We start from the raw sequence: 144,179 nt of genomic DNA, 5'->3' as shown, positions 1-144,179 counted from the left end.
CTTCATTTTCTCCCCACTCACACTCTTTCCCTGAGGCCTCCACCCACCTTTAACTTAAAAACTTAGACTTATGCATCTGCCAAAGTAAACAGAGATGCCTTTTTTTTTTTAAAGCAGAGGAAAAAGAGAGAATGAAGAAAATAAATCCCCTCAGGACATCTTGCACTTTGGGATCCACCCAGCAAAACTATCTGAACGCCAACCTGACTCCTGTAGCTTTTCAAAGCACACAACAACCGGGTCACCCAGCTTAAGTGGCATAAAAAGCAGACCCACCAACTGATTGCAGTCATGGTGTGTGGTCCAGAAAATCAATCCACCTGGAGGACAAAGCCCACACCTCTTCTTTGCAAGTTCATTCGGTTTCCTCACTTATTGTTTTCTCCAGGTAATGCCTGCAACCTAAGTAGGATCAGTAAAGTAAGTAGCTCTTGATAAAGCACAGGAAACAGAGGTGGGAGGGAGAGCACGGAGGGAGGTGCGAGGCGAAGTCAGAGAGACTCCGTATCCTGGGACCCAAGGAAAAGTCCGATCAGAGCCTGCAGATGCTCGAGTGAACTCTTAAGGTATGGATAGGGCGTATAGAGCTAAATGTTACTTTTTACTTCTACGTTAATATAAAGCTCAATCACAGAGGATTCAGCATTTTCCTAATTTTTGAAAACCACTCTGAGAGAAACAGTCCTAATTTGGCATGGAAATGGGGTAAGTGCCCCCCCCCCCCCACACACACACACACACACACACACCCCGCGGGCTTTTCTGCAATCTCAAATCTCTCTTAAGAGACCAGTCAAGGGTTTCATCTTGCCACCTATGGTCACACAGTTTATGGGTGGCTTTTAAAAGTAAATTCTGAACAAATTGTGTACTGTGTAAGTTTATCCTTAGTTCCGTTTTGAGTCTTAAATCAATCTCATTGTTTTAAACAAACAAAACATTTTTTAATTGAGCCAAAAAAAAAAATGTTACCTATATATTCCTTTTAGGAATGTATATGTGTGTGTGTGTGTGTGTGTGCTCGCATGCGTGTGCATGCGTTGTGGATCAAATCTATCTCCTTCAGAAGATTTCCTCTGTCAATAGTTCCTAAAGCAGGAACATGCAGAGCACCTCAAGGGTGATGTTCTCATTTTCATGTTGTCCCCTTGTTTCCACAAGACATAAGCCAGCCTCCTACACTGCCCAACTGCAGGGAGCACCATATTCTTGCAAACCGGAGTAAGAAGGGCACAGGATGGAACAACGGTTTCCAATGTATACCAAGGTCAGGGGTTGCAGAATAGTGTAGAACGTTCGCCAGATGTACACCAACTTCTACATGCACACAGTGTTTTTCCCAACCGCTCTCCACAGTGAGTCTTCTCTTGGTCACCCTGTCCCGAGTGGTGGAGGTGGTGGTGGAGGCCTCGGGGAAGTAGGGCCAACTGAGAGGCGGGTTGGCTGAAACACCTTCCTCTATCCTCTGAACCAGGATGGCCCTGGAGCCTAAAATCCATTCCCCTTTTATGTTTTCCTTTTATCTTATTAAAATGAAGTGTGTCCACCGAGTGCCATTGCAGCCACCCTCCCTGTGACCAGTACACAAAACCCACTCCGTGCTCAGAGCCTAACAACAGCCCTTTTCCCAGCTGAGACCTCCTGCGTCTCGCATCCCTCGGTGTCCTATTTCCCCCGAAGCTTTTGCTCTTCAAAGAGGGACATCTCTGGGCAGCAGCGCAAGTTTTACTGATAAAGTTAAACCGACCCCGTTGACACAGGGCAATCTGAAGGAACAGAGAATTCAGAATTCAAACGTGGCAGGATAAGGAGAGGCGCTGAGGTCTAATGGCCTGGCTTTGAGTGCTCGGTTCCCAGGCTGTGCCCCAGGGAGGATCAGGCTTCCCGGACACTCAATATGCTGGGAGGGTACCCGCCTCAGCCCCGGGCTGCGGCCTAGAGGAACCAGAGAAAAACAATTTTCTCCGGAAGCGCTGGGGAATGCAAAGATACATTTAATAATAATATTTGATGGGGGTGGAGAAAGAGGTTTTTTGTGTGTGCGCGCGTGTGTGTTTTTCAAGGAGAACTTTCTCTGGCACCACAAAATTAAAGGAATTTCTAACCCCGGTCTTCTTTTCGTCTTTCCCAGAGGAGGAAATTGTAAAGGCCGGCCCTTGAAAAATAATATAGTAAAATCTAACTTTATTCCCCTAATCTCTTAATAATGCTGCAGCTGGCCATGATCTATTTAGCATAACACAAAAATAATGTATTTGTACCAAGCAGATTTGAAATGCTTTAAAATAGGGAAAGCTATTTACTTGATTGATTAAGTTAAAGTGTTTACATAAAAGTGTCGTATTTTGACATCAGTCATACAACACCACATATGGTACTTTTAATTAAATTGTGTGAAAAAGGCTACATCTTATATTCAGTCACAACAATATGGCTAACGGGAAGCACAAACGTATTCGTCATGCCAGAACCTGGGAGCCGCGGTCATGGCATGTGGCTGCTAAAATCCCCAGATTCGGATTTTTAAAGCTTTCATAGCCTCCAACACATGTTTTGCCTGAACAAAGACGAAGCAACTGGGCCCCACTTCTGTGAGTCAATGGTTCTTATTTTTCCCATTTTGATTTAAACCTCTCCAAGCGCCATCAGTGAAGTAAAATATACTGAGAATTAGAAGCAAGTTATCCTAAGGAATTGGTGCTCAGAGCCCAGGTAAGGCGCTTTGTTTTGTTAAGCTTTATTCCTGGAGATTAGGAAATAAACCCAAGAAACTTTCCCGGAGAAACAGGGGAGGGAGACCCTATTATTCTATCCGAGTGAGAGCTCATTTGTATCTTTGAAGTGTGGGACTCATACATCCCTTGAAAAGGGCCTGCTCCTTCCTTCTCCAAACACTTGATTTAAACCACTGCCCCCCCCCTTTTTTTTCTCCCAAAATTAAGATGAAATATTTTAAATATAACAAAGGACAAAATGGCTTGACTTGTAAAGGCATGCTGACTTCACTTTTAATATAGACAAATAATACTTCAAAGTCCTCTTTGTGTGTGTGTGTGTTTTAAGCTAACTTATGTCCACCCCATGTGCAAATTCAATTGACTGACTAAGTCCACAACCGAAGTGAGCCTCCCTGGGAACCATCCATTTGCTACGAAGGTAGAGGAGACACTGCTGTATTTTCTTAAAGAGATTCCTGGCATTTTTCTCCTCCTTCATTTCGCCTTAAAGACTACCTTGAGAAATGTTGCCCAGCAGTAAAAGGAAAATGAGTCCAAGCTTCAAAATCAGGAAATTTGGGTAGTAAAAATGTAAGTTATAAAGCCAATGTTGATCGGAAAATAAATTGAGCTCTTTTAAATGGTGGGGTAAGTGTCAGCCCTGAGAAGTAAAGACCATCCAACTTCCTATAGAACTTATTGGTCCTTCCTCAGGCAAACGCTGCCTCCAAAAGGCTCCTAAGCTGCAAAAGGGCATGCTGGCCCAAGTGGTGAAGCATTTGAGCACACATATGGGGCATGCACTTATTTACCATGTACCATGTTCAACCTAAAGAAAACAAAGCGGGAGGCGGGAACCATGAACAACGAGAGGGCACGGTTTTCCATAATTGCAAGGAGGTTTAGGTAACGCTCTGCGCGGTGTTTGATTTAAAATGTTAAAATATTAACAAAAGTTTTCTATAGCAGAGTGTTCCTATCACAGTGAAATGACTCATAAGAATGCTAAATTCAAACCAGATGGGCACAAACATTAACTGGGGGAGAAAAAAAAATCAGATTTTTAGGGGTCAGCATGGGTCTTCACAAAAATGAAGACCTTGTCTGAGTTTGTGAAAAATGAACTTTCTGTGATAAAAACTAAAACAAGAGAAAATATTAGTGACTTTATTTTAATTATACAAGCCACCGTCAATTAGAAGAACTAACATTTACAAAACTTTGCATTGCCATTTTAATTTGAAAAAGATGACTAGGGTAATCTTGAGACACACAGGGACTTCAGTGTGTCCTGTGCACCCCGAGTGAGGGACACACGGGTTCAGCTGGGTGCCACGCTCTTCTACAACAATCTCTTTGCTTCCCACCGAGAAGTTCTTCTCATTGAAGATTTGTGTGGTATAGAAACCTCCAACCATTGGTCCCCGGCATTAGGCCAGCCTCTGCTCCTCTTTCAACAGACCACAGAGGAAAATTCTCACCGCTGGGGCAGACACCTAACCAAATCTGCTCTGCTCTCTTGTTAAAAATATGTTCCCTCGCATTTCTCCCTTTTTGGTTTTTTTCCTCCAGAGCTTTTTACCATTTACAGATTGTCTGCAACATGTGCTGTGTATAAATGTGTACATACCCTACAAGAAGAAAAATATGTGGGCTCAGAATTAATATTGTTTTTGACTTATAGGGAAATTCCAGGTCTGTTTAACTTGGACTGTGGGATCCAGGACCATTACAGAGAGGAGAAACGAATGTGTTTTGAGAAAAAAAAAGAAGAAGAAAGTGTACGGGGAGCTCCCTACTGTTTTGTTGCTGGAATCTTGGGCAACATGGGGAAAAGTGACAAGCACATAATTTAGTCTGGCAGCCGTACACTCTGTGCTGTGCGCCTGTCGGTTCGTACCAGCTAAGCAAGGACTGGCCTGCTTTGGTGTGAGGATGAGAGACCTCCCAGGAACAAGTAGGTACTTCAGGAAATGGTGTTTCTCATTCAGTAGGTGGCCTCTCCTCTCCCGTCCGTGTGTGAATCGATGCCCTGCGTGGTGTTGGGGGCACTGTGCTGCACTAAGCTGTTTACCTTTTGGATGAAACCTAAAACCACAGCCCTAACCATTTGTGGTCACCAGAGATCTGATGGCAGGCTTTCTAAGAGCAGTTGTGTTAACTCAGGAATCCTGGCCCAAGTCCAACTAAAGTAATTACATTCTGCCTTCCTAAAATTCCCCCTGCAGTTTCAATTGAATACGATAGTCTCAACCCTCCATCTCACAGCGTCGCTAGGCATGGTGGTTAGCATTCCTTGGAGGCGCAGCCCGCCACTCCATGCTGGAAGAAGTGATTCCCTATTCCTCAGCAAGGTGTGGCGAGGCTTAATTTATGCATATTCATACAAGCATGTGGAGAGCCTCAGTTTAGAGTAGGAAGAGTGGCAGGAATGTACACATGTTCAGTTGTCCATAAGAGCCAGCGGCCAATGCACTAGGTGACTGCTCTAATAGAAGCATAAATTCAGGACAAGAGAGGGAGAATTAGAGTCCTACTGCCCTCTGACCTGGAAATATAACATTTGGGCTAGTGTGTTCAATTCTGAGGATGCTTTTAAATGAGGCCTCATCTAAGTACAGCGTATCTTCAGAGGCCACCAGAATGATGAGAGCATCTAGAAATGATGAAATGCTGAAGCATGACAGACACACTTCAAGGAACTGAGGATGTTTAGCCAAAAACAAAGGGAAGGAAGAAAGCAAAGAAGGAAACTGAAATTTGAAGGGCAAATGTACTTTGTAACCTAACAGAACCAGTGGTTGGAAGTTACAAAGAGAGAAAGCCCTTCTTCCCATCCCTTGCCTAGAGTCTTTTCCCACCACCTCTGGGCATCAACTCTTACCCATTCACTAAGACTAAATTACATTCTATCATCAGATGAAATTCCTTCCACCAAGAACTCATCTTATGCCACCTCACTCAGCACATACTGTCTGAAGCACTAATTTGGCCCTATCACAGGCTCTCAATGGTTAGCTCATTAATTCTGAATTTCTTTTCTCATGACTATGTCTCTAAGAGTTATCAGAGGAAGAATCATACATTACACATCATATATGTAACAGTAGTAAGCAAAATTTAACTCAGTTTTTCACAATAGCTATTTATTAAGAAACTACGACTTGTGTCCTGGGTATACAAAGATGAATATGGCAAACCTACCCCGAGGGTTGACCTCCCTCTGTATGGCATAAATTATTTTAAAAATAAATAAATAATAGACGGGGGAAAACATCAAATTGGAAGATTCAGGAAAGGTTTTCATGGAAAAGTGATATTTGAGGTCCACCCTTGAAGGAAGCATGTCTTTTTAATAGGCTAGTGTCAGGGAAACATTTTACATGGAAGGAACCTTAAAAGCAAAGGCCTGGCAGTGGGAAAACATGGAGTAATTTCTTGGAACAATGTAAAGATGTTTCTTGAAATAGAAACTATAAGTTAGGGGAGGGGCAAGAAATAAGGAAAAACTAATTGGAAATATATATTTGGAGGACTCTAATACTTAATAAATACCAGCTTGTTAATGAAAATTATATTTTTGTTTCAATGGGGAATATTAAGAAGAGAGTTATGCTTTAGGATGCTGATATGATAGGGATGTGTTAGGTGAGTTAGAGGGATGAAGGCTGGAGTCTAGGTCAAGGCAATTGTAGATCCAACCAAGTAGTAAGCTGTGGTGCTAAAGACATGGGGAAGGGGGAGAATTGAAGGAGAGAGAGATTGATTTTACAGAACTTCAACAAGTTTGCCACAGGGATGTAGAATATTATCTCTAAGTTGGAATCTATATTTTAAAAAATAAAGAAATAAGGAAAGTAGCTGGTTTCCCAGGAAAATAATTAACTTGGTTTTTCACATGTTAAGTTTAGAAACTTGTGCTGAATCCAGGTGAAGATTCCTAATATGCAGCTGTAAATGCAATATTAATCTTCGGGGTAAAGGACATAGTGATATACCTACTGCCTCTATTGACATGGGGGAGGGGCCAAGGGACAGAGCACATAGAAAAGAAGAATTCTCCCAAACGGGGAAGCAGTCTGTCGGGCCCTCTGCTGTACAGAATTCAGACATGACAAGGTGGCATATGACTTGATGATTAGAAGGTCACAGGTTACCTTCAAGAGTAGACTTCCATAGAAAATTGAAGGTGCAACATCACAGAGGAAAGTAGAAATGAGAGCAAATATAAATATTTAGATACTAGTAGGTTTAGAAAAACTATCATAAAGTATATGATAAAAACAGAATAAATAAACAAGAGATGGATTTTAAAATGTTGAGCAATAGTGAATAACTATGGGAAATTTTTAGGATATTGTAAGCACCAAAACAAATAAAACCACAAACAATAAACACTGTCTTCTTGCTTTTCTCAGTAGTATACCACTTCCTGGGAGTGCACCAACTAGACAGAAAGTAAGGGTTGGTCTGGGTGGGGATTTGATTATTAGGGAACCGGGCAGTAGATTCTGATAGCAGGGCAACATGCAATTGACTCCCTAGGATGGAATCTGATGAGGCTTGAGGTGAACCTGGCCACATGATCAGGTTAAAGTTGAGATAAGAAAGCAGGAGTGGTAGACACATTCTTTGATACCTGCCCAGGTGCTACGGGTGTGGAGATGGAGATGCATGTATCTCTGAGGGAGTGTTCAAAGAGGACAAGTGGGAAATATTTGCATTGATGATGATGTACAGGTATGATGATCAAATCCAGCCTCCACCACTACCTAGCTATTTTATCCTAAGCTAGTACTTAATCTTTAAGCCTGTTTCCTATTCTGTAAAACTGGGGTGGCAATCTTCCTCACAGAGATGTTATGAGAATTAAATAAAATAACCCATGCACTTGGCTCAAAGTAAGCACCTAAAGAATTTCCCCAAGGTCACCATGTGCTCTTCAACCTACTCCAATCTGCAGCCTTTTCGTCTAGCCCTTTCCCCCTCATGCTAGGTCACCATTCTGACCTTCTGTAAGTGGCTTGCCCTGACTACTGTCCTGCAACACTCTCCTCTACTCCCCAACATGTCCCTGCCACACATACACCAATGAAAGACTAACTGTGTGGTACACTCAGAGGTCTAGGTTAAGGGTTCTGAGCTAAGCCCTACTAAGTCTTAATGAATTTCCCAGCCCTTTCTCTCTCTGTCCCCAGGAAGAAGTTCAGATTCATAGCTGAGGGACTGTACCCTAATAGGAATTGGGTGTGCACTGACTAGAGGAAGTCGGTTCTCTCTTTAATTGCTAGGCCTGACTCCAAGATTTCTCTTTCCTCAGTGGAACAACTTAGCTATGAGTCATTCTGCGGGAACACGTCCTCAGGGAATTTGATGAGGAAGGAACTTGAGTAGCAAGCCCCTTGGAGACAGCTACAGTACAGCAGCTATAGCGTAAGAACAGAGAAGGAGGAAGGCAGTACATGGTGGGGGTCCCAGCCCCTCCACTCTGTGCTTCTCTTGGGCCCAGAGCTTTTCCTTTGTGAACAGTGCTGTCTATACCTTGGGTGGGTAAAAACTTAGCTCTTTACTGCATTTTGAGGAGACCGTAGTGCATTTTACCTTAAAAATAAGGCCCAACATTCTACTAGTCTTACAGTCTTTACATTTCCCTTCTAATACCAAGGTTAAAAAAAATGAATAAAATATTGTCTGTTTGTTTTTCAGAGAGGAAGCAGGAGAGAGAGAGAGAGAGAGAGAGAGAGAGAGAGAGAGAGAGAGAGAGAGAGAGATCTTTATATACAAAAGCCTAATATGCAAAGTGTCCCCTCAGGAGTTGGATCACTCACTATGATGTGCACTGACCACCAGGGAGTGGCGAGGAATGAAGGAAGGCCCCGGCCGGCAGTGGGGAAGGGAGGCTCCAGCTGGCAGTTGGCAGCCGGCAGCCACTAGGGACCCTACCTGTGCACAAATTTTGTGCACTGGGCCTCTAGCCAATAATGAGAATAATTGATTGGCTGCCTCCTGCATGCCCCCTACTGGGGATTGAGTCTGCAAATTGGACATGTACCCTGACCAGGTATTGAACTGGGGACCTCTTGGTGCATGGGTCGATGCTCAACCACTGAGCCACACCAGCAAAGCAGGTAGCCATTACTTTTCATTTTTCTCATCTCTTCCCATCTTGGTACCAGTCAAACATTCCTTAAACAAAGCAAGCCACAAACCAACCCAGGGATGAAGGCAAGGTGGACAAAGCGGGATCCACTCAATACAACCTCCCCTCCTAGATCAAGGCTCTTCCTTCACTTAGCCACACCAAAGATAACTGTCCTTCTCGAATATGAAGGTGCAACATTTCATTAATAAAACAGCTAGTGCATCTTCTAATATGCTTGAAAAAGAAGTCCAACCCACCCCACCCCCAAATTCTATATGTTTTACTGCTCTTGATCATGGGCAGGGGGACTGTCTTTCTTTTTAATTGCGAACCCAAAGGCAATGACAAGGAATATTTTCTGAGAGGTGGTACAAATTGTTTTTAATGAAAAGATACATTGCAATGCACTCTGTAATACCACATCCATTCATTCTTTTAACAAATACTTCTGAATACTGATTATGACTTAGGCACTATCAAACTGCATAATTGCAATCTGAAATAAACAAAGGTGTAGGAATCCTAACTAGAACTATGATCCTAGCATTAAGGTATGTGTATGTTTTCATCTAGTAATGCAAATTGTTAGTTAGCCTTTTCATAAAAAAGAAAGAAAGAAACACTTTTTATTATGGAAGCGATGTGTTAATACTAGTTGCAAGAAAGAATAACACAAAACTTCTGAACTTGGTAATATTACTCCAAGCGTCCCTTGCTTCCCACACAAATATATATCTTGCCACAGATATAAACACGATCCTCTGTAGTCCTGGCATTGCAGTCAGAAGGAGGCATGGAAAAAGTAGTTCTTACCTTGTGGCCTCTTTGTTTCCCAGCTATCTTGGAACCAAAGTTTACCAGGGATGGGGCCTAAACCAGCAGTTGGACATCCCCCAAGGGGTCCCAGATTGGAGAGGGTGCAGAGTGGGCTGAAGGACACCTTCTCCCCCCCCCCCCCCCCAGTTCATGAATTTCATGCACCGGGCCTCTAGTATAATTATAAACATCTTTCCATATTTTTAGAAAGACAGCCTAATGATCTGGTTGAGTGATTGCATAATATTCCATTAAGCAAATCTCTTATGGTTCCCTTAACCATTCTGCTATTGTGAGAAATGTAGGTGGCTTCCAAATATTTACTAGTATACAATCCACTGCAATAAATATCTGTGTGTGTAGCTGTTTCTGAAAGAATTGCTTCCTTAGGTTACATATTCTAGAGTAAAATTACTGGAAGAAAAAGTTAAAGTACACAATGAGGTTAAAAACATGGGATTTGAAATCACATACTCTGGAGTTTAAATCACAGCTCTGTCACTTAGTATGTGACCCGAGACATGAGCTTCTTTTCCAAACCTTTCTGAATTTCTGTTCCCTATCTGTAAAATGGGGATGAAGATATCTATCATTAGGGTTGTTGAGAGGATCATATTGAATAATTCACATAATTAGCACAGTGACTCTCAGTAAACACTTCCAAAATTATAGTTAATATTGGGATTTTCATCCTATAATTTTTAGTAAGATAGTGTCATATTGTTTCCTAAACATTGTTACTAATCTACACAGAAATCTACCCAGTTTTATTACATTGGTAAAACATTTGCAAATTTTACACTTTACCAATTTAGAATGGTACTACAAGGCTATTTTAATTGGAAGTTTTCTGATCACTTAAATAAATGAAACTTTCTCCAGGTGTTTTAAGACCAAGTTGTTCTGAACGCAAAGGACACCATCCTCTCAAACCTCAGTAAGTGAATAGCTTGCAAGTAGTAGTTGTCAAAAGTTTTCTAACCTAAAATACGAGAGATGCAGTGTACCTCATTGACAACAGTGGCATTTTATGGCAGAGTTTTTCTACCTGGGGATCATGTCCCTTGGAAGTTATTCTAGAACTAGAGGCCCAATGCACAAAATTCATGCTAGAGTAGGCCTTCCTTCCCCCAGGCTGCTGGCACTGGCTGCCCTCTGGCACCCGGGACCCAGGCTTCCCTCGCAGCCCCGGCTTCATCCGGAAGGTCATCCGGAAGGACATCTGGTCTAATTAGCATATTATGCTTTTGTTATTATAGACTAGAAAAGAAACGGGTTGAATAAGTCTCTTGAGTGATTTACCTCATTCAATTAAAAAATTAGCAATGTAAATAAATATACATATTTAATTGTATTGAAGGTTTAAAATATCAATACTCACATCTTTCATCAGCCTTGTTTTCCTACCTATGAATGTCAGGTTACAAAGTCTATAAAATTGGAAGATGGAGAAACAGGCTCTATAGATGGATATTGAGGAGTAGATCCCACTCAAATGAGACCTCAACAACATACTTGCTCTATTGGTTATCATCAATATTGAGGTTTAATGTTACTCCCTACTGCATAACTGCTATGAAAGCTGGCAAATAATTAGGTACCAGAGTGATGAAGAGGATGGTGATGTGCAGTGAAAAACAAAAGGTCTATTAACATTTGGTGACAGAATGATTGATATCCCCAGCCCTTCCCTAACCCAGTGATAGAAATGGGCTACAGCCATCCAGGACCATGATGGCCCCAACTCCAAAGGGCCTCTCTTCACACAAAGTCAGTGTTGGGGGCTCAGATAAGACATAAAGGATTCAGTAAACAAAAACCCTAGTGGAATGAGCAAGAAACGGGAGAAGAGAAGCCCTTGGAAGAGGAAGACTGGGGACTTCTAAACAGAATATAACAATATAAATTATTAAAGAAAAATGCACAACTTAGTATCTTCTTTGCTGATCACCATCCTAGAATGAGAAATCAATATTGAGTTTCTAAGTTAATCAGTTGTACGTATAATATTGACTCCCCAACACTCCTACCAGCAGTCCTCATGCAGGATGGAGAATAGGTTGTAGTTTCTAGAGATAGTGCTCACTGAAGATTAAACAGGGTAGCCCTTGAGGTGAAGATGATGGAGTTGAGCTCTTAGGGGATTTGGAGTTTCCCTGAGACTTGGGAATAGATGGAGGACAAAGTGGCTAAGGTAGCATCCCCTTACACAGGAGGGCGGCTATGAGATGCTGAGTCTGTGAGCAAGGCAGGATGACTGGAGAAGCACCTCGAAGTCAGGCAAGAGCATCATGCTGAAGAGACAGATGTCAGAGACTAGTAAAGACAACTGGGCAACAAAAGGAGTGACAGTAAGGGTGACGTGCTCCCAGATTGCTGCCTGTGCCCACGTTTTGTCACTACTTAAAACCAAAGTTCCTGTCTGATAACATAGCATGAAAGAAGAAGCATCCTAAGTGACTCCAGACAAATTCATGGCCAAACATGTTATGGGTTGAAGCAGAATGAACTTCATCTATAAAAGGAAAGTCAGTTTCTGGTTAAGGATGGCAATAGCCTCTGCTCTCTCCAAAAACCTAACTGACACAACAATAAAGAAAAAAATTAAAGCTTATACCCACAAATACAAAGAGAATGAGAGAGAAAACAACATTTTGGAAGCTAGAATGATGATGGACAAATGGAAATACATTTAGTAGACTTAAGAGTTAAAGTTTAAGCTAACAACTAAGAATGGTGACAAGCAACCTGAATTACACTGGGGACCCCAAAAAAGCTTCAAATATTAGTGGTATAACATGTATGGTAGTAGGGATGAGGATGGAGTTAAAAACAGAAGTCTCTGATGGAAGTCTGCTTCAGAACAGACGTAACGCCTCACCAGATCTCTCTATCCCACTCCCTGTAGTTGGCCAACTGCCCTCCTTCCCCCAGCAGAAGACAGGAGACTCTATTTCTATAGAGTATGATGGAGGGTCTAGACTGGAGGCAAAGGTATCATGTTGAAAACATCATGATTAAGTGAGAAGTGACATTCTTTATGTTGAGACACTCAGCCTTCTTCTGTTGAGCTTTCAGGACGCTGACATCCAGGCAGGAGATTGAAAGCATCTTCTCTAAATCATGTGATTATCCCAACATGAAAATCTTCAACTAAATGGTCCAGCCAGCTAACACTCCACACACACCAAGCCCCTCCCGCATGTACAAAGTTCAAATCAGCTTTTCAAAGTTCAAATATTAAATATGAGCAGACAATAAGGATCACCAGAAGAAATCCTCTGACAAACAAACAAACAAAAAACAATGTAGAGGAAATGACTTATGTCAAAAATTGTCATTGATAGCCTAAGAACGATAAAGCATTTTTGACACATGAGTAGAAATCTACTTTTCAAATCAAAATAATGTTCAGAGGACAAAAAATGATATTGTATATTCATATATAAGCAGAAATAAAAACTGAATTGAAAGAATTACATTACATTTGAAATTTTTTCAATATTATTAAGATCATATTTATATTGGCCATGTCTATTAGGATATGGAATAATTTGAAAATGTTAATTACATGATTAGTCGTTGTCATTTTGAGATACTTGTTTGCAAATAATGGATGTGGAAAAGCTCTAAATGTCCAATTATCTTCAGTATGTAGGGCTTTCAAAGAACTTATAGGAACAAGTTTATTGAATTTCAAATTTATTGAAAACATGGGTTTACATCATCAAATCTGTACCAAATACTTGCTAATTTGTAATCACCATTACCTCATAGCAACTGACAGTTAAGTGGAACACCCACTTATGGCAGATTATTTTACAGATTCTCTCCCCACCCTGGTAGGTTTGCTTTTGTCAGTGGAATGTGGGCTGAAGTGACAGGGCATCAGTTCCTAACCTAGGCCTTCAAAGTCATCACTTGTATCGACTCTCCCCTCTGGGAGCTTCTGGCTTCTACCATGGAAAGAATATGCCCAGGACACTGCTGTTTCTCCAGTCTGGTGCCCACAATAAGAGGATGAGCAGACCTGAACTCCACCTGCACCCCAGGCAACACACAGACCCATGCAAGAGTTACATGCTTATCATGGTAAGCCACCGATGCATTGTGGTTAGTTACTATGTGTTTTTTTAAAGGGTGCTTCCAAATTCTGTTTGAAAAAAGGTCTCTAAAATTCCACCCCATTGAGGAGCTGGAAGGAGAAGAATCAGGCTCCACACTACTCATGCAGCCATACTCATGTAAATAGTTTTCATTTTACAGACAGCATTTTCTGAATTGAGCACATATTCATACCCATTTTCAGAGTCCTATTATTTACAAACCAGAGCATTAGCAATCCTCCAAACATGGTAGAACTAAGTCATTTAGACCAATCTTTCCATGAAAGAGAACTAAGGAGCAGAAGTAAAACAGTTCTTCACAAAATAGTGAAAAATTCCTGGGCCAAAATCCAGGTGAAGACCCCAGAGAAGTACACAGTGCTCAAAGTTGCTCTACCCTGAGGGCATTTGCTGATGAATAAGAAATAGTTTTTAAACAAAGCTGGGCTTTGATTGGACTTCAAAGGATCCAGAGTATTAAAATAAAAGTTACAGGCCTGCCAAAAACAAAGATTCTGACAGTCTCTCTTACTTAACATCAGCGTAAGGATTCCTGGAAGTAGCCCAGTCTTCACAGGGATTTATAGCTAACATCTATCTGGGTTGTTCGGGAAACTTTCAGCCTTCAAAACAGATTATGATGTCTCTAGATTCGGAATGTTCCCAGCCTCCTGGTTGAAGCACAATTGTATGCTCTACAGGAAAATAAATGTTTAGGCCTCCAAGCAGTCCTAAATGTGGTGTCTAGCACACACACAAAAATAATTAGGCACACAGAAAACAAGAGCTTCAGTTGACAACTGGGAGGAATAACAGCTAACAGACCCATAAACATTTGAGATACTGAAATTATCAGATGAATACTATTAAAAAAAATATGCTTATATTTTACAAAGACATAACAGCTAAGCCTGAAACTTTTATTGAGGAACAGGAAACTATAAAAAGTGACAGAGAAGCCCTAGCTGGTTTGGCTCAGTTGATAGAGTGTTGGCCCATGGACTTAAGGGTCCTGGGTTCGATTCTGATCAAGGGTACGTACCTTGGTTGCAGGCTGGAATCCAGACCCTAGTCGGGGTGCATGCAGGAGGCAACTAGTCGATGTGTCTCTCTCAAATCCATGTTTCTCTCTCTCTCTGTCTCTCCCTCTCCCTTCCACTCTCTCTAAAAATCAATGGATAATGTATTTGGGTGAGGATTAACAACAACAAAAAAGGTGACAGAAGATTTGAAAACTAATCAAATAGAAATTCTACAAATTCATGATACCAACAGTAAAAATATACAAAATCAAGATTTTAGACAAACATAAGGAACTATCTGTATCAGATGCAGAACAGACTGGCACTGGCTTCCTCTAAGTTAACAAATTTCTGAAGTAATAATGCTTGCAGCCAAGATAATTTATTTAATTCTTCTAGGTATTACTGGTAGTGCACAGCCTGGGCCACATGGCAGAGATGTGCTGTATTGAGTAGTGGCACTTTACTTTAGCTTGGATTCCCACCTCCTACCCCCACTGAATTATTTCTGTTGATAAGAGTAGAAAGCCAAGTCCAGATCATTGATCTATTCGGTAAGTAGAACCTCCAAATACACAGTCATTTTAAGGAGCAGTTCCATTATTGGACGTTGAGCCAAAATCCCCACTAACTACATTTGTCTATATGACATCGAATTTCAGAATATAGCAGAAGTGGGTCCAGAAGAGAATTAAAAAAGAATAACAATAAAACACACAAGGGAAATCCAACAATATATCTCTTCCTTTTTTCTCTTTAAAATAATAATAATCCTTTCCTTTCCCATATTTTTTTATGAGGAAAGAATAAACTCTGTCTTCAGAAGAGCTTGCAAATTAGCTCTTGCACCTTGGCTTTCTCCATTTTGGGGAAAAATAACTTCTCCTCCATGTCACAAAGTCCTGAAGCAGCATCTAAAGCATAAATAATAATAATAAATTTTTTGCCCTGGCCAGGTGGCTCCGTTGATTGGAGTGTCATCCCATACACTGAAAGGTGGGTTCAATTCCTGGTCAGAGCACATACCCCGGTTTCAGGTTCCATCCCCATTTGGGGCACATATAAGAGGCAACCAATTGATGTTTCTCACATTGATGCTTCTCTCTCTCCCTCTCCCCCCCACCGCTGCCCCCCCCCCTGCTGCCCCCTTACTCTCTATAAAAAAATCAATTAAAAAATAATGGAAAATATTTTAATTACAAAAAGATTTTAATTGATGAACTGTGTTTAGAAGATAGTAGGCATTCAATAGATATTTATTTATGAGTGCCAATATTTCTACATTCATTGCTAACACGCTTACATTTAATCTTTGAGGTAGATATGATTGTCAAACAAAGGCTCAGAGAAGTTAAGCCACTTGCTGAAAACCACACAGTTAGTCTGTGTTGGAGCATCAACTCAAAGCCAGATCTGACACCAAAGCTAGAACCACACAATAATACTTCTTTGTGGGATTAACTTAATAAACTCCCAGATGTCCAAACATCCCTAGTTCCCCTGTGAAATGGAAAGAAGCAGACTTACCTCGTTTTTTGCCATTTAGAAGCAATTAGGTGCATTTTCTTCCTGTGCTTCCGCCCCACCCCCAACCCCCACGCCCGAAAGTCTTAAACATTCCTGTGGACAGTAAAGCAATATTGCTCTCCTGATTAACTGTTTGCTGGAACAATGGTCTGGTCTCTTTTCATGTGTTTCAGGCAGTTCAACGGTCTTCATATTACTTTTTATGGTTTGCCATTTGAAATATCTACTTGGAAGACAGAATAAAACTGCCTTTTCCACAGACTAGTTTCTGTTTCCATTTGGTAGGCTCTAATATTTCCTTCTTCTCGTATTTCGAATTCAAGTGAAGTCAAGATGGCTCCACTCTTGGCCCTTTCACTATTTTCATCTCTGTGCACCAAGGCCTTTGAGCTCATGAGAACATGCCTGCCTCAGGGAAGGTTGATACAAGGACTCCTGAAGCCAACTACCTTTGAGTCTGCTTCCAAATTCCAGATGCAAAAGCATCCCCGCCCCCCCCCCCCACCACCACCACCATAGATCAGTGCTCCTGGGGACACTAGAGACCCCCATCACTGCTAATATCAGGCCTTGGGCACGGTGCCTTTGAATAGGGTTTCTCTCCTGCAGTTCCTTCCTGTCCTTCCCTACCTCACAACTTCCTGAAGGATTTCCCCAACTTTCAACCCAAGTGATTGAAATTCCCACAGAAACAACACCAGCTCACCCTCACTGGAGGTCCCCAAGGCTTCTCCTCCCCTTCAATACCAAGTTGCCTCAAAGAATGATGATTTTATTTTTTGTAAGATATAACTCTGTGTCAAAGCTAGAAGTTAAATAAACTCTGAATTAATCAATGTTTGTGATTAACAAGAGATAAGTCTGCCAGATACTTCATACAAAAAAAAAAAGAAGAAGAAGAAGAAGAGGAAGTGCTGTTAAGAAAGGCAAAGAGGCATCCTTGGAGGCAGATCTTGCAACTTCAAATGGAATAAAATGACCAGCAATGTTCATACCAGGAAGCTAATCTCATATCCCTGCTCACAAGCTCCAGTACCATGTGTGTGCACCGTTGTCTTCACTCCCGAATGTTACCATGGTTTCTCCTCTTTCGGGTGCCTCTAGAACAGTGGTTCTCAACCTGTGGGTCACGACCCCTTTGGGGCTCGAATGACCCTTTCACAGGGTTGCCTAAGACCATCGGAAAACACATATGTAATTACATATTGTTTTTGTGATTAATCACTATGCTTTAATTATGTTCAATTTGTAACGATGAAATTGGGGGTCACCACAACATGAGGAACTGTATTAAAGGGTCGTGGCATTAGGAAGGTTGAGAACCACTGCTCTAGAACTTTGGTGACTCTCTCTAATACCCTTCTAATAATTGAACCCCGGCTTTGCTTCTGTTCCAAATACAGTTCTGGTGTTTGGCTTCAGTCTTTGGCCCTCCAAACGGCCCTGCAGTTTTTGTTTGTCCTCCACCACGCCTTGTCTGACTGTCTACCCAGCAAGGAGCACACCAGCAAAGAGATAGTTGATTTTGTTCAGACTTCCACCCACAGTAACGGCTTGTTTAGTTAAGGAATAGCTTCCTTTCTGAATGCTATATCTACAATCGAATTCTAAGAGTCATTTCCTATTCTAAAGCCTTCAGGTTTGGGGGTGGAGTGGAGTCTGAGATGGGGGTGGCATTCTTATACTAAAACCATATCTGTATATTTGTTCATCTTGATCAAGAGCTGTATGTACTTGTGTGCATATCGCCATACAGAAGTATTCATTAGAACAGAGACATTTATTTACATTGTTCTTTTAAAAACACACACACGCAATGTGCTGCACTCCATTTCTGCTTCCTGTATGAGTGAGTTTCCTTTCCAGGAATAGTTAGATCATGAAAAACGTTCTCCTGAGTTTTACTGAGCAATAATATGACACATAACCACGAAACCTCATATTAAGAAAAAAATTAGTTTAAATAAGAAATTGAAAATTTTGCCCACAAATAATACTGTAAAAGTTTACAGTCCATCCTATCGAGGATACTTTCCATAACTTTAGGGTTTGGTAGTAAAATATATACACACACATATGCATGTTTCTAATAACAAAGCACCAAAGTAAAATAAACCTGCTTGTCCAAATACGGTTGCGTTTCAGTCAAAGTTTTGCTTAATATTTTGAGAAGAGCTTTGAGAAGATAAATATTCTCAGCCTGGGATCTGACATCAGATGCGCATGGTGCCATCTACTGGCCATTGCTATGTGAGTCTTGATTGAGAGACCTGGATTTGGAAAGTTGTTTTCCGTACAAAGCGAACTCCCGGTTACCATATATCCACAGCTCTGATGGTGACTTGATTTTAAAACATCAGCTGTGCTGATGGGACATCCAAATTCTTGTTTCACTCAAATTATATGACATCTCATGTTTGAACAGCGATGCTTATAATTATATAAAGCCTGAGCTACATTCTGCACCAGGAGCCATAGATTGCCATCAAATTCTAGTGAGACGCCTTGCTCTGTCAGAGCATCAGAATGAGAAGGGGAAGCTCAGTGGTTGACCATTGACCTATGAACCAGGAGGCCATGGTTTGATTCCAGGTCAGGGCACACGCCCAGGTTGCAGGTTCGATCCCTATTATGAGGTGTGAAGGAGGCAGCCTATCAATGATTCCCTCTCATCATTGATGTTTCTGTCTCTCTCTCCCTCTCCTTTCTCTCTGAAATCAATAAAAATATATATGTTTTTAAAAAGAATGAGAAGGGGAAACAGACCTGGCCAACTGTGTCTTCAAGGAAACACCATCTCAAGAGCATAGGATGTTCCCAGTAGCATGAAGCTGACAAGACGGAAGGGAAGCGTTGCCACTAAAATGACTGTCTCTGTAAAGACAGCAGTTGGCAGGATCTGTCCCACCTCTGCAGAAGTCTCGAGGTTACTGAGGCTGCAGCTGATGGCTCGCCTTCCCCAGTGACTTTCTGAGCCAGTTTTCTCTGGTGGCCCAGTGCTGGAGAGCAGGTCCAATGTCTTCTTCCTTGTTCATCTCCCCACTGAGTGCATGCTCTTTGCAGGGCATGTCCTACTTTCATTTGTCTTTCAGAAGCTAAGTTTGTTCTCGCCTCTAACGCTCTCTGTCTCCGGTGCAAGAGACCTCTGTGGGTATCCCATACATCACTAATGAGTCCATGGATCGTCCTGCCTGGCCCCTGTGGAGCTATGCTGAATTTGGAGCTCCCAAGGGCCTGGGCGATTTCAGACATCAGCCCAGCTCAGCCGCAGCAGGAGGGCTTCAGAGCCACCCCGCCGCTGGTCAGGCCAGCACTGAGCAGCCATGGTCCTTTCACACAGGGGTTGTGCACAAACCAGAAAGTGTTCTGTGGGTCTCTGTGCGGAGACCACCTGGTCAGATCAGACTTCTGAAATCTCTTTTTTATTTAAAACTCTATTATGAAATTATTTTTCAAAAATTAAATTCCAAACCTGATGTATATTTTGAGGCTGGACCCCAAGCTTCTGAGCGAGGGTAGGGGCCCTGTTGACCCCAATATTAACTAAACCCCTTTAAAACGCTATGGCTATCTGAGGTCTCTAACAAAGACTCTGTGAAAAATTTGGTAGAAATTAGGAATCAAAGTCAATTCTTTCTCCCCTACACACCAAACACGGGTCTATTTGCATGTCCTTGAAAATAGCAGTATGACTCATGCAACAGTGTCAGATGCATATTGATGACTTGAGCAACCAGTCTTTCCTTCTGCGAAACAATAAATGGGAACTTTGAAAGGGCCTAGAAGTTTATAAGAGCACACAATACAAAGTCCAAGACCACAACAATAATTTTAAACAGCAAGTTCTGTAAGCAGGAGCGATACTTAAAATAAAGGTTGTACCCAAATATTGTTTGACTTTTAAAAGGCTAGTCACACTTCAGTTAGCACAGAAAAGGGGCCTAGAAAAAAAAAAAGGTTGTTTCCTGAATGGCACAACCCTAACATCGCTTTGCTAGGATCCAACTGATGCCCATGTATCAGTGGTAAAGGGTTCATTACCCAAAACAAAACAGTTTTTCTACCTAGTACATCTGAGCTATAAGAAAAGCCTTTTAAAGTAGAACAAGCCTGCAGTAATTTAACTGAAGATGAAGAGACACAAAATAGACTTGCACAGTACAAAGACATAATGTAAGTTAAAGTACTGACATCATCAACTGTGCCCATTCAGAGCCCAAATCTAGTTGATAGACTTTGTGAATTTTCAACTTGATATATTAACAGAGGTTTAGGTTTTGGTCTGGGCCTTCTGAGGACTATTTCCTTGTTTCAAGTTTTTTAAGTAAAACTACCAATTGGTAAGTGCTACTTTTACTATAGGGAGGAACTCGGGTTATTCGAGAAGAGTGCCCAAAATGTGGCACACCCAAGAAACATAGCTTCTATTGCATTTGAACCTCAGTCATATTTGCAATGACAGTGATGCACAGAGAAACTAAAATAATATCTTTTCAGTGCCCAAACTTCTAACTATTCCAAATGTTCATTTCTCATTTTTGAAAGAGATGTCCACCCTTTCTGAATTTTCTTTGAGCAATCTTTCTGTTATTTTCCAAGGATCTGCTTGTCTATAAACAGTGCAGGAAAGGAAAAAAATAAGGTGTGCTGAATTCAATGAAAGAAAGAAAAAGAAAGGAGTGAGGGAGAGGGAGAAAAGACAACATTCGGAGAAAAGAGAGACACAGAAAAGAGGGAAGCAAAGGTAGAGACAGACAGACAAGAGGGGATGAGGGGGTGAGGGCAGGAGAGTGAAGACACAGAGAAAGGAAATCAGGGAGAAGAAAGAAAGAAGAGGGGGAGGGAAGTCAGGGGGGAAGACAATACCAGAAAGATAAAAAAGGAAAAGGGGGAAAGAAAGAAAAAGCAAGAGAGAGAAAAAAAATTTTTTTAAGAGAGAGAACGGGAGAAAAGAATTACAAAGGGGTGAGGTGTGTGAAAGAGTTGAAGAGTGGGGGGGGTGTTGGTGGGGGCAGATTCCTGGAGAGGCTGAGAAACAGAGATAATAATCAAATAGCCTTTTAGGAATTCCACAGGTGGAGCTGGAAGGAATAGTACAGAACATCTCATCCAACCCTGCAGAGCACAGATTCAGAAAGAGACAACCAGGGAGGTTAATAACTAAACGAAAATCACCCAGCCAGATACCACTGTTGGGAAAATGCCATAGAAACAAAACAAACAGGCACTTCATGGCAGCTTTTCGGTCATGAAATGCTTGAGCAGCACCCACGCCCTGAGGAATGGACCAGGGTAGTCAGAGGTGCCGGGTGTCCCGGGACCAGGCGGGAGCCGTCTGATTGAGCATCCTCTGACGTTATTCCTGGGCTCCGGGTGAATTCCCAGTGCAGCTGACAGCTCTATAAGCGAATAGAAGTCTCAAAAACAAAAAGAACAGTAATAACAAAACTCTAATCCCTCTGGTGTTTAGAGGGGGATAGGGCTTGAACTCTAGGGTCAGGCTGCCTCTGTGCGAATCCTCACTGAGCCCCTGCCTGCTGACCCCACTAAAGCCTTTTCTTTACCTGTTTCCTAGTCTGTAAATTGAGATCTCAACAGTATTTATCGCCCAATATTGTCACGAGAATTAAGTAAAACAATCCGTGTGGTGTGATGACTGCAGTGGCCGGCACACCAAACACAAAAGTCTCCGGGACTCCTTGCTGGACTACTTGAGCTTCTGTGCCGCCCAGCTGTGTTGAGAGCATCGGACTGACTGCATTTTACTTTTGTACAATACTTGGTTATGAAATATCTTTGGCATTTATAATGAATGAATGAATGAGAAGGTATAGTGCCAGGCTGGCAACCACTCGGTGAGATTTTCCAAGCTCTACTTACCAATTTTGTGGGACCCTAAATGTCCAATGTCTTAGTTATGAAGAATAAAATTTAATTTTATATTTGATGTGCTTGGCTGCAGGCCTACTGAATGCTATTTGTTTTGAAGTGAAAACGGAAAATTTAAAGCAAAGCAGGACTTCCTAACTTACAAACATTGATGCTGATCTGTTGCGTTTGCTATTAAAACAGCTCTATGTCGATTTCAGCCAAGGTGCCGATCCCCCGTGACCGCCTCTGCGTCTTTCTTGCCCCTTCGGAGTGCTCTTTTATTGCAGGAAGTGAAGTAAACCAGTGGGGAGGCTGATTAAAATCCCTGTTAGAGGCAAGTGGGTAAAAATGAGATTAGGGAATGTGAGTGCATCTCTAAATCACAGCACTTGACCAAACCAATTACAGTTAAGTATACTTTTGCCTCAGTCCAGGGGAGTAAGCAGTGATCCAGCGAAAAGGAGATCAAACTCCAAGAATGGTAAGCTATAGGTATTGACTGTTCACACACACACACACACACACACACACACACACACACACAAGCATGCATGATTTTCCTTAGGTGAAGTGGTATTCCCAACTTCCCCAGATGTTGTTTTGTGATAACAATACCTCCTATTATGGAGGACATTATAAGTGACAGACACTGGGCTGGGAATGTCACATATGTAATTTCATTTAATCTTCACAAATCTGTCCATGGGTAGTGTTTCCCTTACAAGGATGAGGAAATGGAAGCTCAGAGAATAATAGTTACACTTTTTAAAAAATATTTGTATTGATTTTTAGAGAGAGAGGAAGGAAGAGGGAGAGAGAGATAGAAACATCAATGATGAGAGAAAATCATTAATTGGCTGCCTCCTGCACACCCGCTACTGGGGACTGAGCCCGAAAACTGGGAATGTGCCCTTTGACTGGAATTGAACCCTGGACCCTTCAGTCCGCAGGCAGACACTCTATCCACTGAGCAAAACCAGCCAGGGCAATCGTTATACTTTTTAATACTTACATGTGCTACGTGTTTTTACATATGTTACTTCATCTAATCTTTTTAATGATTCTGTGAGATGGATTTTTCCCCATTAAAGATGAAAACAGCCCAGCCAGTGTAGCTCAGTGGTTGAGCATCGACTTATGAACCAGAAGGTCAGGGTTCGATTTCTGTCAGGGCACATGCCCGGGTTGCAGTCTTGATACTCAGTGGGGCGGGGGGGGGGGGGGGGTTTGCAGGAGGCAGCTGAGCAGTGATTCTCTCTCATCATTGATGTTTCTACCTCTCTCTCCCTCTCCCTTCCTCTTTGAAATCAATAAAAATACATTTTAAAAAATAAATTTTTTTTAAAAGATGAAAATAAGCTGTGGCCAGATACTCGGTTGATTAGAGCGTCATCCATATATGCCAAGGTTATAGGTTTGATCCCTGGTCAGAGCACATACAAGAATCAACCAATCACCCTGACAGGTTTGGCTCAGTGGATAGAGCGTTGGCCTGGGGATTGAAAGGTTCCGGGTTCGATTCTGGTCAAGGGCATGTATCTTGGTTGCAGGCACATCCCCAGTAGGGGGTGTGCAGGAGGCAGCTGATCGATGTTTCTAACTCTCCATTCCCTCTCCCTTCTTCTCTGTAAAAAATAAATAAAATATTTTTTTAAAAAAGGAATTAGACATCTCAAGCTAAACTTACTGTTAAAAAAAAAGAATCAACCAATGAATGTATAAATAAGTGAAACAAATCTCTCTCTCTCAAAATCAATAAATTTTTTTAAAAGTTTAAAGGTGAGAATAGTGTGGCTCATAATTATTTAAAATAGCTACCATTTATTGCATACTAAGCACGTGTCACATCTCTTAAATACAGCACATTATCTCCTATAATTCTTACGACCTATAAAATAAATCCTAATTCCACTTTACGAATAGGTAAACGAGGCACAGCAAGGCACACAACTTGCCCAATATCGGTCAACTAAGATAAGACAAAGCCAGGATTTTAACCAAGATTTTGGTGATTTCAAAGCCCGAGTGCTTAACCTATGCCTTGTAAATAGAGTTTTAATAAAAGAATACAGATCTAGGGGGCATGGCTCCAAAGCCAATTTGAAGGAGTTCCCACTGACCAAATCTGAAACAATTTGAGCATCGAAATAAATAATAACAGTAATGGATTATAATACATTTGCTAAGAAGGAATTCTTAAGTCCACACTGATATGAATGAATGAAAAGAAGAGAAATCTCATTCTTAAAGTAGGAAGCCAGCCAATAAATACAGAGGAGGGGAAAATGATGGAATTAGAAAGCCACCATAGTAGCCACCATTCTAGTAATAACTAATTCTTGAAAGAAACATCAATAGATGCCAAACTTAGTGGGTGAAAGTGGAGTGAAGGATGAGACTTTATATAGTCTGAAAGTATCTCTCCACACAAGATATTTTTTCATAACAAAGGGAAAAATAACTTTACCGTAGAGAGACAAGGCAGACACCACAATCTTAACTAAGAGGTCAAAGTTAATAGCACTAGTAACAAGACAGGTAGACACCGCATGCAACTTGCCTCTCAATAAAATGCAATGAAAAGAACACAGCATCCATGACCTCTCAGCCCAAGATGTACCAGGGTCCCATCATAAGACAATGTCAGAAAAACACAGAGTGAAGGACATCCTACAGAATGACAGGAGCATAATCTTCAAAACCGTCAAGGTCATAAAAGGATTGAGGACCTGCTCCAGAGTAAAGACACTAGAGACAAACAATGGAGTGCCACATGTGTCCTTGAATTAGATTCTTTGCTATAAAGGGCATTCCTGGGGAGGTCCTTCGCTGCCCCTATGCTTCTGTCTCATTACTTCTGAGGTCCTTTGCAACCTGCAAATGCAAGTGGCCCGCACCTTCCCAGAAGCGTGTAGCACAGCCTTTCGGTGAGGGAGAAGGGGAGTGGGAGATGGGGTGGGATGTGGTGAGTGTTACTGCTCGGTGTGGGGAGGAGCAGGAGGACGGTGGTGCTGCAGAGCACAGCCTCCACGTCCCTGGACTTCCAGACCCAACAGCTGCTCGCAATCGATTGAGAGGGGGTCTAAAAATAGGTCAAAACTCCATTAACAGCACAAATGTGGAAATAAAAGTACCGTACTGGATATATTGGATAGATATTAATACTTAATAGACTTGCCATTTGAATAGAAAAACCTAAACTAATAGATGAAAAATGAAACTATGTGGAATATTTGAAAGTCTCATCATCACAGATGTTCCACTGAAATCCTAGAAATTCCTAGACAGGGCCTGACCTTAAATGTAAGTGGATATTGGGGAAATAACTACTATGTTCTCGTTCTCTCTCTCTCTCTCTCTCTCTCTCTCTCTCTCTCTTTCTCTCTCCACACTCCCTGGAACTTCTAAAGAGCATTCAAAGTTAACAGGATATAAATTCCACCTTTGAGGGAATTCTGAACTGTTTTAAAGTTCGAATTTATCTTAATAAGGTGTCAACATAGAAAGCAGACCAGTATTCACATCAAGTTCGAAAGAATTCCTTCTATCCAAAGAGATTGACATTTACTGGATTAGAAAGAAATTTCCCTCTTTATCTTTAGAGATTATAGAATTCCTTCTTTTGTTATTATTTCCTTCTGTTTCTCTCCTGGAAGGATGATCTATTTCTGTTTTTCTTACTGATCCATCTCATCCTACTTTAAAGAAAAAGACTTGAGGTCTAGACAGACCACAGACCGTGTTTCATTGTTCAATCACTGTAAAAAAGGCAGAAGGATCCTGTATTGCTAAATTTTCTTGAATATCTTTAGACATTTGTCTCTTCCTTTAGTAACCTTTCATTAAAATGGTGTGTGTGTGTGTGTGTGTGTGTGTGTGTGTGTAGAGGTGATAATATATATATATTTTTCATTGATTTCAGAGAGGAAGGAAGAGGGAGAGAGAGATAGAAAGATCCATGATGAGAGAGAATCATGGACGGCTGCCTCCTGAAAGTCTCCCACTGGGGATCGAGCCCACACTCCAGGCATGTGCCCTTGACTGGAATCGAACCTGGGGCCTTTCAGTTCGCAGGTGACGCTCTATCCGCTGAGCCAAACCGTCCAGGGCTGGTAATATATTTTTAAAACACAAGACAACTTTCTTCAAAAATGTACCTGCTCTTCAGTCATTCTGGGAGGCTGTATGCTCATTCCAGTTCTGAGACATCAAGTTTTTAAGGCCGGCTACATTGACAAAAATATAGTCATTTGACAATATAATCTCTGTTAAAATTCCTCAATCTCAGTTAGATAAGCATATCGCTTAAGTAAATCGATTTCAGCTAAATAAAATTATGGTACTACATGCATACAACTGAAAGTATTCCCAACCTGCAGCTGTTAAAAGGGATTATTTAGCTCATCTCCAATACATTATTAAGTGAAAAAAGACAGACTCAGTGGTGTGTGTGGTGTACTATCATTTACATGAGGGGCAAAAAGGATATATACATATACATGTATAAAAGCACAAAATATTCCTGAAAGAATACACAGCAAACGCTGACGATGGCGGCCAGCGGGAGTGTGGCGAGGTGGAATGGAGGCATGGAAGGACAGACACCTATTTGTGACGGTGTATTTGAATTTGTCACGAATATGTTTTACCTAGTCCACAAAAAAGGAAAATAAGAAAGAAGTCTCCTTCCATCCCATGTTTAATGGTCACGTGGTAGAACACTCTACTGACATGAAGTTGGGCTTTGGGGTCAGGCAGGTTAAGATTTGAATCCACATGTTAACTGGGAGACTTTCTCTGGGTCCCCGAATTTTCCTGAACATCCATCCTCTTCCACGGAGAGTGGGAGGAATGATCAGTGCCTTCAGTGTGTTCCTCCTGGACTGACACAACAATGAATGGAAACCCAGAAAGCGAGCAGAAAACCGCAGCCCTGTTTCCTCCCTGGGTGTAGGAAGGGCCTGTGTTGGTTACGTGAGGTCCTTAGTAATTTTTAAACAGTCCATTGATTACAGCTCGTTCTTTTCCACTCTTACCAAGAGGTTACAAACAAACTTTTGATAAGAAACCCCTCCCCATGCCCCAGGGAACAAACCTCCTGCTTCAAAACCACCATCCTGGTAGAGGCATTGCCTTGGGGGATCATGGGTTTAAAGAAAAAGAAGGAAAAAAAAAGAGGGAAAGAAAGTTTTACTACTTGTCTTAAGACATGAAATTTCACCATTAAATTTCTCTCTTTTATATCTAGGTGGCTAGTAAATCCCTAGCAGCCTTAGTATAAATGATATTTAAACCTCATCTGCTAACACTTTGCAGGGAATTAGTTTAAGCAATTAAAATCTTCCCCTTCCCTAAACACCACCACCCATAAAACAGAGGACATTGACAGGGGAGGCCAAGTAGTCGCTAGTCCAAATTGCAACTTGCTGTGATTTTAGCAGTAACACTCTCCGTAAGACCCTCTACTGCCACCTGCTGGAAAATTGTAGGTATCTGCTGTACAGATTCTCCCTGGACTACAAGACAATGGCACGCCTGGAATTGTGCAGCAGGAAGCTCACACACCTGGGAGCAAGGCTCCCCAAACAAGCATCACAGCTTCGCCAAGGACTGGCACCACGCTGCAGCGCAGGCACCGCTGAGAGGCAGCTGTCACTTTCTGGTGTGTGTCCCTCATGAATTCTTTCCTCCGGGGACTTTCCTGGCCCATCCGTGGTAATGGCCGGAAGGTTGCTCCCTTCCCCCAGAACCTCTAGAGTGGAATAGCTGCAAGGCCCCTTCCTACCATTTCAAAGACCCATTCAGACCATTTTGGAGACCCCCTTTCAGGGGTCCATGACCTCCCAGGTGAAAGAGTGCTTCATGAGTGTGAATTCATCTTCCCATCATTGCTTGAGGCAGCACCATAAATTGTGACAGTCAGGGAGGTTGACTGGAATGCGGCATTGCAGGCAAGCTCGAAGGATGGGAAACAGATCTGCCTAGATGCCATCAAGACCAGGCAACTGGCCCCTGGAAACGCTGCTGAGGTCTTGGGTGCTGGGGAGCTGGGAGCAGAGAGGAGAGGTAAGAAGTCCTGAGGGGCTCGCACAGCCGGCCAGGTCCTCATCTCCAAGACAGAAAGGAGATTTGGCCTCATTCTTTTCAGCCCACTGATTGCTTTATTTCAAATTACCCTAACTACTTAGCATGGTGAATTAAGTTGAAACCCCCAAAAGTTTATAGAGGATGTCATCTAATCTGATTAAACGGAATATTCCCGTCACAAGCCAGGGAGGAAATGGAAATTACTCTGAGTGCACTGCTATTAAATAATTTGCATAGACTTGCATATGCTATACATCAGCAAAGCATATGCTGTTTAGATTTAATGAAATAATTTTCCCTCTCTGAAGACTGATTCAGTCTCCGTCCTCCTCGCTCTGTCTTTTTCTTTTCCCATCTGTCTCTTTTTGAAGGTTGAAATTATTTTTACGGGAATGGCACACAGCTATGCACAAGTTACATAAAACACGCTAACAACCTTCCTGCTGGCAGGACTGGGAGGTCCTCCAACTGTGAGCTTCCCACGCGCCCTCCCCCTCGTCCACCTCACATAATTAAAGGCTCCCTTGAACGGCCCTTAAAAGGTTCAGCTTGATTCATTTGGGGCTTCCATTGATGGGGGGAGGGTGGTTTTAACCTTTGGCTCCGCTTCCCCAGTGATGTTTTCCTAACCCTAAGGAACAGCATCTAAATCAAACTGAAAATGGAAGGACAGGTCTCCGCGGCGCTCATGTCATCCGTATCTGTTGAGTCTGTGACGCCGCCGCTGTGGCTGCACGTGCGCACTAATCACCCCTGAAAGATGTCTGTGCCTGCTCTGCGTCTCAAGGTTCCAAACCCCTGACAAGTGCTGGCCGCTGCGAAAGCGTCGTTCCCATTTTTATCAATGGAGACAAGGAAGCCCGGATAGACGAACATGATGTGTTAGTGGCAAGGGGGCGGGTGGGGGGACGAAATCTATCTATTTTTGTATTCTCTATGGATATTCCCTAGTTTTGGGTAATATTTTAGCAGATCTCATGTTCAGTTGTAATGTAGCCAACAGAGGAATTCTAGTGAATTCCCCAACAAAATTACATTAGGATCAAATGTGATAGTTATAAACACTATCCAGATGTTGGGGATGGACTGGATATAACTCTTTAAGCCCCAAATTACAGTATAATAAATGCAGGCATGGGGATCTGCCAATACATCTGAACTTCGTGTCGGAAACCAGGTCTGACCTTAATTTAACTCTATAAGGAACTAAGAGTTTCCCCACTTGGGTAGTTAGGATGCATCCAAGGCTCTCCAAGTGTTGCGATATTGTCACAAGTTTTATCACTCACTTGAAGAATAACATTATCAGTTCCTGGAGTCCAGCCAATCCTAACACAAGCATTTTATTGCAAACAGAATTGCAAATATAAATAACTACTGAGGTTATGAAACAAACCTGTGAAATAAAATACAATATAATATGAAGATCACATTTGTCCTTGGTGAAATTTAGGGAGTCAAGATCCTATATAATAAAAGCCTAATATGCAAATCAACCAAATGGTGGAACAACAAGTTGCTATGATGCACACTGACCACCAGGGGGCAGATGCTCAATGCAGGAGCTGCCCCCTAGTGGTCAGTGCACTCCCACAGGGGGAGTGCCGCTCAGCCAGAAGCCCTGAGCTGGGCTCACGGCTGGTGAGCACAGCAGCAGTGGCGGGAGCCTCTCCCACCTCTGCAGCAATGCTAAGGATGTCAGGCATCCTCTAACGGGAGGGTCCAGGCCAGGCTGAGGGACACCCCAAGAGTGCATGAATTTCATGCACCGGGCCTCTAGTAGTATAATAAATACTAAAATAATTTACTACATAAACCAGCAGTGCAAACTTGCACAGGCCCACAGCAAAAGCTAAGATTTGGCAAGAAAAAACTTCATCCTCTGCCCCTGATGTTTAATTTCTATCTGGAGGGCTAATAGAAACTGATCTTTTGTACTATAGCTCATGGTCAGTAGTGAATGTATCCTAATTAGAATGTCTGTGGTCATAAGGGAAGATGAATATTTCAAATATTGTAGTGTCCAGAAAAAAAGAAAAAGAAAAAAGCAGGCACTTTGGAAAGCTGGAATCAATAGACTAACAAATTTGTTAAATGGTAAACTATGGCAAGCCTATCTGTGATATTGTGTTAGATATTGCTGAAAGAAACCAAAAGTAAAAGGAAACGTTTAAAGGGGTGCCAAATATGCATCAAATCCTTCAAGAAATGTATGTTTTTTATCTGGACATACCAAAGCATAGAATGGTCTCCCTGGCGAAACTTAAAAAACACAGTGCCAAAGATATGAGCTATACAGCCCCCCAAATTCAGAAGTTAAATCACCAAACCAAATAATAGATGCCATAAGCCAGCATAAGCACAGCATTGAGGAGCTCTGTGTATCTCCTACCACTAACTTTCCAAACGAAAAATAACTATTCGTAGCAGTCAAAAAGTACTGAAAAAAACACACAAGAAAACAGCTTCCAAAAAATGCAAAACCTAATTGATGGTTATATTGTATAAGAGTATTTTTTGAAATCAGACATTTTTTTGCAAAAAGAATGTAAGTCTATCACTATCATTTATATAGTCTGTGAATGAACTCTCCCTCTGCTCCTTCCTCACCCTGCCGCCATCTTCCCCAATATTTTCCTCACTCGGTATGTGAGTTTGAGACAGACAAAGGAGTTTCAAGAAGGGAAGGTTGTCTGAGAATGGAGAACTTGGATGAGCCAGCACCATGGGCCTCAAGATATTCTCAGCAAAACAACCCAAACTTTCCATCGATACATAAACAAAATGTAATCTATCTGTACAGTACAATATTATTCAGCCATTAAAATGAACGACATTCTGCCCTAGCCGGTTTTGCTCAGTGGTTGGAGCATCGGTCTTAGGACTGAAGGGTCTCAGGTTTGATTCCAGTCAAGGTCACAGACCTCAGTTGCAAGCTTGACCCCCGATCTTGGGCGGGGCCCCTGCGGGAGGCAACCAATTGATGTGTCTCTCTTCCATTCTGTCTAAAAATCAATGGAAGCTCGACAGTCATGGCTCAGTAGTTGAGCATCAACCTGTGAATCAGGAGGTCATGGTTTGATTCCTGGTCAGGGCACATGCCCGGTTGCAGGCTTGATCCCCAGTGTGGGGCATGCAGGAGGAAGCAGGTCAATGGTTCTCTTTCATCGTTGATGTTTCTACCTCTCTACCTCTCCCTTCCTCTCTGAAATCAATAAAAATACATTTTAAAAAATAAAATAAATCAATGGAAAAATATATCCTCTGGTGAGGATTGACAACAACAACAACAAAAATGAATGATGTTCTGACACTTGCTACAACATGGATGAACCTGGAAGATATGTTCAGTAAAAGAGGCCAGATACGAAAGGCCAAATATCGTATGATCCCACTCTTGAGGGGTATACTTAGAATAGGCAAATTCATAGAGACAGAAAGTAGAATAAAGGTTACCTGAGGTTGGGGGAGCTGGGAATGAGGCGTTATTGTTTAATGGGTGCACAGTTTCCATTTGAGATGGTGAAAAAGTTGGAAATTTAGTGGTGGTAGTTGCACAAAATTGTGTATGCTCTTAATGTCACTGAATTGTACCCTTAACAATGGTTAAAATGGTAAGTTTTATTTTATGTATATTTTACCCTCATAAACAAATACCAAAAAAGAGAGATTGTTAATATTCTTAAGGGAACAGCCGGTGGAAGCCCAGATGCCCTGGCAGTGACAGACCTGAGTCCATTGGGAGAGATCAGTAAAGCTGTAGAGCAGGTTTGCCGCGGGCAGATTTCCTCCCTGGGTAGCGGGTATGAAACAGCAGGGAGGAGGGATTACTGTGAGAACTCAGAAGTCCTGGTCCTCCAAAAGACAGCAATACTTCCATCAGAAGCAAAGCAAACACTGGGCAAAGCATCTGCAGGGCAAGGCCACCAAGTTTTCACTCCTGATAGCAGGTCTCAACGCATGTTAACCTACAACAAAATACCTATTATGCGGCTTCTACTGCTAAGCACATCTTACCAGAAGCTGAAAGTAGAATGTGTGAGAGAAGGAGAGAGATAAGAGGGCGTGTAACAACAAAACGACCACCACCATTTGCAGTGAGCTACTGTGTGCTAGGTAGGCACTGAAGGTATCTCACTTATGCTTTCTTATTTAATCCTCAGGGCCACCTCTGAGGTAACAACTACCACCATCCCTATGTTGTAGGTACGGAGAGGAAGGTACAGAGAGGTAAAGCCTCTCACTAGGAGGTAAGTGGAAGAGCCATCTGGTTCCAGTCTAGAGTCCCTGCCCTCAAGGCAAAAAAACAAAACAAAACAAAGGTAAACACTAATGATCCTCAAACTGGAAACCTTTTTCAAACACTAGGGTCAAAGAGACATAATATGTAAAGTCGTGAGAGTAAACAAAGTTGACAAAGGTAAGCATATACAAAAAAGGAGATGATAGCATTAGGAGCTCATCTTATATCCATATTTCAGTGGACAAGAATGCAATGGAGATGGAGGAGTTGTCAGAGATGGAGAAAAATGCCAAGAGTGTTAATGACACCAAGTCAAAGGAAAACAGGGTTTCAGGAATGTCAACAATAGTGAATGCTTCGGAGAAAGGACTGAGACTAGGCTGGTACTATTAGGCTAGAGTGCAATCACAAACACCCCCAAACCTGCGAGCTTTCCAAAAGCAAAGTCTAGCTCTTGCTCGAGATACGTGTCCATCCCTGGTTGGTCATTCTCCACACTGATGTTCTTCCTCCAGGATCCTGGCTCACGGCTTCACCATGGCAGAGAGGGTGGAAAATGACTGGCTGCTAAGGCCTAGCTCTGGGAAGATTTTGTATGTAAGTATACATCACCTCATATTGCATTGGCCACGTCAGTCATGTGGCCACATCCAAATGAAGAGGAGAGGGGAGTGAAATTCTACCGTGAGCCTAAAGGGAATCAGAAATATTTGGTGGACGGCACTAATAACTACCATACCACCCTCAAGAGTAGTTGCAGTAACAATACACCCCCTAATGTTTACACAGCATTCCACAGATTAAAAACTATTCTTACATATATTATCTCACAGGAGCCCCACAAATCAAGGTCTGTTTTATTATTTCCATGTTAAAGCTTTGGAAACAGGCTCAAAGAAATTAAGCTACTTGCCCAAGGTCGCATACTACTAAGTGGCAGGGATGGGACTTGAACCCTAGTTTTCTGGCACTTAGTCCATCCAGCGCTGTTTCCTTGATGCCTCCAGGCAGACGGATGGGGGCAGATGCCAGATTGCTGTGCTGAGAAATCAGCTGAAAGTGAAGGAAAGGAAGAGTGTACACTAAGAAGCTTAGATTTGATCTTGCAGCCATGGGAAGTCTCCTAGCTGGAGAGTGACTTATTGAAAGGAATGTTTTAAAAGGCTTAATTTACAGCCCTTCAAGTGTGCCCCAGCCAGGCAGTCACACACTCCTGGAAGGATTAATTGTTTCAGCCTTTTGGGAAAGTGGTTTGACAATATGGATCAGGAGTCTTTTTTTAAAAAAGTTCATACTCTTCTAGAATTCATCTACAAGAATATCACCAGATAAGGATTTACATGTAAGGTCATTAATATTACAGGAAAATATTTTAGTAGCAAAAAATATTTTGGAAAAAGTTTAAATGTCCAAAAATAGGGAAATAAGAAAATTTATAGTTTTCCCACAAGACAGAATAAGAGGGAAGTTATCAAACAAACACTTTTAAAGAATTTCAGAGGCATGGGAAAATTTTTCATGATACAAAGCTAAGAAAAAAACGCATATAAAATTATACAGTGTTAAGACAATTACAAAAATATATATATACATACATATAGATATTCTCTGGGTGGTTGAATTATGAATGATAGCATTTCATTTCAACTTTCTTAGACTTCGTAATTTTCTACTAAATACATGTGCTATTTATATGAAAAAAATAAGAAAAGTTACAAAAATAAAAATAAATGGCTGAATTAAAGGCAAAAAAAAAAGGTCCAGGGGAAGGGGGTTTGTTGTTTTGTTTTAATGAAAAGGTGTTTTACTACCTCTGAGGCAAAGAAGCACAGTTACCAATGGAAAAGTTTTAGCTATTAACCACAGCAGAAATAGACCTGCAAAAAAGACCCCTGGTTACACACCATAGTTTCATTTAGCAGCCCCTCTTTTATTTATTTTTAAAATATATTTTTATTAATTTCAGAGAGGAAGAGAAAGGGAGAGAGATAGAAACATCAATGATGAGAGAGAACCATTGATCGGCTGCCTCCTGCACGCCCCACAGTGGGGATTGGGCCCACAACCCAGGCATGTGCCCTGACCGGGAATTGAATCGTGATCTCCTGGTTCATAGGTCAATGCTCAACCACTGAACCATGCCAGCCAGGCTAGCAGTCCCTCTTTTTATAGAAAGGAATAGAATTAATCTTGACATGAAGCAGAATGTTAGCGTTTGTGTGACTAGTTGTCACTGCGTTATGTTTTAGAAAAAGACTGGTCTGAGAGTAGAGACCTGGGCTCCTGGCCTCTGTTATGAACTTCTAATATGTTGCAAAAATTGGGACCTCAGTTTCCTCATCTGTTAAAAAACACAGGATTAAAATAGGTGATCTCTAAAACATGTTTCAGCCTTAAACCCTATGACGATTTTTGGTCTGTATTAATTTCATGGTAATGAAACCAACCTGTAAGAGTATTTGGGTAAAACATTTTCAGCTAGACCACCCAGCAAATGCAACTAAATTGGAATGCTTTCATATGTGCCAGTATTCTAGGTGCCATATTAAATTAAAGCAGAGTCCTTTCTTCAGCATCTGACATTCCCAAATATGGTTCATAGACTTAAAGGAAAAGTTAGCTATGAGACTTTTGAAAAGCTTTACAATGGAATGATTTATTTATTTAATTTGTCCAAAGACTAAAAGACCAGGTAGAGGTGGAAGGTGGGGAACGTATCTAAACAATCACACACACACACACACACACACACACCCCTGGCTGGTGTGGCTCAGTTGGTTGGGCATTGTTCCATGCACTGAAAGGTCACTTGTTCAATTCCCAGTCAGGGCACATGCCCAGATTGTGGTCTAATCCTGTTTGGGGTGCATGCAGGAGGCAACCGATTCATGTTTCTCTCACACAATCAATGTTTCTCTCTGTCTCTCCCTCTTCCTTCCTCTCTCTCTAAAATCAATACAAATATATTCTTAAAAAATAAACACACATTACAACATGACAACCCTTTGGTGTCCCCCACCTTGCTTTGATACTTATGGTGAGTTCGTATACAACTGCCTTCAAGTAAGAAATTTAGGGAGGTACTTGCAAATATAAAATGCAACCTAACTTCATTAACTAAGGATGGGAGACATAAAACAGATCCAGCTCACCTGAATTTCCAAATAAAGAACAGAAGCGCTCATTTAATAAGTAGGAGGCAGCAAACTTTTCCTTAAAAGGCCAGACAGATATTTTAGACTTTGCAGGCCAGAGAAGGGTCTTCTGTCACAACTACTCAACTCTGTCTTTGTAGCACAAAAGCAGCACATTAACCAGTGGGCATGACTATGCTCCAATAAAACGTTGTTTACAAAAACAGATGGCCAGCCCTGTTGTAAAGCATATTTTTTATTTTATTATTTTTAATCTTCACCTGGGGATATGTTTTTACTGATTTTAGAGGGAGAGGAGAGAGAGAGAGAGAGAGATCGGTTGCCCAGATCAGTTGCTTGCTGTGCTCGCCCCCACTGGGAATCGAACCCACCACCTTTTGGTGTGCTGGATGACACTCCAACCAACTGAGCCACCTGACCAGGGCTTAAGTTTTTATTTTTTAAAAAATGTTTTAAAGAAGTACGAAAGATAAACAGACGGAAGGAGAAAGACTAAAAGTAAAGGGATGCAAAGAAAAGGGAGATTCACAAGAGTGTGCCAAATGGGGACCAGGGCAGGGTGGTGACAGCCAGGAGGGAAGAAAAATGGGTCAATTTCCCCTGACCTTTTGGTCTCTGCTCTCTGGAATTCAAAGCGCCAAGTTTGCCCTGCAACCCTTTCGTCTTGCTGGAGATTTCCTGGTCAAAATATTCAGCTGGCACATGCCCAGCAGTAACATGGCCATCCCAGTTCCCCATTCCCTTCAACCCATCCCCAAGTCCTAGTGGTCTCAGCCTACCCTTTGCCTAGCCAGAAATTGCTCAATGTCAAATTCCTCCCTGGCACTGTGAGCTCAGTGTGTATACAAGTCTTTAATGACAAGGGTGGAAAATTAACCATGGGTCAATTTCCTCATCCATTGGTCACACCTTAGCATTTCCTTTCAATTAAGAATTACACCAAAAGGACCTCTAGACCTATGGGGTCCTCTGGCACTTCAGTTCTAACAACTAAAGTATACCCTTCAGGTCTGACCTTTTAAACCTTGTAACCTGAGATGTGAGTGTGAGAGAATAAAGGACTTATAACCATCAGGCGGAATTAAATTTTAACCATCTTAATTAAGTGGGGATCTCCCACTCTCCACCCCTTTCCATTTCTTTCTCTAGCACTCTCCTCCAGAGATAATTCAACAGCCTCTTTTCAACCCATACCTGGCTTTAAATAACACTCACATTCAGGAAGTTCTTCTTTACATTTAACCCAAATCCCTTCTGCTACAGTTAAAACCCATTTCCTCAGTGGAGATTTGGAACAGCTGGTTCCCATTCTCTTTATAGCAACTCTTCTTAAAGATTCATAGGCTTAGAAAGGTCGTCCATACCAACGTCGCCTAAGGCATACAGCTTCCTTTTCTTAAGCATTTTCCAAGAATATTTTCCTATATAGTTATCAATAACCAATTGCCTAGTCTGTGGAGAGCTGACTCATTAAGCACATTTCTACAGCTGGAGAAAAACAATAGCCCCCTATCCAATTACTCAAGGGATTACCTGAATTATTAAATACCTGTGCTTTTTTTTGAAGACACTTAATTTGCAGTTTGGGACAGAACACAAACTAACACAAGAGCACAATGCTTGCTTATGTCTGAGTAGGGAAGCCTGCGGGAATGACCAATCTTTGGCCAAGTGCCTACAGCTCTGCTCAAGAATATCACCTCTTTATGTGAGCAAGGTGAGGCATTTTAGAATTTTGACAAATAGCACCCAATGTTGGTCTCTCACTGAAATTTGTAACTGTCTTCTCCCCACCACATATCTCAAACTGTTTCTTCTCTAAAGCATTACAAAAAAAAAAAAATCCTGGAGCAATACAAAAGATCTTCAGCTGACTTTTAGGAGCAAACAACATATGTTCTCGAACATCTGTGCTTTTCCCAAGCTATTTTTTTCCATTATTGTCAAGAGAAAAGAAGTTTAGTGGAATGTTTATCCACAGAGGCACAAGTCTATAATACTCCCTGTTGATTACATATGAGACACAAAATATTAGTTTATTAAAAGCAGCTTCAACCATTGCTGTACAAAGCAGTTCTCCGATGGAACAGATTTATGAAGTAACAGCTGAAAGGTATGCAGATCACAAGATACATGACAAATGTACTTTATTACATGGATCAGAAATACCATATGTACTAGCAGTTACCCAACTAAGACTATTTAAAGGTTTTGCTGATATTGAAAACTATAAAGACACAATGTGAGAGTGAGAAAGTGTTTCATAAGATAGCATAATGACAAGATAAGTCATCACTTTAGGAAATTAAATATTCTGCATATTATAAAACTATGCCATTCTTTAAATTAAAATGCAGGGGACTTTTCCCCAGTCATTGTTTAAGGCAGATGTTTATAACATTTTTCATACTTTAAAATGGAACGTAGTGGAACGAATACAAGACTTAACATGAACACATTTAAGATTTCAGATTGAGATACTTAAGTCGCAATCATGTAGCGTTAAAGACTACACAGAGCAAAGCAAGCACAATGCATTTAGACATGACAGCTTCCTGCAAGGCATTTAACTGGAAAGGACTTTAGCAGCTTTCAACCCTAATTCCACATACAGTAGTCCTCCCTTATCTGAGGTTCCATTTTCTGCAGTTTCAGTTACCTGGGGTCAACCGCAGTTTGAAAATATTAACTGGAAAATTCCAGAAATAAACAATTCACACCATTCTGAGTCATGTGATGAAACCCGAGCTACCCGGCTCCATCCTGCCTGAGACATGAGTCTCCCTTTGTCCTGTGTATCCACTCTGTACACAGGGCAGTGAGATACTTCGAGAGACCACATTCACATAACTTTTACTACAGTATACATGTGATCCTTGAACAATGCAGAGGTTAAGGGTACCGACCCCACCCCCCATGCAGTCCAAAAACCATGTATAAAGTTTGACTCTCCAAAAACTTAGTTTGTCCTTTGGTATCTGAGGGGGATGGTTCCAGGACTCCCACCCAAATCTGCAGATGCTCAAGTCCTTTGTATAAAATGGTAGAGCAATGCATACAGTTGGCCCCCTGAATCCTTGGATTTCCAACTGCACATCAAAAATACTGTTTTCAATCCGTGGTTGTTTGAACCCACAGATGTGAAACCCAGGGATAAGGAGGGCTGGCTGTATACTTATTGAAAAAGGCCTATCTATAAGTGGACTATCCTATCTAATAAAGAGGGAATACGCTAATTGACCCTCACACCATCACAAAGATGGCGGCACACACAGCCAATAAGGGAATATGCTAATTGACTGCCCCACCCTCAAAGATGGCAATGCACACAGCCAATAAGGAGGGAATATGCTAAATAACTGCCATGCCCTCAAAGATGGCGGCGCCCAGTCCCCTCAGCCCCACCAGGGCGGCAGATGTGCGGCAAGGCCGGGCAGTGGGCCCAGTTGTTATGCGCGCCTGCCTCAGGAGTCCCCCAGTCCCCTCAGCCTCCCAGCCGCCCAGGGCCGGCCCGAGGCGCAGGGAAGCCTCAAATGGCAGCTGCCCAGCTGCCCAGGGCTGCCCGAGGCTCAGGTAACCAGGGCCGGCTGAGGCTTGTGCTGCCAGCAGTGGCAGCAGCAGAGGTATGATGGGGCGTCGCCTTCCACCCCTGAGGGCTCCCGGACTGTGAGAGGGGGCAGGCCGGACTGAGGGACCCCCCTTCCAGTACATGAATTTTCATGCACTGGGCCTCTATTATTATTATAATTGTCCTATTTTATTATTAGTTGTTGTTAATATCTTACTGTGCATAATTTATAAATTACTTTTACCACAGGTATGTATCAGAAAAAACAGTATATATAGGGTTCACTGTCTGCAGTCTCAGGCATCCGCCAAGGTTCTTAGACTGTATCCCCTGCGGTAGATAAGGGGGGGGGGGGTGGCGGGGCTACTGGACAGTGTTTGAATCCATTCTGCTACATTCCAACTGAGTGGCTGTCCAGCCTTAGCTTACAGGGTAGTCCTCCTGAGGCTGCCTGTTCTGCCTCCCGGCATCCTGGTTAGAAAGTTCTTCCCTAGAGTGAATCAGTCTCTCTCTGAAGCTTCCCATTAGAGGCATTCATTCATTCTACACGCTGGAACAGCCATGCTCACTATTAAACAGTGGCATGAATTTCGGCAAGTTTACTTACCTCTTCAAAACGGTATCCTCATCTGAAAATAGGAATAAGAGTATTGATCCCACAGCATTGTTTTAAGGATTAAATCATATAACATAGGTAAAACGTTTAACACAGTATGCATCCTCTAAATGTTGGTTATTACCATTATTCTACCAAATGAGTCTTATTTGACATCTCATTATATTTTTCTCCTGCTCTAAAATAGGTGAAGACCCTTAGCATTCAACTTTGCAAAAGTTAGGGGTTTTGTAGGCAGGCACACATCTGGTCAGGCTTTCCTGCTATATGATAGGACCCTGCAAACAGCAGAGTGGCCTCTGACCTGGCATGAGTACTAAACAGCTCCCCACTCCCCTCCAACAATTCCTTGTAAAATTCGTATGTGCTTGATATATATTTTTAATTCTCACCCAAGAATGTTTTTATTGATCTTATTTAGAGAAAAAGGAAGGAGAGAGAAAAGGGAGGGAGAAAGGGAGGAAGGGAGGAAGGAAGGAGGGATGAGAAAAAAAATTGTTTGCCTCCAGTACTAGTCTGTCCGGGGATTGAACCCGCAGTCTTTTGGTGTGCGGGACAACACACCAATCAACTGAACCACCCAGCCAGGGCTGCAATGGTATTTGTATATGCTGGCAAATACAGGGGAAAAGAATTCTATTTTGTACTAACATGAATTTGAATCACTCTGCCAAGTGGCATCAGAAGTCAGTCACTTAGCTAGTCAACAGCCCCAACATCTTCATCTCAATAGCAGTATTTATAAATTTGGCAATTCTTTTACGTCTCTTTAGATTTCTCCCACTTACCTTATTGTGTGGCTAGCACTTCACTAGTCTAAACCACACACCACTGCCCTTCACCATCATTATACAGTCTATTTCAGATATTCAAATCAAGTCAGCTAGTTATTTCCCCAACTCCTAAAAATCCTATCTTAAATTTGATTCAAATTCTGAACATATACAAATTTTCTAATAAATAAAAATATTTGTGAACTAGTGGGAAAAAAATGTATCTACAGCCATGTGACATTAAAAATAAAAAGAAGAGTTTCAACTGTAGTTCGCATTTCTTCTGTTTAGTAGCTTGCACCCCACTGACCTTGGGCTTCACCTTTGGGACTGGGTCAGCCCATGCTAAGGGAGTGCTACCAAGGGAACTCCAGTCTGGGCTAGGCCCAGAGATCTGAGAAGGGTTCCATAAACCATTTCTCTGCTAAAACCTATTCTTTATCTGATCCCAAGCTTGCATCATGGTTTGGACCAAAAACAGGTATTCTACCCTAAAACTACCTTCCTTTCCCAGCAAGTTTGTACAGCCTTTAGAGGCAGAATAGCACTGTAAGATGTAGGCTCTGGGGCCTGAACTTGAATCCCAGTTCTCTCAGTTTTAGCCATAGGGCCTGTGTGCCTCGCTTTTCCCACGAGTACCCAACTCACAGATTGCTGGGAGGGTAAGTTAATACTGTGACTGAAGAGTTTAGGATTAAATAATTTAGACTAAGTCCTGATACATGAAGCAACCAATAAATGAAAGCAATTTTGATTATCCTTATTTTTAATTAAAAAAATAAATAAATAAAATGTTACATTCAATTCAGAACGTGATTGAGCCCACTCATCCTAATTCCAAAAATGATTTGGTGCTTAGCTTGAGCTCCATCTGGTGGTTTTACAGCAATTCCCTGGAAAACATGAGTCAAATAAAAAGATGACAAATTTTCGAAAAAATATTTTACTCATTTAAAAGATTTAAGGATGTTGCTATACTTCTTTTTAATTTTTTTTTAATCCTCACCTGAGGGTATGTTTCCATTGATTTTTTTTTTTTAGAGAGAGAGGAAGGGAGAAACATCCATGCAAGAGAGAAACATCAACTGGTTGCCTCCTGCATGTACCCCAACTAGGAATAGAACCCACAACCTATGTATGTGTCCTGACCAGGAATCCAACCTACAACATTTTGGGTGTAAAAAACAAAGCTCTAACCATCTGAGCCACCTGGATGGGCTATACTTCTTAATTATAATCTTTAAATATAAAGCAACAAAAGAGTGATCATATCCTATACTCATTTTTGAATGCCAGTCCAAATTTCCTGCCAAAATTTGGAGGGGGTAAATCTTCCTGGCAGTGCAGTCCACCAACTCTGTGCCTTAGCAGCCCCAGTCTCAACCTAGTGCAAGACAATTTCTTTTTAATAGCCTTTCCAGAAGCTATAGGACGCTTGAGGACTTGTTTCTCAAATAAGTTATTGACAATGGTGTTTGATTTTGTTAACTTTATGTTAAATCCTGACTGGACAAACTTCAGGACTGGATAAAATTAAGTGAGCATACCAACATCATTATGAGGCCCTGGATGAATGCTCAAAGCAACTACCACTGGAGTCAAATTAGAGGTTATCAGCAACAGAAAATGTATCTTGGGCACTGGACTCTTGGGCAAAATCCAGTAAAACAATACCTGACAATGTTGCCAAAATATAAATAAGCACTAAATGGGTAACATCACCGATACAGACAATTCCCAATAGAAAAAAAGGTAATTTAGCTAGTATATTTAGGATAATGTTAGCAACTTTTTATTTCATAAATAAACATTTATTTACCTTTTCCTCACAAACTCTATTTGTTGTTCATAACTATACCACAAGGCAAAAAAGGCCATGAATGACATTTATTTTCCAACTCATGTTTTTTTCCTCTAAATATATTTTTATTGATTTCAGAGAGGGAGAGGGAAACATCGATGAGAGAGAATGATTGGCTGCCTCCTGCACGCCCCCTATTGGGGATCAAGCCCACAACCTGGGCATGTGCCCTTGACTGGAATCGAACCTGGGACCCTTCAGTCTGCAGGCCAATGTTCTATCCACTGAGCCAAACCGGCTAGGGCTCATATCTTCTATTAGATTCTTTGAGAAAACTTTTTTATTTTAAGTATTTAAAAATTATCCACTAACTTTTTGGTGAACTAACACTGAGTAAATTGAGAAAAGTCTATTACATAAAATAATTTTTAAGATTTTACTGGCATTCAGTTTTATAACTCAAAACTCCTAAAAGATTTGGGTCCTGTCCTATTTATCTCTATATTGTACCCCAGCCTAGCAGTTTGCCTAGCACAAAATTTGTGTCCTGATGACTAAGTGACTTTATTCTAACAGATCCCACTTTTAATTTAGTTTCCTCCTGACGTTAACAGCCTCTTCTGAGTAGACATCCATAAAGGCAGACACCTTGTATAGTTCCTTGTGCCCCTAGCACCTGGAAAAGACCCTGGCACACAGTAGGCACTCAAATATTTGTTGTTCCAGTGAATATATAGTGATGGTTAATATTTTTACAGTGAAATTTCAGAGGGAACGCTAAGTTTAATTTTTTTTTGTTAAACTTCACCCGAGAATATTTTTTCTATTGCTTTGCAAAGAGTGTGGAAAGGAGGTAGAGGTGGGGAAGAGAAAGAGAGAGAGAGAAACATTGATGTGAGAAACACATTGATTGGTTGCCTCCCACATGCACCCTGACTGTCCAGCACTTGGGGGATGCTAAGTTTAAATGTTTAAATGGCTTAACTAAAAGTAAACTTAGCCCTGGCCAGTGTTGGTCAGTGGTTAGAGCACGGGCCTGTGCACCAAAGGGTTATGGGTTCGATTCCAGTCAAGGGCATGTACCTAGGTTGCAGGTTCAATCCCTGTGTGGGAGGCAACCAATGGATGTGTCTCTCACATCAATGTTTCTTTCTCTCTCCCCCTCCCTCCCTTCCACTCTCTCTAAAAATCAATAGAAAAAATATCCTGGGGTGAGGATTAACAAAACTAAAAATAAAAAATAAGAGTAAATTTAAATAAGAGTGAAATTAGTAAACTGTAGCAAGACAGAACCAACAAAAATCATTTCATTATACAAACATTTCCAACAGTATATTCTATTCTTCTGAATACTAGTTTTAACAAGTCAAAGCTAAACAAGTTTCTTTATTGCTAGATCTCTATAAAATAATACTGAGCAAATACTTTCTGTGTATCTTCAAGCATGTAGCACTTCCCAAACTGATATGACTACAAAATGTATTTTTTCACCACACATCTGGAAAAATAGATTCTGAGAAATATACTCTTAGAAATGTTGCATTATATTAGGCTATATAATAAAAAAACTGATAAACATTACTCTAGTTTCCAGGATATTCTAATCTCCTTAAAAGATGGATCATACTAACTAGTACATGTTAATAGTCTATCTAAAAATTTAAAAGAAGAATCTGGACTTCTCCACTACCAGAATACCTTAAGGATACATGAAAGAAAAGATATTCACGATCTAAACAAAATACCTTTCATTATGAAGTATACAAACTCAAAACTCCAAACAAGTACTGCTGATAAGATCCACTGACATTACATTTTAAAATAACATTATATAATTAGTCTTCTTTAATCTTAGTATAGTATCACTTATCTTTACTAATACCAAAAACCACAACCACATTAATATTTGATAGAATCTTGATGTCTGAAATCTAATCCCTGTATATCAGATAGCGTCCAATTAAAATATAAGTATAGCTTTCATTCATCAAAGGAAATATTTTATTCAAATTTCTAAAACAAATTTGAGGTGTTATGTTGGGTTTGAATTGAAGAAAAAGGCCCAGTTAAAAAATGGTTTTCCTTTGATAGAAGCTGAAATAGGTGTATACATTCTAATCAAAGATCTGCCCCATGTGGCACTTTTCAAGTTTTTAAAAGTCTACCAGGCTAAACCCTTAGCCGCCTTCGCTGCTTTTGCTTTGCTTTTCCCCTTTCCTTTTTCTCGCTTTGCCTTCAGCCTTTTTCTCTGCCTCTGGTTCATCCATATGGGGTACTGTCCATGCTGGTCTAGAAGGGTCTTTTTGTTTCTCTTAATGTCAGTCTCCATTTTCATGTCATCTGAATAAAAAAATGGAAACGCTATTAATACTCACGAATGAAAAATCAACCCTGTAAAAGAGCATATTAATGCAGTGAGAACATCAATAGTGAAAGTGGTCTGAAACTACAAAAGAAAAAACAAATCCCTCATTTGACTAACTCTGAAAACCCCTAACAACACTTTCAGTGGAGACACACACATGCTGTCAAGTGTTCCTACAACTGTGAAAGACAAGTATTTGTGAGCAAAGAGACATCACCTTTTTAATCACTAAAAAACTTTCTAAAGAATGTTGTCATGATTGTCCTTCTTTAGAATAATAAAGGTTAAATAGGAACCATTAAGGATGTATGAATTTGAGTTACTGCGTTAGGGATAAGTATATGGTTCTGAGTGAGTTACAAGAACATTTCTTAAATTAAGTGCCTTCTTGAGCTAAATAAGACAGCTGAGCCATTAAAAAGTGTACCCACACTTCTAATGGACGGGCCTCAGAAGTAAATGAGCTGATTAGGAATGAATGGCCACTTCTAATACCGTGAACTAAGAAGAGTAGGAGGAGCAGTAAGCAGCAGGATTTAGATGACAGAGATGGAAAGAAAATAGAGAATGACTGGATGTATCTCGGGGCTACCACACTTTTCTAGCCAGATCACATAAAGAAATCCAGCTCTACTAACAGGAACTTGGCAGGAAGCTCAGTGCAACCATGCTGTGGTACATCTACCACCAACCTTACTCATTGTGAAGGACATGCCCAGAATGGCCCTCCCTGGGAACGGGCCAAGGTATACAAGGTCTCCCATGTTTTCTACCACCTGACATTCACTTATCTGGTTTACTTTCTCTCTTCTCTAAAACAATGGCAAGTCTACTAGAATAGAGGTCTTTTCTCTAATATTCATTATTTCCACAGTACCTGGAATAACTAGTTGATGAATGATTATTTTAGGTGCTATTCTAGATTCTAGGGACATAGTGGTCCAAATAACCTCCCTGCTCTCATGGAGTTTACGACGTTCTTTTGAGAGGAGAATAACAGAGCAAACTTCAGCCTGTGGTAAGCAGTTTTTTAAAGAGAGGTTCTGTACCTCTGTCTATCAGAATCAGATTTAGTAACACATGGTAGACTCTGGTAAGCACATGAAAAGACAATGTAGTGTTTTAAGCATGAAAATAAAACTTGATTTATATTCTAAAAAGATCACACTGATTGATAGGCTGAAAAAAATCAGAAGGGAAAAAGAGCTGAAGAGAGAAAAGGCAAGTATCATAATTCAGTCAAGAGATAGTGATCATTTAAAGTGAAAGCATAAATGAGAAAAACGAATAGATTCCCGTTGTATTTTGAAGATACTCAAGATGTGCTAATTGTTTAGATGTGGGAGAAAAAGGAAAGAGGAATCAAGGGTAACTGTGAGGTTTGTGGCTTAAGAAATTAAGTGGGTAGCTGAAGGAGTGGAAGGGGAAACATGAACTTGAAAGCAGAGATGAGGAACCATATTGAAAACAGGTAGATTACTAAATGGGGAGACACTGTGAAGAATGGGAAAGGAAATTTCTAGGATTCGAAAGTTAAGGAATGCTGCTCTTTTCCTTAATCACTGTACACCACATAAATACACTTCTATTTTAAGACCCTAAGTATTGTGAGTGCTTAATTTAATTTGTTGTCAAAGTAGTGTATTAACCATGTGAAAACCAATGAATCTTTCTCTGTATTGAAACTATAATATACAGCCTCCAATTCTAGACTATGATTAAGACAAAGTGGTCTCTAGAATCTGTCAAAATCAAATACAGGGAAACTTTATGAATTTTTAGGATAATGTAAGTGCAGAGGACTCTCAGAATGGGAACTGGTTCTTCCAAAAGGTGAAATGAAGAAAGATCTCCTTTTGTCCTGCCTCGTCCCTGACTGAATTGTGTACCTTCCAATGAGGATGCCTAGGTTTGCCTACTCCTGTAGCACTGTCTATTTCTGAGACATTTGGGATAGTGCATAAACATCAAAGGCCCACTCTGCATATCCCCAAACGTGCCTATTCACATGAACTGGCTACAAAATAGTTTAGCACAGAATCTCTAGCAGCACCATAAGCCTTCAAAGAATAATGTGGGCATGGCAGGAGGTTTGTTGGGACTCAAGTGTGGGAGTGAATGGAAGACAGGAAAAAAGAAAAAAAGTCATAAAAGGAAACTGACAGAATTTTTTTTTTAACTCACCTTTGTCATCTTTCACCACACACTGGGTTTTCACTTCAGAATGTTTGGGGACCACCACAGTTGCTACCTCATGAACATCTTTCATTAAAACATCAGTATCTATTTTAAGAATACTTTTAAGTCTGCTAAGCTCCTTTGGGGCATTCTTTTTTCTCTTTTCAGCACGCATCTTCCTTTTCCACTTACTCCGTAAGCTTTTAGCCATATTTTATCTGGAAAGTGAACAAAGATACATATTAAAAAGTAAATATGTACCATCAAAGAGGGGCAAATGCTGGGAAAACCAAATCAAAAGGTATCTCTACAAAACATAAACAAACGGAAGGTAAAGCTCTTTACTCTGTTCATGATTTATGTTGGCTTAATGTGCAACTTCTGTGTGGATCAACATGGCCATGGACAGCCATTAAATAGTTAAGAACACCAAATCCAATTCCCCTTGGCCACTCACTAGCTGTAAGTCAAGCCAATTCTGAAAGTTCCTGGAGTTTCCATACAAGATGCAAAAATTTAATTTCCTCCAAGATGCAAAGAGCATCATCACCTTACATTTAGGCAACGACTTACAAATCACAAAATGCTTTTATAAATATCTCTTTTAACTGAATTTTGACTTCACTCACTCCTACAGGACACCCACCCGAGTCGTCATCACCCACCCCTTCAAGTCAATCTAGCCATCTTAAAGTTGGCCAATTCCACTGCTGCTTTCTCTCCGTCCCTTATTCCCAGCCCTAAATCCTCCACAAGGTGGTTAGTGAGCTTCTAAAAGCTTAGAGCAGCCCTGGCCAGTGTGGCTCAAATAGCTGGAGCACCATCCCGTATACCAAAAGGTGGTGGGTTCGAGTCCCGGTGAGGGCACATATCCAGGTTTTGGATTTGATCCCTTGTTGGGGTTTGTGCAGGAGGCAACCTATCTAAGTTTCTCACACTGATGTTTCTCTCCCCCACCCCTTCCTCTCTAAAATCAACTAAAAATAAAATTTAAAAAAAACAACAACACAAACACACAACTTAGGAACACATGACCGCCTTTCCTTAATGACTTTCCACCTCCTATCTTCAAGATCTACAAGGTTATTTGTGACCTGACTCCTGCTTCCTTCAACTCTCTCTACTCTTGTTCCATTTCACCCCCAACTGCATCTGAAAAAAGTCCAACTGGTGACAATGCAGGGACAGTGGGGATGTGACCAGAGGGGGGAAGGAAAGGATTATAGAGAGTTTTTAAGGATAGTTTTGAGAGTGATTTCTATCATCCTCTTAATTGTGCTGGATTTATATTGGCATACACCTATCAAAGCTTATATATATTACACACTTTAAACATATGAAGTCTATTGTGCATATTACACATCCATAACGGTTATGTAAATCGTTATGACACGGCTTGGGTGGGAAAAAGCCCAAACGATGTCCACATCGGTCCCTTTCCCTTTGCTCTCCCGTGCCTGAGAACCCATCTTCTCAAGGCTTGCTCCTCACTTCACTGCCTGAGAAAGGACTTCTCTGCCCGTTAGCTCCCCTCCTAGTATCGCCTATGACAGATCCTTCCCGTCCTTTTTAAGATGTGCTACAGTCTGAAACTGCGTTTATTTTCTGTCACCCCCGACGGACTGTGAGCTCCACTGGGCAGGGACTACATCGGTCTTTTTCACCGCTGGATCCGCCGATACGTAACTCTCTGCACATAGCAAAGGTTAAAAAGACTTGCTGAATTAATAATGACTAGTGGGGTACCATTACTTTGGACGCCAGCAATCACAAACTCAGGCTTTTCCCTTGTGAATAACAACCCCAAACCCGTATGCAGTGGGGATGGAAGGATTTCGTTCAACAGACTTGAAGGCCGAGGTTAACCCGGGCCAGACTGAACGACGGACTCGTTTGCTCGGAACACCGATGCCCGAGGGCCGCCGAGACGAGAGGCCCCTGCCCCCAGGAGCGGCCTGCACCTCAGCCTGCCCAGTGATGGACGAGACTGCAGGCGGGCTTCTCTACGAGAGGCAGAACGGAGAACCAAGTCCCACGCGCCACATACCTCAGGTTCACCACTCACAGCCCACACGCTCCAGACGACCCGAAGCCCAGCACTTCCGCCTTCCGGGCTGCCCCGCCCCCTGGCGCGTTGCACGCTGGGAGCCGAATATCCGGGAACCCCTCCAGAGGCGGGGTCTTCTGAAGTTGCACGCTGACGCGCTTCCGGCGTTTGCCGGCCTGCAGGCCTTGGAGCCTGGCTCCTCCCAAACAGGTTCCGAAGCGGAAGTTGAAGAATGCGGAAGAGCCCCGGTCGAGGTTGGGGCGCCCGCCAGGCCCGCTTCCCGAGCGCGGCGGCGGCAGTCTGACATTTTAACCCAACGAGTGACGTTGCCCCCCGGACCCTGCTGCCAGGTAAGGAGCTCAGAGCCGGCCTTTAGCTCTCACGTTCACACAGTACTAATGGATTCCCGCCGAAACATCCTCCCATGGACACAAACTATAATGTGGTAAAAGCCTAGGGTAGGGGGCTTTTTAAAAAAATTAGCCCGCTGTATTTGGTTAAACATTTAATTAGGTCACCCCTAATGCCTTGGCAGGGACAGACCAAATGACTTCGCAGGCCGGACGTTCCCTACCCTGTATTAGAACTTCTTTCAAAAATAAATGTTTGTACTGCGTTTTAGAGAAAGCTCACTTCTGCGTAGTTCAGATTGATTGCATCTTGCTTAACATACCAGGCCAAGGCTATTAAATAGACATTTGGCACAAGGAAAGAGAAAAAGACAAACTTATGAAAATGTCTTGGTGTTAAATATATGCCGTAATTCAGCATTACTAATGCTTTAAAAAACTGAATTTTAACCTAAGCTTCTCTCCAGTTTGTACAGTTAAGTGGCCTTGGAATATTTAAAAATCCCTATTCCATTCCTTCATTCATCCATTTGAGTGTGCACTCTGTGATGAGCACTGTGTGACGAGCACTCTGCTGGGTATACAAGGAGGAAGGAAACCCCACTACAGACTTCAGGAAACTTGAACCCCTGATGAAGGACAAGGCTTCGGGGGTCAAAGTGGACATTGCTTCTCCCCCTCACAGGGGTGGACGGGTGCTATGGGGCGGGAGGCACAGTGGGTCGCACTGGGTACCTGACCGGAAGTGGGCTGTCTCCATCTGAAAGGCATACTGCACTATAGCCCCGGCCCTCCCCCCGGCCTTCCCAGTCAGGCCTGTGTGTGGAACCCCTGATGTGCATCATCACCTAGTGAAATAGTTAGACTGCTGGGACTCAGACGGTGGCTCCTGCTGCCCAGGCCCGATGATGGAAGTGGACCGAAGCCAGGTGTGAGAGGTCATGCAGGCCAGTTAGGCAGGGCCTGCTGCACCTCCTTCCTCAGATTACACTCAGTCAACAGTTCTCAGATGCTGCTCCTACCTACCTCTCTTGACTGCATTTTGTACCTTACACATGGAGTTGCCTGTCACTCTGAGTCCCACTAATTCCACTTTTTTAGTATTTCTGGAGTCTGTATTTTCACGTTTACTTGATGTAAAAAAAAAAATTGAAGTTGCACGTGCCCTTTTATCCAGTAATTCTGCATCCGGGTATATTCCCTACCTGGACAAACTCTGTTATCTGTGCATGCTGGTAAACATACAGGCACATACAGAGCAGGACTGATTATGATGGTAAAAATGGAGGAACCATATAAAATTCAATGACAGAAGAATGTATGAATAACTATGGTTCCTTCATAAACTATAATACTCTACACCGATGGTTTTCAAACTTCTGGGTGTAGTGATCTCTGTACACCCTTAGAAATTACAGTATTTTTCATACCAAAAATTACAACAGTTTTTGGAAAACTTGATACCATTTTTAAAAGATAAATTATTTACATGTCTACGTTTTATCTTAAAAAGTGTATTTCCCAAAACAAAAAAACAATTTACTGAAAACAGTGGCATTGTTTTACATTTTAAAAAAATGGTTTGGCTCAGTGGATAGAGCGTCGGCCTGCGGACTCAAGGGTCCCAGGTTCGATTCTGGCCAAGGGCATGTACCTGGGTTGCGGGCACATCCCCGGTAGGGAGTGTGCAGAAGGCAGCTGATCGATGTTTCTCTCTCATCGATGTTTCTAACTCTCTATTCTTCTCCCTTCCTCTGTAAAAAATCAATAAAATATATTTTAAAAAAATAAAAAATGGTTTAGCCCAGCCGGTGTGGCTCAGTGGTTCAACATTGACCTATGAACCAGGTTGCAGTTCAATTCCCAGTCAGGCAGCCAGTTGATGTTTCTCTGGTGTTGTGGGTTCCATCCCCAGTAGGGGGCATGCAGGAGGCAGCCTATCAGTGATTCTCTCTCATCATGATGTTTCTGTCTCCCTTTTCCTCTCTGAAATAAAAAAATAAATAAATGAAAATATATCTCTTTATATGTTTGTATTGATTTGATTAACTTTTAGAGAAACATTTTGTGTCCCACTTATTTATGCATTCATTGGTTGCTTCTTGTATGAAATTTCTCTCTCACAGTTCTGGAGGCTGGAAAGTCCAACATCAAGGTGCCGGCAGATTTGATGTCCAGTAAAGGCCTCCTTTCTAGTTCACAGACTGTCTTTTCACTGTAACCTCACATGGGACAATGGGTGAGAGGTCTCTACAGGGTCTCTAGTCCTTTAAGAGTAGGAATCCCATTCATGAGAGCTCCACCCTCATGACCTAATCACATCCCCAAAGCTGTACATCCTGAAACCATCACCCTGGGCATTAGGTTGTGGGACACAAACATTCAAATCAGACCACTGCCAAGTCCTAACTCTTTTTAGTATCTCAGAATGTGACTATATTTGGAGATAGGTCCAAAAGAGGTAATTAAGGTAAAATGAGATCACTAGGGTCCCCTAATCCAATATGACTGGTGTCCTTATAAGAAGAAGAAATTTCACACAGACAAGTATAGTGAAAGACCATGTGAAAACGGGGAGAATATGACAAGCCAAAAGCGAGGCCTCAGAGAAACAAATCCCAACACCTTGATCTTGGACTTCTAGCCTTCAGAACTGTGAGAAAATACATTTCTGATTAAGCTACCCAGGCTGTAATACTTCGTTATGGCATCTCAATAAAGTATTACAGTGAGGAAACTTGCCAAAGTTTCACTGGCCACTAGTTTACAGTTATAATTTTAAAATGAAACCTGCACTTAAAAAAAAAATGTCAAATTTTATGTCACAATATCTGACTTTCAAGCAGATTAATTTTTAATACATTTTATGATGAAACATCATTAACACTTTAACACAATTATGAATAATTCTCTGGAATTTATCTTTTAAAATTTTTCCTTTCTAAATAAAATAAAAAAATCCCTAGCAGCTCAAGGCAGAAACCAACCCTGGACAGGATGCTTTCGCATCACAGGAGGCACACATACCCTCACTCACTCTGACTGGGACAGTTTAGACGTGCCAGTTCATCTTTGGGATATGGAAGGAAACCAGGGTATCCAGAGAGAGCCCATGCAGACATGGGGAGAACTTGCAAACTATACACCAACAGTGGCCCTTACTGGGGATGGAATTTTTTTTCTCACTGAACAAAATATTAAGATCCTGCTATATTATAGTATAGTAATAGCTCAGAAGTACATAGCATACAAATAAAGTAATAATTGATAGTTGTTTCAAACTTTATTAATCATTTTACATATCCTGTTTTCAGTCACTTTTTAGCTGCTTCCAAAAGTCGCAACAGGTGCAAGAACAGATTGATGATATCCAAGTAGAGGTTGATGGCAGCTAATACATACTCCTCAGGTGATAGCCTGTGCATCAGTGAATGTGTGTCATAGATGATGAATCCACAGAAAAGAAGCGCTCCTACAGCAGCCACAACCAATTCTACTGTCTCACTATAAAAAAATAACTGTAGGCAAAACATTAAAGCAATAAGTAAGAACAGTATTAAGCATACTGAAATATGTAACTCTTAAGTTACATATACTACATACCTATATATTTAATAATGCTGTACAACTTTGAATACAAATGTTAAAAGTAGAAAAAGGCAAAGCAGGTCCACCCTGGCTTCTGATAGATGAAAGAGTGACTGGTTCAATCAATGGATATCCCCCTACTAGATAACCCACTGACTTTGAACAGTAGCATCCCAAATAGAAACTACTAAAAAATTTTTTCATAATGATATGTGCCACTTGGAGGTTAGCAATTACAAATGAGGGCCTTTAAAACTCATTTGTTCATCTTTCTTTCTATCAATAATACTGATTAACATAAAACCTTGATTTTTCAAAAGATAATTTTATAACCACTCTATACAAATGTTTCAGATAATTATAATGAAGTATCCTATCTTAAGATTATGCCTCTGACAGCTTTTTTGAGAGTATAGTATTTATATTGACATGGCCAGAATTATATTTCAAGTTATCATTCTAAAATAACTCACCCTCAAGATTCCTGACAAGCACAAAATCCACAAAACAGCAAACAGTCTATGGAAATAAAATATTAATAATTTAGAATAAATATTGTTTCTTACAAAAAACTTTGTAAACCCATTCAACATATTCTGAAGAAATAAATCCATCCTGCTATTTGTCAAAGAATAGTTTAAATGTAAGAATTCATAAACATACAATGAATAATGTAGAATACCCAGAAATTGAAAGAAGAGCTATTTATTCAACATTTGTTTATATGGTGCATAACACTAGTTAAGAGTGTCAATTTTTAGATTTTCAATTGAAATGCACAGGAAGCACACATAGCCCCACAACAGAATTAAATCAGAAATTAAATACACTTTTATATTATAATACAGTGTAGTGAACTGAGGATATGGTGAGATTCCAGCCCTCAGTTATCTTGCTGGAACGGCCATAAAGCTCAGGCTACATCTGGCATATTTAGTTAGAATGAAGTATCTCACCACCTCATAGTATAGATCCTTCAGGACTGAAAGGGACTCAGGACTTGTCTTTTCATACCTAAACCCTGGGGAAAAGCCAAAGTTTCTGCACCAAGAATATGGGAAGTTGGGATTAAGAACTATAGAGCATGTGAAATTTACCTTACTTAGAAGCAAATAAGTTACCCTAGCACAATTTTGTGGATGCTAGTAGAACACAAGGGACTCCTAGGTCTGAGATGAAGGACACTTTATTACAACAATAACAGTAGCTGAAGAACTGGCATAGTAGATAGGTGTTGTGGGAGTAAAGAAATTAGAGAGTTAGAAGGACAAGGTTGAAGAAAAAGTATGACGTTTGGCATTTAAGATTTCAGCAATGGAATAATCCCTAGTGATTGCAAGGTCCACAAAGAGGCCATGGCAGGGAATGAAAGTTGTTGCAGTAGAAGAGGTCCAGAGATACTGAGAGGCAAAGGTGATGGATAGGCCTAACATGTAGTTTGATGCTACAGTCTTCAAAGAATGCGGAGGCTTGACCGAAAAGGGGATCAATGACAGTAATGAGGAAGGGTAGGATGTGTATCACCAGAAAGCATAAGCCTTAATGCAATGAATTCCTATTATGCTGAAGGAATAATGAAAAATGGCACCAGGAGACTAGAGCAGTTTTTAATAGAAACCCCCACCCCCACCCCAAGCTATATAGGGTGTGGGGGAATGAGTGGCTAGAGAACAGTTCTCAGGCAGGAATCACATTTCAGCTGAGATAAGGAAGAAGAAGGAAGATGTTATGAAGAGGCTGAAATATAGGGAAGATTATTTACCAGGAGTTCTAGAGACTATAGTAGAATGGATGGGAAGGAGGGGAGCAATTAGAGTTCGGAGTAGAAAGAAGAGAGCAAACCTTTCATTATATATATATAAATGTATGAAACCCCCTTTCCCCAAAAAATAAGAATAAAAAAAGAACATGTTACCTTTCCCTAAGTCAAACTCCATTTTTAATAAAACTATTCATCTTGCACAATTATCAGTGTTGTCTAACCAGCTATATTTTAGCCCAACAGATTTCTGATAATCTGGATTACCAGGGGACTAAAGGAGTGGGGGGGGGGAGGGGTTACAAGAGTACAGTTTTGTAAAATTTTAGTGTTGTAACAGGAAAAAGAACAGAAAATGGTTGGGTGATTATTTGTGCCAACAGGAAGCCAGAGTGATTTTAGAAAAAAAGAGTCTATTCATTCTTAACCTGGTGAGGGCAACACAGTACTATTATCTTAATAAAAAGGATCATTCCCATATATCTATTAGTTTGAAGAAGGATAGAGCTTAATCAAATGGATCAAAAAGGTTTTAAGGTTCATGCAGACATCTCCAAAATCTTGCTTTCACCAAGGTTTTGGATGGTTTTGGTAACATTTATGTTAAGACAAAAACCTAAATAATTTAGGCAAATTCCATACCATTCATAAAGCACAGAAGCCTACTCTCTAGAAAGCTAATTTATTTTAGAATTCACTTCCTTTTCAACATAGAGGGGAAGGAAATGACTCAAAGCCAGTTTCCATGCCCTTGAATGTTCTGGGAGAGTAGGATCCTATAACTCAAAGAGATGACCTTTCATTGTGCTCCACTTTAAAAGGCAGTATTCAAAACTAACAGTATAGCACTTCTCTCAAAACTATAATATTAAAGATATCTATCATAGCCATGAATATATTACTTACCCTGCTCCAAATTTGCTGAAATCTTTCTTAGATTGTAGAGTATACATAGTCAAACCAAGAAATACTGCAGTAGTCAGTACAAAAGCTTGGAGAATAATATACACATCATAGAAAGTAACTGTAAAATTTAAAAAAAAACACAGATTAAAAGTGCTTTATTTTCTCATACTACATGCCAATAAGAACTAAGAAAAGATTCCTTATTCAGCCTTGAGTATTGATTGGTACAGTAAGACTACCTCCATAATGCAATAACTAGGCTCCAAAATATTCATCAATGCAAAATAAGGAGGTCACATTATTCTGAGTTAAAGAAATGACTAGAGATTACACAGCTAGCCAGTTAGGAGTTTTGCGGGTATGGAGGAACAATTCTCACCCTACCCCTGTTCTAGATGCAATTAATCACTATCTGCGGTGATTGTCCATTATGGCTTAGATATCAATAGAGAGGATTCTGGGTTCTGTGGCTGGCCGGGAATTCCTGGATAGTATATAGCAGTTCTAGCAATCACCTGGTTAATTGTACCCAGTTCATGGATTGAATATGGCTATTGCAATACAACTGCTTAACATTTTAAGAAAATGATAAATTATAACCTCTTTAAAGGAAGTTAACTGCTTTGAACCCCAAACCACATAAGTTATTTTTAATTTTTCAGGGATTAATTATCCAAGCTCTTTCTATTCCTAAACGCTAAATTATTGTAACTTCTCCATTTATGCCATTATAGGATTAGGAAGGTGAACGCAGAAAGATAAAACATGAAATCACTTTTGCTTCTTGTCAGTAATTTCAGTGTAAGACAGCCGTGGGCAAACTATGGCCCGTGGGCCGGATCCGGCTCGTTTGAAATGAATAAAACTAAAAAAAAAAAAAAGACCGTACCCTTTTATGTAATGATGTTTACTTTGAATTTATATTAGTTCACACAAACACTCCATCCATGCTTTTGTTCCGGCCCTCCGGTCTAGTTTAAGAACTCACTGTGGCCCTGGAGTCAAAAAGTTTGCCCACCCCTGGTGTAAGATGTTCTCAGATTATCCTCTCTACGTATTTCTACCCCCAATTCTAATACCCTTGAAATAAATCTCTTTCCTATATCCCTTACAAATGGTGGGAGTCAGGGAGGGCAGAGATGGATTTGATAAAAACATTAATAGTAAGTAACATTAATAGATAATAAATCTAACACGTAAATATTAACACTTCCTATGTTATAAAATTTCAGTCCTATTTTAGTACTATTTTCTTATAGTCTAATTATTTTATAAAAGAGGTAATTACGAAACAATACATAAATTCAATAAACTGGCATCAAAAGTTAAAAAAAGTATTGACAGGATAGGAAGAGATAAATATATTAACCATAAGGATTAACAGTTTATTGAGAGTAATGGTTAATACTGACCCTTTTGATACCCCAGGTTATCATTTTGAAACAATCATAATTTTTACTCTTAATCATAAATGTTTTTACTTGAGGCATTAAATAGGGTACATCAAGTAATTACAAAAGACATTCCTTTCAAACACATTTAACACCAAATACAAAACAAAAATTACTACTATTTTTTTGTGGGGCCATTTGAGAAAAGATGAGGATCTATATATATAAAAAACCAGTGACCAAAAAAAAAAAAAAAAAAAACCAGTGACCAGAACGCCGTAACGACTGAAACGACCAGTCGCTATGACACCCACTGCAGCCAGCCAACCGACCCGATGGGGGGAAGGGGCCAGCCGGCTAATCTCCCATGGCCCCTCCCCCCCCAGCCGGCCCTGCCCCGATTGGCCTCTCCCACCCCAAGCAAGGGCAGGGCAGCCAGCCAACCCCCCCCCCCACCCCCCACTCCCTGTGGCCCTTTCCCCTGGCCGGCCCCGCCCTTGATCGCCCCACCCACCCCAATAGAGGGCGGGGCCAGCTAGCCAACCTCCTGCAGCCTCTCTTCCCACCCGGCCCCACCCCCAATGGGCCCCCACCACCCCGATTGACCTGCGGCCCCTCCCCCCAGCCAGCTCCACCCCCCAATCACCCCCACCACACCAATTGGGGGTGGGGCTGGCCAGCCTCCCGCCATCTCCGCCCGACAAGCCTTGCCCTGATCCGCCCCAATTGGGGCCAGGCTGGCTGGACCCCACCCATGCACAAATTCGTGCACTGTTGCACTGGGCCTCTAATATCATGATAAAGTATAGTTTGATGCAGACAATTTAAGAAGCTGAGCTCATAAAAAAAAAAAAAAGAAAGAAAGAAAGAAAAAAAGCCTGGCCAGTATGGCTCAGTGGCTAAACATTAACCAATGAACCAGGAGGTCACGGTTCAATTCCAGGTTAGGGCACGTGCCCATGTGTTGCAGGAGGCAGATTCTCATCGTTTTTGTCTTTTTCCCTCTCTGAAATCAATACAAATATATTAAAAAAAGAAAAAAAGGCTGAGCTCATGATGAAAGTACCTGGCTCAAAACATGTCATCAGCTCCTCTTAAGGGCCCTTTAAATTACAGAAAAGATTGTCTTATTTTTATAAGTGAATAAACACAAATGAATATTATTCTACATTCCTACTGTTTTTCTAATTCTTTTCCACTCCCTCTAAGCTCAGTTGAACTATGTAAAGTATAAACATTTAATTTTTGCCTATATTTTAGGAATTTTTTAGTCTATACCATATTTTTGAAATATGACATTCCATGATGTTAAGCTTTAGTCACAAATCCTTATCCATATTAAAAAGTAACTGTAATACATAGGAGAATAATTATGGCTTACCAACACAGGCCACAGACAGAGCTTCCAACAGTGTCTAAGAAAAAGAAATTGAAATTACATAAATGCATGTGAAATTTATACTGTCATGTACATGGTTCTAATTTCTAGTTCAATGTGATTCCATATGTATGATCTCATTTTAGCTTCAGAGCAGCCTTGTAAAGTATATGGGACAGATAATAAGCCCATCATATAAAAATGAGACCTCAGTATATTGAGTGAGAATATTTAGATTCTAATTGTGATCCCATCACTCCTTAAACTCCAACTAGATATTTCATTATCTGTAAGAGGAAAATTATAGAAATAGTACCGAAAATTCTATTTTTCTCACTTTGTGTAATGTAAATAAAAATGAAATTGCAAATCATTTGTACATTTGTAAAAACATAAATATCTCACTTAAACATAGGAATATTAAACATTTATATTAAATTACTAATTAATTTAATACTAAATATACAGGTAGCACTTTGGTGTGGCAATCTTAAAACTTTCTCACGATATTCTCTTTCTTCCCTAGTAACAGAATTTTTACCTGGACACACATTTTTACCTGCTTTTATTAAACATTCTATTTTTCAGTATCCCTTACAGCTAGATCTGGCCAAGACTATATTCCAGCCAACAGAATGTGAATAGAAACATGTACAACTTCTAAAAGTAAAGAGGCTTCCTCCCTTTTCTCAAATAACTAGATGGAATATGGATATGATAGTGAACATCTTATACCATATGACACTTTAGGAATATCTGAACCTTAGCAGGTACCTGGACCTCTGACAACTCCACTAAACAGTCATTCATATTTTTTACATGAAAGAGAAATAAACCTTGTTTTAAACCATATCACAAGTAGCTCTAGTTTCTTTTCTCTTAACTATATATCTTTACTTTTTTTATATGCTTACTCTACCATAGATTTGTCTCAGTCATCTGAGAGACCATATCATAAAAGCAAAGTCAGCAGTATCAGTAGTGGTTTATAATCGTACACAGAAACACTCCCTATTAACCTTCCCTACCTAAAATCAAGAAATCATTAGGACCAGAGCAAAAATGGTATTAGAAACTGTACATGGATGTGGAGTCAATGAAGTCACTGCCACATCCTATATAATAAAGAGGCAATATGCAAATTGACCATCACTCCAACACAAGATGGCTACCCCCATGTGGTCAAAGATGGCCAGCAGGGGAGGGTAGTTAGAGGCAATCGGGCCAGCAGGGGAGCAGTTAGGCATTGATCAGGCTGGCAGGGGAGTGGTTAGTGCAGCCGTGGGCAAACTACGGCCCGCGGGCCGGATCCGGCCCGTTTGAAATGAATAAAACTATTGAAAAAAAAGAACATACCCTTTTATGTAATGATGTTTACTTTGAATTTATATTAGTTCACACAAACACTCCATCCATGTTTTTGTTCCGGCCCTCCGGTCCAGTTTAAGAACCCACTGTGGCCCTCGAGTCAAAAAGTTTGCCCACCCCTGGGTTAGTGCAATCAGGCAGGCAGGCGAGCTGTTGGGAACCAGCAGTCCTGGATTGTGAGAGGGATATCTGACTGCCCGTTTAGGCCTGATCCCACCGGACATCCCTCGAGGGGTCCCAGATTGGAGAGGGTGCAGGCTGGGCTGTGGGATAACCTTTCCTATAACAAATTTTCAAAGTCGTGAGCTTTTCTTTCATAATATTAACAAAAAGGTGCTATCAGAATTCATAAAACTTTCTTAAAGGCAGTTTAATCTGATAAATAGCATTTTCAATATTATTTGACTATAAATATTCTTAATAGAAGTTTGGAAGATTTTGATGTACATTTTTAAGTCAGAACTCAAATCACACTGGATATAAAAATGGGAAAAGTAATTTTTAAAATATATAACTTGAGGCCTTACCAACTCATTCTGGTAAGATTCTAAGATTGAGTTTTTATAGGTAGTAGTTTGGGTTTTCATTTTCACAAATATTTGAAACAAATGTGACTTAAACTTAGTTCCCCCAACAATGATTTTGAAACAAGTTATTTAGTAAAGCACATCAATTGAACAAAGTGGTCCTTTAAAAGAACCAGACTCATTAGACAAAAATAAACCGAGGAATTAATCATTAAGATTTCAATTTAAGGCCTATGAAATTAAGGCCAAAATGTAATTTTTTACCAAATAAAAGCATAGAATATTAGGAGTAGAAAGTATCAAAGGGACAATCTACTTTAATATTTTCATTTTACACATGAGAAAACTTAGGTACAGAAAGGCTAAATGCTCTACCAAATGTCACATAACCAGATAGTGGCAAAGCCAGGTCATGTGATTCCAATTCATTACTTTTTCCACTATATCATAATATTGACATTAAAACTTTGAAACTGACAAAAGTTCAAAAATTTTTACAGACTAGGAGACTACGAGATTATAAATTCTGTTTACATATATGCATTCAATTAAGTAAGTAAATTTAAAACTCAGTAATAAATGTTAAAGGGACAGATATTGTCAAAGTACTCACAAATCCAAAAAGCAGGTACAGGTTAAGGGGATGCTTATGTCTATTTAGAATCAATGCAAAAATTGAACCCAAAGATCCAATGGCAAACACCAAAATTAAGGCAGGACTGAAAGACAAAATTAAAAGCAGTTTAAAATTTAAAAAAATACAGCATAAATAATATTACAAAATTTAATAAAATGTGTTTATTTTATGTGTTTGTGAAAGTACAAAAAACAATCTGAAGGATCCACACCAACTTGTCAAAAGAAATTATTTTTCCATCTGGGAAATCTGAGGAGTATGAGATGGAAAGGAGTAACAGGACAAAGAAAAGAGCTCACAATGCAAGGGGAAGACTTTTCCTTTTTACTTCATGAACATATCATATTTGAATAAATTTTGCAATTGCTTTTTTAACCAAAAATACAAAGAAAAGCTATTAAATACTAAACAAATTTTTTAAATCTTTAAACAAAATTTTTAAATATGTTTTTATTGATTTCAGAAAGGAAGGGAGAGGAAGCAAGAGATAGAAACATCAATCATGAAAGAGAATCATTGATTGGCTGCCTCCTGCACGCCCCCACTGGGGAATCAAGCCTTACAACCCGGGCATGTGCCCTGGCTGGGAATCAAAACGACCTCCTGGTTCATAGGTCGAAGCTCAACCACTGAGCCACATCGGCTGAACAATAAACAAATTTTATACCTAACTACTTTTTTAGGTATTTACTACATAGCTGTAATTTAAATTAATGATCTTTACCCCAATTGCAAACAAATAGTTCAAGACTTTCCTTTTGTAGGGGAAGGGAGGACAGAAATTGTCTACTCCTAAGAAAATATTCATTCCTTATTTTTCCTTTCCTTTAATATAAAGATTCTATATTACTTTTAGCCATAAAAATAATTATTCTGGAGGTCAGGTCTTAAACAAATTTGGGACAAATCATATGGAGTGCCTTTGAAAACTTTTCAGTGAAATTATCCTAGGCCTGATCCAATACTAAGGTGAATTAAAAACACATTAGTTAAATACCTTTATTTTTCAAGTGCTCTATTAGGCTTTGGGGACAAGGCATAAGCCTAATAAAAGCAAAAAATTAAGAATAAAAACTGTATACAGTAAAAATTCTTAATGCAATTCCAGGAAATAAGGGGGTTTAAACCTATAAAACTGTAAACTAAAAAGTTGAGAGGTAAATACCATGTTATAGAATATTTATCAAAACAAAACTAATGTTATTTACAAGAGTTAATAAACACTTTTACATTCAAACATAAAAAGAGAATAGAAAATAAAGAACTTTGCTTATTCCCTTTTGATCATAAGCAGTGGCTGAAAATGATTCAGAATTGTCTTACCTTTCATGTACAAATATCCGTATAGACTCGAAGTATAAAAAAATTGCAGATGTCACTGTAGTTAAGAGAACTTGCAGAGAAAGGATGGTGTAGACTTTTCTTAGAAAGGCTAGAAAAGAAAAAAAAATCATACATAACTATTTTCTTAAACATTTGTCATAGAACAGCAAGATCAAATGTCTTATTAAATTTGTATATGTATTTCTTAAATATTAATCCAAATAATGTTATCTGTAACTGAAACTTAAAGAAAATGCTTCCAAAGGGGAAAAAATTGTTAAGTGGTAACTGTCTTCCAAGAAGCATCAACTTAAAAAAAAATTAATGGGCCAGAATTTAAATGTTTTTCCATCAATATAAAAAGAAAGCATTGAATGCATATTTGTAAATAGCAGTGGCACAACAAAAGATTAAAAAACAGAACACTTTAAAAGAATGATTCTATCTTGAAACTGAAATGCAGGAACAGAAAGCATGTGTTTACATATAAATTTAAGAAGAAATCTTAATTTCCAAGCAGTACAAATGTTTCCCTAAAATGAACTTCCCCTTAAAAGGCAAACAATATATAAACGTGACTTTCACTCACCCATTTTTATTTCTCACTTATAGTACCTCTGCCTCTAGTTTTTATACAATAGAAATTCTTACTTTCAGAATATTTTATCAACATCCATAAATTAACTCCAAGGCCTAAAGATTTAAAAATACTTAGTCTTCTGATATACAGATAATATAAGTAATACACTGAACACCTGACTCACCACCAGCTTCACAAATAAAACATTAACAACAGTTCCCACCTCCTCTATGTAAACATCTATAATAATAAAAGCATAATATGCTAATTAGGCTGGATGTCCTTCCAGACGACCTCCAGTGGTTCTCAACCTGTGGGTCGCGACCCCTTTGGCGGGTGAACAACCCTTTCACAGGGGTCGCCTAAGACCATCCTGCATATCAGATATTTACATTACAATTCATAACAGCAACATTACAGTTATGAAGTAGCAATGAAAATAATTTTATGGTTGGGGGCACAACATGAGGAACTGTATTTAAAGGGCCAGAAAGTTGAGAATCACTGTTCCAGACGAAGTCGGGGCTGGGAAAGAAGCCTGGGTCCCGGGTGCCAGAGGGAAGCCGGTGCTGGCAGGCAGGGGAAGGAAGGCCTACTCTTGCATGAATTTCATGCATCGGGCCTCTAGTACTGATAATAACATCCCTCATCCCCATAGCTAACTGCTAGTCACCTTTCAAGATTCAGCCTTTCTCATTTCCCCAGTCTGAATTAAATGTTCTTCCTCATGCTCCCAGTTTACCCTAACCATACTTCTAATCACATTATTTTTTTTTATTTTTTATTTAATTTTTTTTTATCTTCACCCAAGGATATATTTTCATTGATTTCAGAGAGAGAGAGAGAGAGAGAAAGAGAGAGAGAGAGAGAGAGAGAGAGAGAGAGAGAGAGAGAGAGAGAGAGAAGGGGAGAGAAACATCGATTGGAGGATAATTAATGATTTCAATCAAATTTAAAATACACATACTCTTTTGACCCATCAATTTCACTTCTAAAAATTTATCCTAGAGCAGGGGTGGGCAAACTTTTTGACTAGAGGGCCACAATGGGTTCTTAAACTGGACCGGAGGGCTGGAACAAAAGCATGGATGGAGTGTTTGTGTGAACTAATATAAATTCAAAGTAAACATCATTACATAAAAGGGCACACGGTCTTTTCTTTTTTTTTAGTTTTATTCATTTCAAACTGGCCGGATCCGGCCCGCAGGCCGTAGTTTGCCCACGGCTGTCCTAGAGCAACACTTGCAGAAATTTACAGAGTTATGGAAAGATGTTCCCTAAAGCACTAGTTGAATACAAAAAAATAACCTAAATATCCATCAAGAGGGTATGATTAAATTAATTGTGGTACACACATACTAGGTAAGACCACTGCCATTAAAAGGCTATTGTGTACTGCGATTTTTCTAAAATATATATTTTGTTATTTTAGAGAGAGAAAGGGAGAGGGAGAAACATCAATGAGAGAACCATTGATCAGCTGCCTCTTGCATGCCCCTATTGGGATTGAGCCCACACCTGGGCATGTGCCCTGACTGGGAATTAAACTGGAACGATGCTCAACCAACTGAGACACACTGTACTGCTATTTTTACATATAAAAGATATTAAGTGAAAATACAAAATTGCAGGAAAGTATATATAATCCCATAAATTATAACATTCTCCTGAGTCTATAAAATAGTATGTGTTAGTGTTTCAAAAATATACATATAGCATATTGCTAAAATAGACTAGTTTAATAGGATATAATATATTTCATATATAACTGACTATATAAACTTAATTGGCACTGTAAAAGTGCTCAAGGTAGAGACTGTACTCAAAAATTCATTCTCCCATAATTTTTCTGTAGCTTCATGATTTGTTGTTTTCCAACATGGAGCCTTGACATTTTATATTTATAATATAACAAAATTATTTTCCAGAAAATGTACACATTACAGTCAGCTTAATTTTGCTTTAAAAAAACAAGTGGAACATTTCTTTCTTTTTTTTTAAATATGTATTTTTTTTTATTGATTTCAGAGAGGAAGGGAAGGGAGAGAGAGATAGAAACATCAATGATGAGAGAGAATCATTGATTGGCTGCTTCCTGCACACCCCCTAATGGGGATGGAGCCCTTGGCTGGAATCGAACCTGGGACCCTTCAGTCTGCAGGCTGATGCTCTATCTACCGAGCCAAACCAGCTAGAGCTGGAACATTTCTTTTTTACTTATTAATTGGTAAAGGACCAGAGACAGCTGAGAACCACTTTTTAATACAAATGTAGTCAGCTCAGTTACCAGCCTAATTCCCAGGGCTCCTAAGTAAAATGCTCCAGCATAATTTAAATATTCATGAATGAGTAAATGTTCACTGAGTTTTGGGTTATTTAGATCAGTATTGTCATAGTCACATAAGACATACAGAAATAAATATAAGACTAATTTTTCTTTAAAAACAGTTCAGGTATGCAGAGAGGTAGAAATTATGAAATCTGGTTTAGGGATTTATGAAATCTGGTTTCTAGTCCCAGAGCTTCACTGCAAAGAACCATGCTATTTTATTTATATGCTTTTATTTATTTTAGAGAGAGTAAAGGAGGGACAGAGAGAGAAACATCAATGGTGAGAGAGAATCATCTATCAGCTGCCTCCTGCACTCCCACTCCCCCTACTGCGGATCCAGTCTGCAACCCAGGTATGTGCCCTGACCAGGAATCAAACTGTAACTTCCTGGTTCATGGGTTGACACTCAACCACTAAGCCACCCAGCCAGGTAAGAACAATGTTATTTTAGACAAGTGTTTTTAAACTTAGTTTTATGTAAATCATGGGTGTATATTATTTCAGGATTGTAATTCCAGGGAAAATGACAATATTGTTATCACAAAAATTCTGAGCAAAACTTTGTGGCATTCAGTTTCAGGGGTTGGTGGAAGGGAGGGATAAATGGGGAGAGCATGGAGGATTTTTAAGATAGTGAAACTGTTCTGTATGATACTGTAAAGGTAGGTGTAAGTCATTATACATTTATCAAAACCCAAAGAATGTACAACACCTAGAATGAACCCTAATGTAAATTATGGGCTTTGGGTGATAATGATGTGTCAGTGTAGGTTCATGGATTGTAACAAATGTACCAGTCTGGTACAGGATGTTGATAATGGGGGAGGCTTGGAGTGTGTCTGGGCAAGGGTATATGGGAACTCTCTGTAATGCGGATTTCTTTCAATAGATGGAGTTACACATATGTTGATATATATGCGATTTGATATGTATGCTATTTTGTTGTATTGACAGCAAGCTTCAAAACTTCATATGTCAAACTTGCTGAAGGTGTTAACATCATAGATATTTTTACGCTTAAAAAATGTCGAATTTCGTGCCAAAAAAAGAGCATTTGCGGGAAGTTTTAATTCATTACTTTATTTTGAAGAAACGTGCTGCTGAAAGTTATCGTATACTTCGGGAAGCTTATGGTGAACATGCTCCATCTCAAGATACTTGTGAACGCTGGTTTAAACGCTTTAAAAGTGATGATTTCGATGTAAAAGACAAAGAACGTCCAGGTCAACCGAAAAAATTTGAAGACCAACAATTACAAGCATTATTGGATGAAGATGCGTGTCAAACTCAAAAACAACTTGCAGAAAGATTAAACGTTGCTCAGCAAACAATTTCTGATCGTTTACAAGCAATGGGAAAGATTTTAAAGGAAGGAAAATGGGTGCCACATCAACTGAACAAAAGACAAATGGAAAACCGAAAAGTCATCAGTAAAATGTTGCTTCAACGGCACGAAAGAAAGTCTTTTTTGCATCGAATTGTGACTGGCGATGAAAAGTGGATTTATTTTGAGAATCCCAAACGCACAAAATCATGGGTTGATCCAGGTCAACCATCAACATTGACTGCAAGGCCAAATCACTTCGGAAACAAGACAAAGCTCTGCGTTTGGTGGGATCAGGAAGGTGTGGTTTATTATGAGCTTCTAAAACCAGGTGAAACCATTAATACTGATCGCTACTGACAACAAATAATCAACTTGAACCACGCTTTGATCATAAAACGACCAGAATGGGCCAGGAGACACGGCAAAGTAATTTTGCTTCATGATGACACGCCATCACACACTTCAAAACCAGTTAAAGACACATTAAAAGATCTTGCCTGGGAAGTATTAACCCACCCACCGTATTCACCAGACCTTGCTCCTTCAGATTACCACTTGTTTCGGTCGATGGCACATGCACTTTCTGAGCAGGACTTCAAAACATACGAAGAAGTGGAAAACTGGGTCTCTGAATGGTTTGCCTCAAAACAAGAAAAGTTCTATTGGGACGGTATCCACAAATTACCTGAAAGATGGGGGAAATGTGTAGCTAGCGATGGACATTACTTTGAATAAAGCACTTTTGATGTTTCTCTTGAAATTATCATTTTTCTTTGATTACAAAATCTGCGTTATTAACCGGTACACCAGTACTTTCCACATTTAATTTTGCGGTGAATCTAAAACTGCTTTAAAAAATAAAGCTCATCAAAACAAAATAGGCAAAAAGACATTTCTTCATAGAAGATATAAAAATGGCCCATAAGTATATGAAAAGATGTTCAACATCACTAATTATTAGGGAAATGCAAATTAAAATCGCAATGAGGTATCTCACACCCATTTGGATGGCTACTTAAACAAACAAAATAAATGTTGCTGAGTTTGGACTCTTGTGCAATATTGATGAGAATATAAAATGGTCCAGCCTCTATGTAAAACAGTATGGTGGTTCCTCAAAAAGTTAAAAATAGAATTACCATATTGTAAGAAAATAGAAAATATATATTGGTCTCTGTCTCTGGCTCCTGACACAGAGCTCATGAAATCCTTCTAATTTCCTGAGTGATAAGAGCACTTGGTGCATGTTCTAATACTGGTTTTTGACCCTGGCTCCTAACATGTCTCTTAAAAATGGTCAAGGTGGTAAATGTTTAATGTTATGTGTATTTTACCACAATTAAAAAAAATTTAATTAAAAATTAAAATTGTAATGTCCTGGGTGATAAGGGTGCCTTTGTTCTGAGTGGCTTTGGGTTGGCTTCTGGATGGCTCCTGGACAAGGGCCAGGCACAGGAAGATCAAGCTATGATTAGAAGTTGGAATTTTCAGCCCAACCCCCATTTTCTTGAGAAGGGAAAAGGGCTGAAAATGCAGTTAAATGCCTACATGAGGAAGCCTCCAAAAATCCCAGTATTGTGGGGTTAAATTCTTGGTTGGTGAATTTATCTGGGAGGGCGAACACTCCAACTGCATGGAGCCAAAAGCTCCTGTGCTTGGGACCGTCCCAACGGGCCTTGCCATATGTACTCCATCTGGCTGTTCATCTCTATCCTTTAATGAGCTGGTTTCCCTGAGTTCTGTTAGCCACTCGAGTAAATTATCACACCTGAAGAGGGAGTTTTGGGGACCTCTAATTTGTGGTCAAGTCAGACAGAAGCTGGGGACCTACTACTTGTGATGCATCTGAAGTGGGTGGGAGGAGTATTGAGGGACTGAACCCCTAACCTGTGGGATCTAACACTATTTAGTCAGAATTGAGTTAAATAGTAGGACACTCAGATGGTATCACAAAGAACTGCTTGGTATTGGGGGGAAAAACTCACATTTGAAAAAAAAAAACAACCTCACATTTGGTGACCAGAAATGTCAGAAGTGTTCGGTGTGAGAAGTAAAAGAGAAACACAGGAGAAAGAACTGGGCTTTGCCCAATGGAAAAACAGAGGTTTTTCACCAAAACACATTTGATCCAGCAATTCCACTTCTGGGTACATATCCAAAAGAATTGAAAGCAAGGTCCCAAAAACATATTTGTATGTTCTATACATAGAAATGGAATATTATTCAGCCTTAAAAAGGAAATATCTGAGACATTCTGTAACAGGGATGCACCCTAAACATGCTAACTGAAGCGAATCACAAAAAGACAAATACTGTATGATTCCACTTATATGAGATATCCAGAATGGCCAAATTCATAGAAACAGACGATAGAAAGGTAGTTGCCAGGGGAGGGGGGAAATGGGAAGTTCCTTGATGGGTGTAGAGTTTTGCAAGATGAAAAGTTCTGGAGATTATTTTCACAATGTGAATAATACTGAATACTACTGAACTTTAGTACTCTTAAAAATGGTCAAGGTGCCGAAACTGGTTTGGCTCAGTGGATGGAGCGTCGGCCTGCAGACTCAAGGGTCCCGGGTTCGATTCCGGTCAAGGGCATGTACCTGGGTTGCGGGCACATCCCCAGTGGGAGATGCGCAGGAGGCAGCTGATCGATGTTTCTCTCTCATCGATGTTTCTAACTATCTCTCTCCCTTCCTCTCTGTAAAAAATCAATAAAATATATTAAAAAAAAATGGTCAAGGTGGTAAATGTTTAATGTTGTGTATTTTACCACAATTAAAAAAAATTTTAATTAAAAACAAAAACTTGCCAAAATAATTCAAAATTCAATTCCAGAAATATAGTTGCTAGAGATCATGATTCTTAGTGCATCAGAGCTCCATAATTCCTTTTCCTGAACAAGTTCCAGCTGCCCAGTCAGGATGAAAATCTGGGGCAGCTTCTGTCATCAACGGGCTAAACTAGAGGGGACAATGAATATCACTTAAATGAAACTGAGCATTTTATTTATTTAATATATTTTTATTGATTTCAGAGAGGAAGGGAGAGGGAGAGATAGATAGAAACATCAATGATGAGAGAGAATCACTGATCGGCCCGCCTCCTACATGCCCCACACTGGGGATCAAGCCCGCAACCTGGGCATGTGCCCTGACCAGGAATTGAACCGTGACCTCCTGGTTCATAGGTCGATGCTCAACCACTGAGCCATGCCGGCCACGCAAAACTGAGTATTTTAAATTTAGAATAATTTCTGCCCACTAAATACGGAATAATTTAAAACTAATATGGTATTTTGATTGACTTAGAAATCATCTATTTCCAGCACCTGCCCCAATAATACTCAAACCTATGTTGAGTTCTAGTTCCTACAGAGAAAATAATGAACAAGAATAGATATGGTTCCTGCCCTCACAGATCTTATAATCCAGCAAAGGACACAGATAGAAAAATTAAAATGCATTCACACAGTCCCTGGCTGGGTAGTCAGTTAGACTCAGCATCATCCAGTTACACCAAGGTTGCGGTGGGATCCCCAATGAAATATAAATAAGTGGAACAACAGACTGATGTTGCTCTCGCTCTCTCTCTAATTAATAAATAAATAAACAAAATGCGTGCCCTGGCGGGTGTGGCTCAGTTGATAGTGCCTCCTCAGGTTGCGGGCTGGATCCCCGGTAGGGGGCGTGCAGGAGGCAGCGGATATAGATGTTCTACTCTCACATCAGCTCTTATGTTTCTCCCTCTCCCTCTCTCTAAAAATCAATAACAATATAAAAAATAAAATGCGTTCACATGCCCTACAGCACAAACATCCCTGCAGATAACTCAATGCAGGTTTTGTGTAATCACAGTGATTACACAATACATCACAACGGTTACACAACATTGATTACACAATAAACTTATTTTCACTGTGAAAAATAACCTCTGGTATCTCCTCACTTAAAGATGCCCCAGCACGACTGCTGAGGCTTTCATCTGTCCCTTTCTACCCCGGAGACGACAGGGTTCAAGGAGGAAGGGCTCCAGTTTCGTTTTCTCAGCTCCCAGCTCGGAGGCCTCCCTGAGCGGCTCTCCCCTCCGAGCCCCGCGCAGGACCCGCGCTGCGCTCCGCTCCGGCCCGGCCCGGCCCGGCAGCCCCGAGGGGAGGCGGGGCGAAGTGCTTCCCCGCCCGGACCCCGCTCTCCCGGGGCCGGCGCGGGGGGCGCTCTCCCTGGGAACCCGGACATCCGCCTCTGCGGCGACTGCGCAGCAGCAGGGCCCGGCGAGCCCGGGAGGGCGACCTACCCATGCGGATGTGCACGCTGGCGGAGGCCACGCAGCTGCCATAGTTGAAGTCGTCCTCGATGGAGGAGCGGGGGTAGAGGGGATCGGCGTCGGCCATGTCGGCAGTGGAACCGCAGCTCCCCGCGGAATGACGCGGAGCGCACGGACCTCAACGGCCCTCGGTCACTTCCTGAGCGCAGTCCGCCCCGAGCGCCCGGCCGCTTCCGCGAGCGGCCGCGGCCAATCCGAGCGCCGGTCTCAGCGCGGCTCCAGGAAGGCTGCCGGGGTTGGGGTGCCGGAAGGCGAGTGCGTGCTCGGCGTCAGGTGAAGGCACACTTCTCTCAGATGTTCCTCAACAGCCTTTTTTTTTTTTTTAAATCCTCACCGGAGGATATGTTTTTATTGGTTTTGAGAGACAGAGAAACATCCATGTGATAGAGAAACATGGATTGGCTGCCTCCCGGCCGCCCCCACCGGGGATCAAACCGAAACCTAAGAGGTGCCCTGGCAGGATGGAACCCTTTAAACCTTGGCTGTGGCAGAGGAGCGCCGGCCCGCAGCAGGACCAGGGCGCCCAGAGGGGCGTGTTGAGGAGCCCTGACAGGCAGCGCCCAGCGCAGTGGGTTAGGACCTCCTGATACAGCCAGGTTGCGGGTTGGATCCCCCGTCAGGGCACAGACAAGAAGCAACCAAAGAGCGCATAATAAGCGGACGACACACTGGTGTTTCTCTCGCTCCCTTCCTAAAGTAATCAATCAAGCACTAACCGGTTTAGGTCAGTGGATAGAGTGTCTGCCTGCGGACTGAAGGGTCCCGGGTTCGATTCTGGTCAAGGGCATGTACCTTGGTTGCGGGCATATACCCAGTAGGAGGTGTGCAGGAGGCAGCTGATCGATGTTTCTAACTATCTCTCTCCCTTCCTCTCTGTAAAAAATCAATAAAATATATTTAAAAAAATAATCAATCAATTAAAATTAAAATAAACCCTCTGGCTAGCAGAGTTGCTAAAACTGTTAGAAAGCGAAGTCCCATCTCTTCCCATTAATTCAGCGGTTCTCAACCTGTGGGTCGCGACCCCTTTGGGAGTCGAACGACCCTTTCACAGGGGTCACCTAAGACCATCGGAAAACACATATATAATTACATATTGTTTTGTGATTAATCACTATGCTTTAATTATGTTCAATTTGTAACAATGAAATTGGGGGTCACCATAACATGAGGAACTGTATTAAAGGGTCGTGGCATTAGGAAGGTTGAGAACCACTGCATTAATTCAACAAATACTTCATATCTCCTACAATAATCACACTGGGGATGAGTGTTTGTTTGTTTTGGTTAATCCTCACCTGAGGACATTTTTGCATTGATTTTTTTTTTTTTTTTTTTTTTTACAAAGAGTGGAAGGGAGGGAGAAAGACAGAAACTAATGTGAGAGACATCAGTTGGTTGCCTCTTACTGAATCTCCGACTAGGGCCCCAGATTGAACCTGCAACCCTTGTTCGGAATCCAACCCAGTACCCTTCAGTCCGCCTGCAGAAGCTCTATCCACTGAACCAAACCAGCGTTTTTTTTTCTTTTTAAGTCCTCATCTAAGGATATGTTTTTTTCATTGATTCTAGAGAGAGAGGAAGGAAGAGGGAAAGAGAAAGAGAAACACTGATCAGTTGCTCCAGCAATCCAACAGGGATGGAACCCACAACCTGTGTATGTGCCCTCACCTGGAATAGAACCCATGACCCTTTGGTGCATGGGAGGACACGCTACTGATCCACACCGACCAGGGCCTGGAGGTGCATTAAAAAAAAAATTTTCAGATCTGCCCTGGCCAGGTGGCTCAATTGGTTGGAGTGTCAACCTGTACACCACAGGATTTCCTATTGGATTCTAGGTTAGGGCACATGCTTAGGTTTAGGTTAGATCCCGGTGGGTCAGCAGATGCAGAGGCAGCCTACTGGTATTTCTCTGTCACATGGATGTTTCTCTAAAAATCAATTTTAAAAACATCTTCAGGCGAGAATTAAAAATATATATATTAAAATTTTTTCAGATCTAAAATTTTATTTTTTAATTTTATTTTTTATTTACAGTTGACATTCAATATCCTATCCTATATAATACTAGTAAAACCCTAATATGCAAATCGACCTAACAGTGGAACAACTGGTCGCTATGATGCACACTGACCACCAGGGGGCAGATGCTCAATACAGGAGCTGACCCCTGGTGGTCAGTGTGCTCCCATAGTGGGAGCACCGCTCAGCCAGAAGCTGGGCTCACAGCTGGTGAGCTCAGCAGTGGTGGCGGGAGCCTCTCCTGCCTCCACAGCAGTGTAGGACCCCTCGGGGGATGTCCAACTAACAGTTTAGGCCTGCTTCTCATGGAGAACGGGCCTAAGCTGTTAGTTGGACACCCCCCAAGGGGTCCTGGACTGCAAGAGGGCACAGGCTGGGCTGAGGCCCCCTCCCCACCCCCTCCCCACCCCCACCCCGTGCACGAATGTCATGCACTGGTCCTCTAGTTATTTTATATTAGTTTAGATGTACCGTGTAGTGGTTAGATAATCATATATTTTACAAAGTTTTCCCCTGATATTTCCAGTACCCACTTGACACCATACATAGTTATTATATTATTAAATATATTACCTATGTTGTATTTTATATCCACATGACTATTTTGTAACTACCAATCTTAATCTCCACCTTTTTCACCCATTCCCCCAAACTCCCCACCCCTCTGAAACCATCTGTTTTCTGTATCTATGAGCCTGTTTCTGTTTTGTTTGTTTATATTGTTTTTTAGGTTTCACATATAAGTTAAATAATTTGGTACTTGTCTTTTTCTGACTGACTTATTTCACTTAGCATAATATCCTCAGGGTCCATCCATGCTGGTGCAAATGGTAAGATTTCATTCTTTTTTATGGCCAAGTAATAGTCCACTTTTTTATCCACTCATCTATTGATGAGCACTTGGGTTGCCTCCATATCTCATACATTGTAAATATTGCTACAATGAATGTAGGGGTACATATATTCGAATCAGTGTTTTGCATTTCTTTGGATATATACCCAGAAGTAGAATTGCTGGGTCATAAGGCAGTTCCATTTTTAATTTTTTGAGGAGCCTCCATACCATTTTCCATAGTGGCTACATCAATCTGCATTCCCACCAATAACCTAAGAGGGTTCTCTTTTCTCAGCATCCTCAGTAACACTTGTTTGTTGATTTATTAATGATAGCCCTTCTGATAGGTATAAGATGATGTCTCAATATACTTTTAATTTGCATTTCTCTGATGATTAGTGACATTGAGCATCTTTTCATATGTCTATTGGCAGTCTGTATCTCTTCTTTGGAGAAGTGTCTATTCATAGGGATGCATTTTCAATTCTGTTATTTTAACAATAATATTAATCCCTAAATGTAATGAGCATTTTCTATAAACCAGGTTTTTGAATGAAATAATGCTTAATCCTGGAAGACAAGTAGGAGCCAACCAGAGAAGAGTGGAGTGATGTAGGTAAATTCTCAAAGGACCAATATCTGCAAAAGAGAGGGGAGGGCAAGCCTCAGTGGGAGTGGGGTACAGAAAGCAACCAATAGGCTGGATAGATAGCAAAGGCCAGATCTCTGTATGCTATCCCAAGTGTAGAATACATTTGGAGAGTGTCCCAACCAAAGGCAGGTAAGAGGGGCTATTATATTAATCTAAAAGAAATGATGGTGGCAAATTCGATGAATCAGTTACTATTTGTGATATTGTGTCATTTCAATATAAAGGTGAGGTGTAGATTTACCCAGAGTGTAGATTTACCCAGGTGTAGATTTACCCAGATCATCCCAGGGTCCCGGGGACATTTTTTTGATGAGTTTACATTCACTCCGTCCCTACTTTCACCATAATACAGTACTCAAAAGACTTACTAAAAGCGGAACTCAGAATAGCTGTGGAACTGTCTATTTTGAAACTAAATTCTTAAACTTGATGACATTGGAAGCTTTTGTCAAAAAAAATTAACCTCATTTCCATAAGGATAAGCCAAGAAGCGCCTTACATGTTATGACTTCACAGACATTTTATAAGCATATTACCCATTTTAATATTAAATCATAACAAGAGGATTTATTATATTAAAAAACTGGAGTCCTAGCCAGTATGCTAGCTAAGTGGTTAGCACATCCTCTCTTCTCTCTTCTCTCTTTCTCTCTGTCATGTACCTACCAAGGAAAGGTAGAAGGAGGAGAACTCTGTCACCTACAAGTTAGAAGGAGGAGAGCTCTCAGCAGAAACTGGACCCTGCTAACACCTTCATCTTGGACTTGTAGCCTCCAAAATTGTGAGAAAATACATTTCTGTTATTTAAGCCCCGTAGTCTATGGTATTATATGTCAGCCTGAACCAGTTAATACAAGATTTATTTGGGAAATTTATTTAATAGCAAGGAAATGAAAGTAAAACCCTTGAGAGGGAAAATGTACACAATTTGTGTTTATTACATGACAATGAGATTTGTTTTTGTAAGCATTTTTATAAGTATTTTTTCAACAAACATTGCATCCAGAGTTCTTACAGCCAGGAGCAGTTTTGACATATGTAAAATGCAGGAATTGGACTAAGATCTCTAAGCCCTTTCCTAGTCTTAAACTGCAAACAATCGGAGTAAATATTTTACTGCAAGAGAAAAAAATGTTGCCATATTCTCAGATCTTTTCACATGTCTGGGATTCTTCTAGGGATAAAGAAATGTTGGCTTCAAAAAATAGCACCTTAGCTAATATTGAAATTAGCAAGAAAGCCCTTGGCTGAAAATTATTTGATTATAAAAATCAGATTTTAAAAGTCAGTGATAGCTAGGGACAAGTTATTATAGGAATATACCCTGAGGTGCAAAGGGCCATGAAAATAATCCAAAAAGAAAATAGTGGCAGCTGTCCCTATGGAGCTACCCCACTCCTTTCCCCACCCCCTTTTCCCCGGTGGGTTTTCCTGGCCTTTCTCTCTCCCAAGCTCCAAGGGCCCTTCTTTTGCCTCTGTAACTTGGTTCCTGAATGCATTTCTTCTACCTCTGTGACTTTCTAAATAAACTTTCTCTTATAAAAAAAATAAATAAAAATAAACTGTCAAATGGGATCAACCATGCAAGTGTTGGAAGAAATTATTTTCTAGACTTGAGAATTTCCTAATCATAGATACAATGCAATTTAACTTTTGGGAATTTGGAAAACACAGGTAAGAAATAAAATCACCAATAATCCTTGAACCTAAAATGTTAATCATTCAGATCCAGAGAAAGATTGAAATATCTGAATGAGACTTGGTCCCCTCAAAGCCATATATTATTGGCGATATCAGTCACATGCCAACCTGACTCTCAGTGTACAAACCACTGTAATTTTAAATTTGAAGGTCAGGGTAGACCTTAGCCATGTGATAAGTGCATACCAGGCAAAGGAATAGCAAGCCCAAAGGCACCAGTGTGGGACTCGACCTGGTGTGTTCAAGGACCAGCAAGGAGGCAGTGTGGCTAAAGTAGAATGAACAAAGAAACAATATCAGAGGGTACACAGAGCAGAGGGGCAGGGCAAGAGAGAATTCAGACGGTATAAAGAGTTTGACTTTTATTCTGACTGAAATGAGAAGCCAGTGTTGGCTTTTGAACAGAGGAGAGACATAATCAAATTTGATTTAAAAGGCTCATTCTGGATGCAGTGTTGAAGAAAGCCTGTAGGAAGCAATAGTGAAAGCTACTTTGAGTTAGGGGACAACTACAGCAATCAGACAAGACATGATGACTCAAGCCTGGGGTGGCAGCAGTGGAGGTGGGGAAAAATGCCAAATTCTAGATACAGTCTGAATAGAAGCAGTAGGATTTGCTGGTGGATTGAATGTGGGCTGTGAAGACATGTAAGAGTCAAGGGTGACTACAGTTTTTGGTTCGAGCAACTGGAAGAACAGAGTAATCTAGAGGAGGGAAATGTGAGTAAAAGTAGATTCAGGAGGCATGATCAAGAGTTCAATTTTGGACATGAGTCTGGAATTCAACAGACAGATCTGGGTTAAACATATATGGCAGTTCTCAGTAGGTGAATGGTATTTATTAGTAAAGCCTCAACACTGGTTGAGATCACCAAGGGAGTGAGTATAAATAGAAGAACCATGGACAGAGCCCTGGAAGAAGAGGAACAATAAAGAAAGTTGAAGAGTGACCAGTGAAGTAAGTGGAAATGTATGAGAATGTGGAGGGCAAATGAAGAAAGTGTCCAAGAAGGAGGTGGCGATCAACTGTGTCAAAATTTACTAACAGGTCAAGTAAGATGGAGACTGAACACTATTACATTTAGCAATGATGTGGACGTAGGTGACCCTGAAGAGAGCAATTTCAGTGGAGTAAGGTGAGTGATGGTGGTTCTACTTAGAGTGAGTTTAAGAGAAGAGCAGAGGAGAAAAATTAGAGACAGTAAGAATATTCAACACTTCACTACAAAAGGGAACAAAGAAATAGGATGGTTGATAGAAGAGGAAAGTAGCATCGAAGAGGTTTGTTTTTGTTTTAAGGTGAGAAGAAATAACATCGTATTTGTATGCTGATGGAATTGATCAGCAAATAATGAGATATTGATTATATGGCAGAGAGTGAAACAGCTGCCCTTGATGTCTGTGAGCGGGGACAGGAGATAGGACCTCGTGCACAAGTGAAGATATTAGACTTAGATAAGAGCCTAGGTAAATCAGTCTTGGAAAAGAGGGGAGAATGTATATTGGCACAAATGCTGGTAGGTAAATGGACATGGTAGTGAGATCCTGTGGATGTTTTCTCCTGATGCATCAGTATTCTCAAGAAATACTCTCAAGATCATCAGCAGAACCTGAAGATTGGGGATAAGATTATGTGAATTGAGAAGAGAAGACATAAAACAGTTGTCAAGGAGACCAGAAGAGTAAATGGACTAAAGGTACATCGTGTAACTGCTTGGCAGCATCAAGGACCAATTTGAGAGTCATGGCTTTGATTTTAAACTGAACCCAATTAACAGGGTTTGGATTCCACCCCCTAGCATGGGTGCAGAGCCAAAAATTAGAAAATGAGATTTAATCAGGAGGGTAGATTTGTCAAGAGAGTTCAGTAAAGTGAGCGAGGAGCACGAAAATGGAGAGCATAGCAAAGGAGGGGTTATAATAATTGAGTGTGAACTTTATGGATAAGGACAAAAATGAGGGCTTCAAGAGGATGGGGCCAGAGATGGGATGGTAAGACTTTGGATTGGCACACAGCCAGTGTGGCTGAGTGTTTAAGCATCAACCTATGAACCAGGAAGTCACAGTTCTTTTCCCAGTCAGGGCACATGCCCAGGTTGTGGGCTTGATCCCCAATAGGGAGCATGCCGGAGGCAGCCAATCAATGATTCTCTCTCATCATTGATGTTTCTTCTCTCTCTCCCTCTGCCTTCCTCTCGAAAATCAATAAAAAATATATGTTAAAGAGATTTGGGATTGGTATTCTGGTGAGAATGAAGGATTATTGATGTTAGAATACTAGAGAGAATGCACTACAAGTGCAAGTGGTGTGGTCAGAGGGTGGATTTATAAAGTATGGATGGGGTGCAGTTATTGACAATGACAAGTTCTAGGGGATGTTCATGCGAGTGAGTGACTGAAATTGGGTGGAGGATAAAATCATTGAAGGAGAGGAGTCAAGGAACTGAGAGTCCAAAGTATTGGAAAGATCATAATCTATTCTACATATATTTTAACTCACCAAGAATTAAGACAGGATTAGTATTGAAGATAATTACAATGAGAAGGAGCTATATTGTCTAAAAATGAGGAGTTGGAATTGAGGTGGGGGTAGCAGAGGATGACAGCAAAAGTGAAGAGTATAATGAATGATGCTTGGCCAGTGTGGCTCTTGGTTGAGGGATGTCCCATGCACCAAGTTCAATTCCCAGTCAGGGCACAGGCCTGGGTTTTGGGCTTGATCCCCAGGAGGATGTGCAAGTGGCAGCCAATCCATGCTTCACTCTCATTGATGATTCTATCTCTCTGTCTCCCTCCCTTTCTCTCTCTCTCTCTCTCTCTCTCTCTCTCTCTCTCTCTCTCTCTCTCTTTCTCAAACAAACACAAAAAGAGTATAATGAGTGATATAATCTAATGATACAGAATTCAAAACTCAGAGGCAGTTCTAGGGAATAGGGAGGAAGCATGGTCTGATACTAGCTACCAACGTTGAAAATATAAGAGGTTTCACATAATCTCTATAGATTTCACATAATCTGGCTTTCACATAAAATTCTTGCTTCTTTGTAAATCAGAAAACTTGGCACAGCAGGCCTTGGTGACTGCTTCATTCATCTTCAGTGATTTCCTGGCTCCTCTGTGTACCTGGGTTTGACTCCCCTGTTCTAGCAACTCAAGAGCGACCAATACTTAATCGTATGTTGCTTCATTACTCACCTTTTTCAGGTGGTCCCTTTGAGAAGTATAGGGTTTCTTAAGCATGTACAGGTTGACAATAAAATCCTAGCCATTTGAACAAAGGGATATAGGAACTCTTGCCCAAACAGCATTGCCTTTACTAATTTTTAAAAAGATGTTATGTAATACTTTAGCTGAGAACGTGAATATTCAGATAGAACTAATGATAGTGTATCTTCACTGTTGATATCTAGGGGGCGCCATTCCTAATGACTGCAAATCTGCAAGGTTTCAAATAGATGTTGACATTTTTTCAGTTAATGGTCACGGTCCACTCTTCCAGTCATTCAGGTTGGGATGTTACTCGTCACTTTCGAAGCAACCCTTTTTGTCAGCAGCATTTGTGTTATGCCAGCTGGGGGGATATTACCGCATAACAGTAGAAGATTTCAAAACAATAGTCAATTTTACTTAAACTCCATGTTGAAAGCAAAAGGAAGATTGTTTGGTAAGCCCTTTGAGGAAGAACAAAGTGATCAAACAATGTTTCATCAAGGAAGCTCAGAGAAAAAGAGAACATAGTAAAACCAAATACGGTCCAGTGTGTAGAAAGACGCAGCCTCGTGAAGAAAGTCACTATGATTTTATTCTACTTTTCCTGTCTTTTGTTTTCCTATTGTTGGCATTTGTGTCCATCTTTTCCAATAACTAGTTCATATACGCACATTAATCCGCTTACAGTAAGAGTTGGGAGGATATTGTGCCAGAACTTTTGGAGTGGTTGTTAGTTGTCTTCAACACGGTGGGGCTACGAGTGATTATTTTATTCTTTCAGTTTTTCTGGGTTACCCAAGTGTTCCTCACTGTGTCGGTTTTGACAAGATGAGAAGAAGTAAACTCGGTACATAAGTAATGACAGGCCTCATCCCCATCCGCGCCAGGAGGCAGTCACGCCAGGACAGGCAGCCGCTCCATTCCTTCTGCGCTTCTGGTTTTCCTCCAGCTTGCACTCTCTGCTGTGTCTTCAGTCACGTCCCAACCCCAGAGAAAAGAAAAGAAAAAAAAAACCTCTTCAAAACTTAAAGCCGATGACCAGGAACCAGCAGAGGCACGGAGACCCCAGGGCCAAGCCGGGCGTCCCCGGGGGCATCCGAGGGGAGCGGCACTTTGCGTCATGCAGGGCCCGCCCCTTCCAGGACCTGGGTTCGGCGTGCCGTCTTGGCCGCAGCCGTGGAGCAGGATTTCCGCGGTTGTGTAACGGCCCCTCGCGGGCGTGCAGAGGTCTGGGCCCCGCATCCCTCCACCTCCCGGCCCCTGGTCTCCGGCGGCCGAGCCATGGCCTGCGCGGCGGCGGGGAGCTGCGGGGCCGGCGGCGCGCTCTCGGTGCACACCCTGCTGTTCGACCTGCCGCCGGCGCTGCTGGGGGAGCTCTGTGCCATCCTGGACAGCTGCGACGGCGCGCTGGGCTGGCGCGGCCTGGGTGAGTGCTGGCGCCGCGCGGCCGCGGCCGGGAGGGGCGCCGGGGCCCCCGCGCACGCTCCCTCCCGCCCGTCCGCCCGCCCGCGCTGCGGGGCAGCTGTGCGCGCTGCAGGGCGTCTCTGCGCGGGCGGTCCTGGACGGCGGGGAAGGGCCCCGGGATGCAGCCGCCTCTGGGTGGTTCCCACGGGGAGGCTGCCCTTTCCTGGCCCTGGAAGGACACCACCTCCCGAGACCCTCCCCAAAGCTGCCCCTTCTCTTTCAAAGAAGCCTGGAGTATGGCTGCAAGAGTAAGTGAGCAGAGGCTGGGCAAAAACAGCAAGCCGCGTGCAACCATCTAATATGTATCAAGCGTTCCTGTCTTCCTTCGCTCAGAGTGTTGTCAACCGGCATGTCTGTGCGATGCTTTCTGGTCGTTGTTAAATTAGCCGAGACTGGTGTGTTCAGTGCCCTCTCCAGTGACCACCTTACTTAAATGGCAGGTGAAATGCGAAAGTGAAATGCTCTTTGTAATGAACGTGGCTCTCCGTCTTCTTAATTATCTCATTTACCCAATTCGATGGAATGACAGTTTAGGCTCTAGAGCAGCGGTTCTCAACCTGTGGGTCGCGACCCCTTTGGCGGTCGAACGACCCTTTCACAGGGGTCGCCTAAGACCATCCTGCATATCAGATATTTACATTACAATTCATAACAGTAACAACATTCCAGTTATGAAGTAGCAACGAAAATAATTTTATGGTTGGGTCACAACATGAGGAACTGTATTTAAAGGGCCAGAAGGTTGAGAACCACTGCAGAGAATGGCTTTTTATTTTAGTCTGGAAAGTTGGCTTCAAAACCCCATTTTATGCAGTCATGGGAAGGCTGAGACACTGCCTGTGGGAAGTGTTGAGTGTGATCACCAGAAATGATTCAAGCAAAAATCTTTGTTTTGTTAAGCACAGGCGTTTGGGGTTAGATTTGATACTCTGTGATGCCACATTGAATGTTAGTTGAAAATAAAAACAATTATGTCAAAACAACTTAGCCTTAATTCTCAAAAAGTGCTGTTTTTCTTACGAAGGATAGCAGAAGGCCTAGGAGGGAAAAGGTGGAATTGTTGTTCATGAATATGGTCATACTTTCTGGAATGTGGCATTGGGCTTCTAGTTACATAAAAATTATTTGTATATCATAAGCTCTGTACTTCTAAATTATAACCCTTATATAAATGCCTCAGAAAAGTATACCCGAGTCTTTGATTTCTGGAAAGCACGGAAATTTCTAAGATACCTTTGAGGAATAAGATCCCTCTCAAAACATATATATTTTATTGATCTCAGAGAGGAAGGGGGAGAGAGAGAGAGAGAAACATCAATGATGAGAGAGAACCACTGATCAGCTGCCTTCAGCATGCCCTACACTGGGATCAAGCCTGAAACCCAGGCATGTGCCCTGACTGGGAATCTAACCATGGCCTCCTGGTTCATGGTTAGACTCAACCACTGAGCCATGCCAGTTGGGCCCAAACAGATGTTTTTGAAATGGATGATGGCATTGGCAGTTTTTGCACCCACTGGTTTCCTAGGGTTACTAATTTTGTGAAAGAAAAATGTAGTTAGCCCAGTCCACAGGTAGCAAATGAGGCCAGGTAGGTATTACAAATGAGTGAGGCTGGTTGGTGGAAACTTGGAAAGGGGAAGCACATATGTCTCATTTAAAAAGGGCGGTTAGTAATCAGCCCAGGGCCACTGTGGCTTTCCAATAAGTTCAGCCCAGTGTTGCTGGGTCTCTCTTTCTTTCCCTGTCTCCTCTCTTCTCTCTCACCATCGAAATTCATATATTCACATTTTACATGGGTTATCCCATATAATTCTTCCAGTTGCCCAATGAAGCCGGTGATATTATCATCACCAATGTTTTAACAGACGAGGAAACGGTGGGACAAATTGACACAGCTAGGAAGTGGCAGAGCCAGGACTTGAACCTTGGCAGTCTGGATCCAGAGCCTGTGCCCTTTCGCAGCCCCTCTATACTTCCCACTTGACTTCCCAACCATGACTTCCTCAGAGTCACAGGTACCGCTGCACTCTTTCTGCTACACTCTCCAGCCTCCCTAAGGTACGGCCCTGTCTGCCATGGAAGAACAATCCCATGAGCCATTTTAAGCCACAGCCCCATTTTCCTAGTTGTGGAAAGAAATGAAGACCACCCACACGAGAACAAACACAGGCTGCTTATTCAAAGCAAGGAAGTCAGCCAGCATCACTTGCATTTCTCAGAGTGCCAAGGCAGGCAGAGGAGTAGAAAAGCTTTATAGTGGAAGACAGGGGAGGCCTCAGATATGCCCTAATTGGAGGCTGTTGGCATGAGGACGCTGTAGAGGGACTAACTACAAGTGGGGCATTCTGTGTGGTTGTGTAGGGTGCATATCTGACTTTCTCCCATTTACCCAAAGTTGGAAGCAGGGGCAAACCTTGGGGAAGCTGTTAGTTATTAATCAAGTCCTGACCATTTGGGCCCGATTTCTACAGGGGTTATTGTTTGGCTTCCTGGACTAGAGGCTACTGATACTAATTTGACTTTCCGGACTGGTTCCTGTAGGTGGTAGATTGGCTCCCTAGGCTGGTTAACACATGATGTGGGTCAGAGTTGCGTTTTCACGTATAGTCCGGCCACTGTTCCTTTGTGTACTCATTCTGTCATAGGGGAACGCCTACTTCTTGATTCTCCAGCTACAGTTCATTGTGCAGGGGGTGGTGTCTATTGACAGCCTGGACCACAGAGCTCTGAAAGGAGACTTGAAACACACCTGCTGCTTCACGAATTGTTGGCTCAGCAAGAAGGGAAGACTGGCTCCGTTCAGGGTAGTTGAGGGCAACTGCCTGTGTTAAGTATGCTGAGTTTCTCTATTGGCCATTGAAAGAGAAAGAGGGGGAGAGGTGCAGGGAGGGAAGACTTGACTTAGAAGTGGGAGAAGAGAGTGTTGGGGGACTGAATTAAGAAGACAGTCCCTTTTATTTATGCTCAAGACAGTGGAGAGCCTGAGGAAACAGAGGGTCCAAAATTCCATATAAACAACAACTGTAATAGTAACAGATAATGTAATACTTTAAACAATAAAGATAAAAAAATTTAAAAAGTCGCAGATAAGACTGTCTTGAGCTGATGATGATTCTTTTTTTAATTTTTTTAATTTTTATTTATTTATTTATTTATTGCTTAAAGTATTACAAAGAGTATTACATATGTCTCCTTTTTTTTCCCCCCGCCCTTGACAATCCCCTGGCCTCCCCTACCCCCCAGTGTCTTATGTCCATTGGTTATGCTTATATGCATGCATACAAGTCCTTCGGTTGATCTCTTACCCACCCCCCTCCTGCCCTCTCACCCTCCCTGGCCTTCCTGCTATAGTTTGACAGTTTGTTCGAGGCAGCTCTGCCTCTGTATCTATTTTTGTTCATAAGTTTATAATGATCTTTATTGTCCACAAATGAGTGAGATCATGTGGTATTTTTCCTTCATTGACTGGCTTATTTCACTTAGCATAATGCTCTCCAGTTCCATCCATGCTGTTGCAAATGGTAAGAATTCCTTCTTTTTTTCAGCAGCGTAGTATTCCATTGTGTAGATGTACCACAGTTTTCTAATCCATTCATCTACAGATGGGCACTTAGGCTGTTTCCAGATCTTAGCTATGGTGAATTGTGCTGCTATGAACATAGGGGTGCTGATGATGATTCTTGATGATGGTGACTATCAGGCTGTATTTACAAAGGCAGCTCTGACGAAGGTGAGTCATGTGGCAGCCTATGTGATATGATATGACAAGATAGACCAGTTGTTCACAAACTGGAATCCCATACCATCTTTTAAAGATACCAATGTCCAGGCTCCACCCCTGGAGCTGTTGATACAGTACATCTGCATGGAGGGTCCAGCATCTTTCTGGGTTTTTTTTGCCAAGCCCTATAGGTGATGCGCAGCCCAGTTGGGAGCCATTGCTTAGGTCAAATTCTCTTCTTTGATAGCATCCTAACATAACAGTTATTTCACCACTCCACTTCGTTCTTTTTATCTTTAAACAAATTCTACGTAAGAATCTTCAAATCAATTGTATCAAGTATTGTTATTTAAAAGAGTATCATCACAAGGTAACATATTCTCTGGTTGATGTTTCTATTGGTTTTACAATGAAAGTAGAGCTCTCATTAGAAAATGGTATTTATCTTATACTACTTTATAGACACGGTGTCATGTATACAGAGCCTCTGGTAACAGCTCATTTCAGTCCATTACAATAGACTGGTATTTGAATTAAATTGTTTGGAGCATTTCAATAATACACTGAGAAGGAAACCCTTTTTACAAATACTATATAATAGTTATATTCAATTTTCTTCTGCTCAAAAAGGAAATAAAATTATAATAGAAAAAAAGTAATCACTTTAAAACAAATTAAATCTAAAATCACATTAAATGTGTATTTGAGTATTCAATAAAGATTTTAGATAGTAATAATAATAATAGCTGCCATCTAGTGAGTGTTGACTATTTGCCATAAACTGTGCGTTAAGCATTTCACACTCATTTATTTATCTATGAGGTTATTCTTTCTATTTCCATTTTACAGACAGAAAAACTGTCAGAGAATTTAAGTAATTTACCTCAAACCATTGTCCAGTAAATCACAGGATTCTAACCAGAAGGTCAGAGTCCAGAGCCTAGCTATACTCTTATTTATTTATTTAATTGTTTTATTAAATATGTTTTTATTGATTTCAGAGAAGAAGGGAGAGGAAGAGAGAGATAGAAACATCAATGATGAAAGAGGATCATTGGTCAGCTGCCTCCTGAATGCCCCCTACTGGGGATCAAGTCCACAACCCGGACATGTACCCTGACCAGGAATCGAACTGTGACCTCCTGGTTTATGGGTCAACGCTCAATCATTGAGCTACACCGGCCGGGCACTTATGCTCTTTTTATTTATTTATTTATTTTTATTTTTTTAAAAATATATGTCTTTATTGATTTCAGAGAGGAAGGGAGAGGGAGAGAGAGATAGAAACACCAATGATGAGAGAGAATCATTGATTGGCTGCCTCCTGCACACCCCCTTCTGGGGACTGAGCCCGCAACCCAGGCATGTGCCCTTGGCCGGAATCGAACCCGGGACCCTTCAGCCCCCAGGCTGACACTCTATCCACTGAGCCAAGCCGGCTAGGGCCACTTATGCTCTTTTTAAAAAAATGTTTAAATTGCCCTAGCCGGTTTGGCTCAGTGGATAGAGTGTCGGCCAGCAGACTGAAGGGTCCCGGATTCAATTCTGATCAAGGGCACATGCCTGGGTTGTGGCCTCAATCACCAGTGTGGGGCATGCAAGAGGCAGTTGATCAATGATTCTCTCTCATCATCAGCGATAATTCTAACTCTCTCCCCCTCTCCCTTCCTCTCTGAAATCAATAAAAATATATTTTTTAAAAATAAATAAATGTTTAAATAGAATTGTTTAGAACAGTTTTAAATTTACAGAAAAATTTAGAAGATAGTACAAAGAGTTTCAATATATTCTATATCCTTCCTTCCCATATACTCTGCATCCAGTTTTTCTTATTATTAACATCTTACATTGGTATGACACATTTGTTACATTGTTGACACACTGTTATTAAAGTCCATACACTATTCAGATTTCCTTCATTTTTACCAGATATCCTTCCTGTCTTCCAGGGTTCCATCCAGGACACCACGTCACATTTAGTTGTCATGTGTCCTTCTGCTCTTCTTGCTGTGATAGTTTCTCAGACTTTTCTAGTCTTTGGTGACATTGACAGTTTTGAGGAGTATTGGTCTACTGCTTTGTAGAATGATCCTTGACTGAAATTTGTCTGATATTTTCCTCATGATTAGATTGAGATTATGGATTTGGGAGAAGTAGGCCACAGAGGTAAAGTACCGCTTTCATTACATTACATCAGCGGTACATGATATTTACATGACTTATCACTGTTGATGTTAACCATGGCTGAGGTAGTGTCTGTCAGGTCCTTCACTTTAAATTGCCCTCCCTCACCCGCATGACCACGTTATACCCTCTGGAAGGAAGTCACTCTGTGTAGCCCACACTTAAGAATAGAGAGTTATGCTTCCCTTCCTGAGTGGAGTGGAGCCTGTGTTCTTTTGGCCACCATGTTATTTCTCCCATCTTACTTGTTCTGTTTAGATCTCACTTCTACTCTAAGTTATGGCCCTTTGTTCTGTTCCACTTTATGATAATTCTAGAGGCCCAGTGCACGAAATTTGTGCGTGGGGGTGGAGGGGTCCCTCAGCCCGGCCTGCACCCTCTCGCAATCCGGGACTGCTGGCTCTTAACCACTCGCCTGCCTGCCTGCCTGCCTGATCGCCCGTAAACCCTCTGCCTACCTGCTAGATTGCCCCTAACTGCTCACCTGCCTGCCTGCCTGATAGCCCCTAACCACTTTGCCTGCCTGCCTGATCGCTCCTAACTGCTCGCCTGCCTGCCTGATTGCCCCTAACTGCTCACCTGCCTGCCTGGTCACCCCTAACCACCTCTGCCTTGGCCCCCTCTGCTGCGGCTTCATCTGGAAGGACGTCTGGAATGATGTTCAGAAGGTTGTTCGGCTATCCAGTCTAATTAGCATATTACTCTTTTATTATTATATTATTATAGATTCCTAAAAAGAGCTATTTATGCTCCAGTTCCTCCATTCTCCCTGAGTCTGCTCCAGTCAGGTTTCCTCCCCACCGCTCCACTGAAATTCCTCTCCTCCAAGGTCACCGTGGCAGAATCATCGGTCAGTTCTTCATCTTATGTGGCACATTTGGTCACTCCTTCCTCCTTGAAGCATATTCTTTGCTTCTAGGACATTACACTCTATATTATTCTCTCTTTACAGTTCCTCTTGACCTCTGATCTCCTAGAGTGCCCCTGGGTTAGTCCATGGACCTCTTCTCTTCTGTGTATCTACTATACCCACTATCTTGTCAATTCCATTTTTTTTTTTTTTTTTTTTTTTTGCTAATAACTCCCAAATTTCTAGCCTGGGTCTCTCTCTTGATCATCAGCCCCATCCATCTACTTGCCTGTTTGATAGACAACTCCAACTGAACAGTCCAGTTTCCTTTCCTAAAGTTTTTCTCCAGCCCAGTAATGGCAACTCCGTCCTTCATTTGTTCAAGCCAAAAATATTAGTCTTCTGTGACTTCTTGCTTTCTCTCTCAAACCACTTCCTATCTCTCAGCAAAGGCTGTTGACTGTACCTTCAGGATCAATCTAATAATCTGACAACTTCTTACCGCTACCACCACAGCCATCCTGGTTCAAACCACCATCAGATCCCACCTAGATAATTTCAGCAGCCTCCTCAGCAGGCTCCATGCTGCTGCCCTGGCCCAGTCTCTTTTCAACACAGAAGCCAGTGAGTAAAATATATGTGTAAAGTATATTATATCATTATCCTATTCAGAAGCTTTCACTAGCTGCTCATCTCACAGTTAACACCAAAGTCCTACATCACCTTACTCACTTCTTTTCTGCTCAATTGGCCTCCTTGGACATGCAAGGAATATTTTTCCTGCAGGTAACCTTGAGGCTTACTTCCTCACTTCCTTCATGTTTTTGATGAACTATTACCTACCCTAACCACTCTTATGCTTCTTTCCTGCTTTATTTTTCTCCATGTCACTTATCCTTCTTCACATATTTTATGTCTTTATTATCCATTTAGCAATAAGCATCATGAAAAATGTTTCCCTCAGCCAGACCCAGCCTCTCATCTGGGTAGCCGTGCACACAATAAAAGCTCCCCTTACCACTTGGTGTTTCTTTATAAGCATGCCTCCCCAGCTCGCCTGGAAGTTTCCCAAGAGCAGGGAATCCTGTGTCCCCAGAGCCTATCTTAACACGCTGCTCATAGCTGAAGCTCCATAAATATTTAGAAACGAATGAATGAATGAATAAAAGTGGAGATGTTATGAACATAGACTGTACTATCTGGTAAAAAAAAAAAAAAAAAGCTTCATGAGGGCAGGATATGTTTGTTGCTTTGTTTTCTGCATACTCCTCTAGCGTCTAAAATTGTACCTGGTACAGAGTAGGCATTCGGTAAATATCTGTTGATTGAATGAATTAATGAACAGATGTTAGTGAAACATCCAAAATATTCCTGGGCAGATTCTTAGACAAAGCATTGTACAACATCGTGGTCTCTGCTTATAAGAATTTTCCAATTTAATACAGGCAACATCTATACAGATGCTATAAAGAGGTTAACAAGGGAAGACAGTGTGGGAAAATAGTACTGATCATCACCTGGGTACGGACTCTGAGTTCCAGACTCAAACATCAGTGTTGAGAGTGAACTGTTCTTAAATTCTCTCCCAGAGGTAATGTTAAGTCCTTCCCTAGGTCTGAGATTGAGAAAGCAGGACAGATGGAGGGATACCTGAAAAATCATGCACAGCCCTTTCCAGATATTAAGTTATGAGCCTTACTCAGGTATTGGAGTAACAAGTACACATAAGCCTAGGTATGGATAAGTATTGTTTCTTATAAAATTTCTTAGCTAGTGGGGATGATTGCTTCGATCTGGAAAGAGAAGTTCAGCTAACTTACGCTTCTGAAATTTGTTTTACCTTTTTTTTCAATTAAAAATATCTTCAATTTCAAATGTGTTTTTTAAAAAATGACTATTTGTGTGTGTGTGTTTTGTAGAAAGAAGAGGCAAACTTATCTTTGTCTCATGATGTTATCTCAAAACAAACTTCGTGGGGCTGTAGTCTTAGTTTCCTACGGGTTTTAGCATGTGGTAAAATGCAAATAAAAAAGCTCCAAATAGGGGTGTGTTGCATTATTCTAAAAAACCCCTTCTGGCACATATTTGCATATGGAGAGTGATTTCTGCGTCTGAATTCCCCAGCGGTTAGCACTACCTAGAGAGTCCTGCCTCTCAAAACAGCGCCTTGGAGCGCCCAAAGATTATTTAGCAGTCGGTGTCTTCAGGTAATCTAATCTCTGAGCTCCTCAGGTCGACTTCGTGTCTTATATTGTGAAAGATTTCCTTCCAAAAAGTGGTTTTAAACAATGGTCTGCTACAGCATATTTTTAATTTTATTTTTTACAATATACAGAATAAATCTATTATCAGATTGTAGATACAAAATAATTAGCCATTTGTGTGCAATAAACATTAATATTTCAAGAAAAGTTTTTTAAATATAATAACATTACATACAATAAACATTAATATTTCAAGAAAAAAGATTTTAAATATAATAATATTACCAAAACTGTACTAACGTAGTATAATATCACAAAAGTTGTAGGAAATATTAAAAATCTGCAAATAACAGGATTACTTCTATAAATAATCTAAAATATTTTTTTCCTCTGGCTCTATTTTTGTTCATCAGTTTATGTTGTTTGTTGTATTCCACAAATGAGTGAGATCATGTGATATTTATCTTTCTCTGACTGGCTTATTTCACTCAGCATAATGCTCTCCAGGTCCATCCATGCTGTTGCAAATGGTAAGAGTTCCTTCTTTTTACAGCAGCGTAGTTTTCCATTGTGTAGATGTACCACCTTTTTAAAAAAATTTTTATTGTTTAAAGTATGACATTTAATATTACATATGTCTCCTTTTCCCCCCATTGACCTCTCCCCAGCCATCTCCATCCCCCAGCACATATCCTTCCCCCTCTAGTGTCTGTATCCATTGGTTATGCTTATATACATGCATACAAGTCCTTTGGTTGATCTCGTATACATGCCCCTCCCCTGCCTTCCCTCTAAAGTTTGACGGTCTGTTCGATGCTTCTCTTTCTCTGGATATATTTTTGTTCATCAGTTTATGGTGTTCATTATATTCCATTGTGTAGATGTAACACTGTTTTTTAATCCACTCATCTGCTGATGGACGCTTAGGATATTTCCAAATCTTAGCTATTGTAAATTGTGCTGCTATGAACATAGGGGTGCATATAGCCTTTCTGATTGGTATTTTTGACTTCTTGGGATATATTCCTAGAAGTGGGATTACTGAGTCAAATGGGAGTTCCATTTTTAATTTTTTGATGAAACTCCATACTGTTTTCCACAGTGGCTGCACGAATCTGCATTCCCACCAGCAGTGCACGAGTGTTCCTTTTTCTCCAAATCCTTGCCAGCACTTGTCGTTTGTTGATTTGTTGATGATAGCCATTCTGACAGGTGTGAGATAGTACCTCATTGTTGTTTTGATTTGCATCTCTCAGATGATTAGTGACTTTGAGCATGTTTTCATATGTCTCTCGGCCTTCTGTATGTCCTCTTTCAAAAAGTGTCTATTTTTACCTATTTTTAATTGGATTGTTTATCTTCCTTTTGTTAAGTTGTATGAGTTCCCTGTAAATTTTGGAGATTAAATCCTTATCAGAGATAATATTGGCAAATATGTTCTCCCATGCAGTGGGCTTTCTTGTTGTTTTGTTGATGGTTTCTTTTGCTGTGTAGAAGCTTTTTATTTTGATGTAGTCCATTTGTTTATTTTCTCCTTAGTTTCTATTGTCCTAAGAGCTGTATTGGTAATGATATTGCTACTACATATGTCTGCTATTTTGCTTGCCTATGGATACTTCTAAGTTTTTTATGGTTCCCTGTCTTACGTTTAAGTCCTTTATCCATTTTGAGTTTATTTTTGTGTATGGTGTAAGTTGGTGGTCTAGTTTCATTTTTTTGCATGTATCTGTCCAATTTTTCCAATACCATTTATTGAAGAGACTGTCTTGACTCCATTGTATGCTCTTCCCTCCTTTGTCAAATATTAATTGAGCATAATGGCTTGGGTCTATTTCTGGGTTCTCTGTTCTATTCCATTGATCTATATGTCTGTTCTTGTGCCAGTACCAGGCAGTTTTGAGAACAGTGGCTTTGTAATACAGCTTGATATCTGGTATTGTGATCCCTCCAACTTTTTTCTTCTTCCTTGGGATTGCTGCAGCTATTTGGGGTCTTTTTTTTTAATCCCATATGAATTTTTGGAAAGTTTGTTCTAGGTCTGTGAAATATGCCATTGGTATCTTAATGGGGATTGCATTGAATCTATAGATTGCTTTGGGTTGTATGGACATTTTAATGATGTTGACTTTAGCAATCCATGAACACAGTATAATCTTCCATTTGTTTATGTCTTCCTCTATCTCTTTTTTCAACATCCTATAGTTTTCTAAGTACAGGTCTTTTACCTCCTTAGTTAAGTTTATTCCTAGGTATCTTAAATTTTTTGTTGCAATGGTAAATGGAATTTTTTTTTTTTAGTTTCTCTTTCTGTGAGTTCATTATTGGTGTTTTAAAAAGCCATAGATTTCTTGGTGTTAATTTTGTATCCTGCTACATTGCCAAATTCATTTATTAAGTCTAATAGTTTTTTGATGGAGTCTTTAGAGTTTTCTTTGTACAGTATAATGTCATCTGCGAATAATGACAGTTATACTTATTCTTTTCCAATTTGGATGCCTTTTATTTATTCTTTTTGTCTGATTGCTATGGCTAGCACTTCCAGTACTATGTCGAACAGGAGTGGTGAGAGTGGGCATCCCTGTCTTGTTCCTGTTCTTAGGGGAAATGGTTTTAGTTTTTGCCTATTGAGTATGATGTTGGCTGTAGGTTTGTCATACATGGCCTTTATCATATTGAGATATGTTCCCTCTATTCCCATTTTGCTGAGAGTTTTTATCAAAAATGGGTGTTGAATTTTGTGGAATGCTTCTCAGCACCTATTGATATGATCATGTGATTTTTGTCTTTCAATTTGTTTATGTGATGTATCATGTTTATTGATTTGTGAATATTGTACCAGCCTTGCATCCCTGGAATAAATCCCACTTGATCATGGTGTATGATCTTTTTAAAATATTGCTGGATGCGATTTGCTAATATTTTGTTGAGGATTTTAGCATCTATGTTCATCAGGGATACTGGCCTGTAATTCTCTTTCTTTGTAGTGTCTTTATCTGGTTTTGGAATTCGGATAATGATGGCCTCATAAAAAGTGTTTGGAAGTGTTCCTTCTTCTTGGATTTTCTGAAATAGTTTGAGGAGTATAGGTGTTAGGTCTTCTTTGAATGTTTGGTAAAACTCCCCTGTGAAGCCATCCGGACCTGGGCTTTTGTTTGGGGGGAGTTTTTTACTTACTGCTTCTATTTCATCAGCTGTTATTGGCCTATTCAGGTTTTCTGATTCCTCCTGATTCAGTTTTAGACGATTATATCTTTTTCTAGAAATTTGTCTATTTCATCCACATTGTCCAGCTTGTTGGCATATAATTGTTTGTAGTATTTTCTTGCAGTCCTTTGTATTTCTGTGATGTCAGTGGTTACTTCTCCACTTTCATTTCTGATTTTGTTTGTTTGTGTCTTCTCTCTTTGTTTCTTGATGAGCCTGGCTAATGATTTATCAATTTTGTTTATCCTTTCAAAGAACTAGCTCTTGGTTGCACTGATTTTTTTTATTGCTTTTTTAGTCTCTATGTTATTTCTTTCTTTTTTTTAAAAAAGTATATTTTATTGATTTCTTACAGAGAGGAAGGGAGAGGGACAGAGAGCTAGAAACATCGATGAGAGAGAAACATCAATCAGCTGCCCCCCCGCACACTTTCTACTGGGGGTGTGCCCGCAACCAAAGCACATGCCCTTGACCGGAATCGAACCGCAGACCCTTGAGTCCTCAGGCCAACGCTCTATCCACTGAGCCAAACCGGTCAGGGCTATTTCTGCTCCAAAATTTATTATTTCCTTCCTTCTACTTACTCTGGGCTTTTCTTGTTGTTCTCTTCCTAGTTCTTTAAGTTGTAGGATTAAATAGTTTATTGTTAATTTTTCTTGTTTTTTAAGGTATGCCTGTAGTGCTATGAATATCCCTCTCAAGACTGTTTTTGCTGTGTCCCAGAGATTTGGGGTTGTTGTGTGTTCATTTTCATTTGTTTCCAGGAACTTTTTGTTTCTTTCTTGATCTTGTTGTAACCCATTCATTGTTTAACAACATGTTATTTAGCCTCCATGTGTTTGAGTGTTTTTACTGTAGTTGATTTCTAATTTCATTCCACTGTGATCTGAGAAGATGCTTGATATGATGTCAATCTTCTTGAACTTGTAGAGACTTGTTTTGTGTCCTAACATGTGGTCTATCTTTGTGAATGACCCATGTGCACTTGAGAAGAATGTATATTCTGCTGCGTTGGGGTGAAATGTTCTATAAATGTCAATTAAATCCATGTGATCCAGTGTGTCCTTTAGAGTCTCTGTTTCCTTGTTAAGTTTTTGTCTGGAAGATCTGTCCAGTGAAGTCAGAGGGGTGTTAAACTCCCCTCCTATGACTGTATTGTTGTCGATCTCTCCATTAAAGTCCTCTGGGTGTGTGTGTGTGTATTTAGGTGCTCCTATATTGGGTGCATATATGTTTACCAGGGTTATATCCTCTTGTTGGATCGATCCCTTTAGTATTATGTAGTGACCTTTGTTGTCTCTTGTGATGGCCTTCATTTTAAAGTCTATTTTGTTGGATATGAGTATTGCTACTCCAGCTTTTTTTTCTTTTCCAATTGCATGGGAAAAAAATTTTAATTTAAATTCTTATTGTTTAAAGTATTACATATGTCTCCTTTTTCCTCCATTAACCTCTCCCTGGCTGCCCTCACCCCCTTGCACATGCCCTCACCTCCCACCCTGTCTGTGTCCATTGGTTATACTCATGTGCATGCATGCAAGTCCTTTGGTTGATCTCTTACCCCCTCACCCCCTGCCTTCCCTCATAGGTTGGACATTCTGTTCAATGCTTCTATGATTCTGGTTCTATTTTTGTTCATCAGTTTATGTTGTTCATTATATTTCACAAATGAGTGAGATCATGTGATATTTATCTTTCTCTGACTGGCTTATTTCATTTAGCATAATGCTCTTCAATTCCATCCTGCATGAAAAATTTTTTTCCATCCCTTCACTCTCATACTCTGTGTGTCTTTTTTTTTTTGAGGTGGGTCTCTTGTAGACAGTATATAGTTGGGTCATGTTTTTGTATCCATTCAGCTACCCTATGCCTTTTGATTGGAGCATTTAATCCGTTTACATTAGGGTTATTATTGAGAGGTACTTATTTATTGCCATTTTAATTCTGTATGGCTAGGTCTCTCTCTATTTCTTCTTTTTTTAAAATATATTTTATTGATTTTTTACAGAGAGGAAGGGAGAGAGATAGTTAGAAACATCGATCAGCTGCCTCCTGCACATCTCCTACTGGGGATGTGCCCGCAACCCAGGTAAAGGCTCCTTAAGCCTTCTTTTTTTTTTTTTTTTTTCTGGGAAGCTCTTTATTTGACCACCTATTTTGAATGATAGTCTTGCTGGGTAAATAATCTTGGTCTCAGATCCTTGCTTTCCATTACCTTGAGTACTTCATGTCATTCCCTTCTGGCCTGTAGAGTTTCTGATGAGAAATCGGGTATGAGCCTTATGGGAACTCCTTAGTAGGTAACAGTTTTCTTTTCTCTTCCTGCCTTTAAGATTCTCTGTCTTTAATTTTTGGCATTTTAATTATGATGTGTCTGGGCATGGGCCTCTTTGGATTCTTTTTGCTTGGGGTTCTCTGTGCCTCCTGAACTTGTGTGACTTTTTCCTTTACCAGGTTAGGGAAGTTCTGCCATTATTTCTTCAAACACGTTCTCTATCCCTCTCTCCCTTTCTGCCTCTTCTGGCACACCTGCTATTCAAATATTGTTATGTTTCACATTGTCCCACAGATTCCTTAAGCTGTTCTCCTGTTTTTTAATTGTTTTTTCTTTTTGGTTCTCTGATTGAGTGATATTTTCAACTCTGTCTTCTAATTCACTGATTCGATCCTCAGCTTCCCCTAATCTGCTGTGTATTCTTTTCAATATGTTCTTTATTTATGTTATGTCATTCTTTATCTTAAACTATTCTTTTTCATAGTTACTATATTTTTTTCATGCTACAGCATATCATTTTATTTAGAATGCTCCTAACTTTAACAACACAGTCATAGAGAAGTTTACTCTTTATTTGTTTAGTACCATCAATAAATAAAGTTCTATGTCCCGGAAGGGAACAAATACGGAAGGATAAGAGAAAACTAGGAATATTGAGGAATATAATTAAAGTCAAGAGTTTGCATCCTTTTGCATCAAATTGATGGTATTGTTTGGTGGAATTTGATCTAAATGTGTTATACACTTTATGGAAGCTAATAATACTCTTCAGTGGTGTTACTATTCAGAATGCATTATCATTGGCGAAAACCTATTGAGGTTGCACTTGGATTACTAGTTGGAGAAAGAAAACACATTTCATTGCTAGTCCTGGAAGCAACCCATGTATGCAGTATCCGTTTTAACTGAGCACCAGTCAGTTTCACACTGGGAACTGTTCTTATCAGAAAAATGCCTTTGCCTAATGTAGGTTTCCTTAGACAGTGCAAACTCAAAGCCCTTTGCCCCTGGTCAGTGTTAGGGAACTAAGAACTCCACTTTTTTGGCATCTGTTCACTCACCCACCAGCTAAATCTCAAAAATGTGCTTAAGGAAGAGCATTTTTTTAAAAAATTTTTTTTACAGGTTTAAATGTTTCTTTAAAAAAAATAAAATTTTTATTGACTTCAGAAAGGAAAGGAGAGGGAGAGAGAAATAGAAAGATCAATAATGAGAAAGAATCATTGATAGGCTTCCGCCTGCATACCCCCCACTGGGGATGGACCTGGCAACCTGGGCCGGTGCCCTGACCAGGAATTGAACTGTGACCTCCAGGTTCATAGGTCAAATCTCAACCACTGAGCCACACCAGCCAGGCAAGGAAGAGCATATTACATTAGCAGTTTCTCAGCCGAGTCACAGGACCGGAGAGCACAGACTCATGGCCTGTCGCACTTTTAAAAGGAAAATTCAGAAATTAAAAAAGAGAAGGGAAAACGGGGAAATGGAATTCTATGGGAAATCTGACATCCTTTGGACCTTGAAAAGTTAACTCCAGGTTTCCTTAATAGTTAAAAAAAGTTCCTTTCCTCTTGTGAGAATCGGGAGAAAATGCTTATATCTTTTTATGTGCAAATCTTCTATATAAGAAGACTCCTGCTACTATTGCCACCAGATGGCTCTTCCAAAAAGTAAAGCTTCCATCTTTGCATCAGAAATCTTAAATTGGCCAATCTAACTTATGCGTCAGGTCCCTCTCTGTCCTTCAGTAAATATATTTTAAACACCCCCTATGTGCTGAGCATATTCTTACAAAGCTAACTTGGGGACTTCATGAAGCTCGTCCACCTGTTCTTAAACATAAACCTCTGCTCTAAGCAACACTGGTGTGCTCTGCCTCCTCCTGCTCTTTTCTCCATTTCTGGAGCAATTCCCCATTTGACAGGCTCTTTCATCTTCCCTCGGCCTGTTTAAACTTTACCCCAGCTCACCCCTGCTGCAAAGCCAGGCGAGGTGGCATCACCCTCACTCTCCTTCCCTGACTGATAGCCCACAAGGGAGTCTTCTTTCTTCACCCCTATTAAATTACACACATGTCTCATCCCGAAGATTCAAAGCCTAGAGGGAACTGTTTTCCTGAAAAATAAAGGAAATAAGAAGAGGCTGGCCAGTGTGGCTCAGTGGTTGAGTGTTGACCTATGAACCAGGAGGTGACAGGCTTAATTTCAGGTCTGGGCACATGCCTGGGTTGCAGGCTCGACCCCCAGTAGGGGGCATGCATGAGGCAACCAGTCTATGATTCTCTCATCATTGATGTTTCTATCTCTATCTCCCTCTTCTTTCTCTCTGAAATCAATAAAAATATATTTTTTAAAAACATAAAAGAAAGAAGAATCCTGTTTTATGTTACTATAAATATTACTAATCTGTATGGTACATTATGCCTAATATTATCTAAATATTAGCCAATTATCTTACTAATAGAAAAAGTAGAAACCTAAGTTTCCCCTTCACTGAACGTTGAGATTTAGCATTTCCTCATTGGAATGTTAATTTTGAGACTAGGAAGTATTTTAAAGACTGGAGGGGTTTTAAAGTCAATGCTCATATAATTAGCAGGCCAGGGAAGCAAACTAATTTGCTATTATGTTTTGGGGAAGGATTACTTCAAAAGACAGACACTGATGAGAATTTTCAGGTTGCTCAGTGAGACTATGACTTGTCTGCACTGGCACCATAGGTCGATGGCAGAGCCACCACTAAACCAACATGTTTCTACATAATTCCAGGAGGCCAGCAATGCTGTTTTGACTGGCAACTTTTCTCCTTAGAAGACAGAATAGTCCATGAGGCTCAAATTTCATTCTTCTGTTTGTTTTTCAAACTGAAACTCCACGATTTTCTCCACCTTCCCCCCCTCCACAGAATAGTGTACCCTATCCAATAATAACTTAAGAATTGGTCTCTCTTTAGAAATACTCCTAGTTTTAGCCCTAGCTGGTTTGGCTCAGTGGATAGAGCGTCAGCCTGTGGACTGAAGGGTTCCAGGTTCGAATCCGACCAAGGGCACATGCCTGGGTTGCGGGCTCAATCCCCAGTAGGGGACCTGCTGGAGGCAGCCTATCAATGATTCTCATCATTGATGTTTCTCTCTCTCCCCTTCTCCGTTTCTCTCTGAAATCAATAAAGAAATATATTAAAAAAAAAAGAAAAGAAAAGAAACACTCCTAGTTTTAAACTTGGCTTAGGCCCCAGTAACCTTGCCCCTAGGACAGTGGTCGGCAAACTGCAGCTCGCGAGCCACATGCGGCTCTTTGGCCCCTTGAGTGTGGCTCTTCCACAAAATGCCGACTTCTGCGCATGGGCCACCAAGTTTCAGTCGCACTGTACATGCGCGCCCACACATGGTATTTTGTGGAAGAGCCACACTCAAGGAGCCAAAGAGCCGCATGTGGCTCGCGAGCCGCAGTTTGCCGACCACTGGCCTAGAACATCTGCTGAGCCAGAAAATAAAGAAGTGTTCCAAAAATGATAGGACTTGTCAAAAGAACAAAGGGCCAACCTGAATAGACAAAGCTGGAATAATTTTAGCAACAAAGTAAAATAATGATGGCACTGGATTTTAACCTATGACATAAATATTCATGAGTCTATGATGTTAAAAATAAATAAATTAGTTAAACAAATGGGGGAGAAGAGACAGCACTTTTTTACAGAAGCATTAGAGCTAATGAACATAGACAGAAAAAAGAGAAAATAAAAATATTACCATTAAGCAAACACCAGAGTAATAATTGTGATAAACAAGTTCCACTAGTAGATGTGAACACTTATGGGCAAAATCTGAGGAGAAACAGGATATTTCCATAGTTTTGAAGTATTTCCCCCAATATAGTTATCCTATCTAATAAAAGAGAAACATGGTAATTAGCGTACAACCGCTACCCTTCCCATTGGCTAATCAGGGCGATATGCAAATTAACTTCCAGGCAAGATGGCAGCCGGCAGCCAGGCAGCTTGAAACTAACATGAGGCTTGCTTGCTTTAGTGATGGAGGAAACCACCCTTCTCTGCCTGCCTTGCCGGCCTCTGAGCCTGCAGTTTGAAATGTAGTTACAAATATAGAAGCTAAACAAAACCCCAGAAACCTGCTTTCAGCGAGCCGGGATCTCAGACCTGGAGTTATACATTGTTTCGATTATAGAACCGAAACAAACCAGATACCTGCTTTTAGGAGTGGAGGCCTAAGAGCTGGAGCCTCAGAGCTAAAGCTGGCCCAGAATAAAAAAAAAAAAAAAGAAAAAAAGGGGTGGTTGGGAGTTTCCGTCACCCGCCAGCCTGAAAACAGCCGTCAGCCCCTCACCCAGACTGGCTAGGCACCCCAGTGGGGACCCCCACCCTGAAGGATGTGTGACCAGCTGCAAACAGCCATCATCCCCTCACCCAGGCTGGCCAGGCACCCCAGTGGGGTCCCCCACCCTGATCCAGGACACCCTTCAGGGCAAACCAGCCAGCACCCACACATGCACCAGGCCTCTGTCCTATATAGTAAAAGGGTAATATGCCTCCCAGCACCGGCATCAGCGGAGCCACGAGGCCTCCCAGCACCGGGATCAGCGTGACGGGGGCAGCACCCAAACCCCCTGATTGCCCTGCAGCTCTGTGTGTGACAGGGGGCAGGGCCACAACCTCCCTATCCACCCTGCTCTGTTCGTGACAGGGGAAGGTGCCCCAACCTCCTGATCAGCCCTGCTCTGTGCCTGATAGGGGGGAGCTCCCCAACCCCCGATTGGCCCTGCTTTCTGTGTGACAGGGTGCAGCGCACCAACTCCCCCCTCCCCTACCACGGGCCCTGCTCTGTGTGTGACGGGGTAGAGCCATAACCTCCCCATCGGCCCGGCCCTGAGTGTGACAGTGGCGGCGCCCCAACCCCATTTTCGGCCCTGCTCTGTGGGTGATTGAGGGCGATGCCCCAACCGCCCCCCATGGGCCCTGCTCTGTGTGTGACGGGGTAGAGCCATAACCTCCCCATCGGCCCTGACCTGAGTGTGACAGGGTGCGGCACCCCAACCCCCTGATGGGCCCTGCTCTGTGTGTGACAGGGGGCAGTGCCCCAACTCCCCTATCGGCCCTACTCTGTGAGTGACGGGGGGAGCTCCCCAACCCCCTGATCGGCCCTGCTCTGTGCGTGACAGGGTATGGAGCCCCAACCCCCCTGATGGGCCCTGCTCTGTGAGTGACAGGGGGGAGTGCCCCAACCCCCTGATTGGCCCTGCTCTGTGCATGACAAGGGGTGGTGCCGCAACCTCCACATCGACCCTGCCTTGAGTGTGACAGGGGGCGGTGCCCCAACCCCACAATCAGCCCTACCCTGAGCGTGACTGAGGGTGGCATCGCAACCTCCCGATCTGCCCTGCTCTGTGCATGACAGGGGCGGTGCCCCAACTCCCCAATTGGCCCTGTTCTGAGCCCGACCAGGGGCTGCACCTAGGGATTGGGCCTGCCCTCTGCCACCTGGGAGCAAGCCTAAGCCAGCAGGTCGTTATCTCCCGAGGGGTCCCAGACTGCAAGAGGGCACAGGCCGGGCTGAGGGACCCCCCCCTTTCCCCCCAAGTGCACAAATTTTTGTGCACCGGGCCTCTAGTCCTATATAATAAAAGGCTAATATGTAAGTCGATTGAATGGTGGAACGACTGGTTGCTATGATGCGCACTGACTACCAGGGGGCAGACACTCAATGCAGGAGCTGCCCCCTGGTGTCAGTGCCTCAGCAAGAAGCTGGGCTCACCAGCAGGCTCAAGGCTGGCGTGTGCAGTGGAGGTGGCAGGAGCCTCTCCCGTCTCCGAGGCAGCGCTAAGGAGCAGCAAGCCTGGCTTCTGGCTGAATGGTGCTCTCACAGGGGGAGCCCCACTCAGCCAGAAGCCGGGCTCATGGCTGGTGAGTGAAGCAGCGGTGGCAGGAGCATCTCTCGTCTCCACGGCAGCACTAAGGACCCCTCGGGGGATGTCCGACTGCCAGCTTAGGCCTGTTCCCTGGAGTGAACAAGTCTAAACTGGCAGTTGGACATCCCCTGAGGGGTCCCAGACTGCAAGAGGGCACAGGCCGGGCTGAGGGAACCCTCACCCCCCCCCCTCCAGTGCACGAATGTCGTGCACCGGGTCTCTAGTTGATGATACTAAAAGGAAATGATAGTAAAAGGAAAGATAATTTCATAGTGCAGATACCACTTTACCCAAGTGATCAAGATGAACATCACCAGTGATAAGACATCAACATCATGAACCTTTTGATTTTATGCATTGAGAAGGACACAATAGCATTTTCCTATCCTGCAGGAGAAGGAAAAACTGAGGAACATAAGAGTGGAGGAGATTAAAAAGAAATAATAACTAATTGTAATGCGGGAAACTGGATGGGATTTTAGAAGAGAAAAAGGACAGTAGGAAAACTGATGAAATTAGAATAAGGCCATCACTAATAATTGGACTGTGGTTATGTAAGATTTTAAGATTAGGGGAAGCTGGGTGAGGAACTAAAGTTAGTTCAAAATAAAAACCATAAATAAAATTACATAAAACACATAAGGCACACCAAATATTTCAATAACGTGAACTGTTCTTTGGTTCTTCCTGTTGCATTTCCACAGCGGAGCGACTTTCAAACACCTGGCTGGACGTTCGTCACATTGAAAAATATGTAGATCAAGGTAAAAGTGGAACAAGAGAATTGCTGTGGTCCTGGGCACAGAAAAACAAGACCGTCGGTGACCTCTTACGGATTCTCCAGGAGATGGGACATCACCGGGCTATCCATTTAATTGCAAACCATGGTAAACACTGATTTTTATGACATGGCTCTTGGTCCATTTTATAGGAATAATAATTTGTAAATGTAAATATTGCATTTTATTCAGGACAATGACTAGTTATGCTATATGTCACAGATTTCTTACCAGTGGCATTTATCTGAAGTGGGCCTTACTGCTTCACATTTTTTTGGTGCCACTTTCTTTCTTTACTACATAATGTATACAGCACATTCCTTTTCTACCACTTTATAGTTTGGGGTTTAAGATTTTTTTTTTTTACTTGAAAAATCACACTTTTTGAACTGTTTTATTCTTAGCAATATGAACCAACTCTCTATCCAAAACTCTGAAACTCTTTGAAGCATAAACATAACCACAATCACAATATAAGTAAAATATAGATAATTCTATGATTTGTTTTATCATATGATTAGAAATTAAAAATATAATTGGATTTTCCTCCTGTATTTTTGTGTAAATGATATCCCTGCAGAATAACTGTGGGATTTCTCTTTTATCTGCATTGCTCTTTTTATGCCATTGCCTCTAACTCTGCCTTACCTGTTTACTGTTCATTACACAGGGGTCTGGTTCTTCCCTTTGTCTTGTTTGTTTCTCATGCTGTGTCATGCCTTACATGAAGAGTAACCTGATAAGTAAAGCTCATGAAGTTTTCTCCATTCATTCTTTGTCAATAAAATAATCTCCTAATGTTACCTGTTCTGTTTATTCCACTTTAGATTTATTCACTTCAATAAGAATGATCTTGAGTGATCTTGGGTCTTATAGACTCAGGGCTCTTAAGTTGGAAACTCTTTTGAATCACTATCCTTATTATTTGCCTCTTTCATTCAGTAACATTTTTATTTCTCTATATTTGCACACATCCTTTTGAATAATATACTAAGTGCCCTTGAACCTCTATGTTATTACCCAAAGAAACTTTGCACACACAAAGAAGAAATCCTGAGAGATTTGTACCAGAAAACTGTAGCTTCAGGTTCACTTTTATTCTGTAGGTTTTCCATGTTAATGGGATATTAGGCAGTTTCCAATAGGCTTCTACCATGATATTATCTGTATGACTTGGCTAACTCCTTTTCAACTTTTGCACATTATTTCTTCACTTAGTTTCATAGAGCAGAATCCTGCAGTATGAGGCTTACTGATCAATTAAAATGCAACGAGTCCCCTGGAACTGTGAATTCAATGCCTGATCATTATCTGAGCCTTTTTCAACCACTGAAACCATCCACATGGTTCGCTATTCATGTATAAACTCACACCACTTTGACAGGACACGTGGGATGTTTTATACTTTAGTAGATTTCAGGGTATCTTTTGCTTTCTACATCATTTATTTATGCAGCAGAGAATGATGCGAACTGATTAGACAAAAATGTCACATTCTTGATTGACTCCTAGTCTGTTGCACATGCAATATTGATTTTAGTTTTTGAAGGGGAGATTGGCTGATTGGTGAAAAGACAAGTATTTACTGCCCTAGTACCAGGAGATAGATAAATTTGAGATGAGTGGAGGATAGCACTTTGCACTGAGTCCTTTTCTGAGGAAAGTAGTGATAACCAGAACAGTGAGCCGAGGTTTTCCCCCCAGGGGGTTGTGTCTCTCCACACCAAAGAATGAGTTCTGCAGACCAAAAGATTTAAGCAAATGCATGGAAAATTTATTGCAAGCAGATTCGGGCTCCCCACATGGGGAGGGAGGCCCAATAATGGGTTTCCTGTGAAGCCTGGTAGTCTAGGGGTATATATTTGCTACAAGCCTTCTCTATATCTATGCTGATTGATTCCCTCAATTGTTCTTGCCCAGCAAGTTTCACATGCCTCCCTAGTTTCACATGCCTCCCACTTTGAGTCCAAAAACATTTTGTTATTCCTGCATGGTTGGTTTCTGTGATTAGGCTTGCTCAGACTGCCCTGTCTGCCCCTGAGGTATGTTCCACCAGCCTTTATTTTCCACTGGACCCCTGCCCAGATTGCCTGCGTGTCAAGCTAAGCCTCTCAATAGCATTATTTAATTGTGATTTATTGAGTGGATGCTTTGATTATCTTAAAAAATGTTCATTGTATAGCTTGTTAAAAGCAGCAATGTGATGATTCATTGGAAACAGTAAGTGTAACCTGCTGAACAGATATCTCCTATGATAACACTCACCGATTTAGGAGTTAAGATAAACATATTTAGTCTTTGTTGCTACCATGCACAGAGCTATCAGTTATCCAAATAATTTATTATCCATCCAGATATCCATTTAAAAAAAATTTTTAAATTGATGTCAGAGAGGATGGGAGAGGGAGAGAAAGAAACATCAATGATGAGAGAGAATCATTGATCGGCTGCCTCCTGCACGCCCCACACTGGGGATTGAGCCCACAACCTTGGCATGTGCCCTGACCGGGAATTGAATCATGACCTCTTGGTTCATAAGTCAATGCTCAACCACTGAGCCACGCCAGCTGGGCCAGATATCTATTTTTGTCTACCTTTTCTTACAATTGTTCAATTTGGTGGGATGGTTTTCATTTTAGAGAAATTCTTAGCTTTCACTTGCCAGCCTTCAGGGATCACTTTATAGACTTGGATTTTATTATGAGTCCTTCTGAGAAAGGACCTGTAGTCATCATTCCTGCAATTCAGGTGGCTGCATAGGTGGTTTCTTCACATCCCTAAGACGTTCCCAGATCTCAGGGCATAATCAAGTTGTTCAAGAAATTAGAATCTTTACTTGCTGTCTTTATACTTCTGGCATGCTTGTCTTTATATATCACATTGTGCATTTATATTTTAATGATCAGTAATTATTTCTTATATTTTGATGTGAAATCCACAGCTTCCTGCTGGCTTCTGAGGAGAGAGCCACATCGAGCCTTCCATTTTATATGGCAATGAAGTATTGTCCTCTCTTTTTATGAGCAACCAGAGCAATGACTTCTAGTGCCCCTGTAGCCCCCAAACTTCAAATTTTGTACCACACGACAGTACTTAGGATCATTCCTGTATCTTTTCCTTGCCTAGCTGCCCTGGCTAGAGTCTCTAGTATATTGTTGAATAGAAGTGGCAAGACCAGACATCCTTTTCTTGTTGATCTAAAGGAGAAACTGCTCAGTCTTTCACAATTGTGAACGACGTTATCTGTGGGCTTTTCATGGATCTTTTTATCAAATTAAGGAAATTCTATTGCTATAGTTATTATGATAGGTTATTGGATTTTACAGATTTTATTCTTCATTCTATAAAAATGATTTATTTTACTGATTGATTTTCAGATATTAAGCCAATATTGGATTTCTGGGATGAACCCCACTTGGTGGTGGTATATAACCCTTATATGTTTCTGGATCTGGTTTGTTAGTATTTTGTTGAGGATTTTTGCATCTATATACATAAGGGATATTGGTCTATAGTTTTCTTGTGATGTTTTGTCTGGCATTGGTATAAGGAAAATATTGGCCTCAAAGAATAATTTGGGAATAAATTCTATTTTGGAAAAATTTGTGAAGGACGGATGTTAAATCTTCTTTAGTTATTGGTAGAATTCACCTGTGAATTTACCCCGACTTGGACTTTTCTTTGGGGAAGTCTTAAAATATTAATTCCATCTCTTTCTTTGTTATAGGTCCATTTAGATTATTTCTTCTTGAGTTAGTATCAGCAATTTGTGTTTTTCTGGAAATCTGTTTATACCATCTATATCATCTAAGTTATTTAATTTTTTTCATACAGTTCTTGTATTCCCTTATAATTCTTTTTATTTCTGTAAGGTCGGTAGTTATGCCTCCTCTTTTGTTTTTGTTTTAGTAGTTTTAGTCTTTTCTCTTTCTTGGTCAGTTTAAATAAAAGATTGTCAATTTTTTTCTTTCTTTAAAGAATCCACTTTGGTTTCCTTGATTTTTCTCTTTAGTTTTCTATTTTTTATTTCATTTAATTTCACTCTAATCTTAAATCTTTCTTCCCTTTTGCTTACTTCAGTTTAGTTCACTCTTCTTTTTCTAGCTACTTAAGGTATAAGTTTAGGCTATGGATTTGAGACATTCTTTTTGAATGCAGGCATACACAGCTATAAATTTTCCTTTAAATGGGCCTCAATAAACTTTGCTTTTGCTGTATTATGTTTTGATATGTTGTATTTGGTTTCTTAATTTTTTTATTGATTTCAGAGAAGAAGGGAGAGGGAGAGAAAGATAGAAACATCAGTGATGAGAGAGAATCATTGATCAGCTGCCTTCCGCAGGCTCCACACTGGGGACCAAACCCACAACCCAGTCATATGCCCTGACCAGAAACTGAATCTCAGCCTCCTGGTTCATAGGTCAAGGCTCAACCACTGAGTCACACCCGCCAGGCCATATGCTGTGTTTTTATTTTTATTCATTTCAAAGTATTTTATAATTTTCCTTGTGATTATTCTTTGACTTTGTTATTTGTGAGTTTGTTGTTTAATTTCCATGTATTTGTGAACTTCCCAGATTTCCTTCTGTTACTGATTTCTGCTTTAATTCCATTGTGGTCAGAGAATATGCTTTGTATGATTTCAACCCTGCCAAATTTATTGAGGCCCATTTTATTGCCTAAAATGTGTCTCTGCTGGAGAATGTTCAATGTGCACTTGTGAAGTATGTATATAATCTTCTGTTTTGGGAGGGAATGTTCAATAGGTGTCGGTTAGGTCTATAATGTTTAGTTTATAGTATTTTCCAAGGAGATTTGTTATCAATTTATTGGGTTTTGTTGCCAGTCTTCTAAGCAAATAATTTAAGAAACAGTAGAACACAATCTAAGAAAAATTTGAAGATGAAATGAAAATTTTCTAAAGTCTGAATCAAAATATCAGAAGCGACTGCAAACTATTGCAGGGCTTTAATCTTTTGTGGGAAGCCACATAGACTACTTCAGTTCAGAAAGAACTATAACAGACAGAAGTTACAGCCTAAAACTGGGGAGCAGTGGTGGGTGTTTGTAGTGGTTAGCATAAGCAGGCACACAACATGCATGTGCACCCACACACATACACACTTATGGCATAAAATACTATAGTTTCAAAAAACAAAAATTAAATATATGTGCAAAAAGATGATAACAATGTTTATTTTCTTTCAACTTTCTACTTTACTTTTTAAAATAATATCTAACGCCCTAACTGGTTTGGCTCAGTGGGTAGAGCGTCAGCCTGCGGACTCAAGGGTCCCAGGTTTGATTATGGTCAAGGGCATGTACCTTGGTTGAGGGCACATACCCAGTAGGGAGTGTGCAAGAGGCAGCTGATCGATGTTCCTCTCTCATTGATGTTTCTAACTCTCTATCCTTCTCCCTTCCTCTCTGTAAAAAATCAATAAAATAAAAAAATAAAATAAATAATATATAACATTAATTTAAGGTAGGTATTCCTGTTTTAAGTGAAACAAAATATGTGTGTAAAGTATTTGATCATTAGAAAGCTATTCACATGTATACATTTGCAACAATTCAATGGAAATGAAACTGAGCTTTAGAAATGAACATTACTAGGAAGGTGTTTATTTTTACAGTCTAAGAAAGAAAAAAGGACATGTTTATTAGGAACATAAAAGGTTTTTGTATCTAGCTCCCCTTACCTCTCTTTCAGGAGCAGCCTTGAATCCTCCAGAGCAGCGTCATCAGGGGGTTGGATTTCCAGATTTGTTCTCCAAGGTAGAGTGTGTGCGCACAGATAATGACCCTTGAATTCTGTTGCATACATAATTGAGCATAAGTGCAGAAAAATGCTGCACTTCAGGTACCCATGTAAAAGCAGGCAAGCCCAGCTCTCATTATTCTTTCTTTAGTTGGGGATTCAGGAAATTAGAGATTCACAGATGCTTGAAGAGTTCACTTTCTCCTCGCAGTGATCTGTCAGAGATGAGACTTAGAACTCTTAAGGGTGCTGGGAGTTATGCATTTGTCTTAATTTTCCTGTTCTAATTGGTGCTTTGCATATTGCTGTTAGCTTTTCTTACAGCAAATTAGCAGCGATCACTTTTATAGCAATAGAAGTCATTTAAAATTGAGTATAACTGAATATGACGTTGATATTTGAGTTTTTACAGTTGGTCTGGAAGCCTTAAATATATAAGGCAATGAATATCGTTGAATAAAATACAATAATTTTGCTTTCTACTAGCTTTCTTCTAAATTAGATTTCACTCTATTGAAATGTATAGTCCCAGAGGGAGCTTTGAATTCCTGTTGAAATTCTGTTCTATCTAGATTTATGAAACTGAATTACTTTAATATGTATTTCTTCTCTTAGGAAACAGCCAATGTCACAGTGGATAATGTTCCTATCCTTGAACATAATAAAAAAGGTAAAAAACACACAAAAAAATCAAACACCCAAACTTCTTTTTAAATCATGTGTTCAATTAAGTCATTTGAGAGTGAGAAATATCCAATAAGTATATTAACTATTCATTAATATGCAGATTCAGGATAAAATTTTCATAGATATAAAAATATTTGCAATTTTGACTGAGACAGTTCTGATGATATATCATTGTGAAATTAAAAATCTATTGGCCAATGAAGAACATAATTGTGGTCTCTTAGGGGATTTCTTATTTTTTGTTAGTGAAATTTGCTATTTTTATGTGTCAGGAAAACATCTAAAAATTATGTTGGGTTTTACATAGCTTTAAATTTTTTCATGGCATTTGCAGAGATTTTTAGAGATGTTTGTAGAGCAATTCTGAAAGTCACTATGAAAATCCAGTTATTTTCCGTATCAACTTTCCTAGAGAATAATTTAGTTCTGCCTAGGAATCATTCTGATCAACTTCAGTGGCTCTCTAAGGCTGCCTTGTCTAATCCTTGCCACTAGATCTGATGCTTCTTTGGTTCAAGAGAGATTTAGAAAATGTTGGTCCTTTTAAGATTTAGCAGTAGGGTCTAAATCAAACATTAAATGTGGAAATATAGCCAAAATTGGGTTTTGAAGGATTTAGCCAAGCTTTTGCTTTTGGATTTATATTTGATTACTTTTTAAATGTTTCTTCCCAATCTCTGCTTTAGCATCTTCCTAATTTATTCTGCAGAAGTAAAAACAGGCATTTAGAAGTTTTGGCTAATGAAAAATGTTTCCATCAGTCATTCTTGGAAAATATTGTTTAGTAATAGCAAGTTTTCCACTAATATACTTTTTTTTTTTTTTACTGGTTTTTACATTCTTCATAGTTCTAGTGACAAAGAAACAGAACCTAGGAAAAGTTTCCCAACTAAGCTTTTAGGCTGATCTCTTTGTAAGGTGATAGAACCACAGTGCTCTTGTTGGAATATCTAAAAAGCCATTTGCTCTGTGAAATGGTGGGCACCAGACCGGAATAAATGTGTAGAGAGCACATGGTGGGTTTCCATTTGGTTCCTGGGCCTCACCCGACTGACTTTCCACGGGGTTTCAATGCGTTTCTGATATGGAAGGCCTAGTTTTTTATAATGGTAGCATTGACTCTTAAAAAGGAAAAGGCAATTTATCTTCTCTCTACTTTCCTTCCAAAGGAATAGTGCTTAACTCTTCTATCAGCTTTCAAAACATCATAGAAGGAACCAACAACTTCCACAAAGGCTTCCTCATCGGAGAAGGGGAGATTTTCGAGGTATACAGAGCGGAGATCCAAAACCAAACCTATGCCATTAAGTTGTTTAAACAGGTATGGAAAGAATTACTGCCACAGGATATCAGTTCCACTTATTTGCTGTGCTTCACACTAGAAGGTGTCATTTTTCATCAAGATTGAAAAGAGGTGCATTTGAAAATATAATTTCATAAATGGAAATAAGATATATGATCTCAGGTGACTGGAGAAATGACTGAGAAATGAAATGAATGACTGTCTGGCGGGAATGTGGACGTCAAAGCCTTCCCACCCCCAGATGTATTGCATGAGAAAGACTTTTCTGAAAAGCCTTGTAGGACCTTTGGGACTTCACGTCAGATGGTCAGATTGTGCCGGCTGCTCCCATTTTCCTGTTTGTTTGATGGGCAGCTTCACAGGCTAAGACACAGACTGGCATCCCATGCTATTTGATAAATGGTCTTCTGCCAGAGCTCTGGAGGGTAGCAAAGGGGAGGCTTCAAGTAGGAGCAGCAAGGCAACAATGAGAGTAGGAGATTGGGAGACAGCTGAGCGATTGCAGCCAGTAGAGCAGCAAGGGTCCTGAGGCATCTAACCCAGGAGTTGGGCAGAGATAGGTACACCATACCCCCCGCAAAGAGCTGCTCCTCATGTTCTTCACTGTTAGTCAATGATTACTAAACAGTTTCTAAGCTCCTTCTATGGGCTGGGTGTTGAGCCTGCAAAGATGAATAAGGCATATTTCGTCCTCAAGTTGCTCAGAGTATAACAGGGGAAACAGCCAGCTAAAGAAAATGTTAAATTGCAATGTGAGAAGTACTTTAGCAGCGATTTGACCAAAAAGTCACAGGATCACGTACCATATAGCCAGAGGAGGGGAGCGTCCAGCACCCAGGAGAGTGCCTGGCACCGAGTAACCATTCACTAAAAATGTCTGCAATGAACAGATGGAGGAGTGGATGAAAGGAAGTGACCTTTCAGCTGGCTTTTGAAGGATGAGTAGGACTTGGCCGGCAGTGAGGGAGGGAAGTACGTCTGGGGTGGAATAAGTAGCAGAGGCACAGGCCTGAAGGCGCAGGCATGAAAGCATCTTACTCTTGAATAATAGGTCATTCAGTGGAGTAGAGATCAGTGTGGGGGTGGGAAGGAAGAGGCAGAAAAGGATACTGGAAAGATAGGTTACGTCCATGGATGGTTTGTAAGAGGGAAAGTGAAAAGACTAGATTTGAGTTCTTGAAATATAACTTTGATTAGATGATAGACAGGAAGTGAGCAGAAGCATTGGAGGAAGGGTGGCAACAACTTAGACCGGAGGTGACAAGACCTGGCAGAGGGATCTTTCAGATGTGTACATGAATTGAGCTTAAACTAATGTTCTTAGCCCTAATATTAGAATCACCTCTGGAGCTTTAAAAAAAAATGATCCCTTAGTGTCTGTTTAGGTCAGACTAGGGGGCGGTGTTGGCAGGCATCAATATTTTTTAAAAATTGATATTGAGAGAGCCAGCGAGAGAGAAACATTGATATAGGAGGCATCATATGGGATGTGGTGTATGGGATGATGCTCCAACCAACTGAGCCACAGTGGCCAGGGTGGCGTCAGTGCTTTTTCAAAGCTTCCCAGGTGGTTCATACGTAGCCAGTGTAAGGTGGGGTAGAGGCAGGGGGGGATGGCAAGGAGAATGTCTAAGAAAAGAGATGAAATGGACCAAAATACTGATCTATTAGATAGGACTGGGGAAATAGGGGAGAAAGAGAGAGGACCTGAGGTGAACCCGACTTTGCAGCTTACATTACAGGAACTTAAAAAAAAATTATTAACCTGATTTCTCCATTTCCTCAATTGCATTTTGTCCACTAATTCTATATAGACATCTCAAAATTTCTGATAAGAGGAATGGTCTATTAAACAAATGGAACTATTTACCGGTAAAACCATTCAACAGAGAATGCGGTTACTGTAGAGGTGGCCTAACTAGAGCCTGTGTCTTAGCACTAATGTGTCTCTGGCCCCATTTGTACATTCTCCTTTGGTTGCACCCCAGGGCCACCTCCCCAAAGGCTCCATCCATCTACCTTCCTCTTCTCTCTGCAGCTACCACCAACTCACACTCCCTTTGGGGAGTTTTGTTTCCAGGAATCTGGCTTCAGAATGAGGTGTCATTGCCTCTAGATCTCCTTCCTTTCCTGCCCCAGAGAATTATTTCTTTGATTGCCTCTGACCCCTCCAGGATGGTTTTGCTGACCCTCCTAAGTGTAGACACAGCATCACAGCATTATATCATAGTATTGATTTCCTCACCTGTCTCTCACAATAGGCTAAATGGTTTTCTTCAAAGAGCTCTTATTTATCTTAGTATCCCAGTGCCTCACTACAGGGCCTGAACCATAGTAGTTGCTCAATAAATGTTTGTCAAGCAATGAAATGAATGATAAATATGCCCGTTTTATGATTTTTGTTGCTGATATCTAGGAGTAAAAAGACAGGAGATGACAAAGGAAGAGGGAAACATACTAGATGTGTGAGATAGGTACATCCAACACCTGGGGAGCTTACAGTTCTGACGCAGCACATCTGGGCAGGGACCTGAGACTCAGCCTTTCTCCTAGTGAAGCTGATGTTCCTTGTGCACAGACCACACTTTGAGCAGCAAGAATGCTAGGTTAGCGCGAACACAGAAACCAAACCCTTCGCTGTTCAGATTAAGAAAGCTCTGACCTCAGGGAGATTAAGTGACAAAAAAATCACCAATAGTGAGTGCTAGAAATGAGTCCGAGACCCAATCCACTTGGATCGCATGACAATGGTTTTTTTTAAATATAAATTTTCATAAAGATGTCTTTGAAAATGAGCTGTCAAACTAGTTTATTGTTTCTGACTTTCTGGATTAACTCGGAAAATAGTTTCCAGAATTCTTGTTGGACTTCTCTCCCTTTATTTCTGAGGACAGAGAGGTCTGAAAACTGCCCAGTTTAGCAATTTGCAAATGAAAGAACCTTACAGCTGATGGGACCTAAGGACGCACTTAATTTAAGTCTTTTATGGTAGAAGTTAGGAACCTGAGATTCAGAGACAAGTGTGACATACGGCGTAGGAAGCCCTGGAGAACAGCGCCAGGTACAGAACAGATGCTCAGTACAATATCATTGAACTCATTAATCTGTTCAACAAATATTTGTCAGGCACTGGGCTAGCTGCTGAAGCATCTTTGAAGTAAGGAGTTATATTTTCCATTTGCTTAGTAGGCCCATCTTTTCAAAATTAATACAGAGGTAAACTTGAACCAACATGTTCACATGACCCAAGTCATAAATGCCAAATTAGTGAGACCACTTCTAACCAGAATGCGAGGATGACAAACTGAATTCTTCATGAGATCAAGTGGGGAGTTTCTACACATCATGGGATTTATTTGAATACATATGCTATCTTTAAATTTATGAAAAAGGTGAAAGTTTAAACTATAGAATATGGCAACATGATGCATTGCATGAAAAACTTAATTTAAAAAAATTAAAATTTAATAGCATTGGTTCTAAATCTGTTTGGGGGTTAATGGGTTTTTGAAACTCTGGTTAAATCTAAGGATTGTCTTCCCAGAAAAATGTTCATTTGCACTTACACCAAAAAGTTCATCTAATTTCAGGGAGACCATGGGCCCTAGGCTAAGACACCCAGGAATAGCGAGCCTTTCCGTAATTTTCCCCCTTGTTTTTCTGTATGATATTTAGGAGAAAACAATGCAATGCAAGAAACAATGGAAGAGGTTTTTATCTGAGCTTGAAGTTTTATTACTGTGAGTATATTTTGCCTGGAATGTCTCCCTTTGTGTCTGGTTTTCATCTCTGTTCATCTTTGATTCTGCAGCATGGTTGGCATTTACAAAATAAGGGTTGGAAATAGAACACTGTGTAAATTTCTGACATCTGCTTCAGTATATTCCTTAGAATACATTTAAAAATAGGCCGTTTACATAATTCACTTGAACATATTTTAACAAGAAACTGTCACAGGGAAGTGGGTTAAATCATGTGTGACTAACATAGCTGAGTGTAAAATAATTCCTAGAACATTAGAATTGTATATATTTTACCATTTCCCTCTTCCTTAGAGACATTCCAGTCAAGAAACTGTTTCATCGGTATAACCCTTGTCAGGAAGAGAATTTTAGACAAAGAAATCAAGTACTTTTGATGTGTATATTATTTTCTGGGAATTCATTCATGAGCCTGAGCGTCCTTGGGGACAAACTAAAATGACTTCATTTTCATATATATTCATATCTGCAGCTGTGCAGCCTGCCTCATTGAAGGCCCCTAACCCTATATATAGAGTTCAATCATCACCCTTTACAAATAGAAAATGTTCTCTTCAAACGTGACCAATACGTGCCTGGGGGAGGGAGTATAAATCCTTCTCCTTTTATACCCAGGACCAGAAATCAAAATCTTAAAGACTAATTTTAAAAACTTAATATCAGAAGCATCGATCAGACCGTCAAACCTCAGAGGGAAGGTAGGGGAGGGTGCGGGTACGGGGGAGAGATCAACCAAAGGACTTGTATGCATGCATATAAGCCTAACCAATGGACACAGACACCAGGGGGGTGAGGGCATGAATGGGGGGTGGGGGGGCAATGGAGGGATAAGGACACATATGTAATACCTTAATCCAGCAGTTCTCAACCTGTGGGTTGCGACCACTTTGGTGATAGAACGACCCTTTTACAGGGGTCGCCTAAGACCATCCTGCATATCAGATATTTACATTACGATTCATAACAGTAGCAACATTACAGTTATGAAGTAGCAACGAAAATAATTTTATGGTTGGGTCACAACATGAAGAACTGTATTTAAAGGGCCAGAAGGTTGAGAACCATTGCCTTAATCAATAAAGAAAAAAAAATAAGAAAAAAAGAAAAATAAATAAAAATTTAATATCTAGCCCAGCTGGTGTGGCTCACTGGTTGCGTGACAACCTATGAACCAGGAGGTCACGGTTCAATTCCCTGTCAAGGCACATGCCTGGGGTTGTGGGCTTGATGCCCAGTCTGGGGTGTGCAGGAGGCAGCCAATCAATTATTCTCTCTCATCATTGATGTTTCTATCTCTCTCTTCCTCTCTGAAACCAATAAAAATATATTTTTAAAAACCTTAATATCTATCATTTACTCAATGAACCACTAAAAGCAAAATTTCAATAATACGGGTTTTATATTTAAGCTTTATTTATTTGCTTATGAATAAACAAGTTCAAAAGATTTCAAAATTCCAAAAGTGAAAATGGGTAAACCAAGAAAATGATTTCTTCCACTATTATCATCTAGCCGCCCAGATGATTTTCCCAAAGCAATCGAGTTATCAATTTCTTGTATGTTTTCCATTATGTATTTGTTTTCTTATTTTCTTCTTCTCACACAAGAGATAGCAAAAAATACTTTGTTCACTTTGCTTATTTTAGTATTCCATGTGTGCTGTACTGTAACATTCTCTTATTGATGGGTTTTTATGTTCTAATTTATTATTATTAAAAAATAATGCTGCAACAAAAAACTTTTACATGTTATTTCATATATAAATATTTGAATATATCTAAGATAAATTTACATAAATAAAATTATAGGGTCAAATGGTGAAATGTATGACATATTACCAAATTGTCTTTCAGTTATGCCAATTTATACTTATACCAGTCATATGTAAGAGTGCCTGGTTCCCCATATTCTTGCCAACATAGTGTTTATTCTTTTTTTTTTTTTTAATATATTTTATTGATTTTTTACAGAGAGAAAGGGAGAGAGATAGAGAGTTAGAAACATCGATGAGAGAGAAACATCGATCAGCTGCCTCCTGCACATCTCCCACTGGGGATATGCCCGCAACCCAGGTACATGCCCTTGACCGGAATCGAACCTGGGACCCTTCAGTCCGCAGGCCGAGCTCTATCCACTGAGCCAAACCGGTTTCGGCCATAGTGTTTATTCTTAACTTTTAATTTTTGCCAGTCTGCTAGGTGGAAGTGGTTTCTCAGGGTAGTTTAAATTTCTTTTTCTATTATGAGTGAATCTTTTTACATATTAAGAGATATATTTTCTTTTCTATGAAAATATCTTATAATATCCTTTTGCCCCTGTTTTTTATTAGGCCTTTGGTTTGTAAGAGCATTTTAAATATTAGAGAAAATTAGCCCTTCTTTTATGTTATGAGATACAAGCTTTTTTTTTTTTTTTTTTTCTACCAGATTGTCATTTGTCTTTGCTTATTCTATCTAGTTTTGGCCATGTGGAAATGGTTTTCATGTAGTTGAATTTAATATTTTTCAACTATATTTTCTTTTATGGACTCTGGGCTTTATATCATAGTTTAAAAGTTCTTCCCTACTGAGAGGTTATAAAAAAATATTGCCATTTTTTTCCAAGTACTTTTATGATTTCATTTTTTACATTTGTAGATCTGGGTCATTTGGAGTTATTCTGGTAAGGTATTTGTATGTTTATTTAGGGAGACATAATAACTCTATGATGTTGAATATTCCTCATGTGCCATCATTATTATTTATATTGCTAATAGTTATTTATCAAGAACTTTATATGTATTGATTCTTTATTTCTTTATTTAAATGGTGAGAGTTCTTTCTTTTTAAAAAACATATATTTTATTGATTTTTTATAGAGAGGAAGGGAAAGGGATAGAGAGTTAGAAACATCAGTGAGAGAGAAACATCAATCAGCTGCCTCCTGCACACTCCCCACTGGGGATGTGCCCGCAACCAAGGTACATGCCCTTGACCAGAATCGAACCTGGGACCCTTGAGTCCGCAGGCTGACGCTCTATCCACTGAGCCAAACCCGTTAGGGCATGTATTGATTCTTTAATACTATGAGATAATTATAGGATTACCTATGTGGTAATCAACTTGCCTATGAGGTAAGTACAGCTGTTATCCCCATTTTACATACAGATGAAGAAACTGAGGGAGAGTCTATCCTTTTTCTTTTTTTTTACAAGTTTCAACTTATTTTCTAAATCATCTTGAATCTCCCTCTTCTACGAGTCTTACTTGTGAGTAAGACAGATGCAGCTTTTTCCTTTCAGAGCATAGTATCTGAGATGTTTGGAGTGGGATTAGACGAGAAGTACATAATGGCAATTTCAGAAAATTAAGTGATAAGATGAGGAAGTACAGGCATTGAAGAAACTGGAAATAGAAACTTGTGTGTGTGTGGGGGGGGGGGGGGGGTGCTGCAGAGTAGGCTTCTTGGAAAAAGTAACATCTAAGCTAATTAGACCCCACTAAGACCTGAGGATAAGTTTTTGTTTGGTTTTTAGTTTAATATTAAGGAAACTGCTTAATCCTTGTGCCTTAAATAGAATTATTCTAAACTCCTTAGAATGTGGCATCTGGTTCTTTCCCCCCCCCCCCCCTTCTTCCTCAAGGGAAGGGAAAGAAGTTAATAATTTCTGAGGTTCTGAGACTTGTCTAGATGTTTAACCTTTAATTTAATTTTCATAAGAATCTCAGGATTGGCTGGCTTAAACAACAGATTTATTTTCTCACAGTTCTGGAGGCTGGGATCAAGGTCAGGGTAGATTTGATTCCTGTGAGGACTCTCTTTCTGGCTTGCAAATGACTGCCTTCTTGTTTTGTGCTCACGTGGTATAGAAAGGGAGTAAACTGTTGCTTCTTCTTATAAGGGCACTAATCCCATCATGAGGACCCCACCCTTATGACCTCATCTAACCCTCATTATCTCCTAAAGGCCTCATCTTGAAATATTATCACTTTGGAGGATAGGGTTTCAAGATATGGATTTGGGGGGGAACACAATTCAGCTTATAGAGATTAAATAACTTGCCCAAGTTTATACAGCTGCTAAAAAGAAAGCCAGAGATTCAAACCCAGGTTTGTCTGTGTTCAAGTCTCTCTGTTCTACCACATCGTAGTAGCTTGCATCATGTTTTATCTGTAGTAGGCACTCAGAATTTCTATTTGTTGACTTGCTGACCTTTAGATCTATATAATCTAAAATCCCACTGAAAGGATTTTAGTGAAAGAATGGATGAGGTGGGTCCATATAATTAAAACCAGCAGTCATTCCTATGGCATTTCCATGGTCCATACCTTGATAAAAAGTAACCATGTTTTTGCTTGATCAGTAATAATTAAAAATAAGCAAATGGTCATTTCTGCTCTGTAAGCAAGAGAGCAGAGCCGTGGCTGTGTCTATACAAGGTCTTCTATCTACTGCTTTCCAAAAGATTTATATTTCCCTAGAGGCCCAGTGCACAGATTCGTGCACCAGTGGGGTCCCTCAGCCTGGCCTGCACCCTCTCACAATCTGGGACCTCTTGGGGAATGTTGGACTGCCGGTTTTGGCCCGATCCCCACAGGCCAGCTCAGGCTTGAGGGGATTGGGCTGAAACCGGCAGTCCGACATCCCCTGAGGGATATAGCAGTGCGAGAAGTGGCTGGCGGCAGTAGAGGAGCCCAAGTGGGGGCCAGGCACTGCTCTAGCTCATCCCAGCCATGCTGCACCGGCTGCTGCCCCCACTCAGTAGCTCTGCCGGAGGCGGGAGAGGCTCATACTACTGCAGCTGCGCTCGCCAGCTGTGAGCCTGGCTTCTGGCTGAGCGGCACTCCCACTCCTGCGTTGAGCATCTGCCCCCTGATGGTCAGTGTATGTCATAGTGACTGGTCAACCAGTCGTTTGGTCGTTCGGTCGCTTAGGCTTTTATATATATAGATTAAATTATTTTAAACTGCAGGAGAATCAACCAGCTAGTGGCATAGATCAGCTATTTAAGCAACCAAATACACCAATTCACTTCCTTTTCAGTCCATTGCTTTTCATTTTATAGATACAATCTGAATCATAATAGGTGCAGGAATCTTTGTGTCACAGTTTTTCATATATCTATATATATAAAATGCTAAGTGACCAACTGTCCATCTGACCGTCCGACTGACGAACCAGCCAGTACATATGACACCCACTGGCAATTTAAAAATAAATGTTGACTCATGCATGCATGATACATATAAAGCTCTCGCTGGTGCCAATTGCACACATGTTTTAATTTTATAATACTATATTATATATACTATTTTGACATGTAATTTTTTTCACTAGCGTAATTACTGCATGAATCTTTCTTCTAATTAATTTCCTTTCAATGTGCACAAATCCGTGCACTGAGCCACTAGTTTAACAATAAAAGTCTGTGTGTTTGTATATGAGTATATGTTTGTATACACACATACACACACATACACCTTTTTTGAGGAAAGAGGAATAGAAGGACTCAGAAGGGAGATATAGATGGATAGATAGATAGATAGAAAGATGAACAGATAATCTCCCTATAGATAGATATCTCTATATACAGGGTGTCCCCAAAAATGTATACACACTTTTGTCTGATAGCTCAATTGATGTTTCTTTATTTTCAGATTTAACCCATTGGAATTAATAATTATTCAAAGTGTGTGTACTTTTTTTGATACCGTATAGATATGTGTGTGTGTTATAGCAACATTTTGCTATTGAAGAAACAAATAATAGGTCTTTATAAATAGGAGCATTTTTTAAAAATAGCTTTATTTATTTTAATATCCTAAGCATGCCTACAACACAATAGATGTTCAATAAATAATGGATTAATTGAACTGAATTCACAGTATGTGGGAAGTTCATATGTTTTGTATTTTATAGTTATTACCTGGGTTTCATTGGTTTTCACAGTGATGACATACACATTCAAGAAATAGAGCTTGAAGGAAAGGAGCCTGAAAAATGAATCTTACACTGACATAGAATTCTATGATTTAAAAATCAGTGATATGTGTTTCATTATCAAACTTAACTAGTCACTTGGGTTTCAGATAACAATACAAACTTTGTGAAGACATTGGCTACATCTTTTACCTGTGTGACTGATGCCTAGTGCAGTACCTGCAGCATCATAGCTCTCAGTAAATGGATGGTCTTTGGTACTCTTCTCTATTGGTGACTTAACTTACACATGTCTACCTAAAGCAATGAAATGGATAAGTTCAGTTGCATTAACTTTACTTATTTAATAAATAGGTTATATTGAGTTTTATGCTGATAAAAATAAATTAATATTCAGTATTGTTGTCTATTTGTTGTATAGTTTCCAACACTCCAAATCTTAAGAACTCTCCGCTTTCTTAAATTTTGTCTTATATTTGGATATTTTATTTGTATTTGTATGTTCACAATCAATCAAAGAGTGACTAGTATTTGTTAAAACACTTGACCAATTTGGAAAGCAAACCTGTGTCGTGTGTCCAATGAAATTACTTCTTTCTTGGCCAAATTTATATTCTGCTTTACACCTATTCCCTACCCCGTGGCCAGAGTGTTGTTGAATAAGCCATTTGATGGATTTAAATCAAATCTTGTGTTTTAAGATTTCATCATCCAAACATCCTGGAGTTGGCCGCATATTTTACAGAGAGTGAGAAGTTCTGCCTGGTTTATCCATTCATGAGAAACGGATCACTTTTTGACAGATTACAGTGCGTAGTAAGTCATTTCCGTTACTCTTCTTGCTACTCCAATTCCCTGTCGCCCCTGGGAGCTGCTGAAACCTTTGATGAGAGCTGGGAGCCCAGTGTGCACGCTCACATGAGGGGACAACCTACACTGGGTTTCCCAAGGAGGCAGAGGACTTCTCCGTGAATTAATTTCTTGCTCTTAGAAGACGGCATAAACACCTGAGTTACTACATGCTGTGCAACATGGTGGCCAAAAGATTTGCTAGGTCCTTACTCCTTATTGATTCTACATCTCAAATGAGTTTACATCAATTACTCTTACTTCTCAGATCATTTTTCATTTATATAACATTACCAAGGTACCATTCAATACACATAAACATAAAAATGGTACAGACTCCTTAAAGTGAAGGAGGTTGAACAAACGTCATGATTTCTCATAAGGTGTTTTTTGAAATATGCTTAAAAATTGATTCCAATAAGATAGGTTTCAGTTAAGATAAGAATAAAATCAGATTATTTTCCATTATCCACACTATTATACCACAGATAATTTTAAAATCTTATTTAATGAACTGTTAAACATAATTACCTTATTACCCATAATTTGATTAAACTAATATTAACATTAATAGTTATCTCACTAGCTACAAAGGCCTAGAACAGCTATTAGAAGTAGAGGAAAGCCTTTCTTGAATTAAAAATCCATTACTGTAAGCCCAGCTTCTGTTCAGGCAATCTTCTATGTAATGAATACATGTCTGGCTTTTACTCCGAAAGTGCAACTAGAGCAACTACTCTTGTCTTTTTAGGGGAACACAGCCCCACTCTCTTGGCACATTCGAATCAGTGTATTAATCGGAACAGCCAAAGCCATTCAGTACCTGCACAACACGGTCCCGTGCTCGGTCATCTGTGGCAGTATTTCAAGGTAAGTTTTCCCAGAGCTTTAGGTTCCACCTGCAAGCCCCTTTCACCCGGTGAGTCAGACTTCACACTATTTTCCGCCTGTAGTTTCCCTGGCATGTACATGTACGTTAAAAATGCTCATCTAAGTATTTAAAACCTTACCTTTTTATTAATGAAAGCACATCTACCAAATTTAAAAAACTACATTTATGTTGCCAAAGGGAGAGTTTATATTATCTTGGGGAATTATTAGTGAATAATATAGGACAGACAGTTTTGTGTATTTTATTAATTATACCTGATAGCAAACTGTGAACTGAACCTGTATTAATCTCACTTACAAGAAAAACAAACAAACCTCCCCCCACCACCACCCAGGTTAAAGGAAAGGTTAAGTGACTGACTTATAGGGGGTCCTAGCAAGGCAACAGTAAAATTCTTTGGCAATTAAAATTCTTTGTTGAGTCTCCAGTGTCTTGCTCTTTCTACTGAGCCTGCTGCCTTGTAGCCATATATATTCATCTGTGACAAGCCGAGCAGCAACTCCCGTGTTCATTTTTGAGACATGAGAAATTTAGAAGCAACAGCTTCCATTAGTAGACATAGGAATTGTTCAGAGAGTAGATAGCCTGTGGCAAACCTCTCTGTGAATTTTTCCTATGTGCCCTTTACCTTGAACTTGTCCAAAAGTACCCAAACACGCCTCTACTGAAGAGCAGGGAAGACTGGATTTAAAAGGCTGCTGCCTCTTCTGAACCATCTCCTAGGATCTTAGGAAAAGCTTTTCGTGTGCTTTTGAGTTGACAGAAGAGGGACTGATTGCCCACTTCTTTGTTTTGCTGGTGAAATGAGCTCCATATGAAAAGACTAGATTTTCATTTAGTCCCGGAGAAGTGGGGGATCCACACAGAGATGTCTGCTCCTGTTGCAATGTGGTGATTCATCAGCTGCTAGTGGCCCCATAAATCAGTATAAAATTAGTGCACCCTCATGGCACCTGGGACATAGATGGACGTCCAGTGGAGGTCTCAGAGGCCGGTGGTGTCAGCCACTGCGGTTAGTTCCTAAAGGCTGTGGTGGGTACCCCTAACCTAAAACAGTCCCCTTTCACACAGCTCTTGACCAGCTCTGCCCAGCAGGTGCTCAAATATGTTTTAACTGAGTAAATAAATAAATATCTGGAATTTTGCTGTACATATCCTTTCCTTGGTTTAAACTTGAAATGAGCATGAGCTTATTTTCAATCCCGAGCAGTAGTACATGAATTTAATTAATTTTCCTTTTGTGTGACTAAGTTGATCAAATCCTCTCCTGAAAACGCAGCTTGATAGGAAAGAGGGGTGAGAAGAGAGAGAATGTCGAGGTTTGGGGACGGGAAAGGTCACCAACCCGAGCAAAGGGAACATGGGGTGGAGGGATGCACATCCAGGCTCCGCCGGGTCACAAGGTTTTCCACAGCTGGCACACACTAGGTGAGGAGATTTGGAGGTGTCCCTCCAGCATCTTGCTCTTGGTTTCTGGTTAGAGATATGATTTCAACCGGTGTGCCATGAGAACTTTCAAAATACGCAATACCTGAAATGCCTGACTATTTTGTCAGGGGCACCGACCTTGTTTCCCTTAGATTGTCAAATAAAAAATTAACAGCAGCTAAAACAATAATAGCTGTCCAGCGTGAATGAATCAAAATTATACCTATTATTTTTGTCAGATCAGCAAAAAATATAAGACCCTTTTAGTAATTTAGTAGCAGAATTTTAGTAATAAGTTTATGTGTGCCACTAGATGAAAAAGATGGAGAATCTCTGGGCTAGAGCACAGACTGTGGGCCCTGATTTCTGCTTTCCACTCATGTTTAGTGTCTTCAGGCAGCTTCCCAGGAAACAGGCTCAGAGGCAGAGGTTTGCCTGCAGGAGATTTTTAGGGGTGTGCTCTCAGGAACAACAAATGTCAAGGAGGGAAGGAGGAAGGCAGAATTGGGCGGTTGGAAACGCTGAGCTGGAATATTGTCCTAGAGGCCTTGGCTGATTCTATGGGATAGCTGAAGTTGGGGTGACCCTTCAAAAATATCCTAAAGTGAGGCAAGGTGCTCAGGTTTTTGTACCCCTTCGTCTGACTGGCCCTGAGAGGGGCTGTAACTTGGCTGAGGTAGCTCCCTTCTTCCAGGGACAGATCCCGGGTTGGGTTTGGCTGTGAGCCATCAGACACTCCTCCCCGATGGGAAATGGGAAGCGAGAGCCTCCCTGGGTCCTGAAGGAGAGACCTGGGCCACACCCCTGCAGCCACCACAGTTAGGCATGGAGATTGGACTGGATGCCGCCCTGCAAAATGTGACCAAATGATTCTTCTTTCTCATGTGCTTTCCTTCCCACCCCTTTCCATCCTTTCCGCTTAGTTCAGCAGAAGCTGACTTTCTGCTGACTTTCTGCTGTCACTGTGATTCTGAGCTATTTGCTTAACTTTTCTAAGGCTTAGTTTCTTCCTCTGCAAAATGAGAATAAAAGAATAACAGCTTCGCCCTGGCGGCGTGACTAGGTGGATGGAGTATCGTCCTGTACACCAAAAGGTTTCAGGTTCAATTCCTTGTCAGGGCACATACTGAGGTTTTGGGTTTGATCCCTGGTTGGGGTGCGTATGGGAGGCAGCCCATGGATGTTTATCTCTCTCATCAATGTTTCTCCCTCCCTCTCTCCAAAATCAATAAACATATTCTCAGGTGAGGATTGAAAAAACAACAAACAAATGATTCTTTTAAAAAAAGAGAAAAGAATAAAAGCTTCCATCTTAGGGTAATATGGCAAAGTATATATGGTGCTTGGCAAAGAGTATGCTCATCAAATGGTAGTTCCTCTTATAATTGGTCAAGAAGTGGTGGAAATAGCAGTGGAGGAGGCTAAGATCTGATGGCTAATCATTCCTTTTACTTCTCTTTTACTTACTGTCTTAACTTATTCGGAAGGCTATAACCAAAATACTATGAAGCGGGTGACTTATAAACAACACAAGCTTATTTTTACAGTTCTGAAGGCTGGGAAGTCCAAGGCAGGCCTGCTCTTTGTCTGTGAGGGCCCACTTTCTGTTCATAGACAACCATCTTTCCCCTGTGTCTTCACGTGGCTGAAGGGACAAGGGGTCTCTCTGGGGCCTCTTTATAAGGCACTAATCCCTTTCATGTGGGCTCTATCCTCATACTATCACCTCCCAAAGACCTACCTCCTAATACCATCATCTTGGGTTTAGGGTTTCAACATATAAATTTGGGGAGACGCAACCATTTATTGTGGTTGGGGTTGGATTCAGTCCATAGTACTTTACCTCCATCATCAATTTATTGTGTTTGAAAAGTGGATCCACAAACTAAGCTCTATTTTTTTTAAAAAAGTCACTTCTGTGTTAACTTTTTGAACATTTAAAAAATTACATTCATTTTAATTCACAAATATTTATGGAACATCCGTGTGCAGAGCATTGTATTAGACCATGATGATCATAGTCTTGTCCTTGAAGGGTCAGCCTGGTGATCAGAGAGATAACACAGTCACAGATAGTATACAGGGCACCACTAACTATGCCCAATGCATGGCTGGTCTGAGAATGCTCTTCTTCTAATGAGGTAGTTCTAAGCCAAGTCTTTGAGGAGATAGGTCATGGCCGTGGATTAGTTGAAAGGAGAGAAGAGACCATTCCTGGTGGAGGTGATAATACGTTCAAGGGGACAGAGTAAAGAATTGCCAACCGTATAATGAAAGCAAGACAGATTGATTGATTGGAGAGGAAAGGATGAGGTTGGAATAAGGAAAGATAAGACTGGAGAGGGGTAAGGAATGTGGTTGGGTTGGATAGAGCCTCGAGGTCTAACTGGTCTGAGGACCTAGATTTGATAAGCAGGGCTCTCTCAAGGGACTCCGAGGCTTCTCTGGGGTGTAAGGGGCAGGAGAACGGTTCTGGAATCAGCAGTAGATACCACAATTTTAAAGGAGGCCACTTATTCCAGGCCACGTATTCTCAGTACCTGTTTGGATGTGCTGAATATAAAATCATGCAAGGAACACACTAGATGAGCGCCCGATGAGTAATGGAGATGCAGAGTATGGAACGAGATCTGATCAGAGACAGGGAGAATTTCATGGGACAGGCAGGGTTTAACCTGGAAACGCAACTAGCAACATATTTTATTGTTTTAGTTGGTGAAGGGGCTGCCAATGATTGCTACCTTTTGGGTTTTTCAAAGGGCTCAAAGCCTCAACATAACCATCTGTAGACTATGCCCACCCAGGCGTGTGTCAGGGTGTGGAGTTGTGTTATATGGGCATTTATTGAGAACTGGTTTCACAATTGTTCATCAGTGTGTTCCTCTCTGCCTCTTTCACAGACACTGAACTCTTGACTTTCTGCTAAGCCTGCCAGCAAAGATGTTAATTAGCAGTAGATTTCCCCCCTCCTTCGGTGATGCACACACCTGTTCTCTAGAAACTGGAATGAGACCAACTCGTTTCATTCGAGGCACTGAGCATCTGTCAGGTGGTAGTGACTTTCAGTCCCCAACAGCCTCGGCCAAACGTGGACTGGCTGACCTAGATCACCCTCCCGAGTTTCTTTTGAATGAATCTTTCACTTTGCTCCAAGTGTGGGCCTCCTTGGTTCTTGGTTCCTCTGTGTCCAGCCTAGTGCGCGTAGGAATTCTTACTTTTCTGCCTTGGTCTATTAATTTTTTAATTCTTTGTAAGGCAAGGCAGCTTCTAGGAGATCTGTCATTTTGTTACACAGCCCTGATAATAGACAAAAAAAAAAAAAGGACATTTCAGAACGTGTTAAACAGTGATGAGTAAGTCAGGGCTCTGTTTGTGTTGGAGACATGGGAGACACTGTAATGGGAGATACTGTATTGTTACCTTTATTTTCATTTCTGCATCTGGGGCTCAGATGATGGATCACAGAAGAGTTTAGTGTACATCTTTGACATTATCAAATAATGTTTTTTATAATATGAAATAACCTGGAAGAATGTGCATAAAGTGAGATTAAGTGAAAAAAGCCAAATTGAAGTAGCATTGAGTACACGATTATAACTTTGTAGTACTACAAATTTATGAATTAAAGAATAGATTAAAGTAAAACATACCAAATAAAAAGTAAAACATACCAAAATATACATAAGGCTTTATTTAGACAGAGAGATGCAGCTTTTAATTTAATAGCTTAGTTATTACTTCTATGCTATGTTTTTAAATAAAATTTGTAATAATTATAACGTTTATATAATTGTATAATAAAAATAACATTTATTAGAAAAAAATAACTTGGCATCAGATCTTTCTATTTCAAACCGAGGAAGCAGAAGAAACTCCAAGAAGGAGTCTAGTTACTAAGTAATGTCTGAAAGTTGTGTTTTATTCATTCCCTGTAATTACTTCCATCTACAAAAGAAGCTTGGTAATCTTACGCCTTTGTGGTTTTTAAAATAGTTTAAGAAATGAAGATTGTAAGGTCATTATTCTGCAGCCTGGAGCCCAAAGTGTGAGCAGCACCTTCGTCTAAGCAACGAAAAGGTGCCTGCACCAGCACTGCAGATGACAGGGCAGGAGCACAGGAAATCCGCTCAAGCCCAGGGCCTCCCACTCTCAGGCCACGGGTTTCTTCTCACTTGTATGATCTGAGCCAACAGGGATGGTCTCACGTTGGAGCTCTTCTTGCTTTAGAATTCTGTGACACTGCCTTTGACTATTTTTTGTGCTGTGCTCTATACCCAAATCTAGGGATTATACGAGGAGAAGGATGTGAACCTACATTTTTAAAATCCTGGTCATGCTTTATCCTGATCAACTTCAGAGCAGGGATGAGTTCAGCTACGTTAAGGAGGTACCTCCAGAGACCCACTCACCCTAGAGCAGGCGAGGCAAAGTCCTGAATTGCCTGTTCCCCAGAGTCTTCTCTCTCTCCTTTCCCCTTTTCAACAACCAGCTAGATGTCATTGCTGTCTCTGTTTCTTGTCACTGGTTACGTGTATGGCCTTTGGGTCAGGAAGATCTTGGTTCAAATTCCCGCTCTGCTACTTGCTGTCTGTGTGACTGTTGGTGAATTCCTTAAACTCCCAGAGGCTCAGTCCTCTTATCTGGAACTGAGCCGGCTACTACTGCACTCATCCCAGGTGGTGAGGATGGAGGGAGATCATCTATATAAAGCACCGCCCAGGGTTGGCAATAAGCTGTAATTTCTCTCACCTAGTGGAGGCTGCCTCTTCCACCTCCCAAGTGTCACATCCAGCCAGCCCTGGGCCCCAGCACAGCAGTTGTCAGAGCACCATCGCGGTGCAGCTCTGATGATTAGAGCTTCCTTTATAGTGAGCTAAAACCTGTCTTCCTGTGACCGCTCAGCCACTGTTTTGCACTGGAATTTTCTATCTGCACCTAAAGAAAAGAGGAGATAAAAGTTCATTTCAATTCTGCTTTGTAATCAACAGTTACTTAATCTCTTATGAGTAGCTGAATAAAACGATTTTTTTCCCCAGTTAACTATAGTAAATTGAAAGAGCACTGAACACAAAAGAAGGAGGGCTAAGCTTTAGTCCTGGCTCTGCCATTAAAAAGTTATTTTGCACCCTCGCCAGTTTGGCTCAGTGGATAGAGTGTCGGCCCGTGGACTGAAGGGTCTGGGGTTCAATTCCGGCCAAGGGCACGTAGTTCAGTTGCAGGCCTGATCCCTGACCCTGGTCTCTCTCACATTCATGTTTCTCTCACTCTGTCTCTCCCTCTCCCTTACCCTGTCTCTCAAAAAGAAAATCAGTGGCCCTAGCTGGTTTGGCTCAGTGGATAGAGCAGGGGTGGGCAAACTTTTTGACTCGAGGGCCACAATGGGTTCTTAAACTGGACTGGAGGGCCGAAACAAAAGCATGGATGGAGTGTTTGTGTGAACTAATATAAATTCAAAGTAAACATCATTACATAAAAGGGTACGGTCTTTTTTTTATATAGTTTTATTCATTTCAAATGGGCCGAATCCGGCCCGAGGGCCGTAGTTTGCCCATGGCAGGGATAGAGCATTGGCCTGTGGACTGAAGGGTTCCAGGTTCGATTCCAGTCAAGGGCACATGCCTGGGTTTTGGGCTCAATCCCCAGTAGGGCGCATGCAGGAGGCAGCTGATCAATGATGTTTCAATCTCTCCCTCTCCCTTCCTCTCTGAAATCAATAAAAATATTTTTAAAAACCCAATGGAAAAATATCCTCGGGTGAGGATTAACAACAACAACAAAAAAAGCTATTTTGCACCAAATAAGTCATTTCAACCATGTGGGCCTCATTTACCTCATCTGAAAAAGGGGCGATTATTTTATATAGCAGTGATTATATAGCAGCGATGATGAGTCATTTTCATCTCACATTTCATCTTTGATGGATTGGCAATGATTTCCCACAGGCAGTATTGAAAGGGAATTGGGGGAGAGGGAGGGTGTGCATTCTGAACTCAATTTGTGATGTCTGCCAAGAATATGGGAGGATGTTTTGGCAACATTGGGGCCACATATTTGCCATATGAAGAGAGGTTTAATCTACTTATGGTTTTAAATTCTCTTAATTAACAAACTGATTATATAAACACATGTTTGTTAACTATTTTCTATAGACTCAACATCATGCTTATATAAACAACAGAATCTAGTCTCTTAGTAAGAGTCAAATGGCATATGGTGCAGCTGTGCAGTGGGGACTTGGAGAAAGAAGGACTGCTGGAATTCAGGGCAGCTGAGTGAAAACGTCATGGAGGAAGTGAATATTAGGCTGCAGAGAGGCCTGGATAAAAATTGGGGGGAAGGGAGGAGTACTTTGTAGGTGAAGGGAACAGTATAAAGAAAGAGCACTGATGCCGAAAACCGGTTTGGCTCAGTGGATAGAGCGTCGGCTTGCGGACTGAAAGGTCCCAGGTTCAATTCCGGTCAAGGGCATGTACCTGGGTTGCGGGCACATCCCCAGTAGGAGATGTGCAGGAGGCAGCTGATCGATGTTTCTCTCTCATCGATGTTTCTAACTCTCTATCCCTCTCCCTTCTTCTCTGTAAAAAATCAATAAAATATATTTAAAAAAAAAAAAAGAAAAGAAAGAGCACTGAACACAGAAAAAGGAGGGGAATGGCAGAGGAGTAAAGGGTAAAGGGAATCAAATGTTTGGTGACAGATGGAAACCAAACTTTTGGTGGTGAGCATGCTGTAGTGTATACAGATACCAAATGATAACACTGTACAGCTGAAACTTACAAAATGTTCTTAACCAATGTTACCTCAATAAAAATTAAAAATTTAGCCCGACTGGTGTGGCTCAATGGTTGAGCATTGACCTATGAATCAGGAGGTCACGGTTCAATTCCCGGTCAGGGCACAAGCCTGGGTTGTGGGCTCGATCCCCAGTGGGGGGGCCTGCAGGAGGCAGCCAATCAATGATTCTCTCTCATCACTGATGTTTCTACCTTTTTTCCCTCTCCTTTCCTCTCTGAAATCAATAAAAAAAATATGTATTTTTTTTAATTAAAAAATTTTTTAAAAAAGAAAGCCCTTAAACACCAGTAAGTGCAGTCCTCCTTGCCTGCATTAGTAAGTGCTAATACCTCAGGGTAGCTTACAGGCTGCAGACAGATCAGGGAGTCAGTGAAAGCTCGAGGGCTTTAGACCTGACCTAAGAGCCCACTGAACAATGTATTAACCTCCCCAGCAACCCCGAGTTTGGGTATCATTGGTCTTATCTCAGTTTGACACAGGAGAAAGCTGAGACTTCCAGAAAGTAGTAACCTGCTTCTGTCACACCTCTGTAGATGGGGGAGGGAGGCGGGGCTCACATGTGTGTGGGCCCATCGATCACGCTCCTACTGGGTTATTAGTCATTGTCTCTGGGGGCACCGTGGCTTCTTTGGGCAGAGACAGGGAAATGCGCAGGAAAGGAGAGCGTGATTACCGTGTGCAGATTTTGAGATGCTGACATCAGACGCCTGGTGAAAACGGCAGCAGGCGGTGGCCTGAGCTGGAGACGGGACCTGGGTGTGCGTTCAGGACCCTCGCCTGCGCCTGTGAAGCAGTGAGAGCAAACAGGCTCCCCGGGAGACGCTGTGCCAAGGACACTCAAGGAGGAAGCCAAGCCCACATTTCAAAAGTGTTTTCGAGAAGCCTGGTGGTTTCGTTTGCCCAAAAATGTCTTCGTAATTTGAACTCTTCCGAGAGAATGTTATAAAAACAAAACTTTATTTCCAGATGGTGGAATTTGAGGAGGAAAAGGATTTAAAGAAAAGAATCTTAAAGAGTTGACGTCTCTGCTCTTGACAAATGACCTTCCCATTTTTATTTGGGGAACAGAGATGTTTTTGAATTACGGGAAAGCAGTGGTTGTTCTTGCTTTTTCCAACCTATCCCTTCCCGAGCTTAATTGTTTTCACATTTATGAACGATCTTAAATTCAAATGCATTTTATCTTCGGCATTTCTCATCCCAGACATTCATCCCTGTTCATTTCCTGGCGAACATTTCTAATGTTTCCTGTGAGATTATGTCCTCGCATCATTTTGGCCAGATGCATTGCATGCTGCAGCGGGGAGGGCTGTGTGCACCCCTCCCAGTCACCTGCAGGCTCCTGGGGAGACTGGGTCTTGCCCCATCTGGTGAGGGGTATCTTGGTGTGGCAACAGCAGTAACACAGCAAGATGTCCCATCGCTTCAGGCTGTCGACCAGAGGCCACGTGTGTCCTCTATCTCTGGGGCCTATGGGGTGGAGTCTGGACTTTCCCTGAGAGTTGCCAGGCACTCAGGGACTGGGCTACTGGGCACCAATAACATCCCATAAAATCCTATAAAAGTAAATGTATCTTTAAAAAACAATCTTGCACCTACATATCAAACATGGTATTTGCACTTACGTTCAAATCCTGCATTATAGTCTAGGTGTGTCATCTTGCTTTCTATTTAAGGCCCACAGCCTTCTACTAAATCAGGAGACAAACTGGTGAGCAAAGAAAGCAATTCTTGTAGCCATTGAGGGATGCAGTTCCCCCAAAAAGAATTGTGTTAAAGACTTAGTAAGAGGGAGATGAAGTAATATTCCCGCAGTGAGGATGTACGTCACCACCTGTGTAGGCTTCTCCCCATCTCCTTCGTGACCCTATCATTGATCCTTCTGTGGAAGAATGATCTAGAGCAGGGGTCCTCAAACTACGGCCCGCGGGCCACATGCAAATACAAATATTGTATTTGTTCCCGTTTTGTTTTTTTACTTCAAAATAAGATATGTGCAGTGTGCATAGGAATTTGTTCATAGTTGTTTTTTTTTTAACTATAGTCTGGCCCTCCAACTGTCTGAGGGACAGTGAACTGGCCCCCTGTTTAAAAAGTTTGAGGACCCCTGTTCTAGAGGCCTCTCTGTTACAGTAAGTGGTCTTGTGGGAAAGAATAGAAGAAACAGGTTGTAGAGACACTAAATTAAGTGTGGGGGCCATTGGATGTTTCTCACCTGTGTCTTTGGTAGCCACAATAGCTAGCAAGCTGCCCTGTTAGTGCACCATATTGTTACATGGTTTCAGTTATTTATGTTGTCTTTATTTTTTCACTCGTGTTTACCCCCATAGGATAAACGCATTCAGTTGACCTACATGGTAGCTGAAGGCACTTTATGTTGGAACATTCTATTTGAGGTAGAAGCAGGGGAAAGAATTAGGGCAGAATTGATTGTTGACGGGCCTTTTGCAATTCCCACTTTTCTGAAACAGAACATCCTTCTTCCTCAGCTACCATTAACCTTTATTTAGAACAGAGTAAATCACTGGGCTCAAAATTTATGTTATACACTAAGGTCGGCTGGTACACAACTTGTCTTTTCACCAAATATCATTATTCAAAGTGTAAACGCAGTGCCCTAGGACAATTTCGCATTCTTATTGATGGCCTCTCGCTGCCCGAATCCTCCGTGGGTTTTACCGGGTAGCGTATCGTGGTTCCCGGGCCGCCTCTTACAGAACTGCTTCACCCGCTGCCGGAAGCTTCCCACCAGTTCTGCTGAGGGTCAAGTAAATAGATTAGATTATGGTTTTTGTTGTTGTTGTTATTACTGCTTTTTTCTCTCTCTCTCTCTCTTTTGTACCTAGGAAAGAATTATTCTTTGGGAGTCTGAGTGATCCACAGACTTAGCTTTTTGCATTCTCATGGCTCTGCCACTAAGTTACGCTTTAACGCTTCTTCGGAGCTGGTGGGGGAAGAAGAGGGCTAGGAGTTTGACAAGGAAAATCTGGCGTTCAGAGCTCTGCTGCCTCCCCCTGGGCTGAGACGAAGAGGGGCGGCTGCAGAGGAGGGCCCGGCCCTGAGTGTGGCAGAGGCTGGAGGGGCGGAAGGCTGGTCCTGGCGATGAGAGGACCTCTCTGCCCACCTCACTCTTGGCACACCTGGCACACTCCTGCATTAACTACCCCGGCACTCAGAATCGATCAGGGCGTCCCAGGAACCTTGGCCTGGATCTGAAAGAGTGCAGTGTACACCTATGGAAGAAGAAATTATGAACTAAATGTCTATTCTTACCGAGAGATGGAGAGAAGGTAGGATCTGGCTCTAGTATATTCCTCACCTTCAGAAGCACGTCAGGATAGTTAATGCTGTTTTCCAAATGAGAAACCCAAGAATGGGTGAGGAGTGACATCGGTGTGTGAGACCCAGGCTGGTCTTAGAAGCTGCTGGGTTTGAAATATCAGGAGAGAAAAGACAAGGCAGGGAGAGAACCGAGGACTGTGCTTCTGAGATGAGCCTCCTCCCAGATACAAGTCCCTCCCCGACTTTCTCCTCATTAATGAAGGGACCACACAACAGGTAGGGGCTCCAGGGCTTATGCAGAAGGTGGGTTCTTTGGGATTTGCGATTCTCCTGCCACCTTCAGAGGAGGGAGAGTGACATAAAATTTAAGGCGTGTCTTTCTGATCCCGGGCAGCCCCATCATTTTGGCTGTCAATTGAGTCCTAGACAAAGTCTGGGTTAGAATCCTCAAGGCCTCCATTTCAAATCCTTGAAACAGAGCCAAGACTGACTATTCGGAATCACAGTAATGCCTGCAGTTCAGACGTGTGGAGTGGCCTGCTTGTCAGCCTGCTCATCCAGGGACAGCAGGGACTCTGGAACTTTTGTGAGACCCAACTCTTGTTCAGAATTAATCATTTCCTGTGTTTATCCTGCAGCTATTCACCACGTTTAACAAGAGAGTGTGTACTCCAAGAGTGTGTGGCATTGGGATGGGCAGGGATCTCATACTAGCTTTGGTTTGAGGGGACATAAACAAGCCCTTCACAAGGTTGAACAGCAGATAACTTTCTCTTAGCCCAATAGCCATCTCTTTTCTCAATAGCCATCTGCTCTCCTGTGAGGAATTACTAGCCTCCATCTAAGCCCGCGTTTACTGAGCATGCCCAGCAGTAGCTGTGCCTGTGCCTGTGAGTTCTGTTGTTTTCCTCATCTCACTCGTGAGGGAAGATGCTGCTGAGGTTTCCGGGGTGAAGTGACCCGCCAGTGGCTACAGAGCCAGGTGGGCTGTGGGAAGTGGGGCTCCCCCTCAGCTTATCTTTTCCCACCCCTCCTACAGCAGCCCTTCCAAGGTCAAACAAGCTCGCGCTTACTTCCAGCCAAGATGTTAAGTGACTATTAAGGTTTGCCTCTGCCTCTGTAGATGGTTATATTTTAAACAAGACTCGAAGACAAAGAAGCCATGGGGATGGGACTGTGGAGTAGGGTTATCCTTAAAGCGGGGCCACTGAAGATTCCTCAAAACCTTGCAGGTGAGTGGCTGTGGGCAGAGCGTTCCACAGCAGAGCTCCGTGCACAGAACTGACAGCTATTGGCTGAGTAAGACCCAGGTCATGTTCTCATCACGTGCAAGAAGAGCACAAGGAAGCCCGCTTTGGTTCACGTTAGTGTCTCCTCTTGACGAACCATCAGCTTTATCCACCAACTCCACGTAGGTAGCTGTAAATTCTAAATGCCCACGGTTTTTAGGTCAGGATTTGGTTTTTGGTTCTATAGAACACTTGGATTTAGGACACATTCTCACATTAAGAAAAATGAGAATATGTCCTACAGTTCATGGAAAATATGGATGGCTCTATTTTGTCCATGTTTGTAATGAATAAGACATGAAGGTGAGCTCATCATGTTGTTTTTCACCAAAATGTCTTCATGATGTTTTTGTCTTGTTTGTCCTTGCTCCTCATTTTAGTGCCAACATACTTTTGGATGATCAGTTTCAACCCAAACTCATGGATTTCGCCATGGCACACTTCCGGCCCCACCTCGAGCCTCAGAGCGCCACCATAAGCATGAGCAGCGGCAGCAGTAACCATCTGTGGTACATGCCGGAAGAGTACATCAGGCAGGGCAAGTTGTCCACTAAAACAGATGTCTACAGCTTTGGCATCGTAAGTGACAGTGCTCTCAGTTGAGTGGGACATTTGAAACCTGTATGATTTTATTAACCAATGTCATGCAACAAATGATCTCCTGTTACTCATTGTCTTATACATTAATTTTGGGTAATCAATCAGTAATAAAATATAAATTCATTAATTGGAATGAACTATATTCATTGTTAAGGTTACTAGCCGCCACTAACATGTGGATATAGTTAATGTGCGTAACTGACTTTCTGTGTGTCCTTTGTAGGTGATAATGGAAGCTCTGACCGGTTGTAAAGTGGTGTTGGATGACCCAAAGCACATTCAGCTGGTAAGACTTGTCCTCCCCTCTGCACCGTGGTCATTTTCCTGATAGAGTTCTAAATGAGGTTGTCTTCTTCTCCTCCTAGAGGGATCTCCTGATGGAATTGATGGAGAAGAGAGGCCTCGATTCATGTGTCTCATTTCTAGATAAGAAAGTGTTTCCCTGCCCTCGGAATTTTTCTGCCAAGCTCTTCTCTTTGGCGGGCCAGTGTGCTGCAACACGGGCAAAATTAAGACCATCAATGGATGAAGTACGTATGCACAGTTTTATTAAAAACTGAATCCATAGAACCATTGAAAATCTAAATAGGACAAATGTGTATCTAAGTAAATTCTTTATTAATGGGACAAATCCAGCCCCCAAAATAGAATTCTAATCTAATAGATAGCTTTTCTAGGTTGAAATGTCGCATCATCAGGTACTCTAGTAGAGGTCATTCTTGGGTGGAACCAGGGCACCATGAACATTTTAAGGAAGAGACATAGTAATTTGGAGATAACATTTTATTCAACCTTCATAAGAGATCTGCCCATTAAAAATGCAGTGTGTATTCCCCTTATTGGTTTTTATTTATCTGTCCATCTGTTTAATCGTCCATTCATTTATTTGTTTACAATAAACAAATATTTATTTAGTGCCTACTTTGCAAGGGTCAGATGTTGTGCTGGGTGCTGGGGATACTACAATGATCAAGATACAGCTGCTGCCCTCAAGCCCACTATCCACAGGGAGAGTGACTTCAGGAAACATGGGATTTCAGGACAGAAAGATAAGGATCCTGGTAGATGGGAGCATGGAATTAGTACATTCTAGCTGATGGAAGTCAAGGAAGCTTCTTGATGGAGGAGCCAGTGGAGGTAGGCCCTGAAGAACAGGGTGGATTTAGGTAGCCATAAGGATGGACGGACATTCCAGGGAGAGAATATACACCTGCAAAGGCTCAGAGGGCTGGATTTCATGTCGCTAAGACCACAGGTAGTTCTGCTTCTGTGGGATGGTGGGGAAGGAAACGCTGCAGGGTTGTATTAGAAGGTTCCAGGTGATAGAGCAGGGGTGGGGAACCTTTTTTCTGCCAAGGGCCATTTGGATATTTACAGCATCATTTGCGGGCCATATAAAATTATCAATTTAAAAATTAGCCTGCTGCCCTCTAAAATCAATAAAAACATATTTTTAAAAATAATAAGAGATTCATCCCAGGTCCAAAAGTAGTGGTAGCAAATCTAGGCCTAAGGTCAGGTCTCCTGATATTCAATTCCATGCAGTTTCTTTTATCCTTTGCTTCAAGTCACTTAATTTACTCATTAAAATGAAGCTATTAGCTAATCTTTAATACCTTATTATTCAAAATTCTGTAGTAGAACTGATTTCATGAAAACAAAAGCACAGTCCTTCAAAGGTAGACGGAAAAAGGGTAAAAGGAAACGTTAGTCAAGCTTAACTCTGTTTGCTTGCTCCTTGGTTATTAGGTCCTAACTACTCTCGAAAGCACTCAGGCCAGCTTATATTTTGCTGAAGATCCTCCCGCCTCACTCAAATCTTTCAGGTGTCCTTCTCCTCTGTTCTTGGATAACGTGCCAAGTATTCCAGTAGAAGATGATGAAAGACAGAACAGACAGCCCCTGCTTCATGAGCAACATTTGAGGAAAGAGAGAATGGCTCAGAAAATCCCCTTTGAATGCAGCCAGTCTGAGGTTACTTATCTGGGCTTGGATGGGAAGACAGGGAATGAGAGAAAGGAGGACGCTTGCAAACTGCCCAGTTCTCCTCCTGAAGAACGTTGGTCTCCAAAGCACGCGGCACCAGCCTGGGATTCAGGGGCCCCCCGTGTAGATGCGGACCCTTCTGCAGAAGCTGCAGGCCATGCTCACAGGAGCAGGCCAGTGGAGACCAGCTGTTCCAGTGAATTTGTCTGGAATGAATGTGAGCAGAACAAAAAGGAATCCATTTTACCAGAAGATAAAGAAGATGACAAGTACTACCCAGGCACTTGAGTACAGGTGGCATCTTGGGAAGACATTGCCTTCATAAGTAATGCCCTGAGGGTGATCCATGTGACCTTGGCAATGAGGATCAACAATCTGGATGATCCCATTCTTCGCTCTCCAACTTGCAAAACAGGGGGCCTTAAAAGTGTGTTTTGTCGGGTAATTGCCTCAGATCAAATCTAGGCTGAATTAGAGCCATTCGTGATTCCTTAAGATCCTGGGCCCTGACTTCGGACAGACAAAGCAATCAAAACCTCCCCAACGAGACTGGATTCTTACGTCCTTCACGGCATTGATCTGAGTCCTCAGAGCCTCGTTCTGCTAAGTGTGTTCAGTTGGATTCCACTGTTGGGTGTAGCTTGCCTGTGAAGTCGTAGGAAATGTCTAGTTTGTAAATATTAATGGTTGCCCTTTAAAGAATTGCCTTTCCGTGTACTTTGATTGACCCGTGGCATTTCCCTGTTCATCCCTATCAAGCTTGCCTGTGTGAAGATGAGCCAGGCTCACCCTTGGCTATGATATGGTCTCTGCAGAGAGTAGATTTTTGCCCAAGATCTGTAGTCTGTATTTAAACTCTTAGGATAATTTATCACATAGAATACAATTGTTGACTGTTACTATAAGTTCTTTTTTTACAAACGTAGGTACCTATTATATCCTAAGTAGGATGTATGAAATTTTAATCAAGTAATTCCTGTTTCTGAGAAAATGGCTGGTCACAAGAGCCTAGGTCTGCTTTTTGATTCTGTACCTTCCAACTCGATGCCTTTGCTCCTGCTGTGTCCTGTCTCCCTTCCCTTTTAAAATCTTACCAATCCTGCAGGGCCCAGCAGAACTGCCATCCTCCTGAGACTTCCCTAATCTCCAGCCAGAAGTACTCACTTTACCAGCATTTCCATAGCAATATTGTTGTATTTATATTTTATACTCGTCACTTTATGAATGATACCAAAGTTGCTTGTGCCATCTCTCTCTCTGACCAGGCTTGTAAACTGCCTGCATTAGTTTTCTATTGTTGCTGTGACAAATCATCACAGACCGAGTGGGCTAAGACAACGTAGGTTAATTATTTTGCAGCTCTGGAGGTCAGAAGTCCGTGGCATCCCTTCTGGAGGCTTTAGGTGCAGATTTGTTCCCTCACCTATTCAGGCTCCTGCCTTCCTTGGCTTCTGGCCTCTTCATCCTCAAAGCCAGTAGCGTAGCATCTTTGAATCTAGATCTCTCTTTCTCTCTGACTTCTTCTTTATCACCTATTACTCATTCTTTGGCCCTCCTGCCTCTCTCTTATAAGGATCCTTGTGATTGCATTGGGTCCTCACAGATAATCCAGAAAAATCTCTGCATCTCCAGATCCTTAATTTAATCACATCTGCGATGTCTCTTTTCTTCTGTAAAGTAATATATCCGCAGGCTTCTTAGGACATGGACATCACTGGGGACCATTGCTCTGTCACATTCCCTGCGTGTGCAGGGGCCGTCTCTTCAAGGCCTCGCCTGTTATCCTATACAGAGCAAGTGTTTTCTTATAAGTCAAGTTGAAGTAAATGATCTCTGTGAACCTACATACTCAAAAATTCAGCTACAGTAAATGCTGTTGGGTAAATTAACAAAGTGGGGATAATGATTGTCTTTGTGATGATGGATGGAAATACTCAAGAAAACCATTTCCAGAGGATTTATAACTGCTCCCTCTTCAGGGCATGTATAATGAAAGGGTAGATCTCTAGCTTCAGAGGAATAGACACATGGCACGCATGCGCCCGCGCGCGCGCGCGTGTGTGTGTGTGTGTGTGTGTGTGTGTGTGTGTGTGTGTGGTTGGGTTAGGCATAGATTAGAGTCCAGATTCAAGAACAACTGATCAAAAACAAGAAGTTATCAGGAATTAGGGGCAGGTTAGCAGACCAAGGTCAGAAATGTGGAGCTATAGTTCTGGGGGAAAAAGGATTTCATGGCAGAAAGTGTGCTTCAAGACACAATAAGCCTTAGTCTGATTGACAGGCCCAAAGCAGGCCCCAGGTAAGCAGTTAGGAGGGCACTGGCAGGTCTGCCGGCCGGCTGTCCAGTGCTGTCTTCGCGTCTGATCACGATGTCTGTGTTCACAGTGCTCCCAAATGGTCCCCCTGCTAAGACTAGTAGGGGAGCAGGCTTGGACTTGACTTCAGATGATTTCAATTCTTGTGACCTGAGCTGGCTGGCCACTCTTGATTATCCATGCTAATGAAAGGAAGCAGTAGAAGTCTTTGGCATTTGGATTTATATTATGTAAACCATTCTGAGGCTGATTTACCTTGTTTCATATGAAAATAAAAAACAGCGAATGTGTTGCTTATTTTATCAGTATTAACTTTATCCTTCCAGATTGGCAAATATTGGAGCAATTGACAAGAATGTGGGCAAAAGGACATTCTTGTTCACTATTGGCTGGAGTGACAATCGGTACAACCTTTCTAAGAAGGCAATATGTCCATAAAGAATTATTTAACAAAAAAAGAAGGCAATATGTACTAAAGTTGGCAATATGGATCAAAAATTTAAACAACACACTCTTACCCGGCAATTTGTTTAGGAATTTATTCTAAACATTCCCTGAGTGTGCAGGGGCCGTCTCTTTAAGGCCTAGCATGTTATCCTATACAGAGCAAGTGCTTTCTTATAAGTCAAGTTGAATTAAATTATCAAGTGTGTAAATAAGATGGCAAAGATGTACTTTATGAGATGTATGATATTAAATCATTGGAAACAGCCTAAATGTCCTTCAATAAAAGATGGGTTACACAAAGTATAGCACACATATACAATTGACTTATATGCAACTGTCCTTAAAGATTATTTAGATCAATGTTTATAACTCTGGAAATTTGTCACTGAAATATTATTGAATGAAAACGCAGACTCCAGAATAGCATGTTTAATAGGCCACATTTATAACACTGGATATTTTAAAATAATATATGTTTCATAGAGAGATCTTTGCCAAAAGGTTAATAATGATTTTTTTCTGGCCTGTGGTATTTGGATGATCTTTACTTTCTTTAGACTTTTATGTATTTGAAATTTTTATAATGAGCATGGATCATTTTTATTTTCTTAAAACAATAAAGCTATTTTTATTTTGGAAAAAAATCCTCAACATTTCTATGTTGGCCCCCCTCTTTGCTTCGCTGTGCCCTTGGTAACAACTGGCAACTAGCAATGCTGCTTCTATTCCATTGCCCTTTGTTCCTTCTGTCCTCAAAGCTTAGTGACTGGAGCTCCCACATGGGTTTGTCTGGATCCTCTGAGTAACAAGTTTTGGATTGAAAAAGCAATCCCAGAGGCAAAACTAGACAAATTGAAATACAAGAATGGACAATGGCCCTGGCTGGTGTGGCTCAGTTGGTTGCGCATTGTCTCGTGCATTGAAAAGTTGATGGTTTGATTCTGGTCAGGGCACACACTTGGGTTGTAGGCTCCATCTCCAGTAGGGGGCATGCAGGAGGCAGCTGATAGCTATTCTGCTCTCACATCGATGTTTCTCTCTCTCTTCCTCTCTCTCTAAAAATCAATAAAAATATCTTTAAAAAAAAAAGAATGGACAATGGATTGCAGTACACAACTGAGAATACTTTATAATTAAATATTACTCAATTTTGGTAAAATCTTTAAAAATCACCTTTAGTATGTACACCTACAAATCATTATTTCAATGAGTAACCTATAAGTAAATTTAAAGATCTTTGGGGAGATAACATTTTCATCATAAAATATCCATTCCTCAGACTTGTGCCCCACTATCCCCTTTAGCCCACATAAAAACTATAACTTGCTGAATTTAGTAGACTCTGGGCTGTAGTTATCAGTTGAAAATCAAACTTGCAAGAGTGCAGAGAAATTGTGACTAAATACAGTGGTTTTCTCTAGCAGGTAGAGGTGGAGTCCGTGTAGCAGTGTTAATGGGATTCACACTAATGCATTAGTTAAAGGGAAATAGCTACTATACTCCAGGCTAAAATACCAATTCTAATGAATCCTGTCTGGAGAGACTGTTTGTGGACATAACTAAGTTACAGAGGGTGTCAGTATGACAACAACAGCAGCAAAACCCCCATTTCCTTGGCCACTCTAGCTAAAAGACAAATTAGAGCTGGCTTCTTAAGAGCATAACACAGACACAAATTTTGTTCTTTTGATACCAAATTAAGGTGCTGGTGCTGCTTTTGTGTTTTCTGGAAGGGAAATGCCAGCCGTGCCATCACTGCGAGGATTTTAACAAAAGACAAGTTAAGAAATCGAATGAATGATCACTGTAAAATGGAGCTGTTCTGACAGCACATTGGAGTGAGGTGTGAATAGCTTCTGCTGGTCTTCTTAACCGGCTTAATCCCTTTATTCACTAACGGTAACTTCACGGCATTCTGACAGTGTGTACACACGAATTACAGTGCGCTTACCCAACCATTACACGTTGGGCCTGTGATATTTCTTTTTCTTTTATGTTTGTAGCACAGGATTTTTAAAAAGACCTGCAATGACTTCAGCCGAGAGCAAATATTAATCTATGACCTTTTACTGTTTTTATTTTATATACCCTAGAGAAAAAGGTAGGATTCCAGTATGCTCGCAAAGCCAAATATGCATAATTGTGTTAACTCACTGCCGACAGCTCTGAGGCCTGAGACAGGAGGCAGAGCAACCTCTGACGTTTTCATTATGCATTTGTCTGGCAGTTAGAAGGGAAGAAATAATTCATGTCATTACTACTATCCTGTCTTGGCCATTAAAATGTATTTCTCTAATAAAAAAAATATTACCATATTTTAGAAGACAGTCTGACATGCTCTCATCCTTCTCCCTGTCTCATATCCTGGCACTATTGTTTCTTATTTTAACAGTCACTTGAGTGAACCAAGTAGCACCATCACATCCCAGTTAAAAGATCATCAATTACAGTGAAACGACACTTTCACTTCATCTCAGCCACTGTTTCCAAGGCTGTACTCTGAGCCTTATCACCACCTGCAACTGCTAACGTCAGAAATCATAGCATGGCCCTGGCCAGCGTTGCTCAGTGGTTAGAGCATCCGCCTGCCCACTGAAGGATCTCGGGTTCAAGGGCACAAACCTGGGTTGCAGGTTTGATCCCCAGCCCTGTTCAGGGCAGATGCAGGAGGCAACCAATCGATGTGTCTCTCTCACCTCTCTCTCTCTCTCTCAAAATCAATGGAAAAAATATTCTCTAGGGAGGATTAACAAACAAACAAACAAAAAATAAATCATAGCATGTTGCTCCTGAAGTCCTGTTATATGATTTTTTTTCTGGCCTATCAATGATCTCCTCCTCTTCCCCATTCATATTATTCTTTGCATAGACTGGGCTGTGGGTTCACCTGCAACAGTGGAGAAATAGAGCCCCACTAAGTATTTCAAACATACAGAATTTAATATTGGGAATTGGTTACCAAAGGGTTGGAAAGGAAAGGCTAGAAGAGAAAAAAAAAGTGCAGTTAGAGATTAATAGCTACTGGAAGCCATTCTCATTCTCATGGATGAAGGAGCCAGACCATGCCCCACCGAGGCTGCTGAGAACTTGCTGCTGCCATTGGAATGGTGCTGCCAAGGAGGACAGCAGCCTGCAGATGGCACTGCCCCTGCAGCCCCTGCCCCTGCCCCTGCCCCTGCCCCTGCCCCTGCTGGGCCCAGTGAGGAGCAGAGAGATGGAGCTTCTCCACTGTAGCCAGTCTCCACAGTGAGAAGTTAGCTGCTAGGGGCATCCAGGAAACGCAGTTTCCCCTGAACTACAGGACAGCACAGAAGTGCAGGGATAGAGCTCTGAGCCAACAGACAAAACCTACCCTTTGCCTGTTCAGCATTTATTCTCACCCTTTACCCTATATTCAACTCCCAGGAACAATAGCAGGATCACACAAACACCTCTTAGATAATTGAAGATGCTGTCACTTTCCCAAAAGAGAGGCCTCATCAGTCATTATTTCCATCTCTAGGCGATCTGCTCGCATTTGAATTTTCTTAGAATAAAGGTAATCATCAGTAATATTTTTTATCCTAATATATAAAAAAGCCAGAGGCTGTCATGACCAAAACAAGCGGACAGACAACCAGACGCAGGCTGCTGGGGCAACAAGGCTGGCAGGGGGGTTAGTGAGGGATAAACAAATGACTGAACAGCAGACTGCGTGGGGTGACCAGGCCGGCAGAGGGGGGCAGTTGGGGGTGACCAGGCTGGCAGGGCAAGGGGGGCAATTGAGGGCAGCCAGGCCAGCAGGTGGGGGCAGTTAGGGGCAATCAGGCAGGCAGGCAGAGGCGGTTAAGGGTGATCAGGCTGGCGGGAGTGGGGGACAGTTAGAGGCAATCAGGCAGGCAGGCAGGTGACCAGTTAGGAGCCAGTAGTCCCGGATTGTGAGAGGGATGTCTGACTGCCGGTTTAGGCCCAATTCCTGGGATTGGGCCTAAACCAGCAGTTGGACATCCCCTGAGGGGTACTGGACTGGAAAGGGTGCAGGCTGGGCTGAGGGGACCCCCGCCCCATGCATGAATTTTGTGCAACAGGCCTCTAGTCTATAAGAATAAAAGCATAATATGTTAATTAGACTGGACAGTCAAACGACCTTCTGGACATCATTCCAGATTTCCTTCCGGACAAAGTTGCAGTGACAGGGGCAAGGCAGAGGCAGTTAGGGGCAATCAGGCAGGCAGGCGAGTGGTTAGGTATGATGAGGCAGGCAGGCAGGCAAGTGGTTAGGAGCCAGCGATCCCGGATTGCAAGAGGAATGTCCGACTGCTGGTTTAGGCCCTATCCCGGGGATCAGGCCTAAACCGGCAGTTGGACATCCCCTGAGGCATCCCAGATTACTAAACACTATATACAATGGGATTCTATTTTTTGCATAAAAAAAGTATATGGACACATAATTGTAGAAAAAGGACTAGAAGAAAATAAAAATATCTAAATGAAACTGGGCATCATGAGTATAATGATGTCCCCCTTTATCTATATTTTCAAACTTTTCTACAATGAACATGTATTATTTTAATTTTTAATGGTTGCCAGGATTAGAATAGTTACAAATTAATTTTGTAATATTAGTTGATGGAATTTGAATAGTAAGTAAAAGTTATATGCAATAATCTATTAGTATTTTCATTATGTAGCTTTTTGGGTAAGAAAACTGCTTTTATCTTTCTGCTTGACCTCTTAATTTCTTGTAGTGGTATTCCACTATAGTAGCTCTTTAAACTTATTAGTTGCCAGTATCTATTTATATGAACGCAGACAAGGCTTTGTGCTGCTGTCCTCTGGGAGAAGCTACTATAAGATCGTAAGGATAATGACGGCCAAGCAAATATTCAAGGGCCTGAGCTTCATTTGTTAGCGTGCTACAGTGATGCGATAACAATGATGGTTTTGCTTCCAGTGTGGGGAGTATCTAATAAACTGCAGAATGTACCCCTTCGTGGTCCATCCTCTGCCGTGTTGATTAGAAAGGAGACCACAG

General features: G+C 41.1%; 3 protein-coding genes across 3 annotated transcripts; 1 reads left to right on the top strand and 2 right to left on the bottom strand.

The window, feature by feature from the left end:
• Positions 1–43,742: 43,742 nt before the first annotated feature.
• On the bottom strand, positions 43,743–49,108 carry LLPH (LLP homolog, long-term synaptic facilitation factor). The gene is made up of 3 exons (XM_081083797.1): positions 49,035–49,108; positions 46,994–47,205; positions 43,743–44,784 (listed from the first exon to the last, which is right to left on the bottom strand). The coding sequence occupies exons 2-3, from the start codon at positions 47,196–47,198 to the stop codon at positions 44,606–44,608; spliced, it is 384 nt and encodes a 127-aa protein (XP_080939923.1). The 5' UTR covers positions 47,199–47,205; positions 49,035–49,108; the 3' UTR covers positions 43,743–44,605.
• A 3,544-nt stretch (positions 49,109–52,652) lies between these two features.
• Positions 52,653–71,438, bottom strand: TMBIM4 (transmembrane BAX inhibitor motif containing 4). The gene is made up of 7 exons (XM_081083796.1): positions 70,794–71,438; positions 62,262–62,370; positions 60,915–61,020; positions 58,410–58,443; positions 55,638–55,755; positions 53,446–53,491; positions 52,653–52,902 (listed from the first exon to the last, which is right to left on the bottom strand). Exons 1-7 carry the CDS (start codon positions 70,888–70,890, stop codon positions 52,699–52,701), a joined length of 714 nt encoding a protein of 237 aa, XP_080939922.1. The 5' UTR covers positions 70,891–71,438; the 3' UTR covers positions 52,653–52,698.
• Positions 71,439–80,280: 8,842 nt separating this feature from the next.
• IRAK3 (interleukin 1 receptor associated kinase 3) lies at positions 80,281–139,796 on the top strand (the record flags this gene model as incomplete). The annotated part of the gene is given in 13 exon segments (XM_081082298.1): positions 80,281–80,405; positions 80,407–80,672; positions 101,777–101,959; positions 107,565–107,629; positions 108,228–108,282; positions 109,469–109,620; positions 113,278–113,342; positions 119,984–120,098; positions 120,883–121,001; positions 134,198–134,396; positions 134,641–134,703; positions 134,783–134,947; positions 136,167–139,796. Coding segments are annotated over 13 exon segments (2,097 nt in total). The 3' UTR covers positions 136,692–139,796.
• Positions 139,797–144,179: the final 4,383 nt, after the last annotated feature.

Source organism: Myotis nattereri, assembly GCF_964212035.1.
Source record: "Myotis nattereri genome assembly, chromosome: 2".
NCBI lineage: Eukaryota > Metazoa > Chordata > Mammalia > Chiroptera > Vespertilionidae > Myotis > Myotis nattereri.
This window is presented reverse-complemented; position numbering and strand designations above follow the sequence as displayed.

Bases quoted from the DNA above. Each gene is read 5' to 3' on its own strand.
- LLPH (XM_081083797.1), bottom strand. From the start codon at position 47,198: ATGGCTAAAAGCTTACGGAGTAAGTGGAAAAGGAAGATGCGTGCTGAA. The intron at 44,785-46,993 runs GTGAGTTAAAAA...TTTTTTATTCAG, and splicing joins TGTGGTGAAAGATGACAAAG to ATGACATGAAAATGGAGACT.
- TMBIM4 (XM_081083796.1), bottom strand. From the start codon at position 70,890: ATGGCCGACGCCGATCCCCTCTACCCCCGCTCCTCCATCGAGGACGAC. The intron at 58,444-60,914 runs GTGAGTACTTTG...TCTTTTTCTTAG, and splicing joins TGTACCTGCTTTTTGGATTT to ACACTGTTGGAAGCTCTGTC. The intron at 52,903-53,445 runs GTGAGTTATTTT...TTTTGCCTACAG, and splicing joins GCTTGTCAGGAATCTTGAGG to TTATTTTTTTATAGTGAGAC.